The sequence below is a fragment of the Peromyscus californicus genome, unplaced genomic scaffold (genome assembly GCF_007827085.1).
Source record: "Peromyscus californicus insignis strain IS unplaced genomic scaffold, ASM782708v3 Scaffold_5__1_contigs__length_169319896, whole genome shotgun sequence".
NCBI lineage: Eukaryota > Metazoa > Chordata > Mammalia > Rodentia > Cricetidae > Peromyscus > Peromyscus californicus.
The window spans coordinates 28,264,416-28,387,498 of record NW_026294573.1 but is presented as its reverse complement, the minus strand read 5'-3'; the positions used below and the strand labels follow the sequence as shown (position 1 = coordinate 28,387,498).

Sequence of the window (123,083 nt, the reverse complement as noted above, 5' to 3'; positions counted from 1 at the left end):
TTTTATTTTTGGCTTTCTGAGACAGCATCTCATTATGTAGACCAGGTAGGCCTCAAGCTCACACCTCTACCTCCCGAGGGCAGGGTGTAAAGGCAAGTGCCACCATGTTCGGCCAAGAGCTGGTTTCTAAAATCTTTGTTTTTGGTTTTTTGAGACAAGGTTTCTCTGTGTAGCTTTGGAGCCTGTCCTGGAACTCGCTCTGTAGATCAGGCTGGCTTCAAACTCACAGAGATCTGCCTGCCTCTGTCTCCTGAGTGCTGGGATTAAAGGTGTGCACCCCCACCGCCCGGCCTGAAATCGTAGTCTGTCTGATGTTCTCTTGTATAGATTTGTGCTGGGAATCCACTCCTGGGCTGGTGAGGATTTTCACAAGTTCTTTCCTTCTCATTCTGTTATTTATTTATTTTGTGTTGTTGGAGATAGAACCCAGGGTTCTCAGCATGCTAAAACATGCTAAAAACACCTAGCCTTGTTTTTAATTTCTTCTCTCTCCTGATCATGTTTCTAAGCTCAGTAGTTAAGAGCACTGACTGCTCTTCCAGAGGACCCAGGTTCAATTCCCAGCACCCACATGGCAGCTTATAACTGTTTGTAACTCCAGTTCCAGGGTTTCTGATACCTTCACACAGACACACATACAGGCAAAACACCAATGAACATAAAATAAAAATAAATTATATATTTAAAAAAAAGTGGTGTACACTTTTAATCCCAGCACTTGGAGATAGAGGCAGGCAGATCTCTGTGAGTTTGGGTCTAGCCTGGTCTACAGAGTGAGTTTCAGGACAACCAGAGCTACATAAATAAACCTTGTCTCAAAAAAAAAAAAAAGAAAAGAGAGAGAGAGAGAGAGAGAGAGAGAGAGAGAGAGAGAGATATATGAGTGTGTGCGCAGGAGGGACCGCTTTAAAACTCAAGCTCTATCCACATGCTCAGCATTTTGAAATACTTTCCAGATATGAACTCACATAATGGCCCAAGTGCTCAATCATATTCTTTCATATTGGAGTAAATTATTTATTTATTGATTTTGTTTATAGACAAGTTCTTGCCTACGAAGTCCAGGCCTTGAACTTGGGGTGATCATCTTGCCTCTGCCTCTCAAGTACTGGGATTACAGGTATGAAATTCTATGACAGGCTGAATTAAACAGACATTCAAAATTACATTTATTTAGTAGTGTGGGTATGCGAACGTCATGGTGGGTGTATGAGATGAGATGACTACTTTTAGGAGTCTGTCCTCCTCCATCATGTGGATCCCAGGGGTCCAAACTCAGGTCATCAGGCTTGGCAGCAAGGATCTTATTTGCTGAGCTATCTTACTGGCCCATTTTTTTTTTTTTCTTTTTGGATTTATTTATTAATTATGTATACAGTGCTCTGCCTGCAAGTATGTCTGCATGCCAGAAGAGGGCACTAGATCTCATTATATAGATGGTTGTGAGCTACCATGTGGTTGCTGAGAATTGAACTCAGGACCGCTGGAAAAGCAGCCTTAACCACTGAGCCATCTCTCCAGCCCGGTCCTTATTTTTATTTTTTTTTTAATTAAAAAGGTTTTGAAGTACTCGGGAACTTGCTCAGAGTGAAGATTTGAACCCAGGACTTCATGACTGTAAAACCTAATTCCTTGTGCTCTAGCAGATGGCTTCCCCTCACCTAACTGTGAAGTTATAATAACAATGACACAACAAGATTAGAACAGTTTTTTAAGTTATTTTTTAATTGCAGGTATCAGTGGAAGTTACACTTTAAACTGAGGATAAGCAACAATAAAACCGTTAATTTTTGAAATCAAGGAGTAAAAACAGACAAAATAGAACCCTTCTTGTTTGCAGAACGGCAGAGAAACGAGGGGTTCGGTCCCAGGACATTTTGGTGACAGTTTGGGTCAGGAAGAATCATGAGCACTTCTTTACCATAAGTGTTACATATGACCAAACTGTTTACAACTAGCTTTTTCCAGCCCCACTTCACAGAGAAGGGGAAATACATTTTGGAAATAATTTTTTAGGGTAAGATGGTTTAGTTCAAAGTAGAAAATTTAATACCAAATTAGAAATAGCAAAGACAAGCACTTTTGATTAAAAACTTTATTTGCTTTCTGCTTATCACAGTTACCCATCATCTTTAAGGAGTTAACATGATAAATCAGAGCTGATCCCCCATACACAGTGATAGAGTTCAGCCTTTGGTGAATCTAACGACACAGTGATCACACACACACATCACCCAACAGAGTTCCAATTCCTTTGCACAAATATGACTGCCAAGTTAATCATTTTGTATCTTTTCTGGTCCCATAGTAACTTACAGATCAGACCCACTCCACTGTCTTAACTGATGTTAGTGTGTGGCCAAATGTGTAAAAAGGCGGCAGGTAGACAAACATTATGAAATGCTGTGGTCTTTAAATACTACACTAAACTCTCTTATGAACACCAAACGAAGAAGATGAGGTGAGCTCAGGCATATGACAGTTACTTTGGGGAGGGATGATGAGGAAGGAGGTCAGAGCCCCATCCTGGGCTTTGCTCTGGTGTCAGTAGAAATATTTGGCCAGAGCAGGGAGTATGAGAAGAGGGTGGGAGAGATTACTCTGAATTTATGTAATATTTCCATTTCAAAACGTTCTGTTATTAACCCTGAAACAGAAGTTCACGTCTGCAATACAAATAGGCACACATGGTCTAGGTGATTCAAAGGTCAAATTTAAAAGGCTATCCACATGGAGGACATTTTGCAGGTGGCTCCACCCTGCCCACATGTCCTATAATGTACATTTTACTCCTCAGAAAAGAGTAATGTCGAAGAAGGATGTTGGTTTAAAAGCAGCAGCAATTGTCTAAAGCAGGAGCAGTTAGTCACTAACTGCTAAGGGAATCCAGAGAGAGGGGAGGGTTGCAATGGAATGGCCATACTGCCATTTTAGTCTTCCCAACATGAAAGAGACAACAGTTATTTTGTCTATTTACACTTAATCCATAGAGGGTTGTGAGGTTTTTATAATACACACACACACACATACACCACTGTTTTCCACAGCCTACAAATGCACCCACATATTAGTTCACACAAATGGTATTTACTTAAGATACAGCAATACTTTTATGGGTCCATAACTAAGACAGCCATCAAAGTTACACAGTACAGTAAGAATCTTTGAACAGTGTTCGGATGTGTCAGTGTTAGCTATGGCACTGCATCCTATAGGCATTTTTATTCATTGGTTTTTGAGACAAGGTCTTGCTACATAGCCGTGGCTGGCCTGGAATCTGGGATGATCTTCCTGCCTCTGCCTTCCAAGTGCTGGGATTACAGGTGTGACTCACCACACCCAGCTTTTTTATTTTTAAGTATAAAGCTCCCCAAAGTCTCACCTTGTAATTCTAATTGTTCTATTAAAGTAACCAGATGCCAGCTTTCTAATCGAGAAGTTGGAAAGGCCCCCAAATGCTTGCAAGAACAGGGAGGTCAGTAAGAGTAGAGATAAGAATAAACATTGAGTTCATCCGTACCCTGTATATTTAACATACGTCCACTTTTCTTTAAAAACAAAAACAAAAGCAACCAATTTGTCTGTTGCAAAAAGAAACGTTTATACCTGTGGCGATAAGCCCTTTGTGATTTCCTAGAAACAGGAGCCCCCATCTCACAAGGAAATGGGTTTCCTGTTGAAATGTAAGGCCCTGTCAGCACTCATAGGTCCCCGGGTCATACATACAGTATCACTACAACCAGTCTCTCTCTGACTTCTGGGAAAGGGTCTCACTAAGTAACCCTGACATACCTCAAACTTGTGATCTGCCTGCCGATGCCTCCTGCACGCTGGGGCTAGGAGTGTACCACCGTGGCTGGCTTATGTTTTATAGATAAATGACAACTGGGATTTTTAAAGTAAAGCAAAGTTCAGTTTTGTAAAGCGACAAGTGAAATCAGCACACTTTCCTTCCGAGAACTCTACTCACTTCTCCGAGGGAAGGGTGCCGAGAGACACAGGGTAAGCCGCACGGAACAGCAGCGGAGGTGGATGCAAACGAAGCACAGGTGCCTGGAGACAGGTCAGGTTAAAACCCGAGGGCCGACGGGCTTCATCATGAACTAAAAATGCAACTGTAACCGCTTTAGCACCACCGAAAGGAATTCGGTTTTTAAAAACTTTCCTTTTTGCTAGGGGTTGTTACAAAGAAAAAATGTGCCCCCGCGCTGGACGTCTGGAAGGGAAGAAACGAGACACACTGGAACACCACATACTATGCCGATGCCAGCACGCTTCTCATACTGTTTCATAAAACGATCTGCCATAAATAAAGAAGACACTTTCACAGAGACCGACCGGAAAGAACCTTCAGAACCTTCTCTACATTCTGAACTTCTGAATAGCTTTTCCTTTGTGGAAGTCAAACATTACTCACAAACAGACTGATTCTCGAGAAAACTTAGGTGAGGTAGGTGAGGGCAGGTACCCTCACTACAGGGAGACAGCAGAGGGAGGAAAACGGCTGAGGCCGAAAACGGCTGAGGCCGAGCTAGTGTGAGCCACACCCAAGTCTCTGGCTCATGTCCTACAGCCCTTTCCACTCTCAAAGGCACACATAATCGCTCAACAGTCTTCTTTTAGTTGTGACCATTTAAAGGTCACATTTAAAAACACCTTATGTCTCCTTTATAACTTAGGCCTGACTACAGATGGGTTGAATTTTTTTATTTTTATTTTATTTTATTGTTAGTTTTTCGAGACAGGGTTTCTCTGTGTAGTTTTGCGCCTGTCCTGGAACTCACTCTGTAGCCCAGGCTGGCCTCGAACTCACAGAGATCCTCCTGCCTCTGCCTCCCAAGTGCTGGGATTAAAGGTGTGCGCCACCACCGCCTGGCTATTTTATTTTTTTTAGAGAAAGGGTCTTATATTGCCCAGGCTGACCAGAAACTCAAATGTATGACCCATGCCTGGCGTGTGTGTGTGTGTGTAATTTATGTTGTTTGATTTAGGTGTGTATGTGCCCACTGAGGCCAGGCAGGGGCATCAGATCCCTTGGAGCTGGAGTTTCAGGAACTGGCGAGCTGTCAGTGTGGGTTCAGTCTTGGTTCTGACAGAACAGGAAGTACTCTTAACAGTTGAGCCTCTCTCTCTAGTTCCTAAAAAAATTATTTTCTGTATAGAATTGTCTACATACCAAGAGGTCAGATGTGGTAAATATATCTATATAACAACTTTAGTGAAATAAATAAATATGTAAGTTGAGGAATGGGTTGTCGAAGTATTAATCCGTTCAACCTATTAAAAAATACATTTAAGAAGCCATGTATCAAAATAAGTCAGAACTTTTTTTCTTGGTCTGGAGCTTGTGATATCATCCAGGCTGATTTCAAACTCAGAGATCACCCTGACCCAGTGTGCAGGGATTAAAGGTGTGTGCCACCAGCCCGGCTAAAACAGTCTTTTGATCAAGCAGGAACTCCTGGCAAATGGTCCTGCTTCCCAGACATTCTAAAGACTATTATTTACTCACAGCAGAGTCCTAAGTAAACTGCCTGTGAACTTTTTGTTTCCTATTTAAAGAGGAGAAAAAGTTGTGCCTGAGGCTAAGAAGGCACCTGGGAAACTTTCAATCTCTATTCTAGAGGGTTCCACCAGTTTCTGCTTGCTGTTTTGGTGGTTGGGTTTTGGAGGGGGCAGGGCAGGGGCAGGCTTGTGCTTGTGATGCGTACGCTTTACCCCTGAAGTAGACTGCTAGCCCTCTGTGTTCCTAGTTTCTGAGTGAGGAAAGAACACAGGAGGGTTTGCAAGGTCCTCATCAACATGAGATCCTTCCCTGACTGATGGGAGGTATTCACAACTAGCCATCTTTAGAGAGCAAGTCTTTTTGCTACAAAAACCAAAGCTTCCTATTGCTCTCCGGGACCAACACGGATGCATTAAGCAGGTGAAACCATCCACGCCAAGATTCTTCCTTCCTTCCTTTCCATCCACCAGTGTTTTTCCCAAATCCTTACAGAAAAGTCTGGAAAGACCCAGCTTGGTGTTTTCTAAGGAGAGAGCCACCAAAGCAACACCAGGCTTCTATTTGAGGATAAACACTTCATGTGATCCCTCACTATAATGCAGAGGTGACTTCTAAGACTTGAACTTGCCAAGACCAGGTGCAGCTCTGGTGCAGCTCTGGGTTTGAGACAAGTAGCTAATACAGGTCTCCATTATGAACCCTTCCTTCACATCTGTGTCAAACAGTAACAACTGCTCCATTAGCTGTCGTTTGGAGAACTTGGAAAATACTAATTATACAGTTTCTAGCATCCCAGCAAAGAAAACACTCCCCCTCTCCGTTTCCATCCACTACTCCCTCTCACAGCCTCACTGCTCAGTGTCTTCATACATGTCTCCTGGCTTCACAGGGCCTTTTAACAAGGGTGGAGTCACATACAAACACATTTGAGCCAATCCTTCTCTGCGCTGAAGATTATCAATGGCCAACTCCAGGGAGTTTTGTTTCTCCAAACAAAAGTCATGAAGATGAGAGCTTTAGGCACGAAATACCAGAGTAACTGCCCTCTCTAGTCTCTGAGGCAGCTGGTGATGAGCGTCCTAGGATGGTCTCCAACCTAGGACGCGCTCAAAGATAACCTCATGGGTGCTTATGGATTCTCCTGAGTGCGGGGATTACAGGCGTGTACAGCCAAGCCCAGTTTGTGAGGCGCTGGGGATTGAACCCAGAGCTTCAGGCATGCTAGGCAAGCACTCTTCTGCATGAGCCACATCTCCAGCCACTGATGGAGGCGTGTAAACTGCAAACAAAATTACAGCCTTGCACAGAGATGGCTACTGACCCACTTGCCTGTCTTTTTACTTTTTTTTTTTTACTGTTCTGAAGGTTCCTTTGTGAGATGATCTACACCTCACTGAGTGGATACTTGGTTCTGAAGAGGTGGGCTGTGAAAACAAGCCATCCAGTATTTCACTGATAACGCAGCACAGAGGCCAGATATCTGGGTATGTGGAGCCCACCACGGAAGCTCAGGCACCCAAGAGCTTTCCGAAAGAACAAAGAAAGCTGGCTTCCTGACAGCCTTAAACACATTAGTCTAAAAGAATGGTATGCCCGTCTACCTAGAACAGCGCTGACATTCAGGAAAACTCAAGTTACCAACAGTGGGCAGTCTCACAAGGGGCCTGTCTATACTTGCAGAAGAGACAACAAGACAAAACCAACCCCCTCGAAACAGTCTCTACGGATAGTTAATAAGCTCCCATGACCAGGGCACTGAGTCAATGGTACTGAATCTGGGGTGAAGGAAGAAGTTCAGAAGGCACATTATACAGCAAAGTATGTAACTGGAAAAACTCAGAAAGAGATGATTCAGCTAACGTCTACATGAAATCACATTCTGATTCGTTTTACAGTGTAAGTGTTTACATATTAGAAAAAATATTTTCCCATTTCCAAGTACTTAAAACTTTTCCATTCTTCTCCCTCTCAGGGGGAAGAACAGAATACAGAGAGAGAAGTAAAAATGCATTCAGCCTCAATAATTTGATATTTAAGAATTCAAGAAGGGATAGAAGTTGTCTTTCCATTTCTCACAGGAAAAAAAAAATTCCTTACCAAGCAAATTCAGAGTGCAACAATATAATGGAAATATTTTACCTTCTTAAGTGAATACATCTTTCTCATATACTTATTTAAAGGAATTATATATATTACTCCTATACTTATTTAAAGGAATTAATGTGTCAATATGATATTGATCCACTAAAAACTGCAGTGATTATATTCACTTGAAATTAATATTCTATAATTATGCTTTTCACTGCTTTCCAATTAGCTCATGTTACTACTCAGTCAAAACTTTGTTGTTGATTTTTGTATTTTTGGAGAAAAGGTCTCACTATGTAGCTCTGGCTGGCCTGGAACTCACTTAGTAGCCAAGGCTGGCCTGGAATTTACAGAGATCTGCCTGTCTCTGCCTCTTGAGTATTGCAATTAAAGCCACACACCACCACTCCTGGCCTACTTAGGTACATTTTAATTAGCTGAGATACTCTGTTATTCTATCCCTGCACTTTCCAATACCTACACTCTTTTTCTTCACTGATACTCAGTGTTAAGTTAACTTTAAACTATTCTAGGCAAGTTCAGGGTAGCAAATCTTCCAAATAATTATGGGAAGGAGAAATCTCATTTCAAAGTCAATTATCACTGGTTTGTATATCTTTTTCTATTTGTCTTCCTGACTATAAAAATGAATCACAATTGAGAGCAATGTACCTCAAGCTAAAAAAAAAAATCAAACAATCATTTATTCGACAACTTCCTCCAAAGTGCAATCAGGCGAAATGAGTCCAGTTGGTTAGTGTTACTTTTCTCCAAATGAACCTAACTTACAGAGAAGTAAATGCAGAAAGCCACCTAAGAACTGTCCTTAATGCCCATTATATAAAATATTAAATATTCTAAATTAGAAAATAGCATTAATGGTTTATTGGTAAAAATCCAAACTCTATAGAATTAGTAGTTTGGTTTATATATTAACACACCATCTTAATTTCTGCTACTATTACAAAGGAAGAGAAAAGCTAGAAATATCTATAAAAATAAAATCCTTAAATCCAACATCTAGGGCAGAATACAAAAGTTGCACACAAATTGCCAATAAATATAAATATGACAATAGAAAAATTAATCTTAAAAAATAAACTAATAATTGCTATTAAGACATTATAAAAATGAGAAAGTTTAATGCACAAACAGACACAGTATAATTTTACTATCATTACATAATGCAGCAATACAAAGTTACTGAGGTGTGCTGTTTTCTGTGTTAGTCTAGTTATCTTCTGGAGGAACGCTCATTAAATTCACGAGCAGGAATTGGTTAAGCTGACCATCTATGCTGTTTACTGCTTCTTGGTATAAGGACAAGCTGCTCTCTAACAGAAATGGGTCTCACTTCACTTATTCCCCACCACAGCCCAGATTTGCATTTTTTCTTCCCCTAGTGCTAGGGATGAAACCAGGGCTGTCTATATGCTGAGCATGTACCCTACCAATCAGTCACATACCCTCAGACTGTAGTCTGTTGTTAAACCAGGGCTGTCTATGTGCTGAACACATACCCTACCAATCAGTCACATACCCTCAGACTGTAGTCTGTTGTTAAACCAGGGCTGTCTATGTGCTGAGCATGTACCCTACCAATCAGTCACATACCCTCAGACTGTAGTCTGTTGTTAAACACGTGACCTTGCCCTCTTCCTCTCATTTTTTCAGTCCTCCCACCCAGGAAAAACTGGAATCACTTAAAATAGTCACTGGTGTCTAAAAAAACAAAATTTCCCTAAAGGCTGAGCTATAATCATTTTGCTTTCTGTCTTAAACTGATGTCAGTGACGTAGCTCTTCCTTTATTAAGTGTTCTTTCTTAATGAGGAGTCATTAGAAAAGGTTAGTCAGGAGGTGACCACCCCGAAAAAGGAAAAGTAGCTCATAACACACAGTGCTGGCATGGTGCCTTTGCCTTGGGGCACTTACTATTATATCTATTACCTTATATACATTATAGATTACTTCAAACATAGCTGAGAATTAAAAACTATATGTTCAAATTTACAGAATCAATTTGCTGAGCATTAACTTATACACATTACTACATAAAAGCCCCTTGGTTCTCTAGACCAAGTTCAGGACAACAAATAACATTATTTATATGAAACTGTCATACTCTTGGTATTCTAAATTATCTTAAAATTTTTTAGTTTTATGCTGTTTAAAAAATAAAAATCTACAGCACCATCTTCAGAAAAGGCACTTTCTAAGAACCATCTTGATTTAAAAATCAAATTCAGTGTCTACCCTGAAAAGTCTCTTTACTGAGATCCTAATGTAGAACAATAGCAGATTCTGGTGACCTTGGACATTGATTCAAAGAGGAAGGGAGCTGGCTGGCTGGCTGGCTGGCCGGTCGATCTGAGAAGATCCTAATTTTGTCACACTGTTACCTGTAACTTCAACAGGGTCTTCTATTGGCAATCCAATCCTCCATACAGAAGCTAACCATCCTTTCACTCAAGTTAAAGTCATTAACTTCTAGGATTTAAGAACACAAGATTCTTAAAATTTAACTGATAATATAAAACTCTAGGGCACTCCTTTTGATGCGTGAGGTAAATTTCAACTGGCCATGGATAATCAGCTGAATCCTTGTCCATTTAAAAACTGCTGACTTACAGGGGAAAATTTAAACTTAAATGTAACATTTTTAGAAACTAGGAAAAAAAAGTAAAAACATTTTTTTCCTTTTGTGATATATTTTATTTGTATATAGATTACCTTCTTCCCCCTGGGACTCAGCTTGTGTTTAATTAATCACAGCATCATATCATTCATTGCCAAGATTTTTTAGAGACAATTCTCTTTCTGATTTCTTTGTCTTGTCCTTTTCTTTTGGGTTTGGCAGAGTTGGGGACAGAGTATCGGTATGTAGCCTAGGCTGGCCTCAAACTCTATGTAGCCCAGGTTGGTCTTGAACTCAAGATCCTCTGGCCTTAGTCTCTGGAATGTGAGGATCACAGGCATATGCTAAGGCCAGCTGTCATCTTCCTGATTTATATACTGACTTAAAAATAAAAAAAAATTAAATTACATTTTTTTTTTTGTGTGTGTGTGTGTGTGTGTGTGTGTGTGTGTGTGTGTGTGTGTATGTGAGTGTGCACATGCTTGAGCCCACATGAGTCGTGTCATGGCATGCGTATGGAGGTCAGAGGACAATTTATGGGAGTTGGTTATCTCTTTCCACTATTTGGGTCCCAAGAACTGAACTCAGGCTTTCCCTCTGGGTGGTGAGTGCCTTTCCCTTCTGAGTTATCTCCTGCCCTCTGTACTGACTTTCCTGCCCTCTGTACTGACTTTTACACACTTATTTATGACTTAGTTTTTGACTCTTTTTTTAAAAAATAATTTATTTATTCTTATTTCACTGGTGTTTTGCCTGCATGTATTCTGTGTGAGGGGCAGGTGTTAGATCTCCTGGAACTGGAGTCACATACAGTTGTGAACCGGAATTGAACCCTGGTCCTCTGGAAGAGCAGCCAGTGCTCTTAACTGCTGAGCCATCTCTCCAGCCCCCAGTTTTTGACCCTTTTTTTTTTTTTGGTTTTTCGAGACAGGGTTTCTCTGTGTAGCTTTGCGCCTTTCCTGGATCTCGCGCTGTAGACCAGGCTGGCCTCGAACTCACAGAGATCCACCTGCCTCTGCCTCCCGAGTGCTGGGATTAAAGGCGTGCGCCACCACCGCCCGGCTTAGTTTTTGACTCTTACAGAACCACAGAGATGCTTGTGTGGAGAAGAAACAGGAAAACAAAGACCCTCTAAGTCAGAGTATAGCGTCACTCAGGATGAGCTCACTTGATGTAAAGCTCTTCGACTATTTTTAATTAAAGCTTCAAAAATATCTACAAATTCCCAAGAAGGATGAGAAGGACTAACACTTCACATGGACAAAGTGACTGAGTCAAGAAAGCTGGACAAGTGAACTGTCTGTCTTTGACACAGTCACTTAACTCCTAAGAGGCTCGTAAACTACAGGGAACTGGTAAGAGTAGCCTTTCTCTGCAACAGGAGGGCACCTACAGGGGTAAGGGAAATGGACCTTTTGCTCTTGTTTGGAGACGTGGTCTCATGTAGCTAAGGCTGGCCTTGAACTCCTGATGCTCCTGGGGGCTAGGATTATAGGTGTACCTTATAACCGGCTCAATTGAACATATAACTGTTTAATGACACCCAGTAGAAATGATAGAGATATCAGTTAAACTTCTTGGCAAAACATTACTATCAAGGTTTGAAACAGAGAGGGAACAAACTATTCTACTAGTGTCCAGGTGGCTAGCTCCTTGAATTTCATAAAAATTAAGCATATGAAAAGCCCCACCACATGCTTGGGGAAGATGTCTCTCTGGGCTTCACGTCTATTGCTGGCCTCCAAGTGCTTCCACTGGCCCTGACTGAGATCTGGGAGCCATTTCAACTCAACAGCAGCTGGCTTCTTATTTCCCAAGACACACCTCAAGTCTGCTATCCTAAGATCCACAGAACAACATGCAAGTCAGTACTAAGCTGTGGGGATCCCTGAGAGCCTGGCTTGGAAAACTAGTATGGGTCTTTAGAAGGCAAGGAGTCTCTCTGCTAGAACAGAGATGAATCTTTATCAAGTGCCTTCCGAAACACACAGAACATTCCTACTAGATTCTCTTCAGGAAGAAAAGTAAATTAATAGTTCATAAGGAAAGAAGAGATATTTCCACTCTTTTTTTCCTGGAAAACTTGTTAAAAGATAATTATTAATAAAATGAAAGGTATCCACATTTCTGTGAAAATGTGCCAAAGCCCAGGACTGAGAAGACTCACGTACCCCCTAGGAACTGTCAATGTAAAAACAAACTCCATTTCTAAAGCAAAGGCATTCTGTAATTAAAATGGAGCTGTTTCAAGTACCTGCTGTTACCTTCATAATTTGTGTCCCTAAACTTATCTAAAAAAATCCAAAGGGTCTGACAATACCTGGCATCTTGCACATTTCCTTATGATTTAGTGCAGTAAATGTCGGCCTCTATCTAAATAAATATAGCAGCTACAGAATGATCAACATATGGTCTCAATGCCAGTACTTTGACACTAGTACAGAGACATGTAACATGCACATTCTAGAGACACATTTGTCATCAAGAACATACATTAAATTCCCAACTCTTCAGAGGGAAACCAATTACACAAGTTGTTTAGGCTGACATTTTAGTCAGTCTTATGAGACATATCATAAAAACCTGCAGGCCAGCATTCATCAACCAGTGAGAAGGGTCGGGATAGAAAAGAAGAGTTACTATGGTTTCATGATGTTTAAACTAAAAAAGGAACTTAAGAAAACCGATTAGGAATTCTATCCAGAGATGCAAAAATAATTACTCTAAATTTTAAGAAGTATTTTCCATAAGCCTTTTACCTTAAAATTCTAAACACAAAGTTTATTGGCATTAAGTTTGGTATACCAATTTATTAGTAGGTAAAATAGAAATATACTATACATATTCTTCTAAGTTAATTATCTTAAACTAGCAAGACTAAATAATGTAAGGGCATTCTAAAAAAGAAACCATTCAAAAGATAAACCTTATATTTTAGAAAAAATATTCTTCCCCTTAAAAAAATCCTTCCAAATAAGAGTTAAAGGGCTTCTCTCTGGCAAGTGTGAGATCACAGGTTAGGAAAAAGACAGGGTGTCCATGCTGCTCCCCAAAAGTTCCTCACGTGAGTAAGTGCAGGGGCCACAGACAAAGGAAGATGTTTTACTTATACTGAACAAACACAGGCTGTACTAGCCTCTTTTCTGGCCCATCTCATCAGACAGCCAGGCATGATGGCAGGAACACTGTGGTCCCAGCTACCAGGGAGGCTGAGGTGAGATGATGTTGGAGCTCAGGTGCTGGAAGCCAGCATGGGCAATACAGGGAAACTTTGTCTCCAAGACAAGCAAGCAAACAAACCAACCCCAAATATGTTTTAAGGAATTTTTCTTTTGTCAAGGAGGAGATGGAAGAATTTTGGAAGGAAAAAAAATGTACAAACTACACAAATATCTTTTGTAAAGTGCTTTGAAACAGTATTGAGAATTGCATTTTAGATACTTCAAAGCAATAAAAGTAAAAAATACAGTACTTTCTTAGTTTTCTGTCAGAAGGACAAAAGATTTCATGCCTATGGGGAGGACACGGGCTCAGATTTTAGGCTCAAAATACAGTAAATTGGCAATAATAGTGGATTGAAAGTAAGAGCGAAAATGAAGACCTAAACTTATCACTTCTCACATGCAGATGGAGTTCTGAAAGGCTGACAGTGCCAGCTGCAAACATCTGCAGTGTCTGTCCTCAGAACCAGCCGTGGTAAGAACAGAGAAAACTCAAAGGCAAGTTTCATGAGTTACAAAGTACAAAGTTCCCTGAACCCTGACGTTTTGGGAAACTCAGCTTTGACAGCCTTAAAGTTATCAGCTAAAGTTATTGACTAAAGAAGTGGAGAAAAATACGTTTTTAAAGATTTTCCCCATATTTCAGAAATTTAACTAATTTTAAATGATCAAAGTCCCAAACTCCTTTGTCACCGTCACCTTAATTTTAAAGAGAAAGTTACATTGGTTAAAAGATAGAAAAAAAATCATCCAGTATTTTCTGGATTCCTTTTGGTCAAAGAAGCACAATTCTTCAACAATCAAGATCTATTTTAAATAATTAAAAAATTTTAAATCTTAAGCTGTTCACTGTCTTTTTTTTTTTTTTTTTTCTTTCCCGAGATAGGGTTTCTCTGTGTAGCTTTGGCTGTCCTGGAACTTGCTCTGAAGCCCAGAACGCAGAACTCAGCCTGCCTCTGCCTCCCGAGTGCTGGGATTAAAGGTGTGCGCCACCACCACCTGGCTATCACTGTCATTTTTAAAAACTGAAGTGCAGCTGTGTTTCTGGTCTCTAGTGAGGCTCTTTTGGTCGGTTTTACTTTCTTGACTGTGATTTTTAAGGACATGCTTTAAAACTGAAAATTAGGAAGCTCTCCTTCTGACATTAAGGCTGTCTTACTTTGCCCCCTTTAAAATAACAGAGGTGTCTCTTCTTCCTGTGGTCCGTGGTGAAGACGACAGACACAATTTTCCTTTCAAACTGCTTATTGCACTAAATAGAGCAAAACTAGTCTGTCCTTAAACATGATTACATTTCTATAAAAGATGTAGCCAATGCAGTTTATAATTGTTAAAGCACTATTCTATTGAATATAAAAGCAAAAGGAGCTGTACTGCAACATACATATATGTTTATATATATATACATACACATATATAAAATATATATGAAAATCACATTAAGGTGTGAGGGCAGTAAGTAAACTAGCAAAAAACAAAAACCCCTAATTCCTTTTCTCTTTCCATCCTACAGAGTTTCAGATTTTTAAAATATTTACCCTTAAAAAAGCTTTAAGGGATTTCCAGGTATGACTCATACAAACAGAGGCTTTAGAACATTTGTCACTGATCAGAAAGTCTTCTGACAAGGTTTTGTATTTATAGCAGCTTTACCACACTCACTACAGCAAGGAATACTCAGGCTGCCACTGTTCCTATACACAGTGCACACATGGCAAAGGTAAGTCCAGAGCAAGATGGAGCAGACACTCGCAAACACGGCCCCTGGAGCCGAGGACTCAGAACTGTGTATGAGCTACGAGTGAGGAGTCGGGGACCTAAAGTAGGAACAGAAATCTAGTTTGCCATGCTTTACTTCAAAAGAATCATACATGAGAACATGTGAGTGTCATTTGTAGCAATAAGGACAAAAGTGTAGATGCTGAAGGTGAGTAGGGAGTGACAGAAATGTCAGTGGCCTAAGGAGGGCTACAAGGAAAAGAAAGTTCCCCAGTGGAATGAACTGGAACATAGACACACAGATACATATATATCATTAATCTGGATCTAGATATATACGCACATGAAGTACACACGTGTGTATGTAAAACACAGACTCCTTTACAAGAACAGATGAATGCACATCACTCTTTCTGCACATATAACTGAACAATCATTATTTGTGTAGGCTTGCGTTTTTTAACCATCATTCACGTTTTCTTTACTTTTTTGCAAAGACAGTTGTGCTGCCAAGCGACTTGAGGTAAAGGCATTAAAGGGTTAGACAGTAAGAAGTGGAAACAAACAACCGCGATGCTTCCTACAGGAGACTGCAAAAAAGCAGCTGGCTGGTTCCTAGTGCACAACGGTACTACGTTCCTCGACAAAGTGAACAGATCCCTGGGATCAACAAAAGGCCCAGACCCTACACAGTGTTGGCTTCTGTGTGGCTGGAGTGTCCCCAGGGATCCGACTCCACTGAAATATACACTGTATGTTGACTGGTCTTTCAGCTCTTCCTCTCAGAGAACACACTTGGACTTGTTAAGCGAAGTACATTGTGCGTAAGGTATCTTGGTGAATCTGTACAGCCTTGGCAAGAGCCTGTGGATCCCGCCCATTGCTCTGTCCTGAAACGTGGCTTCCCTCAGCACTGTAAGAGAAGGGTTAATGAACACAGCATAAACCTTCCGTCCTCATGTAATGATTCTGAAGAACAGTACATGTAGAAAATTCCAAAAATTCCAGCAAAGAGAAACTGGTATAATGAACTTTGTGTCCATCATTTAGCTTCAATATGGCCAATTTTACTTTGGTTCTTTCATTTTTCTCAGGATTAATTAGAAATAATGCCAGACATTATATCATTTTTGTCTAATATGCACACACACACACACACACACACACACACACACACACACACACACACATTTCTAACAATATCTTCCTTGGGTAATTTGGGGAAGCAACTAAGTTACTAGATTATTCTATGTTTTTTAAAGGTTTATTTAATTTTTAATGTGTTTGGATATTTTGCCTGCACATTCCCCTCCACACCCCCATGCGCCATGTGCTATGAATTTCCCTGGAACTGTAATAACAGACAGTTGTGAGTCACCATGTGGGTGCTGGGACTCGAACCCAGGTCCCAGGTCTAGGGGAACGGTCAGTGCTCCCAACTGCTAAGCCATTGATCTCTGCAGCCCCAGCTCACTCTATTATTAGTAAACGCACACAGTGTTTTTGCAGAAAACCTTATTTTGAGCCATCAGTTGTCATACTTTTCCCACAGCACACTGGCTGTCTGGCAGCCTGTGGAACTTCAGTCCTGACATACGTGGAGGTGCTTACAGAAACGGCCTAAGGAAATCAGACTGCACTGGATTTGGTCTGAGAATCCCCACTCTTTATGCTTTTCTATTACCTGTCATGCTCCTTGTCCACAAGATGGTATCTGGCTCTGAATGCCACCAGGTGAGCATAGTACGCTGGTGCGGGGATAGAAACGGATCTTGTACAGCGTACGTAGGTGTGACAGAGCTGGTAAGTCAGCAGCTGGAGTTCATCTGCAGTGAAGCAGTTGTCATCCCACAAGACATGATAGTGTGACGGACGGCTGGTTCCCTATGGAGAAGAAATGGTCTAGTCTGTTGATTTCTAAACTTCTTTTTACAACGTTTTCATTGGTGAACTGGCAAGACGGCTCACTGGCTAAGCGTTTGCCGCACAAGCCTGGTGACCTAGTTTGATTGTTAGATCCCATGTAATGGTGGATGGAGAGAACAGGATCCACATTTTGTGCAATGGCATGTACACCCTGCTGCCATATTAATACTCACATATATACACAGTAATAACTTGTAGTGATATTTTGTTTTGCTCTAACAAATAAAGCTTGCCTGGAGATCAGAGTGCGGAGCTAGCCACTAGAGGCCAGGCAGTGGTGGCACACACCTTTAATCCCAGCACTTGGGAGGAGGAAACAGGAAGTGATAAGGCGGGGTGGAGACAGGAGCTCCTTGCAGTCTGAGGATTCCTAGAGGTAAGAAGTCTTTCTAGTGGCTGGCTGCTCTGCTTCTCTATCTTTCAGCTTTCATCCTGATATCTGACTCCGGGTTTTTATTAATAAGCCCAATTAGGATTCGTGCCACAGTAATGCACATTTTTCATTGGTGTATCTTGGTTGCACATGTACTTCGTTACAGAAGACCATTGTCACAGCCATATATAACTTACTTTAAGCATGCTAACCCACCCTTTGTACCCCTTCCCTTTCTCCTGCTTTACCCCCTCCTTTCCCCCTCTGTCCCCAGACAGTTTCACATCTACTTTCATCTCATATACACATTCATAGTTTTACGTGTCTATATAAAATCTAAATGTGTTTATTATTATCACTTTATTTTATGTGTGTGGATGTTTAGCCTGCTTGCACGCCTGTGCAGCACATGCATGATGGGAGCTTGTGGAGGCCTGAAGAAAGTACTGGATCCTCCTAGAGCTGGAGTTATAGCTGGGTGTTAGTCACCAGGTGGGGGCTGGGAATCAAACCCAGGTCCTCTGGAAGAGCAGCCAGTGCTCATAACCTATGAGCCATCCTTCCAACCCCTCCATATAAAATCGAGGACCTACAGATGAGAAAAGGTATGCAATAGCTTTCTCTCTGAAACTTAATTTGCTTAACATGAGTATTTCCAGTTGCATCTATTTTCATGTAAATAATATAACTTTTTCTTTATGGCTGAGAAAAATTCCATTGTGTATATATACTCCAGATTTTATTTCCATTCCATTATTGATGGACACCTAGGTTAGTTCCATAACTCAGCTATTGTGACTAGAGTAAATGCAGTAAACACTGGTGTCTAAGTGTCTCTGGTACACTGACTTGGAGTCCTTTCGGTAAATACCCAGGAGTGGTAGTGCTGGGTGGTAGTTCTATTTTTAATTTTTTTGAGGATTCTTCATACACTGATTTCTATGATGGCTGCACTAGTGTATAGTGTTGTAGACCAGCATGTATGGTTTCTTTGTGTCTCTCTTTGCCAGTATCTGCTGCTGTGCTCTCTCTCTCCCTCTTCCTTCCTGCCTGCCCCAGACAAGGTCTTATGAATCCTAGATTGTTCTTGACCTCACTAGGTAGCCAAGGGTCACCCTGAACTTCTTACCCTTCTGCCTCCACTTTCAGAGTGTTGGTGTTACTGACATGCACAGGCTCATGGCTTATGGGGTGTTGGGGATTAAACCTAGTGTTTTCTACATGCCAGGCAAATATTCTATCATCTGAATGGTATCTCCAGCCTGTTCATTATTTTCTTAATGACAGCCATTCTGACTGGGGTGAGATGGAATCTCAATGTAGGTTTAATTTGCATTCTTCTGGTGGCTAGTGAGATTAAACATTTTTGTCATGATTATTGGCATTTTTATTCCATCTTTGAGATTTTGTCATTTGTCCTCTGCCCCCTTCCCCTCCCCTCTTTTCCCAATGCTAGGGATTAAACCCAAGGTCTTGAACATGTCAGGCACAGCACTAAGCTATATCCCTGCCTATATTTTACTTATTTTTGGTTTTTGAGATGAGGTCATGCTATGTAGCTTGGGTTTGCATTGAATTCAGATGGTCCTCCTGCTATGGAACAATCCTCTTGTATACTGTAAAGATTTGTCACTCAAATTTGTTTAATAAAAGGTTGATTGGCCAGTAGCCAGGCAGGAAATATAGGTGGCACAACCAAACTAAGAATACTAGGAAGAGGAATGGTGGAGTCAGGAGCTGCCAGCCAGATGCAGAGGAAGCAATATGAGAATGTTGCACTGAGAAAAGGTACCAAGCCATGTGGCTAAACATAAGAATTAGGGGTTAATTTAAGTGTAAGAGCTAGTTAGTAATAAACCAGAGCTACTGGCTGAGTAATTATAATTAACATAAGCCTCTGTGTGGTAATTTGGGAAGTGGCTGCTGGGTATTTGAAGTTGCTGGTGGGACAGAAACTTCTGCCTACAAGTAGTGTCCAAATGTTTGGAAAGAATTTCCATATAAAACCTGAGAAAGCTTAAAAAACGATTCTAAACACACAAAAACAAAGGCAAACTTGGCTTCCTGGTAACCGCTTTTTCTCAGGTGGACTGTTTGCTGGTGGTGAGCACAGACATGGCTCCTTTAAGAGACAGCTTCCTGACTCAGCATTAGTGGCAAAAATGGGTGGCTCTTTTAAGAGGCTCTACTACCAAGCACTTACATGGTGTTTATGAGCAGCCAGCAACACGCTACTTCAGTGGCAGCATGGATCTAGAAATTCCCTAGAGTTGGGGTGATAAACATGGCTCCTACCAGTACCTCTGCCATGAAGCTAGGCACTCAGAACCAAGGAATGGGGCAGAGCCAGTTGACTAAGCCACTCCTGTTTAGCAGTTTAAAGGCCCATGTGGTCAGAAAAAGAGATATGCAGTAAAGACAGATTCAGATTAAAAAAAACCCAAACCTCTAAATGGTTCAAAGTTTAAAAATATACATGGGCTTGGGAGCGAAAAGAGAAGGTATAAACAGTCATAAAAAAGAGATATAGTTTTAAAATAATAAAGTCCTTAAAAAGAGAGTAAAGTAATATAAAAAAAAAAAGGCCACCTAAAGATGGAAAATACACAGAGAGTCTGGACACTGTATGTCACTGTGTTGTCTTTGAATTGTGTGACTGCTGAGGAAGGAGCAACAGCTGCTAAGGGACATTTGATTATAAAATATCTTGACTTCAAAATTTAAGTCAAAAGATATGTTACTTTGGGGGAGGAGTTGTGTTTTTATTTCCACAGGAGATGAGAGACTGGGTTAAGAAAAATCAGGTTTGATCGAGGAAGACCCTCTGAAATCCTAACTACAGACATGGAAAGATAAACCTAAAAGTACCTACAAGACACATAACATATATTTTTACCTGCTCAGACATAAAATAAAAAATTATCTTTGACTGGCTTATGTACAATGCACAGTTTACATTTGTATTAATTCAGAAATGTATGTTATCTTTAAAAGTTTATATATTTTCAGAACAAGGGGACCAGACACCAGTAAAAATGGCCCAGATGATCCAGCATTCAAAACAGCTTCCAGGCTGCTAGCTGAGATGATACAGCCTCACAGAATACTCCAGTCAGAACTTGACCATAATCCTAAATTTTCTCAGGGTCCCCCAAAGATTACCAGCACCCCCAATCAGCAGGAAGCAGTCTTGAGAACTACATCCACATTGCCAAAAATAAATTATAAATGTTTGTCAACGTTTAGGGGGGTTGGTTACAAGTTGTTATGGATAATGGTCATGAAAAAAGCTAAAGAAAGGAGATTAGATTCAGGGATCTTGTTCTGAAGAGAAAAAGGGAGGATATAGAAATGATAGGATAAAAGGGTAGATTATTGAATCTACTTTAATAAAAAAAACCTCAACTATTAAACTTACATATTTTACATTGGTATGGATTTTGATTTATTGATACAAATTTAAAGTTAATTTTGTTATACTATATGTATATTTCTACTCTGTTTAGGGTATTATGTTTATGCAGCTCATTTAAAAATGTAATATATAATTAAGAAATACAGATTAATAGTCATCTATAATAGCAAACTTATAGTCATGTGCTGTGAGATGTTCTCTATGCTGTGAATGTGTTGCTCTGATTGGTTAATAAATAAAGTGTTGATTGGCCAGTAGCCAGGCAGGAAGTATAGGCGAGACAAAGAGAGAGAATTCTGGGAACAGGAAGGCTGGGGAGGAGATGCTGCTAGCCATCACCAGGACAAGCAACATGTAAAGTACTGGTAAGCCACGTGCCACGTGGCAAGTTATAGATTAATAGAAATGGGTTAATTAAGATATAAGAACAGATAGCAAGAAGCCTGCCATGGCCATACAGTTTATAAGTAATACAAGCTTCTGAGTAATTATTTTATAAGTGGGCTGCGGACTGTGGGGGCTTGGCGGGATCCCAAGAGAAACATTCCAGCTACAGTCACGTTAGTCAGGTTTTCAAAGTCATACAGAGATATATTTCAGATAGGTAGGTAATCTTCAAACACTTCAAAGACCTATAGAATATGGCATTTAAAATGTTTTAAGAAATTAGGCATTTCTTGATAGTGAGACATGTCTGCTCCTGGCAGCACCAATTACTTCAAAGAGGATGATGGGCATTCATGAAACTCCATATGTTTTTGTTTTTTTTTATGGCAAAAGCTATTCATGTGGACAAAGAAAGCACCCTTGACTCAACTGCTGACAGTATTCTGTACAAATTGGACAAACAGGACACAAAAGAAAGCGACTGCAGAACTTTGCCAAGATAAAGTGGGACAGTCCTTCAAAAATCCCGCTTCATGGGTAAGTCTATCAGATATGCTAGGCCTGTAGGCTAAAGATGGATGCCCCAGTGTTGCAGAAGAACTTTGGGTGATTGTCCAGGCAGCTTGAGGTTCCTGTCATTAGGTAACATTTTACCCTTCTGAGGTCTTTAATGGAGCTGAACACTAAATAGTTATAATGATAGTTTTCTTTAGATATAATAGAAAGTAAACTAGATACAAAACTTTAGACTCATCAAGACAGATAATTAAGTATTTTCTCTAATTTTGCCAAATGCAAATAGATTAGATAATGTTACTATAATTCTTACTTAATAACTATTTTTGTTGCATATAATCTTACTATGTTAAAGTTAAAACCTTCCTTTTTAATTAGACAAAAAGGTGGAAATGCTGTGGAATAATCCTCTTGTATACTGTAAAGATTTGTCACTCGAAGTTGGTTGAATAGAATGTTGATTGGCCAGTAGCCAGGCAGGAAGTACAGGCAGGGTGACCAAACTAAGAATGCTGGGAAGAGGAAGGGTAGAGTCAGGAGTTGCCAGCTGGATGCAGAGGAAGCAAGATGAGAATGTTGTACTGAGAAAAGTTATCAAGCCACATGCTAAACATAGATAAGAGTTATAGGTTAATTTAAGTGTGAGAGCTAGTTAGTATTAAGCCTGAGTTACTGGCTGAGCATTTATAATTGATATAAGCCTCTGTGTGGTAATTTGGGAAGTGGCTGCTGGGTATTGGGGAGTTGCTGGCAGGATAGAAACTTCCACTTACATCCTCCTGCCTCAGCCTCCATGTACTAGGATTGTGAGTATGCAGCATCATGTTTGGATTTTAGCTTTTTTTTTTTAAAGATATTTATTTATTTGATATATTGTTCACAAATCAAGTCTTACCAAGCACAAAAACTTGAAATAATTTCTTCTGTCTTTTCAGATCATAGAGCAACAAAACTAGAAATCCATAGCAAGAAAAACCACAGACACTATACAAATGCACAGGGAATGAACAGTCCACACTTGAATGATCAGTAGGTCATTAAAGAAATCAGGGCAGAAAAAAAAGAAAAAAAAATCAGGGCAGGAATCTTAGTTTACTTATTTTATGTTGTACTTATGAGTGTTTTGCCTATGTGTATGTATGTGTACTGTATACACTCATGTTTACTGATGCAGTGAGTATAGCTAGGAAACGGCACTAGCCTGGATGTCCATGGGCAGAGAATAGATAAGGAAGATGTGGTACATATATGGGTTTTTTGTTTGTTTGTTTGTTTGTTTCTGACAGGATTTCATGAAGTTCCAGCTGGCCTCACACCCACTATGTAGCCAAGATTGGCTTTGAACTCCTGATCCTCCTACCTAACCTCCTAAGTGCTGAGATTATAAGCCTGTGCCACCATATCCAGTATGCAGTGGAACTGTTTGGAGTCATAAAGTAAGATCATGATGTTGGAAGTCATTATGTTAAGCAAAATAAGCCAGATTCAAAAAGATAACACCAGATATTTTCTTTTATATGTGAAATCGAGATTTAAAATTATGTGTACATATATGTATATGTACATATAAATGTGTTTATTTACACATGTGTATGTGTAGATCATAAAACTAGAAAGCAGATAATGAGAAGGGAGGAAGAGATCTCAATTGATGGAGAGAAAGAGAAGGTAACAGAAAACACGTGACCTGAAATTGGAGATGGGGTGTTAGGGGAAGAGAATGAATGGTAACCAAGCAAAATGACACATATGTATGAAAATGCCATAATAAAACCTATTATTTTGTATAATAACCTTAAAATTGATATAAATAAGTAAAATTTTATTAAGTTTTGCATTAAATCTAGGGTCAAATGCAGGGAGACTTATTCTATTAAGCTAATCCTGCTATTTTCATAAAAATATTTCCTTTTCAAAGTGAGGAAAAGGAAGGAATTCCTTTAATAAAAGTTACATGTGGACATAACTAGTAATGCAGAGAAAATATTATTTCTCTTTTTGCTGAGGCTCTGAAAGAACCACATAAGAACTGAAGTTCTAAATGAAAACACTGGAGGTAGGAGTCGGCTTACCTGGATGCCTGCATGGCTGCAGAGATAGAAGTCAAACTCGTACGGGTGGGTGATGTCGGTGTCGACTGTAGTTCCAGCGGGAATGTTCCCACTTCTCCCCACCTACATGTTTGTGGACCAGATTTTAAACCAACAAGATACGTTTAAAAAATGTATCAGAAGTACATTAAAAATGTTCAAGTACATAAACTGACCCCCACATTTTACTACTTTCAGCCTGAAATATTACTTAAGTAAGCATTAAGTATAGACCTCACATAGTCTTAGTTCCTAGTCTTTTTAAAAAATTTTCTTTCTTTCTTCCTTTCTTCCTTTCTTTCTTTTCTTTCCTCCCTCCCTCCCTTCCTCCCCTTACTTCCCTTCCCTTCCCTCCCTCCCTTCCTTTTGTTTTGTTTTGTTTTGTTTTTTCCGAGACAGGGTTTCTCTGTGTAGCTTTGGAGCCTGTCCTGAAACTCGCTCTGTAGACTAGGCTGGCCTCGAACTCACAGAGATCCGCCTGGCTCTGCCTCCCGAGTGCTGGGATTAAAGGCATGTGCCACCACCACCTGGTGGTACAATATTTTTGTATTTTGACGACAATCCTGTAAGTAAGGTATTATTTGGGCAAGCCAAGGCTCAGAAATATAAAAACAATTGCCTACTAGCAGGCAATGAGGGCAGAGCTGGGACTAAAACATGAAATGATTATAAAGGCTCAATTCTTTTTATTCCATACTATCAGTCTTAATATTTTATAGGAGATTTTCTCTGATGGACTAAGATGTTTAATAATGAAAAGCTTTTTTTTTTTTTTTTTTTTTTTTTTGAGACAGAGTTTCATTACGTAGTTCATGTTGGCCTGGAACTTGCTATGCAAACCAGACTGGCCTCAAACTCACAGAGATCTATCTACCTGTCTCTGACTTCCAAGTGCTGGGATTAAAGCTGGGTGGTGGTGGCACATGCCTTTAATCCCAGGAGGCAGAGGCAGGCAGATCTCAGTGAGTTTGAGACCACCTTGGACTGTTGTACAGAGAAACCCTGTCTCAAAAAACAAAAAACACAAAACACCAATGTACAGAGAAAGCCTGTCTCAAAAAACAAAAAACACAAAACACCAATGTACATAAAATAAAAATAAATAAGTAAATAAATAAAAAGAAGGGGCTGGAGAGGTGGCTCAGTGGTTGCGGTATTGTATTCCCCCAAATATTGTGCATGCTAATAAACTTATCTGGGGTCAGAGACAGAACCCACAATATTAAACATAAAGGATAGGCAGTGGTAGCACATGCCTTTAATCCTAGCATTCCAGAGGCAGAAATCCATGTGTTCAAGGATACAGCCAAGCATGGTGACTCACGCCTTTATCCCAGAAAGCAAGTCTTCCAGGGAGTGGTGGTAGAAAGCAGAAAGGTATATAAGGCGTGAGGACCAGAAACTAGAAGCATTTGGCCTGGTTAAGCATTTGGCTGGTTAAGCTTTCTGGCTTTGGAGCAGCAGTTCAGCTGAGATTCATTTTGGGTGAGGACTCAGAGGCTTCCAGTCTGAGGAAACAAGACCAGCTGAGAAGTTGGCCAGGTGAGGTTAGCTGTGGGCTGTTCTGTCTCTCTGATCTTCCAGTGTTCACCCCAATAACTGGCCTCAGGTTTGTTTTTATTAATAAGACTCTTTAAGATTCCTGCTACAAGTGGTTAAGAGCACTGACTGCTCTTCCAGAGGAACGAGGTTCAATTCCCAGCCTCCACATGGCAGTTCATAAATGTCTGTAACTCCAGTTCCAGAGGACCCGACACCCATGGCAAAACACCAATGCACATAAAATAAAAATAAATATAAACAAAACAAAACAAAAAACCCTTGAACCTAATAAATTAGCAACACATACCATATAGAAGCTATAACCTATTTAAAGAGGAAGCAGAATACTGGGTCCATACCACAGTTCTAGTCTCTAGGTGTATACTGTAGGACAAGGTATTTCACCTCTCTGTTTTCTCAACTATAATAATCTCCCATCTATTTTCTTTTCATTTTTGGGAACTGAACCCATGGCCTGAAATGTGCATTATATCTAAGCACTCCATTAAGCTACATCCCAGCCATTATTAGAATTATTTAGAGCATGAGTAAAGGTAAGCAAATGGATGAGTGGTATTACTAAACACTGGACATTCATCATCATTGCATCTAAGTTAGGTTTTATAGGTATAAAAATATACTGACAATAATAATAGACATTATATATAATATGTACTATTATACATAACAATAACTGCATAGTGTTTGGGAAGATTAAATCAGTTAAACAGCAATGTTCTTAGGTTGGGTATACAGCCCAGTGTATATAGCCATGAGGCCCTGAGTATGATTTCCAGCACCACAAAAAGAAAGGGAGGAGAGGAAGAAAGAAGGAAGAAGGGATAGAGACAGAAAAGGAGAGAAGGAAGGAGGGAGAGGGCCAACAGTGAGAAAGGAAAGGAGAGATGGAAAGGGGAAGCCTGATGGTGGGGCGGAGCTTGGCTTATAACTACATATATTATGACAGATATAATCACCCTTTCTGCTCTGTCAGCACAGAACAGTCGTGTGTGATGTCTCTTCTGAACTACAATGTAGGTTATTCCAGGTTGATAGTCTTTCTCCAAACTGATACAGGCTTCTCGAATTGCCAGTAGCTCATAGTACAACACCTAGAGAAGATACAACAGAAAGACTGAATATAGCCAGCTGTTTCTTTTACATATCCCAAAGATAATGGTGTAGCTTCATGACTTATTCTTAAAGATCAATTTTAATTCATTCATTTATCTTTAGTTTTTTTTCGAGACAAGAGGTTTCTCTGTGTAGCCCTAGCTGTCCTGGAACTCACTCTGTAGGCCAGGCTGGCCTTAAACTCAGAGAGATCCTCCTGCCTCTGACTCCTGAGTGCTGGGATTAAAGACATGTGTAATCACCACCTGGCTAGATCAATTTTATTTTAAGTCATGTGTATGTGTGTGGTGTGAGTTTGTGCACATGACTACAGGTGCCCTGGATGCCAGAAGAGGGCATCAGATGCCCTGGAGTTACAGGTTGTAGTAAGCCATCTGATGTGGGTGCTAGGAACTGAACTCAGGTCCTCTGCAAGAGCAGCAAGCACTCTTAACCACTAAGCCACCTCTCCAGCCCCGCCTCTGGACTTCTTAACATTACTTACTTCACAGCTCAATATGCTTCTCCACTTCATTTTTAACTATGAGCACAGCAGTGAAGGCTTACACATCCATAGGAACATTTTAAAAAGGAAGATCTACCCAAGCGTCAGCTTTGATTTTGGGAACTTTTAATTTCAGGTGTTCACCTTCAGAACTCAATAGCACATCAGAAACATAGTATTTGGTTTATTTATGATCTAAATATATTCCAGGCAACCAACCTGTCTAAATTGTCCTTCTGAAACACCATCCCGATAAAAGATAATGCGAGTAGGTTTGAATCGGGTTGACTTATAAAATTGGATGAGCAGTTCCCGGACCATGGAGGCCAAGTCCTGGATGATTTCCTGCCGAGGTCTCTGAACTCGTACTGTGGCACAGTATCTGCTTGGATGGGCATCCATACTACCTACAACCTAAGTTGGGAAAAGTGAGAAAAAATTAAAATAATCAAAACTAAGCTGTCTTCATTTACATATATATTTTATTGTAGTCTTACTGTTTATCATGATTTACTTCAAAAGTAACAAAAACTAGACAATCCTCAGTAGAGAAGAGAATAAAAGACTAGAATAGGGTCAAAAACAATCAGGCAGCATTTTTTTCTTTTTTCATTTTCATGTGTGTGGTGTATATGTGTGCATATCCATATTTTGCATGTTTGGGCACATGTATATGCTTCTCCTACATGTGAGTGTGTGTACATGGAGAGGCAGAGGTTGCACAGTTATAGAAAGAACAAGCAGGCAAATTACAACTGTTACAGGAGATTGAAGGAAGTTAATGGATTTAACAGGTGTATTATATGGAACTTGTACCCCTAACACCAGAATGACTGATTTTGGCAAAAACTCTCAAACCCAAAGGGCAATAATGAAAGTTGGCTACAAGAAAATCATTAAAGAACTGTAAAGATTAAACACTACTCCCTCACCCCACAAAACAAAGTATACGTCAGGGTCTGGAGAGATGGCTGAGCAGTTAGGAGCATTGGCTGTTCATGCAGAAGACCCTGGTTCAGTTCCATGCACCCACATGGTGGCTCACAACTGTCTGTAACTCCCATTTCAGGGATCCAATGACCTCTGGCCTCCGTGGGGACTGCCCACATTTGGTGCACAGACACACATGCAGGCAAAACACTCATACACATAAAATAAAAATGAGATCTTAAAAGAGAAAAACCAAATCATCCAAGCAATAATGGGCCAATAAAGTGAGCAGACAGTTCTGAAGAGAAGAAACGCAGGGCCAGAGAGAGAGCTCAGCAGGCAAAGACGCCTGCAGCCAAGCCCAGCAGCCTGGATTTGATCTCTAGGACCTACATGGTAGGAGAATTAACTCCTCAAGTTGTCCTCCATCTCCACATGCGTGCCGTAGCACAAATAAATGTAATAACAAAGAGGAGAGACAAAGCCAATAAGCAAACTTGGAAAGGGGTTCAATGTCCTCAACCTTAAGGGAAATGAGAATAAAAAGTGCTGTGATCCCATCTCACCCAGTCAGAATGGCTGCCACCCACAACAGGTGTTAAAGGAGGACCTTACCCATCACTGGTGGGGAGGTACATGTGAGCAGCCACAACTGAAGGCAGTTGACAGGCTTTTCAAAACACTGAAACTAGGACTACCATACTGCGTAGTTATACCGCTCTTGGGTACACGCCTGAAGAACTTAAAGTCAACACAGACCACAAAGATCCTTGTGCCTCCATGTTTATGGCTGCACTATTCACAACAGCTAGGAAAGCATACCAGCTTAGATGTTCATTAGCAGATGAATGGATAAATAAAATGGGGTGCAGGGGCCAGTAATCTGGGTTAGGGTGGGTTCCCGGGATGGAACTCAGATTGTCAGGCTTGGTGGAAGGAGACAGCCAACTTCTGCAAGTTATCTCTGACCTCTGACCTTCACATACACCTCCCCCAAATAAATAAATAAATAAATAAATAAATAAATGTAATAAAAAAGAAAATGTAGTACATGTACACTCAATGGAATTTTATGCAGATATAAAAACATGAAATCAGTATGTTCAGAAAAATGGATACAATGGAAATCATTTCGTTAAGTAAAATAAGCCAGTCTTAGAAAGACAGACACCGCCGGGCGGTGGTGGCGCACGCCTTTAATCCCAGCACTCGGGAGGCAGAGCCAGGCGGATCTCTGTGAGTTCGAGGCCAGCCTGGGCTACCAAGTGAGTCCCAGGAAAGGCGCAAAGCTACACAGAGAAACCCTGTCTCGAAAAACCAAAAAAAAAAAAAAAAAAAAAAAGAAAGACAGACACCACATGTTCTCTCGCATACATGGTGCCTAAGTCTGAAATTTTATTTTATCTGTATCTCATATACCTAAGGAGACTAACTGGGAGAATACAGGGCCCAGCTAGAGAAGGGAGCACTACTGCAGAGGGCAACGGAGGAGGACATGATTGAGAACAAGAACACTGGCACCCAGAAGATTAATAAAAAAGAACATCACATATCAGATTTTGAAATGCAGAACCAAAGCACTGTTATTAGTGTGCACTTTAGATAAGGCAGACTCGTCTGGTGGGACTCACAGCAGCAATGGAGGGCTTCTTTCCATCACCAGCAGGTGGGTGAGTGACATCTGCGCCCAGGAAGATCACTGGTTGCTGGAACACAGAAGGTCTTAAACACAGTTTTTTAAAGGGTTAGACTTCATTTGTTTCATCTGTTTCACATGATTGCAATATAATTGCAAGCCACTGGCAGTCTAGAGGACGCCCTCGACAGACAACAGACCTTCACAGACCCCCAACTGCTCACTAACTCTTCTTTTTTTTTTTTTCAAAATAGGGTTTCTCTGTGTACCAGGCTGGCCTTGAACTCACAGAGATCCGCCTGTCTCTGCCTCCCGAGTCCTGGGATTAAAGGAGTGCACCACCACATGAATCCCGAGAAACTCTTAACTCATGAATCTCTAGTCTGTTACATTTCTCTGATGTCTTGTGAGAACTTTCATGTTTTAAACAGGGGTACTGTGGTTGTAAAAGACAACTGATGCTAATATTCTCTGTAATGTGGAAAAAAATGATGTGTTTCTTCATAATATATCATTAAATTTCATTCATTTAAAAGAAATTACTTACATTTTAAGTCTATGAGACTTAAGGACAAAAAGAATCAGCAAGCCTTTGATGTTCAGTTTTAGTATATTTTACATTTTTAGGCAGGGATTATAGGCATCTACTATTCCCTGGCCCAAAGAATAAAATTTGAGTATATATTTAACAATTATAAAACCCCAGCATTTCCTTTTATTTTAAAACTTCACCCTTTAAAATGAAAAAACGGGCCGAGAGATGGCTCAGCAGTTGTTTGCCCAGAGAACTGGGGTTTAACGCTTCGCATCGCACATGGTGGCTCACAACCCTCTGTAACTCCAGCCCTGGGGATCCAACACTTCTCTCCGGCCTCCATGGGCCCTGCACGTGCATGCGCACAGAGATACATATAAAATAAAGGTTATAAATTTAAAAAAATATTGACTATTTCTTAGTTCTTGAACATGTTGGCTAAATTCTCTACTTCATTTATGAAACTCATCTCCTGTTTAACAAGACAGACTCACTATAGCTCTCCTGGAACTCGCTCTGTAGACCAGGCTGGCCTCAAACTCACAGAGATCCACTTGCCTCTGCCTCCCGAGTGCTGGGGTGAAAGGTGTGTTTAACCATTCAGTTATGTCTCCAGCTCCAACGATCTCTTTACCTTGCTAAATTGTCTATATAGTTCACGGGAAGAATCAGTAAGGTTGCCTCTAGTATCTGATAGTAGTTAGTTAGGCCTATGTAGAAAAAAAAAAAAAGAATGAAATAGAATAGCTTACCTTTGATGAGGTACAAGAATATTATTGATTCCTCCAAGTTTAACATTGATCTTTAGGCACAAGTTTGAGAGAGTTTGAGGAGATGTTTTTATTACATTCTTGACTTGCACACACTGTGTGGCCATACCCAAAAGTGTATCTCCTACACGTTTCACCTCCGCTAAGGAACAAACACAAATGGCCCAGTTAGAAAAGAAGACGTGGGGCTGGAGAGATGGCTCAGAGGTTAAGAGCACTAGCTGTTCTTCCAGAGGTCCTGAGTTCAATTCCCAGCACCCATATGATGGCTTACAACCATCTGTAATGAGATCTGGCTCCCTCTTCTGGCTTGCAGAGACACATGCAGACAGAACACTGTATTTGTAATAAATAAATAAATCTTAAAAAAAAAAAAAGAAAGAAAGAAAAGACGCCTGAAAATAAATTCACTCACTGACAATAAGGCTATGAAGGATACCCTGAAATATATTATGGTATATTATAGGGTACCTGAAATTATACCAATACTAAAACAGTGCTAGTAAAATGCATGGACATTTTAAGCATTAACTTAGAATTTTTCTATTGGTTTATTTTTGCATCTGTAAAGTATATATCTAAAGATTTATACTTTTAGTCAGGCATGGTGGCATATACCTTTAATTCCAGCACTCAGAGGCAGAGGCAGGGGGTCTCCAGGTTTGAGGTCAGCCTGGTCTACAGAGCAAGTTCCAGGACAGCCAGGGATACACAGAGAAACCCTGTCTTGAAAAAAAAAAAAAGGGAAAGAAAGATGACCACATACAACGACATACAAACGACTCCACCTTGTGACAATATGGAGTGACAGTAGAAACAAGTGGTGGTTTCAAGAACTGCAGAGGGAGGAGGATGAACAGAGGAACTGAACAACAGGGCAACTCTTCTGTATGGTGCTAGAACGATGGACAGACAAATACTTGCCAGACTATGCTCTTCAACACCAACAGTGGGCTTTAATGTAAACTGCGGGCAATGCAGTAATCATATTCATAATTAATACTTTTAACAATATGAATGCTGTTGATTTGGTAAATGTACTGCATTAAGGAAAAAGGTTAATTGTCTGTGGTGATATTTTGTTGTACTCTAATATAATTTGCCTGAAGACCATGGGACAGAACAAGCCGCTAGATTAAACATAGAGGCCAGGCAGTGGGGGCACACACCTTTAATGCTAGCACCTGGGAATCACACAACTTTAATCTCAGCACTAGGAAGGTGGAGACAGGAAGTGATATGGCTGGGCAGAGCAGAGAAAGGAATATAAGGCGGGAGGGGACAGGAACTGGGGCTCTTTCAGGCTGAGGAGTTGGTGAGGTAAGAGGTGGTGGCTGTGGCTTGCTCTCTCTTGTGGGCCACAAGAATATATTATAGAGATTCAGCTGTGTATTAAAGCTGTATTTTGACCGGCCAATGGTCCTGTCAAGAAGCAAGCTATTTATTATGAATATTTGGTGCTACCCAGCCTTTAATATTTCAGCTGTCTTCTATGAAAGTCTTGCGTGGACAAATATTTTCAGACCTGCTGAACTTCTAGGTAACTTCCCTGCAGGAGCCAGTACCTGGGTAAGGTCAGGTAAGCAAAGACAAGCTGGCAGGAGACACATAGCTTTGTTTCTTGTGCTAATGAAGCTCAGACCATCCCCCTGACCTGAGGCCTAGCGGCTCTCCAGAGCAACCGACTAAGAACAAAAGAGGTTTTTATATATCAAGGTGAGAGGTAGAATAACATTCCTGAGGAGGCAGAGAACCTGAACTGCATACCCAGGGCAGGCATTTTCTGTAGAAATGGACAGAATGGCATGGCGATGGAGAAGGGAGGAAGACAGGTTCCGCAGAGGGTGAGCAGATCTCGGGTAGAGTTTTCTGAGTGCCAGGAGTAGAGATGGAGAAAGAGGATACAGAGGACGAAGACAAGGCTGGAAGCATAGGAGTTTAGTCGTTAGCAGGAACTGGACGGGACTGAAGCTATGGAAACAGGATTTCATCCCAGAGAAATAAAGAAGACGGATGAAGAGCTTGGTGTGTCTAGAGTTATTCCTGCCCTGAATGCCTGACGGAGCTGTAGCTGTATTGATGGAATTTTGTCTTAGAGGAATAAAGTTAACAGACATAAGAACATAGTGTACATAGATTTTTTTCCCTTAGATATCCCATCCCAGACACAGCTAAGTCCCCAGGACCCCTGTGTACTCCATAGCTCTGCTTCTCTGATCTTTCAGGTTTCACCCTGATATCTGGTTCTGGGTTTTCATTAAGACCAATTAGGATTTGTGCAACAATTGTCTGTATAGGAAAAACTATGCAAAGGGCAGATGGCACGGGAACTCCCTAGACTGTCTGCCCAATTCTTCTGTAAATCTGAAGCTATTCTAAGAAAGTGTATTTATTTATTTAATTTATGCATGTGTATGTGTTTACATGTTCATGTGTGTGCAGGTGTGTGTGCACATGTGTGAGAAGGTCAACCTTGAGTGCAATTCCTCAGCAGCTGTCAACCTTGTTTCTATTCTCTATTGGAAGTGGTGCAGAGACCAGGCTGCAGGGAGATGAACGTAATGTAGGTATAAACAAACAGACAAAAAACAGTCAACAGTTTGGAGGCTTTGAAAATACTTTGCTTCCCACCAACAGTATGTAAGTGCATATTTATTCAAATTTTCTTGGGAATAGGTATTTTCATTGTTAAGAGAACTGACTTACTCTAGTTAAAACTTTAGTGATTAGCAATACAGAGTAGCTTCTTTTGTTCTGTGCTGGGCACTGAACCCAGGTTCACATGCATGTTAGGCCAAGTTATATCCACAGATAAACTAATTCTTTTGAACAGGTATTCTGAGTTTGAAACACTGAATTACAGACTAAGAATACATGTGCAGGGTTGGTGATACAGCTCAGTTAGTAAGCTGCTTGCCAAACATGCACGAGGCCCTGGTTTCGGTCCTCAGCATCACATAAACCGAGCATGACAGTGTGCACCTCCTCTAATCTCAGCACTTGGGAGGTAAAAGCAGGAGGATCAGAAATCCAGGTTATCTTCAGCTACATAGGGAGTTCAAGGCCAGCCTGGGCTAGAAACCCTGTCTTTAAAGAAAAGCTCAAAAGTTAATTAATTAAAACAAAATAAAAGACTAGAAAAAATTGCCTTTGTTGAACCAATATGTTCAAATTTTTTCTAATGATAAGCTAGTATTTACTGTTTCCATTTGCTGTGTTCTGTTGATTTCAATTTTAATATATTAACAATACACAAAATCTCAATTTTTATGTGGCCAAATGTAACAATTTCCTCTGTTATTTCTTCTATCTCTTTTTGCTTTTTGTGATGGTTGGAACAAACTCATAACCAAGCACTTGCCTACTGAGCCTCAGGCCCCTTCTGTCATTTTTTTCCTTTCTTTTTTTAAAATTTATTTTTATTCTGTATCTGTGAGTGTTTTGGCTGCATGGATGTCTTTGCATCTCATGTAAACTTGATTTCTATAGAGACCAGACGAGGGCATTAGATCCCCTGGAACTGGAGTTACAGACAGTTGGTAGCTGCCATGTGGGTGCTGGGAATAGAAACTGGGTCTTCTGGAAGTGCTTTTAACCACCAAGTCATTCTTCCAGCCCCCATTTCCTCCCTCCCTCCCTTCCTTCCTCTTTCTTTTTTTTAGGGGGGGTATGTGTAAGTGTTTGTGCATATATGCATGTGTGTGTGTGTGTGTGCACATGTGTATGCATGTGTGCATTTGAAGGTGGAGGCCAGAAGTTGGTGTAAGGTGTCTTCTTCAATCACTCTTCCCTTTGTTTTAGGAGACAGGGTCTCTCACTGAATGTGGAGCTAACCATTGGCTAGCCTGGCTGGCCAGCTGGCCCAGAAACTCCTGTTTCTGTCTCTCAGTGCAGGGATTACAGGTGCATGCTGCTGCGCCTGACTTTTCTTATGTGGGTTCTTGGGGATCAAGTCAGGTCCTCACACTTGTACAGCTAGCACTTCACCCTGATGGAACTATGTCCCACCTCACGTCTGTCATTTCTAAGGTGACATTATTTTACTACATTCAATGGTTTATAAGCTATGTTTTCCTATGAATCATGGAATTACATTTATTTTATTACTCTCACGAAACTTTATTTTGTATACAGTCCTATAAGGTTGTTATAGTATCTCAGTTAAACAGGTAAGGAAGGGGGCTGGAGAGATGGCTCAGAGGTTAAGAGCACTGACTGTTCTTCCAGAGGTCCTGAGTTCAATTCCCAGCAACCACATGGTGGCTCACAACCATCTAGAATGAGATCTGGTGCCCTCTTCTGGCCTGCAGGCTGAACACTCACTGCATACATAATAAATAAATAAATCTTAAAAAAAAAAAAAAAAAAAAAAAAAAAAAAAAAAAAAAACAGGTAAGGAAAGTAAAGCTTACTCCAGTTAGGTAATTCCGTCACATCACAGAAACACTGAGCAAATAGTCTATCTCCAAAATTCTGTGCTTCTAACCTACCACCTTATCCTGCTACTCAAGGTATCAAGGCTATTTTATTACACAATTCTTCTCTTAAGCACTGCTTGTGATATCTATCTTAGGTACTAAAACTCACTTCTCAGAGTCTCCTTTTCTACAATAAGCTTACAGGTTTTGCCTTAAAGTAATGATATGAGGTTTAAAATACAATGGTATAAGTATATTTTAGTATTTGAAAATTTTAGGCTATCCAACTCTAAAAGCAATGTTAAGCAGGAGAAGGGAAAAAAAAAAAAAACGTAATATTTCTGTTGTTTCAGTGCCAGAGATCAAACCCAGGTCTGTGTGCATCTCAGGCCAGTGCTCTAGCAATGAGCTAAAAATCTCACTCCTGAAAAATTTTAAATGTCCTTACCATACACTGGCGTCTTCCCCGGCAGGATGACGATGATGAGCTGCAGTCCCGAGTAGGTGTTCTTGAGATGTCGGAACATGGGCTCCACACTGTCTGCACCTTGTGCGTACTTGCAGAAGCATGGCTGGCCTTGGATGGGCATTCCCGCATCCTTGGAAATCTTTCGAAGTTGGTCCGTGAAACCTCTAAAGAAGGTGAAACCACAAAATAGAAGACCTTTGTCTAGACATCAAAATGTACAAAATACTTTATCTTTTCTATATGTAGTATTAAGGATTGAAACCATGGTCTGTGTGTGTTTACTTTACACTGAGCTATATCTCCATCCAGCTGCAAACTTACCTCACAGTAATGAAAAGTTTAAGAAAGAAATGGAAGCTGGGCATGGTGGTGCACATCTTTAATTTCAGAACTTGGGAGGCAGAGGCAGTGAGTTCGAGGCCAGCCTGCTCTGCAAAGTGAATCCCAGACAGCCAGGACTACACAAAGAAACCCTGTCTTGAAAAACCAGGAAAGACAAAAAGAAAGGGAAGAAGGGAGGGAGGGAGGGAAGGAGGGAGGGACGGAGGGAGGGAGGGAGAGAAAAAAGAAAGAATGAAAAGGGAGGATGAAGTATAGATTGTTGTGTGCTTGCTCCATACATAAGGTTACCAGATCGCTAATGTTAAGGCAACAGAGGACCAGTCACCTAGAGTAATCTCCTTTAATCCTTTGGGGCTATGTACAGAGTCCCTAGTGGGGCTGGAGAGACAGTTCAGCTGGTGAAAGGTTTGCTGTGCATGACTGTGCTGTTGGCACTGGGGAGGTGGAGGTGGGAGGCTCCCTGTGGCTTGTTGGCCAGCCAGCCTAACTGAATTAATGAATTCTAGATTCAGAAGGTAAGGTGGAAGGTGATTAGGAAGACTCATGAAATCAATTTCTGTCCTCAACAAGTATGCACATACCTGCACATGAACACATACATACATGTATACACATATATACGCACATACAAGACCCCCATTGGATGTTTGAAACTGAGGATGCTACTAGACCCTATAAGTTAATGCCTTTTTATCTTAACCAATGGCTATAATTTTTGAAGTCTCAGGTATAATTTCTTCCTTCCTTCCTTCCTTCCTTCCTTCCTTCCTTCCTTCCTTCCTTCCTTTCTTTCTTGTTTGTTTTTTGAGACAAGGTTTCTCTGTGTAGCCCTGGCTGTCCTGGAACTTGCTATGTAGACCAGGCTGGCCTTGAATTCAGAGATCCACCTGCCTCTGCCTCCTGAGTGCTGGGATTAAAGGTGTGCGCCACAACACCAGGCTTTATAATTTCAAGAGTAAAATATTCATTCTTAATGTATATCTTTGAAACTTCAGCATGAAATCTTTTCTTTCCTTATCAACCTTTTCACTTAAATAATTCAGTGAGTTCTAGGCCAATGAGAGGCCCTGGTCAAAAAGGAAGTAGATAATTCCTGATGAATGACATCTTAGGCTAACCTCTGCAATGCACACCCACATGTACTTGCACATATGTGGGGTGCACATGTACACACACACAAATGATTTTTGAGACTGGGTCTTGCTAACTTGTGATTCTCCTGCCTCAGCCTCCCATGTAACTGGAATGATAGATCATCCCAGCTGGATGGAAGAAATAGTTTTAAAGGTTCATTGGTTATATATACTCCATATAGAGGCAACATTTGTTAGAACATTAGATGAATAACTGAAAATTGGAATTCAGGGCTAGGGGTGTAGTTCAGCAATACAGCCTATTAGATATACAAGGTCCTGGGTTCACTCTTAGTGCCACCAAAAAATAAAAATTAAAAAAATTGTTTTAAAGTTCCAAACACACAAGGTCCCCAAACCAAACCAATGCAGCAGCTTACTTCAGTATTTCTTCTCGGCACTGCCTCTGTGTGGCAAAACAAGCTATGGCCCACATTTTGATTTCAACTCCTGTGTGGAACTGTTTTCCTCGCATGTCCCACACGCCGTGGCTTGGTGTTGCCACTGTCCGGTTCTGTAAGAGAAAGAGCACAATGGAAAAACAAAAACTTTACCAGACAATGCATTTCAGTGAGCTCAAGTAAGCATTTCAGATTGCTGAACTGATACATCCTTAATACTCTATGTGGAGTTGACTGTTCTAAATCAATATTATTTATATGGTTAAAACCTAAGAGGCCAGCAAGATGGTTCAGCAGGTAAAGGCAGGTGCTTGTCCCCAAGCCTGATGACTGAGTTTGACACCCCCACCACACACAAGAACTCAGATGGTAGAAGGAGAGGACCCGACTTCCTCAAGTTACCCTCTGACTTTCACATGTGCAGAGGCACACATGTGCACCCCTCATAATAAGTAAGTACATGTAAAAAATTATGCTAAACTCAAGCAAAGAAATCCACCTTGAAACAAATAAAATACCTAACATATTCTTGGAACAATCAGATAGTAAGTTCAAGACTTAGAGTACCATTCTCTCCAGACTTAGCAAATTCTACATGAGATTAAAGCACTGCTGATGGGCTTTACCCGTCCTCCATACTGGAGCATCGGTGCCGGAAGTACACGTCCCGTTACGTGGGCCATTTCATCCCGCACTTTAAATTGGAACTCCTGGACGAACGGATCTGTTTCATAATTTGCACTTCTTACCTAGCAACAGAAAAGATCTGTCATTATTCTCAGACTTTCCTTAGCCTCTCGCTGTACTTGCTAGAACCTCCTCTTTCTCTCTCACTACGCCAACCATACAGTTTGTAGTGAGAATCAATGGTGCCCTGACTATAAAGCACAGAATATTATCCTGCAGATTGTGGGTCGTGACTGTGGGAAGTCTGTGAACACCTTGGTAATTTATTCAAAACTTAAACAGATATTAGGTTGAATAATACACTTTAACTATTTGTGACCCATGAAAATGATAATTTTAAATAATTAAGCAATTTCAGGAGAGAGAAACACCTCTGGGAAGCAGAGGCAGGCAGATCTCTGTAAGTTTGAGGCCAGCCTGGTCTATAGAGCTAGTTTCAGGACAGCCAGGGCTACACAGAGAAACCCTGTCTTGAAAACCAAACCAAACCAAACCCAAACAAACAAAAACAAAAATTAAAAATCTCTCTGATTGGATGGCATAGCTTAGTCAAAACCAAAACAAAAAAACCTCTGATTATAAAGAATCTAGGAACATAATGTAAGAATTTGTTTTATGTAAAGTTTGACAGTAAATATTAAAAACTTAACTTTTTTCTAACTACCTGCTTTATAATTTATATGAATATATTTCATTTTACTTCAGTATTTTCAGATATATTATGTTATATAAAAATTTATTTAATGAGAAATTATAAAAAAAGATTTAAAAAAAGCCAGCATCAGTTATAGCTTATAATTTTTTTTTTTTGGTGGTTTTTTTCAAGACAGAGTTTCTCTCTCTCTCTCTTTTTTTTTTCCGAGACAGGGTTTCTTTGTGTAGTTTTGGTGCCTGTCCTGGATCTCGCTCTGTAGACCAGGCTGGCCTCGAACTCACAGAGATCCACCTGGCTCTGCCTCCAAGTGCTGGGATTAAAGGTGTGTGCCACCATCGCCCGGCTATTTCTTTTGAGAGATTATAAATTTTACATAACATATCCCTACATATAGTCAAAGAAAGAATACACAGTTGGTCAGTGTTATATCTTACTCTAAGGCATGCTACTGGCTATTTTTACTTGTCCTCAAGGCAACAATTTACAAAAAGAAGGCAGTGTCAAGTCTGAGTAAAAAGTCTATTTACAAAACTGTATAATTTAAATGCTTAAACACAATCTTCTGACAATAAGTAGGAAAAGCCACTTTTTAAATTAGGCAGTGATGAATCTTTTTCTTCAAACCTGTCAATCACTTTTGGTGTCTGCTAATGTCTTTCTGTAATAAGGTTATAAAGAATAACAAATAGCATTAATGAAGATTTGCTATGTAACATGAATTGCTAAACAGTCTTATTAAATAAAAAGCCTGGAACCAGATATTGGGGTGAAAACTGAGAGATCAGAGGAATAGAACAAGCCAGCCACAAATTCTTACCTCTAGGAAATCCTCAGCTCAAGAGAGAGCTACTTCCTGTATACTCACGCCTATATACCTTTCTGGGCCCTGCCTTCCTACTTCCTCTTTCCGCCCAGTTCTATCATTTCTTGTCTGTCTGTATAGACCTTCAGACCTCTATGGTTATCTAGTGCTGGGAGTAAAGGCATGTGCCACCATGCCTGGTTCTGTTCCCAGTGTGGCCTTGAACTCACAGAGATCGGATGAATCTCTGCCTCCTGAATGCTAGGATTAAAGGCATGTGCTACCACTGCCTGACCTCTATATTTAATATATTGGCTGGCTTTTTCCTCTGATCTCCAGGCAGGCTTTATTTGTTAGAGGACAAATAAGATATCACCACATTGCTATATAACATGCTTGATGATAAGTACCTAACCATTTTTTTCACATATGCTTTATGATATATAGTTTTCCTTCTTTCTCCCTCCCCCCCCCCCCCCTCTTTCTTTCAGCTGCCCTGGAATTGACTCTGTAGACCAGGCTGTCCTCAGACTCAGAGATCTGCCTGCCTCTGCCTCCTGAGTGCTGGGATTGAAGCTGTGTGCACCACCACCACTCAGCTACATAGATTTTTATTATTATTATTATTATTATTATTATTACATTTACACTTTCATGTATGAGTGCTCTGCTTGCCAGAAGAGGGCATCAGATCCTATTACAGATGACTGTGAGCTTCCACGTGGTTGCTGGGAATTGAACTCAGGACCTCTGGAAGAGCAGCCAGCACTCTTAACCACTGAGCCATCTCTCTAGTCCACATAGATCTTTCATAATCTGCATTTTACAGAGACACGAATTGTGCTAGTAAAGTTAAATGACTAGGTGCTAAAACAGTGAGAGGAAAACAAGCCTTTAACCCGAAGCCTGTTCTCTTAACCACTTCATGATTCTGCGTTCCTGAACAGTTAAGCTGTAATAAAGGAGAACTGCTAGTTACAGAGGTTGTACAGACAGAGGTGTCACTGTCTCTTACAGGGTTTACAAGACTTAGAAACCATAATATAGAGCTGGGCAGTGGTGGCACACGCCTTTAATCCCAGCACTCGGGAGGCAGAGACAGACGGATCTCTGTGAGTTCGAGGCCAGCCTGATCTACAGAGTGAGATCCAGGAAAGGCTCCAAAGCTACACAGAGAAACCCTGTCTCGAAAAACAAGAAAACAAAAAAACAAAAGAAAAGAAACCATATTCTAATATAATTAGACAAAAATTTAGGGTGAGAATCAACCTTTATTTTCCTAATTAGATGAGATGTAATAACTACCATTCACTTTTTATAGAAGTATAAGGCAAAGGGGTTATTTTTATTAGCTTACAAAATGAAGAATTTTTTGTGTCTGTGTGAAAGTCTGTATACATATATGAGCATTCTGTGCATGCTTGGTGTTGGCAGAGGCCAGAAGAGTGTTGGATCCCTGGAACTGGAGTTACAGCCAATTATGAGCCACTACGTGGGTGCTACGAACCAAACCTGGGTCCTTTGCAACATCCTGCAACATCAACAAATGCTTAACTGCTGGGCCATCTCTCCAGCCCTGAGAGGCTTTCTGATCTGTTGTTTGTTTCTGTGTCTTGAGAATGAACGGATTTATTTGGGACATTTGCTATATGTGCATCATCCAATTCTCTCCCTCTTCTGTAATTATTACGGCCAAGACCACATGTAGTTGGGCAGATGGGAGTGTTGAATGGAATCTTGGAGGGCCTTTCATGCCCCTAGTACCACTACCACTGACCTAACTACTAGTCAGTTCCTTGGTAAACATAGCCTTACTACACTTTTTGGAAAAATACAGCTTTAAAAATATAGGCTTCTAGAACAAGAAGTGTGGAACAGCCCAGAACCTAGATTCCCCCAACAGAAGCCTGTGGAGGTGCTTCAGCAGGTTTTTGGTCAGGTGACAGTGGGCACACCTGTGAGGCCCATGACCTGGAGCTGTATCTGCACTTGTCCAGGCTAGCCTTGGGGCACTGAACTGGGCCATGTTTCTTCCTGGCATGGCTGGGCATTGTGCCCAAGGCTCACATGAAAAGCATCTTCAGTCACTCATCTTCCTGAAACCTCCTCTGTGCACAACAGTCTCTTCTACCCCATAGTGAGCATGTGCAAGGCCATCAGATGCCTCGGGCCAGCCAACAACTAGGACAGAGGTGGTCCCACAGCTGGGCTTCAGTGAGTTGATAGGCACCACAGAATGTCAGGCTGCTCGTACCTCAAATGTTCCTAGTTCAGAACACTGAGCACAGACATGGCCTCTCTCCTCTCTGCCATCTACTGAAGTACATGGGACAGGTATCTGTAAGGTCTCTAGGGACAGTGTATGCTGGATAGGTTTCTGCCAACTTGACACAAGCTGGAGTTATCTGAAAGGAGGGAACCACAATTACTTCTATAAGAATGGGCTGTAGAGCATTTTCTTAGTGATTGACGAAGGAGGGGTGGTGGTCCTGGGTTCTATAAGAAAGCGTGCAAGCCAGAAGTAGGCTAGTAAGCAGCATCTCTCCATGGCCTCTGCATCAGCTCCTGCCTCCAGGTTCCTGCCCTGCTTGAGTTCCTGTCCTGACTTCCTTTGATGATGAACAGTGATGTGGAAGTGTAAACCAAATAAACCCTTTTTTCCTCAAGTTGCTTTTGGTCATGGTGTTTTATCATGGCAATAAGATGCAGTGCTTATTTTTCATGCTTATGTAGCTAAGGCTGATCTGAAACTCAAACTTGTTATCCGGCTGAAGCTGGTCTTGAGCTAATCTTCCAGTGTCTGCTTCCCGAGTACGTGGAATGCAGGTATGTGCTACCACAGTGGTTTTATATGATGCTGGGGATTGAAACCAGGGCCTTTTGCAGGCTAGGCAATGTTTAGTCCCTCAACTGTGCATCTGACAAATGATTATCAAACTATTTTAAATTTTTGGTTAATAAAACAACAGACACTGTTTCAAAAACAAAATGTGTAAAGTAATATTAAAACCTGAACAAATGCTGGGTGTGGCGGCACATGTCTTTAATCCCAGCACTCAGGAGGATCTCTGTGAGTTCAAGGCCAGCCTGGTCTACAGAGTGAGTTCCAGGACAGCCAGGGCTGTTGCATAGAAAAACCCTGTATGGAAAAAAATTCTGAAAGTGCCAGTAAACTGTTGGGGAATATATTCATATTTACTGATCCCCACCTTGTTTGCTCAGACAGTTTAAATGATATTCAGGGGAGAGTGACATATGATCTAGGTATTCCTTAAAAACAAACCAAACCAAACCAAAAAATCTCACTCTATTTTGAGTATCCTATCAGTTTATTTAAAAATATTTTTATTTATGTGTATTCGTGTGTGTGTGTGCGCATGTGCGCGTGCGCGCGCCCGTCCATGGAGTCCAGAAGATAGTGTCAGATTCCCTATGCTAGAATCACAGGTGCGTGTGAGCCTCCTGATGCATGTCCTCTCCCAAAGCAGAAAGTACTCTTAACCACCAGGCCATCTCTTCAGCCTCAATCTATTTATTTACTTAAGTTTAGTTTTTAGAAATGAACAGATAATATTGTGTATTCTTTTTTTTTAATATTGTGTATTCTTAACTTTAAAATATTTTATCATAAAAGTAATGCATGATCTTCATAGAAAAACAGGAAAGAAGAAGGCTTCGTGGGTAAAGCTCCTGCCTCCAAGCTTGATGACTTGAATTCAACCCCTGATCCCTGGGACCCACATGGAGGAAGAAGAGAACTGATTCAGCAATCTTTTCCTCAGCGGATTCCTCAGACCTTTTCAGCCGTGCTGTGGCCCACACGCACACCCACACACATACATGTACATGTGCACGCCCACACACATACACATGCCGTGGGATGTTCTGTATGCTGTGAATGTGTGTTGCTCTGATAGCCAGGCAGGAAGTATAGGCGGGGTGAGCAGATGAGGAGAATTCTGGAAAGAGGAAGGCTGAGTCAGGAGTTGCCAGCCAGACACAGAGAAAGCAAGATGACAAGGCAGAACTGAGAAAAGGTACCAAGCCACATGGCTAAACATAGGTAAGAATTATGGGTTAATTTAAGTGTAAGAGCTAGTCAGTAATAAGCCTGAGCTAATGGCCAAGCAGTTATAATTAATATAAACCTCTGTGTTTACTTGGGGGATGTGAGTGGGAGAGATTTGTCCTCACCACCAGCCAGCCAGGACACAGGAAAACTTCCAGCTATATACATGTACACATGCACACAAAGATAATAAATCACAATTAGAAAAAGAAAACTAGCCGGGCAGTGGTGGCGCAAGCCTTTAATCCCAGCACTCGGGAGGCAGAGCCAGGCGGATCTCTGTGAGTTCGAGGCCAGCCTGGTCTACAGAGGGAGTTCCAGGAAAGGCACAAAGCTACACAGAGAAACCCTGTCTCGAAAAACAAAAACAAAAACAAAAACAAAAACAAAAACAAAAGAAAAAGAAAACTAAGAAAGAAAATAAGCCAAGTGGTGGTGGCATACACCTTTAATCCCAGAACTCAGTAGGTAGAGGCAGGTCAATCTCTGAGTTCAAGGCCAGCGTGGTCCACAGAGTGATATCCAGGACAGCCAAAGCTACACAGAGAAACCCTGTTTTGGAAAAAAAAAAAAAAAAAAAGAAAGAAAGAAAGCAAATAAAAGTTCCTTATAATTGTATTACCCTGAAACATCATTTTTAACATGTTGATACAAGTCTGCCTTATCATTTCTGAGGTCCCGTACACTAATATAATTGTTTTCACGTAATGTATAATATAAGCATTTCCTATGTTGCTGCATTCTCTTAATGACAGTCATTTTATCTGTTGTGTGAATACATAACAGAAGTGCCTGGAGTTGGGAAGTGGTAAGTCCCAGAATGAATCAGTAGAGTTAGTCAACTGGGACTGTGCTGTCTGTTGGCTTCAGGACTCATAGCTAACTCCGGAAGTCCTCCATAGGGGCTAGAGCATGACCACCTCAAGGGTAATATGAACAGGAGACACTAGATCTTTGCCCTTCTGAGTATCCCCAATTCCAATGGAAGACAAGTGAGACTAAATGTGGTCCTGATAGTGAACTCCGTCTCTTTCCCCAGAGCTTCTGGGTGCTTGAGAAATGAAGAGGTGACTGTACTCCCAGCCTTGGTTTTGGAAGTTTCCTCAGGATCACTGGGATTGGACAAGCTGCTGTTTGCTGGCTGCAGTCCACACAAAGGCCTGAAGTGTCACTGAGCTCCTAGAGGGTATGCTGTCCTCAGTTCCTCAGGGATTATCTTTCCTATTTCCCTGTGCTCAGGATTTCATGGAAGAACTCAGACAGCAATGGTCAGGTTGATGAGTAGGACATCTCTGTACTTCTTTTTCCTTCTTTCCTTATTTTGAGAGAAATGGCCCCCATAGGGAGTGGCACTATTAGGAAGTGTAGCCTTGCTGGAGTAGGTGTGGTCTTGTTAGAGGCAGGCTTTGAGATCTTATATATGCTCAAGTCATGCCAGTGAGACAGACCATTTCCTGTTGCCTGCCTATCAAGATGTAGGAGTTTCAGCTCCAGCACTATGTCTATCTGCACACCACCATGCCACACCATGATGATAATGGACTATACCTCTGAAAATGTAAGCCACCCAATTAAATGTTCTTCCTTTGTAAGAGTTGCTGTGATCATGGTGTTTCCTTATAGCAACAGAAACCCTAACTAAGACATGGAGACAGGGTCTCTCTAGGTAGTCCTGGCTATCCTGGGGCTTGCTATGTAGACCAGGCTGGCCTTAACTCACAGAGATTTCCTTGCCATTGCCTCCCAAGTGCGGGGATTAAAGAATGCTCTATTACTCCCAGCCTTCTCTGTATTTCTTTTGCAATGGTAATCACTGTGGTTTGCTTTTGAGATGGAGAAGTTGCCAATGTAATGGAAAAGCTTGCATTTTACATTCTGGTAGGATGTGACATTGTTCAGGAGTTTGTTCCTGATGGTTCCCCTTCCTGGAACACCAGTTGAGGGGTCTGGAGCAGCAGACAGGTTTTTTGTTATTGTTTGTTTGTTTGCCAAGAGCCTTGTAAAATCCACTGTGTATTTTTATTGGGCAAAACATGATGTTTTGAAATATATATACAATGTGAAGTAGTAATGTGAATTTTATCAAGTGATACTAGCATCCTGCCCCTCTCTTCTACAAGACTTGAGGAGTCCTGAATTATTGAAACCAGTTTGTTGTTGAGACAGGTTCTTACTCTGTAGTCTAGGCTGGGTTGGCCTCCAACTCATGGCAATCCTCCTGCCTTAGCCTCCCAAGTGCTGGGATTACAAGGCCCAGTTGTTTGTATGTTTGTAGATAAGGTTGTCTATGTAGCCCAGAAAGGCCCAAAATTTAGAATGAGCCCCCTGCCTCAGTCTCCTGAGAGCTGGGATTACAGGCATGAGGTATACAGTTGTCAGTCTGACACTAGTAGCTAAGAAATTCTAGACTGACTGTTAATATTATAGTTTTAGTATTTCTTGTTATAATACTTGGATGTTTCCCCTTTGCCCTTCTTTTAGGTGGGGGTTCAGTTAACTATATTAAAACAGTTCTGTTGAGTCTGTTCCCTAGATTTAAATGGTCTAGAGTTAAATTAGAAGAACCAAACCCTTCTCATATAACTTACTAATGTTTACCCCTCTCCCACACCATAGATTACACCATGATAACTCTCTTTCTCTTCTTCTTGAGACAGGGTCTCACTGTGTAGTTCTGGCTGTGCTGGAACTCACTCTGTAGACCAGGCTAGCCATGAACTCACGGAGAGCTGCCTGCCTCTGCCTCCCAAGTGCTGGGACTAAAGGCGTGTGCCACTATACCTGGCTCTATGATCTCTTTTAGTTCTGACAGTTCATGAAATGGTAATGTGGTATCAGCTGGTAAGGACATTGTTTTTGAGTAGCTCACCCTAATAGACTTTAAATTCCTATTTCTAGAGTTATGTACTAACCAATCTGCTAATTTCCTCTTGTCTGTCTGGTGCGGATCTTGCTGTTGCCTTAATCATAGTAGAAGTCTGATTGTCAGTTAGTTTCTTGATACACCGTTGCCCAGCCACAATATTACAGACCTGGAAACAAAACAATTCATACAATGGATATATTTTTGTTAGAATTCACTCAATGTCAATCACACGTTAAATAAAAATTTTAAAATCTACTTATTTACCTACTTCTTTTTACTATCATGTTAAGTAAAAAAGTAGAGAACAAAGTACACATGATCACATGATTATAATTAGGTAAAAGGCAAACAGGATAAAAAGACTGAAAGAAGCATAGCAAAAATGCTAACAATGGTAGAACTATGGGTGAACTTTTTTCATACTGGGTTGGCTGGTTTTATGTCAACTTTACACAAACTAGAATCATCTCAGGGGAGGGAACCTCAATTAAGAAAATGCCTTAGTGATTGATGAGGGAGGGCCCAGCCCATTGTGAGTGGTGCCATCCCTGGGCTGGAGGTCCTGGGTTCTATAAGAAAGCAGACTGAACAAGCCATGGGGAGCAAGCCAGTAAGCAGCACCCCTCCATGGCGTCTGCATCAGCTCCTGCCTCCGGGTTCCTGCCCTGCTGCTTGAGTTCCTGTCCTGACTTCCTTTGATGATGAGCAGTGAGGTGGAAGTATAAGGCAAATAAACCCTTTCCTTCCCAAGTTGCTGCGGCCATGAAGTCTTAACAAAAATTAGAATTTAAAAATCATTCAAATTCAAAAATAAATGTGAGACTCAGATAAATCACAGGCCATAAAAGATCCTAGAAGAATGATGAACAGGGCCAGGGAGATGACTCTGTGGATAAAGTGCTTGCTGCATTGGGACCTGAGTTCAGATCCCTAGCACCAAAGTAAAAAGCAAGGCCTAGTGGTGTATGCCTGTAACCTCAGTGCTGGGAGGAGAGGGAGGGGAACAGGAGAGTCAGATCCTAGAGGGTCCGCTGGTCAGCTAATCCAGCTCAAACAGTAAGTTCAGATTCAGTGAGAGACCTCATCTCAAAAAATGGATGAACAGCAATATAGGAAGACTCCTGATGTCCTCCTCTGACCTACATAAATCTCAAAAAATGGATGGATAGCAATATAGGAAGACTCCTGATGTCCTCCTCTGGCCTCCATAAACGCGCGCGCGCGCGCGCGCGCACACACACACACACACACACACACACACACACACACACACACACACGCACATGCGCACGCGCACAGAGAAAGATGAACAGAAGCTAGTCATAAGCAGTGTAAAGACATTACTTCTAGAGGCAGGTACGTATGCTTCTGCTCCTGCCCCACTTGCAGACAGGGAAGGTGAGGGTACTTCAGCTGAAGAGCGTACTTTTCTCTGAAATACTGAGCTACAGTTCTCTCCACAGTTTGGCCATTTTCTAACTGCAAAGGAAAGCTGGAAAAAAGAGGAGCTGGCATGAGCAACTCTTATCCTATCGTGAGCTAGCAAACTACCAACCCCTTCCTTAGAGTCAGCTGCCTCACATCACTGCTGGGGGAAACACCAGCTTCCTTACGTTTGATGGCTGGCAGGCCTTCTTGTTACATTACAAACACGGTATTTCCGTCTCATTGTTCCACAATGAGTCACTTCAACCTTCAGACCTGTTCCCAACAAGAAAAATGAAGGTTACAGAAATCCCATGAAAAATACTGACCCAGTCTGTTCACTACTATGAAACCTCAGTTCTGAGCAGGCAGAAAATCTGTGACACAAGCAAGGTGATATCAGGGAGTTTTAGATATGACATTGCTAAGAATTGTTATACCAATGACAGACCTTTGAGTGCCAAATATTTTTCTTACTCTATCAAGCTCTATATGTTAAAAAAGAAAATCCTATGATCTGCTAAGCCCAAAGATCAAGGGACAAAGTTTCCAGCTCCACTAGACAAAAAACATTACAATAAACTCAGGAATAAGAGCCCAAGTATTTAAACAGCCCCTCATCACACAGTGACTGAAGATCAGAGTTTCACAAAGTTCAAGAAGGAAGTCCTTCACAGATCTATGAAGCAGGCAGGAAAAAAACCCTGGTCCTTTTATCAGAACTAGACTGACATTTTTATTAAGTATTTCTCTTAATTTATTAATTTTTTTCTTAACAATAGTGGCAATTAGAATGGAAGCTAAATAATTCTTAACTCTTAAAGATCTTTATTTTGTGTGTGTGTGTGTGTGCATGTATGTGTGTATGTGTATGTTCATGCACAAATGAACGTGGAGGTCGCAGGACTGTTCACAGGAATTGGGTTTTTTCTTCCACTATGTGGGTTCTGGGGATGAAACCCAGGCTGCCAAGCTTGGTGGCAAGTGAATTTGCCAAGACAGGGCCTCTCTATGTATCCCTGGCTGTACTGAAACTTGCTATGTAGACCAGGCTGGCTTAGAACTCACAAAGACCCATCTGTCTTTGCCTCATGAGCACTGGAATTAAAGGTGTGTGCCACCACACTGGGGATCCTCCAAATAATTCTTTTTTTTTTTTAAAAGATTTATTTAATTATATGTGCATTAGTGTGATGGTGTCAGATCCCCTGGGACTGGAGTTACAGACAGTTGTGAGCTGCCATGTGGGTGCTGGGAATTGAACCCAAGTCCTCTGGAAGAGCAGCCAGTGCTCTTAACCACTGAGCCACTTCTCCAGTCTGTAATTTTAAATATTTCTAGGTCTGTAGTTTATTTATGGACTTCAGTGATTCAAGGATTCCAGGACAATGCTAGAAAGAAATGGGCTTTAAATCCTTGGCTGAAGAAGAAAACCTTTTTTTGAGGTGCTCAGGGCCTTGTGCATATCAGGCAAGTGCCCTGCCACTGAGCTGCACCCTCCGCTCTTCTCATTTTGTTTTTAAGACAAGGTCTTGCTGAGTTGCCCACATTGGCCTTGGATTTACCTTCCTTCCTCAGCCTTCTGAGTTCGTGGGGTTACAGGGGTGTACCCCCATGCCTGGCATCTCAGCTGACAATCTTCAGGAAGTTTCCTGTTTTTATTTTTATTTTTTTTGGGGGGGAGTGGGGGCAGAACAGCAGTCACTCTGTAGACCAGGCTGTCCTTGAACTCACAGAGATCCGCCTGCCTCTGCCTTCCTAGTGCTGGGATCAAAGGTGTGAGCCACCATTTCCAACAGGAGAAACAGAATGTCCTGAGATGATGTTTTATGTTTGTACTAATATGGGAATCATTAGGAATGTGTTACTGATTACAGGAAATGCAGCTAATGTGCCTGATAAAGTGAAACTTTAATTTTAATTAAGTTAGTTACACAAACTCCTGGCTGCCATATTGGCCAATGTAGTAAGCCAGGAGTCAACAAATAGTCATATAATAGCTACTCTTCACAGAAAAACTGGTCCATTTTTAAAGTCTGGTCTAGCTCTGAAGAGTGAGTCTAGAAGGGTACAAATGGAGAAGTTTCAGTTTCTCAACAGAAATTATGGTTATTACACTTAAGTAATTTTACTTTTCTATCTGTAATTCCTACAGTGCAGTGCTTCTCATCTGAATGTGGTTTTGCTTACCTCTGACCCTGGGACATTGGGTAATGCCTAGAGAAACTGTGTGTGTGTGTGTGTGTGTGTGTGTGTGTGTTGCAGTGAGCAATTCCAGGGCCTTGGCACACATTAGGCAAGTGCTTCACCACTAAGCTACACTCCCTGCCCCAGGAAGACTTCTGTGACTCTTACACTAACTAGGTGATATCACTGGCAGTTGGTGAGTAGAGGCTAGACACTTCCAAACAGTCTAGAAAGTGCAGAATTAAACCTCCCAACTCAGCAAAGAATTATCCAGTACAAAATGCCAAGAGAAACCCTACCACAGTGTAATTTTTTTCTTATCTAACTATTAACTATAGCACCAAACATAAAGCACACTCACAGTAAATGCTATTTTCTTTTGCTATATCAGCACAAATTAGGATAGTAAGTGGTTTTTCTTTTAAAGTATTCTTAATAAAAATTAAATCACTGAGAAGTAATGTTTCATTATAACTACACTTCTAAAATTAAAGTTTTAAATATTTATTATGTTATTATGAAGGAGGCCAGAAAATACAAAGGGAGGCCTTATGGAGACAGCCATAATATGAAGCAAGCAACGTAAAAATATGACGTTTAGGGGAAAAAAACCAATAAAATAAGTTTCTGTTATCTGAACCAGTTAACTATTTACTTTCAAGGTTTCCTCATGATTTAAAAAATATAGTTTTATGTAAAAATGTATTTTATATAAATAAGGTTCTACATCCTTATAAAACAAATATTTACTAAAAGTAAATTAGTGCTCTTATATGTATAAAATTATCATTCATTTCCCCAATATTCCTGCTGTGTACGTTCCAAGAATTACTGACAAAAAAAAAAATCACTCCATTACTAACTGGTTGGAAGTAAGTTTTAACTAGAATACAATCAATATAGTAAAATTAATAGTGACAGAATTTATGGCACTATTTAGCAGCTATCACCAAATTCCTTATGTAAGTTAAAACTTAAACCCAAACATCACTGAACACAAAACTCTATTTTTTTTTGAGTTCCTGTGATAGGAATACATGATGTACTTTAAAGACTCCTCTTTTTCAAAAAGGTCTTCTCGACTTTGAATGGAGGAAAAAAATACTGGTTTATTAATTAGATACAACCCAGATTTTCTACCCCAAATTTAAGATCATAGGTACCTAATAATTAGACCAAATCCAGGGGCTAGCAAAAAGTTAAAATTATAAAGAATGGAATAGATAATTCCCTGCCCAGGTCCCTCCCCAAACCCTCCATCCAACCAAAAAGTTTGGCTTCAATAAATATTTAACCTATAAACTTGGCTTTACCTTCACTATAACATCAACTTTATAATGCTTTCTAGTCAATTTTTCAGTCATTTCTTTGGGCCCCTGAGCAGTTGAAGTTAAGATCGAGTCCATGCTCTTCGGGCAGCAGTTGAATCCTTGTTCTGTACATCTTGTATTTTCTGTGATAGAGTGGTGATATGAGTTGATTGCATAGTTACCGCAAAAGAATGTAAGTGATGGCATGATATCAGAGGTGGTAACTAAGCAGCAACTCCACTAGAAACCATGGCACTTAGATGATCACATATATAATGGTAGGTAATGCACTAACCTCCTGACAATGCTAACTGTAGTTAAAACAGACTGTGGAAGGACAATGATATGGTTGAAAACAGTCAGTTTCTTAATTTGGCACTTATATAACTTGAGATAGATGGATGCTTATTAACAAAACAGGAAGGGCTTTCCTTTTAATGCTTTATTACAATGACTGTCTTCTTTTTGTTGTTACTGAATGGCAAATAATGAATGATAACTGGAACAAGCAGGATGTATTCACCTACTCTAATTGGTTTGGGGGACTGAAAGATGTTCAGTGAACAAACTTGAATGCTTCCTTCAAACCACAAGCTGAAAATTATCTGCAACAAATAGGTAAAATCTTAAAATAAAACAACATAATTATTTCTGTCTATTTAAGATGTAACATTTAATATAAACAAAGTTTGTTACTTCTTACTAGATATTATCTTGTTTTGCTTCTTAACTGTGTACTACACTAAATATAGTGGAGTTACATCTTACATGAGGATTAGATACTGAAGTCATAAATAAGAAAAGAATTGTACACAATTAAATTGCTTTTTAAAAATCCCCAAAATTGCTAATAAAGCACAGTGCATGTGAGTTTGAACACAAAGCTGTAAATGCATTTAAAAATATACAGAAGGAGCAAATATGCACAGAATATAATATCAGAACACTATTAAAGTAGTTTTAACTTGAGGGACCATAGACATAACTTTTTTAGTTAAATGCATATGATGTAACACCACCGTAAAAATTTTAGCTAAGTAAGATAGGTACCTCTATAATGTACATTACATAGCTAGGTACAAGTCTAGAATAACACATGAAACAAGTGAACTCTATATTCTACAATTCCAAAGAAATAAGATTTTAAAAAACTGTAATTTTAGAAAAATAATGAGATCATTAATCAGAATATGTTCAAAGAGTGAGTCAAATTCTAACATAACAATATTTTAAAGATAAGATTCTTACTTTAAAAAGATAGTATTAGAGAAACTTTTTCCCATGAGACACACTCATCTCTCCAGCTAGTATGGGACAGTATTCACAAAAACAGAAATGTAGCTGGTCTACTTAGCATATTCTTCATTCAGCCACTACCTAAGAGGCTACAGTAATGGATCTGATGTGACATTTTATAATTATTCTATATTTTATTAGGCATATCACACAGATTGATCCTAATGATAGACACTTGAATAGAAAGTTGTCTTACCATGCATTTTATAGTCAAGCTGTTTTAAATGCTAATTAGTAACAAACTATAGGAATGATGTCAGAAAGTATAGTATTCTAAATGCTAATGAACTCACCTTTTATCTCCTTAGTGAATTTTACCCGATGAGAATCAGTCAGAGGTCTGGGTTGCTCATCAATGTTATGAATGTCAAGAACTTCACACATGAATTGAATTACAGGCTGTGCTTTGTAGAAGGCAGTGGCAGAAACTAAGAAAAAACACAAATAGTATAAATTAATATTAAAAATCCAGAAACTTCATTGTAAGTTTCCATAATTAACCATGTACAGTTAAAATGATCCCTCATGTCAGTACATATAATATACATTATACCCCCCAACACACACATGTGTGTGTTTTCCAAAATGAAGCAATTTGATTTCTGAGGTATAAGAATAGAAAGGTCAAATACTATAGTTTTTATAATCTCTTTCACCATGCGTAACTATTTTCACAGTGAAGTGTTCTATGAGCCAAGAACTTATGAAGCCAAAGAATGCCTGGGTCCTTTAGCAGAGAAGAGTGTGGATTATTTCTTAAACAAGGCTTCCTATGCTCCCATGCTACAGTTTCTTCTAGAGAAAGTGTCCATTATCTTGTAAGGACTTAAGAAGACAGTATTACAGTATTTTTTTTAAAGATTTATTTATTTATTTATTTATTTAATATGTATACAGTGTTGTGCCTACATGCCAGAAGAGGGCACCAGATCTCATTATGGAAGGTTGTGAGCCACCATGTGGATGCTGGGAATTGAACTCAGGACCTCTAGAAGAACAGCCAGTGCTCTTAACCGCTGAGCCATTTTTCCAGCCCCCAGTATTACAGTATTAAACCCAAGCAACAGGTCATACCAGAGGTATCTGCCATGTGGTCCTGAGCAACAGCTGGGGGTTTAACCACCTGTGTATTAAGCAGCACAGTTATTTTAAATGGTTTCTTATCTCTGGATTTTGGGACTACAAGATAGTTAGTAGACCATACATTTCTTCTTCTTCTTCCTCTTCCTCTTCTTCTTCTTCTTCTTCTTCTTCTTCTTCTTCTTCTTCTTCTTCTTCTTCTTCCTCCTCCTCCTCCTCCTCCTCCTCCTCCTCCTCCTCCTCCTCCTCCTCCTCCTTTTTCTTCTTCTGACAGCGTTTCACTGTGTAGCACTGGCCGGTCTGGAACTCAATATGTAGCCCAGGTTGGCCTCAATCTTACAAAGACTCACCTCCTTTTGCCTCCTAAGTGCTGGGATTAAAGGTGTATACCACTACATTTAATCTTATTTTTTTAAGATTAAAAAATTATGCATGTATATGTGTCTGTGGGAGGGTACTTGCATGTGAGTGTACAGTGACCTCAGAGGACAGAACAGAGTTTGACCTCCCAGTAGCTGGAGTCACAGGTGGCTATGAGTTGCCCAATGTGGGTCCTGAAGATGGAACTCAGGCAGGAAGACTATGCTCTTAACCATTAAACCATCTCTCCAGCCCCACATTACATTCTTTTACTGAAAAACTGTGGGAATATTTTTGTGCATAAGCAAATGCCAGCAAAGATGAAGGTGGTGACTCTGAGTTCTACATGGCCAGCCAGGGCTACACAGTGAGACTCATCTCAAAAACAAAAAAAAAACCCAAAATAAAAAACAAAACCAAAACAACAACAACAACAAAACCAAAAACATGCCAGTAAGATATATTTTTTTCATAATATTTTGAAATGTATCATGAATAACATGTTCTTTTACCTTTCCTTTAATTCTAAAGGTAGATTTTCCTCACTAGATACTACCAGTCACGTGTACTGTTTCACAAGTCACAGCTGAAACTACCATACAAACATACTACAATTATATCTACTTTCCTGTTACACTTCTAACCATTTTATTGTTTACCATCTTCTAAACTGCATACAGTAACATGAACATTTGAGATGAAAATTAAACTGTGAAAAAGCTTTAAAAAGGATCGGTTGAAAGAACAGGTCTCCCATGGAGGAGAGGAGGAAGGGGAAACTGAGGCTGGGATGTAAAATTTAAAAAAAAAAGGATTGGTTGAAATCAGCAAACACAGTTTTAAGTAAGAGTACCTTTTAATGATAAAAGATCATTGGAACCCCTTTGTGGCCTTTAAAACTTTTTTGTTGATGTTTTGTTTTTAAGACAGGGTCTCATATAGCCCAGGCTAGGCTCACTTGCTATATATGTATGACCTTGAGCTTCTCTGATCATCTTATTTCCATTTCCCAAGAGCTTAGATCACAGGCCTGCACCCCCATGTGTTGTGGGAATTTGCTCAGCCAATGACCTTGGGGTATCTGGCCCAATAGAGGCATGGTTTTCTCTGGGTATGTGACTGCTTAAAACTGAGGAGGGGGCATGCACTCGGTCTCTCTTAGGGTGGTCGGAGCCTGGAAGGCTGGTTCCATGGACTTCCAGGCAGAAAAGAGGACAATGACGGCTGTTTTCTTTATTTTGTATCCGTGAATGTATTTCTCCCCATTTTATATCTTTTTTTTTTTTTTTTTGGTTTTTCGAGACAGGGTTTCTCTGTGTAGCTTTGTGCCTTTCCTGGGACTCACTTGGTAGCCCAGGCTGGCCTCGAACTCACAGAGATCCACCTGACTCTGCCTCCCAAGTGCTGGGATTAAAGGCGTGCGCCACCACCGCCCGGCCCCCATTTTATATCTTAATAAATTCACTAATAGCCTTTAACAGACTCTCATGGACTCACTTAATAAGTGGCCGTGTCTGGTTTATTTGGTATTGTGGACTAATCTTAAGGCTCTCTGCATTCCAGGCAAGCATTCTATCCACTGAGCTATATGGAGACCAACTGCCCCACCCCCCAGCTGATATTATAGGCATGTATCACAGTGCCAGCTAATATTTCATAAGCCTACATTTATATTTCATTCCTTCTTTCTCTTTCACAAATAAGCTAATTAATCTTGAAAAAAGTTAATATTTAGCATTTAAAAACTCAATTAAACAATATACTATAAATAAAATGATATCTATTAACCAAAGATTCTATGTTAACATAAACCTTCCTTAAAGAGGAAAAGCATGTAATAATTTTTATAGATAATGGCCCACAAAAAGCACTTGATAGCCGGGCAGTGGTGGCGCATGCCTTTAATCCCAGCACTCGGGAGGCTGAGTCAGGCGGATCTCTGTGAGTTCGAGGCCAGCCTGGGCTACCAAGTGAGTTCCAGGAAAGGCGCAAAGCTACACAGAGAAACCCTGTCTCGGGGGAAAAAAAAAAAAAAGCACCTGATAGAATCTAGCACTGTGACAATTAATATTCTTATTGTTTGATCAGTTATCTAACAAAACTCCACAGTAAATCCAACTTTGTTTAATACAAGCACAGTAAAGCAAATTAAGAGAAATAAAAAGTAAAAAAGAAAGAAAAGAGAAAACAAATGATTATACATCAGTGTAACTATCTAGAAAACTACTCTGTAGATAAATTTCTAGGAATGTTGTCAGACTTAAGATAAGCTTACAAAAATAAGTTACATTTTTATATACTAACAATCAACTCAAAATTTAATTAAAAATATTCCTTGCAATCAACAAATTAATTTTTAAAAAGTTATTTACTTATTGCATGTATGCATGTATGATGTGCATGGAGTGGGTATGCATGCCCTAGTGCACATGTGGCAGTCTGAGCACAACTTGCAAAAGCTGATTCTCTTCTTCTGCCATGTGGGTTCTGGGGACCAACTCGAGTCAGTAGATTTGGCAACAAGGGCCTTTACCCAATGAATCCTCTTGCTGGCCTACGACAAAAATTTGAAAGTACTTGGGATGAAGTCTAAACAAAAGATGTGTAAGAATTATAGAAGTAATAGAGACATTTAATACAGAAAGATTTTAGAGACACCCTAAATAGCAGAGTAAAATACATTATCCATGTACATTTTTCTCAGATTTATCTGCATATTCAAAACAACTTCTACCAAAACAACCAAATATGTGTCAAATAGTGTGCAACTGCTATCCGTGGAAATTAAGAAATTGTTGTGGGATAATGCTTTGTACACTGGTTTAATAAAACGCTGATTGGCCAGTAGCCAGGCAGGAAGTATAGGTGGAGCGAGCAGACAAGGAGAATTCTGGGAAGAGGAAGGTCTGATCAGGAGTAGCTAGCCAGATACAGAGGAAGCAAGATGACAAGACAGAACTGAGAAAAGGTACCAAGCCATGTGGCTAAGATAAGAATTATGGGTTAATTTAAGTGTAAGAGCGCCGGGCGGTGGTGGCGCGCGCCTTTAATTCCAGCACTCGGGAGGCAGAGGCAGGCGGATCGCTGTGAGTTCGAGGCCAGCCTGGGCTACCAAGTGAGTCCCAGGAAAGGCGCAAAGCTACACAGAGAAACCCTGTCTCGAAAAAACAAAAAAAAAAAAAAAAAAAAATTAAGTGTAAGAGCTAGTCGGTAATAAGCCTGAGCTAATAGCCATACAGTTAGTAATTAACATAAGCCTCTGTGTATTTATTTGGGTCTGAGCAGTCACGGGACCGGGCAGGACACAGGAAAACTTACAACTAGGAGAAACTAATACTACAATTAACATCAAAGAATAAAACAATGAAAGGCAATGAAAGAATGAAATGATATTGAATAGTCATGACCATTCTTAAGAATAAAGTATGGAGCTGGAGAGATAGCTTAATGGTTAAGAGCACTTGTTACTCTGGCAGGCACCCAGTTCAATTCCCAGCACCCATATGATGGCTCACAATCATCTGAAACTCCAGTTCAAGGGTATCAGATAGATGCTCTCTTGATTTCCATAGGTACCAGGCACACACATGGTGCACATACATACATGCAGGCAAAACAGTCATACACATAAAATGAAATAAGTGAATCTGTTTGTTTAGTTTTGGTTTTTCGAGACACGGTTTCTCTGTGTAGCCATGGCTGTCCTTGAACTTGCTCTGTAGACCATGCTGGCCTGGATTATAGGTATACCACTGCCACCCGACTAGATCCAATTATTTTTTCAAAGTGTTTATATTTGTTTAAATACAACTTATTATCTTACTTCTTCCCCATTAACTTGAAAAACCACCTCAGACATTTACAAAATTTCCATATATACACAGCTGCTCTGTTTCTAGGTTCTTCCTCAGAGTCATTCATTAGAATTCTTAGTGTAACATGATTTGTGAGAGCAGACAAGCGCCAGCAAGACAGCTCAGTAGGCGAAGGTGCCTGCCGCCATGCCTGAGGATCTGAATTCCACCCCAGGACCCCCAAGGTGGAAGAGGAGAGCCCAGCTGTCCTCTGACCATTGCACAGGTGCCCCCCAATAAACAAAAACATAATTAAAAAGACAATGGGATCCCCCTAAACATCAATCAACAGAATGAGATAAATTATATTATAAACACATGCTGGGCAGTGGTGGCGCACGCCTTTAATCCCAGTACATGGGAGGCAGAGGCAGGTGGATCTCTGTGAGTTCGAGGCCAGCCTGGTCTTCACAGTGAAGTGCTAGGACTACACAGTGAGACCCTCCCTGTCCTGAAAAAAACAAACAAACAAACAAACAAAAAACATTATAAATGCATTTATAGTACAAATTAAAATAAATGAGAAAGTACCAGAATTCAGTTAAACTGAGATATAAGTTAAGGAAGTTTGGGAAGACTATCTAGATAGACAACTGGAGGAAAAAAATGATCAAATTAGGTAATAAGATTATGAGTGAGTTCAATTTGTGAACATACTACGTTACTGAGTTTATGAAAGTTAATTTCATTAAACTTTTATAAACTATCCTAAAATCCATGTATCTTTTACTAGATTTACTCATTGATAACAGATAAAACAGTTTTTTTCCCTAGTGCTGTGAACTGGTTAGACCTATACATGCTAGGTAAATGCTCTCCCACAGAGCTACATTCCCAATCCAATTTTTTGCAATTGCTGGTTTGTTACTTTTCTCACTTATTCGTGTTTAATTAATTAATTAGCCAGTCAACTGATTGTACTAGGGGTTAACTCAGGGCCTTAGGTGTACTAAACAAGTGCTTTACCAGGAAACAATTCTTGTGTTTGTTTTGTTTTTCAAGACAGGGTTTCTCTGCGTAGTTTTGGTGCCTGTCCTGGAACTCACTCCATAGACCAGGCTGGCCTCGAACTCACAGAGATCCACCTGCCTCTGCCTCCCATGTACTGGGATTAAAGGCATGTGCCACCACTGCCCAGCATGTGTTTATAATATAATTTATCTCATGCTGTTGATTGATGTTTAGGTGAATCCCATTATCTTTTTAATTATGTTTTTGTTTACTGGGTGTGCACCACTGCCGCCTAGCCCAGGAAACAACTTTTTAAAAGCTCAGTTAAAAAGAAATCATTCTGACATTGAGAAAACAACACAAACAGAATGACAAAAGGTTGGTAATCAGATAGACTTACTGGAGTCTGATTCTAATCCAACAGTCACTAGTTTGCAGAGTATTATTTATAGATTTATTTATTGTGGTACTTTGAATTGAACCTTTGACTTCATGCATGCTAAGCAGGTGCTATACCACTGACCCTCATTTCCAGTCCTTTGAGCTTCTAGTTAGTCATCTGTTAAAAAAAAAAAAAAATTCTGGAGCTGGAGAGATGGCTCAGTAGTTAAGAGACATTACAATTATTCCAGAGGACTTGAGTTTGGCACTCAGAACTCACATCCAGGCATAGCTCAGGTCCAAGAGATCTGATGACCTTTTCTGGTATCTGCGCATACTCACAACATACCATGGTGTATGTATATATGTGTATATACACAGACATAAACACATAGTCAGAGATAAAGATAAAATACTTCTCAGAGCACTGGAAATTACCAACGCAAGGTACCTGCTTGTGCCTGAACTAGGTATCAACTCAGAGCATCTTTCTTCACTTCTGAATAATTTTCTGCTCATGGCATTTGCTCACTGATCTACTGCTTGTAGGCAGTTATACTACCAATGTACAATAATTATTTGTACAATAATTCTTTGAAGAGACTGTATGAAGCCTCACAAAAATGAGATTAGGATTTTAACTGTGTCCAAACTGAAACTGTATTAGGACACAGGTGGGCTAGGGGTATATAGCTCAGTGGTTAGAGGACTTGCCTAAAATATACAAGTCCCTGGATTTGATCCCTAGCACTACAAAATAAAATAAAATAAAATAAATCAGATACAACAGAAAATTCCAGATTCAAATAAAAAAAAAGAATTAAGTATTTGCAACATTTACTATCAACATAGTCTGGATCAAAATTAATAGTCGAAAATACGGCAATATATGATGGACTGGCAAAAAAGTTATCACAAGTATAATTTAGCTAGGTAGGTACTGCTGGGAGGTGTCCTGAAATATTACATGCTACCACTATCACTTAAAAATGAACCATCAGGGGTTGGAGACTGGCTCACCAGTTAGGAGCGCTGACTGCTTTTCTAGAGGACCAGTGTTGGATTTCCAGCACTCACTCTGGCTCACAACCATCTCTAACTCCAATTCCAGGGGATCCAACATCTTCTGGCCCCCAGAAGCACAAGGCACACACATGGTGCACATACATAAATACAGACAAAACACTCAAACACACACACAAAAAATCACATGAAAAATAAAATAAAAAACCCATCTTGCTAGTACTCCAGAAAGCTCTTTTCCAAAGCCTTCCCCAAACCTGACAGTGCTCTACAGGAACCGCAGTTCGTCATTCTGGGTCAGTGCCTTCTTTCTTTACGGATTTACAATATGAATACATATCACTAAATCTAGAGATTTCCCAGTTCTTGAATTTTATGTAACTGGAAATAAACTATGTGATATTTTCCCAAGATTTTAGTTAAAGCTTGTTTCTAACTCAACCATATCAATTAAATATAATTAATCTTTTTTTTTTCATCAATGTGTGTTTTTTTTTTTTTGGAGAAGTACACAACTACTCTAATTGTGGTTAACAATGATTCTTTTTCTTTTCTTTCTTTTTTTTTTGTTTGTTTTTTTGATAAGACAAGGTTTTTTTTTTCTGTGTAGCCCTGTCTATCCTGTAACTTGCTCTGTAGTTCAGGCTGGCCTTGAACTCACAGAGATCCACCTGCCTCAGCCTCCTGAGTGCTGGGATTAAAGATGTGCGCCACTACTGCCTTGGTCTTTTCTCTTTCTTTCCTTTTGTTTTTGTTTTGTTTTGTTTCTAAAGACACAGTCTTGCTATGTAACCCAGACTGTCCTGGAACTCACAGTAAGGCTGTACTTGTAATTCTGCTTTTTCCTTTGCATGGTAGGATTATAGGAATGGGCTACCATGTCTGGCTTGGGTTTTTGTTTTTGTTTTAAATCCCTTTTCACTCTTTTGAAATAGGGTGTCATAGCACAGACTGGTCTCAAAATCACAGTTCTCTCACCTTAGCCTTCCTTAGTTTTGAGACCATAGATATGGGCCATTGTACCTGCTGGGCATATTGTCTTTTTCCCACACACACACGTATATGCACACCTCTAGAACAGACTATCTGTGAGTGAAATTGCTGGGTCATGAGAGATGTACATTTCCTTCTTAGATAACTTTTTTTGAGAAACTTATATTACTTACAATAATTCTTTCATTGATTTCAATTTCTGACCTCTCACTGGCAGTATATGAGTTACTGTGGTGGGGTCAGTGAGATGGTTTTGCAGGTAAAATCACTCGCTGCCAAGCCTGACCATACACGTTCCATCCCAGGGACCTACATGGTGGAAGGAGAACTGACTTCCACAAGTTGTCTTCTGACTTCCACACAGGCATCGTGGCACATGTCCCCACCACACAATAAATAAATGCAATTCAAAATTTCAAAAACAAAGTCACATTGGGCACAACTCACAACTGTTAATACTGTTAGACTTAAGCTTAGTCACTCTGATGGGTACCTAGGCAGTGATTTTAAAAAAAGATCTAAACCCTGTCTCGAAAAACCAAAAAAAAAAAAAAAAAAAAAAAAGATCTAAAAGAAACTAAGGGGCTAGAGAAACAGTGCAAAACATAAGGAGGAAAGCTGTCTGAGCGGCAAGGAGACTCCGAGGGCCCCTGTTTGGGCCCTCACTGGGGAACAGCTGCCCTGTGTCCCTACAGAAATTTGGAGGCTCATTCTCTGAAAAAGGTAAATCAAAACAAAAGATCCCTGGAAGGAGGATGCCAGGCATAGCTTTCGGCACAGGACTGTACCACAAACAAGGGATTGGATGACTGGAAGGAAGAAATGCTGATACAGAAATTCCCCTGCCTCGAATCTAACGTGGCTGTCAGGATGTCGCGGACCAGAGCTAGTCTTCAGACAGGTGTACTTGGCTAACCTGACGGGCTCAGAAGAGGCCTAAGAACTACAACATCCCAACCTCAACCACTGAATTCACCCTGTGATGAAGGTCCAGGTTAACAAGCCTCATCTGTGCATGCAGGGCTTCCAGTCCGTTTTAGACTCCCACTGAGCCACAAGTAGATAAAAAGGGCATGTTTAGATAACAAAATTTAAAAAAAAAATGAAAACAAGAAAGGAAGAGAAACAGAAGTGTATATAGAGGAAGAAATCCAAAGTAAATCATTATGCTCAGAGAGCTAAAAGAGGCTTTTGCACTTGTAAAACAAGAGTAGAATGCTATTAAAAAATTAGTATCCAGGAAACAGAAAAGAACTGTTCAAAAAGAGAATTTAAAAAGTGAGCAAAGGGCTAGAAGATTGAGGAAAATTTCAGAAAGTAACTCAAAATTGAGATTAAAAAGACCAATGGGTGGACTTTATAGTATATAAACTGTAAAAATAGAATGGGGCTTATTATGGACTATACCCTAGGTTCAAGCCAGAGCAGACAGAAAGACTACAATTACAAATGGAGAAGTGCTTCCAAATTCCTGAAGGAGAAATTCTGGCCCAGAAGCTTGCTTTTCTAAGATGGGGTCTTGCCATGTTGCCCAGTCTCACTTCCCTGGGCTCAAGAGATCCTACTGCTTCATCCCCTGCATCACCATTCTGTTAACTTTGTTAAGAAGCCTAAAAAAGACACCTTTCAGTATGTAAGTAAGGTGTTTAAAGATTGGTCTCATATACCTACCTATTTCTCTTAAGTTCCTTTAAACAACAACAACTACAACAACAAAAACAGAGGAACCGAGCTGCAGTCATAATAAACTCCAGGGTTCGGAGTCCTGGAGACCATGAGTATAGCTGGGAACAGCAGGGGAAACTAAAGAAACACTGAGATATGGCCCCCTGCCCCGGCTGGGAGGCTCCCAAGGTGTCAGCCACTGGACTCGACCTGAAGGAGCAAGCTGAGATGTGGTTCCTACTGTGTAGAACAGGAGGGGACCAATGCTCACCCGCACCCTTGAGCACCCTACTCTATGAGGCTCGGGCTCCTGAACAAGCAGCACAAGGCATACTGTCACCATCCGAGGCAGACAGCGAGAGTCAGGCGTCCCTCCCCGACCCCTTCAGATAGTGATTTCAGCATCTATGGGGACGTGTCCTGCCTCCCTATTTTGTAGGTGCATGGTTGAAGTTTTTGCTTTTTCTAGAGAGGGTTCATGTACATCAAACTGGCCTTCAACTTGGTGTAGCAAATGATGACCTCCAACTTTTAATCCCTCTACCCCAAACATGCCCGTTTTGGCATTTTGTTTTATTTTATAATTTTTTGTTGTTGTTGTTTTTGGGCAAGGAATTGTTGTTGTTGTTTTCCTGTGTGAGGTTTTTTTCATTACCATTTGTTTTATTTTATAGTGTTTTTAGTTATTTGTGTTTTGAAGTAATATCCCCACCACCACTCCACCTATGAGACAATTTCATTCACGACTTTACCATGATATTAGATTGTTGTTGATGTTAATGCTTTTGAATTGCTTGACAAAGGAATGCCCAAGACAACAATTAAGTGTGATCTCAAAAGGACCACAGTAAGCCAAATAGGAAGGGCACACTCTTTAATGCCCGAACTCGGGAGGCGGAGGCAGGCAGACCTCTGTGAGTTCGAGGCCAGCCTGGTCTACAGAGCTAGATAGATCCAAGACAGCCAAGGCTACACAGAGAAACCCTGTCTAAAAACAAAACAAAACAAAACAAAACAAACAAACAAACAAACAAAAAAGCAACCAAAAAACCAAAGGGGGGGGGGGGAGAAAAGAAAAGGAAAGGAAAGGCACTCTCAATCAGAGTCAAACAGGAACCAGTCAAGAAACCAATCTCAAGACTGCACTGATATTCCTATCACCACCACACCCGTTCTAATGTGAGGACAGACTTCTGGGTAAGCCTGATTTTGATCACAGTAAACTGTGAGTCATGACTGAATGTGAAGACTGAAAATTTTGGCAACAATAAAAGGCTTCTGGCTTAGTGACTGAAAATTAGGAATCAAACATGTATGAATATGCATTGTTTCCTGAAGTTCTTGCCCATGCACAGCCTTGGTTCTGAACATACAATGTGAGAACTCTGAACTACATATATCATAACACCACGTAATTCTAACGAATGCTGCCTCAAATACCTTAGCTCAAATTAGGGACTGCTATATGCTATGAAGAATTGTAGTCATTTTACTGTACACTCCAAATTTTTTGCTTTTATTTAGAACACTTTAATATAGTTATAAAAAATTAATATTTTTGTCATTCCTTAGCATAAATCAAATTAGTATACCTTTAAGTTCCATTACACTAGAATATTTGATTTTTTAAAACTGATGGTTGAGTGGTATGTGGTGTCCTATGCCTTTAATTTACCCAGCACTTGGGAGACGGAGGCAGGCAGATCTTTATGAGTTCAAGGGTTAATAGAGAGACCTTGTCTCAACAAACAAACAAACAATTCTGTCTAAATTGCTGGCTTGAATTTAATTAAAAAAATCGTTAAAAGAATTTTGGCTTTGGATTGGGACAGAATTTCCAATAATTTCTCAAACACTCCTAAAAATACTTCAGGTATTTTGTACTATATATTTATACCAAACCACATTTTCAGCTTTGGTGATTATAAAATCAAAATATTGATCAGCTCTGAAAAACACTGACTATTTTTTCTATGTCCTGCAGCATCAAATACTCAGATAAGACTAGTCCACCCCCACCCAAGACAGGGTCTCACCCAGCCCAGGCTGATCTGGAACTTACTATATAGATGAAGATGACTTTGACCTTCCTGATCCTCTTTCCAAGTGCTAATATTATAGGCACGTATCACCATGCCCAGATAAGATTAAAATTTTTATGTAAAAGTCAACACATCTATTAGTGTGCAATTTCTTTTCATGTTTAACAAACGGGGAAATAATAGTATATCAAAGAATTCTTTTAAAATAAATTTAAGATTAATCATCAATAAATGTTTAATTTGTATTAATATATTACATATATTCTGAAATGATGAGGCAACAAGCATGTGCTAATATGCCTGGCTTGAAAAAGAATGTTTTATAGAAAGTTACTTTTTATTGAAAAATCTTAATAAAGTTTTTGTTATGATGGAACCCAGGAATTTACACGTTAAGCAAGTACCCTACCACTGAGTTACTCTGTCTGTAAAATAATCTGTTTAAAACTTGCCTTTCAAGAATCTGGCTTCTTAAGAGAGACAGTATAAAGCTGCATCACACTCATAAATTGTGGATCAGAATTTTTGACTTTATCATTTAAGTAACGATCGTATGAGCTTAGGCAAATGGCTTTTGTCTCTATACTACTCAGTGAGGGGTATCTGCTAACTCTTAACTGTGTGTGGGGGCGCTGCATTTTGAGATAGAGTCAGTCACTCTGTGTCACCCAGGCTCATTTTGAGCTAGTATGCTCAAGTGATCCTCCCACCTCAGCTTCCCACACAGACGTAAGTGTGCACCATTGCACTCAGTTCTGTGGAGGGAACTTATGTCAGAAAATAATAACAGAAAATGCTTAGAGGAAAGGCTTTGGGATGTCGCTCAGTGGTAGTGTGCGCTTACATGCATTAGGCCCCAGATTAGTCCCCAGTACCCCTGACTCCAAAACCCGACACACCCAACTCTACCTGAGGGACGGGATGCTTCTTACACAAAGGAATTGCAACAACAAAATCCAAGTAACCAATGGGGTGACCCCAAAGTGGGCTAATTACTCTGCATGTTCATTGAATCCTAAGGTTCCATTGATGGCAACATGTCAAATACCAATAAAAAGAAATCAAACTGTGACAAATCATTAATTCTAAGACAGCTCCCAACCCCAGAGAAGTTGAAATGTGAGGGAAAATTTTGAGTCTTAGATTAGTAAAATATAGTAAGTTTAATTGCTTAATTGAGAGTTAGGATACTAAATGCCATTAAACAATTTCTCTTGATCTTTGGTCACAGGTTTAAAAATGAGTTGTTTATGGCCGGGCGGTGGTGGCGCACGCCTTTAATCCCAGCACTCGGGAGGCAGAGCCAGGCGGATCTCTGTGAGTTCGAGGCCAGCCTGGACTACCAAGTGAGTTCCAGGAAAGGCGCAAAGCTACACAGAGAAACCCTGTCTCGAAAAACCAAAAAAAAAAAAAAAAAATGAGTTGTTTAGAGTACTAAAATTAGAGGGCTTTTTCCATGCTCCTGTCCAACGCCGAGCCTTTTCTCTCTACCGCCTGTCATTTCCTCAGGAAGTGTTTCTCAACAGTAAGACCTCAGTGGACTCCTCTGCACGTTCCACTGCATTCAACATTCTCCTCTGTAGTACTTTCTAAACTCTCATTTACTTATTTGGTGTGCCTGTGTGTCACCAAGCTTGGCTGTACACACCTTTATTCACTGAACCAGAGCTGTAGTATTGCCTTAAAACATATATATTTGTGTGTGTGTGTGTAGGTGTGTGTGTCAGAGGACAACCTGCAGGAGTCAGTTTTCTTTCTCCATCTTGTGGGTTCCAGAGATCAAACTCAGGTGGTCAAGCCTGGGAGCAAGTGACTATCCACTGAGTCATCTGACCCCCCCCCTTCCTGTGGTATTTACATTGCTCAATACCAGCCTACACTAGTTATTTCAAGTTCAGTAAATGTTGTTTTGTTTAGTGCAGCAAACAAGTACAAGGGCTGTAAAATCAAAACCACACAGCAACAAAGAAAGGACATTTAACAAGGTGACCAGAAAAACACTTCTCAGTTCTTGTTGTATTCCTCACAGTAACATTAATTTTACATTATTAATACACTTTACTGGTAATTAATAAATAAATCCTTGGTACAGGTATTGTGGAAAATGTATGAAGTTCCTTAAATATTAAAAATACTAGCCGGGCGGTGGTGGCGCACGCCTTTAATCCCAGCACTTGGGAGGCGGAGGCAGGCGGATCTCTGTGAGTTCCAGGCCAGCCTGGACTACAGAGTGAGTTCCAGGAAAGGCGCAAAGCTACACAGAGAAACCCTGTCTCGAAAAACCAAAAAAAAAAAAAAAAAAAAAAAAAAAGAAAAATACTGTTGGGCATGCAGTTCAGTGGTAGAACAGCTGCTTAATATGTACAAGGCCATGGTTCTATATGTGCCATTAAAATTATTTAATTTAACTACTTATGGCCCAGCAATCTTATTTCTGGCCTTATATTGAAAGCAAATAAAAATCACTATGTCAAAGAGACATCTGCATTCCCATGCTCACTGCAACATTATTCAGAATGGCTAGGATGCACCAACAACCTGTATCTACAGACACATCAATGGATTTTAAAAATGTGGTGTGTGAGTGTGTGTGAAAGAGTTTATTATTCCTTAAAAGAGAAGGAAGTTCTATCATTTTTGACAACATGGATGAATCTAGAGGCCATGTATGTTCAGTGAAATAAACCAGGCACAGAAAGACAACTACTGTATGGTCTTACCTATAACTAGAATTTTAGAACCCAAACTCAGAAACAGTAGAATGTTAGTTACCACTTTACTGGGAGGGTTGGAGGTAGAGAAATGAGGACATATTGGTCAAAGAGCACAGATGTCCAGGTACTGGTTAAGTTCTGAAGAACTAGTGTACAGCATGGTGAACTTAACCAACACACACACACACACACACACACACACACACACACACACACACACACACACATATATATATACATTACTATTAATGTATATATACGCATATTCACTGAGTGTAGGTCTCAGGTGTTAACTCTCAGAGGCAAACACAAATATGACTGATATGTAAGGTGTTGGGAACACTCATATGGTAATGATTCCACATGGAATATGTATTATCAAACATACTGTATGCCTTACACATACACAGTTTTTGTCAATCACATCTTTTTTTTTTTAAGATTTATTTATTTATTATGTATAGTGTTCTAGCTGTGTGTATCCCTGCAGGCCAGAAGGGGGCACCAGATCTCATTACAGACGGCTATGAGCCACGATGTGGATGCTGGGAATTGAACTCAGGACCTCAGGAAGAGCAGCCAGTACTCTTAACCTCTGAGCCATCTCTCCAGCCCATCAATCACATCTTAATAAAGCTTATAAGGGGAGGAATATTTAAAATTTCAGGCACTATGTTCAATTTATTAAGATGCCATAATCCTCTTTTGGTTGTTATTGTTGTTTTTGAGACAGTTTCTCTGTGTAGCTTTGGCTATTCTGGAACTCACTCTGTAGACCAGCTTGAGCTAAATTAGATCCCATCTCTAAATTTAAAACAACTAACCAAAATCCAAACCAAATAAACAAAAAGTCCCCCAACCAACCAACCCAACAAAAACCGTTCTTTAAAATAGTTATGCTAAAGCACATTTCTATACCATGTGAGTTCCTCACCAACATTTGCTCTTCTACTATGTATTTTTGTTGAGACTGGGTCTTACTTAATGCATGAGCTAGCCTTGAACTTGAGATCTCTCTGGTGGCCCAAGTGGTTGGATGATAGGCATGTGTTGTTTTTATAAGACTTAAAAATTGTATGAGTGTGATGGGTGTGAAATGGTACCTTTATTGATTTTATTTGTAATTTCTTGATTATTAGTGAATTTGAGAATCTCTCTTTGTGCCTATTAGTCATGGCTATTCTTCTTTGAGAACTACACATTTTTCTATTTATTTGTCCTTATAGTCTATAAAGCTCTGTTGTATGAACTGCAAACATTCTCCTATTATTTTAACTTTGTGAATTTATACAAACTCCAACTTTTGACATAGTCTATTTTCGGTTTTGTTTTTTTTGTTCTTTTTGTTTGTTTTCTTTTGCTTAGGGGTGTGTGTGTGTATGTGTGTGTGTGTGTGTGTGTGTGTGTGTGTGTGTGTGTGTGTGTGTGAGAGAGAGAGAGAGAGAGAGAGAGAGAGAGAGAGAGAGAGAGAGAGAGAGAGAGAGAGAGAGAGCACACATGTGGCAGGCAGAAGTCAATGTCAGGTGTCTTCCTCAATCGCTCTTCACTTTAGTTTCTATACAGGATCTCTCCAGGAATTTGGTGTCTGATGCAGTAGAATGTCTAGCCAGCAAGACACAGGGCTCCTCCCCTCTCCAGCACCCCAACAATGGGATTACAAATGCTGGGCAGTGGAACAAATGCCATCCTGGAACTTACTCTATAGACCAGGCTGGCCTCAAACTCAGAGATCCACCTGCCTCTGCCTCCCAAGTGCTGGGATTAAAGGCCTGTGCTACCACTGCCTGGCTGAATCAAATTATTTCTTCAAAGTGTTTCTAACTGTTTAAATACAACTTGTTATTTTCCTTTTCCCCATTAGCTTGAAATGCCATCTCAGACATTTACAAAATTCCCATAAATACATAGCTGCTTTGTTTCTAGGCTCTCTCGCAGTCATTAATCTGCCTGTCCCTACACTTCCAGCATTGTGTGTAACTGCTACTGTTTCTTAATAAGTAGGGCAATTCCTTTTTCTTTAAAATTGTATTGGTTTTTCGTTATCATTTATCCTTCCATACAAATACAGACTTATCAAGCTTGGTGTGATGGTGCAAACCTTTAATCCCAGGACTTGGAAGGCAGAGGTCACTCTGGTCTCTGTAGAGAGTCCAGGACAGCCTAGGCTACATAGTGAAACCCTGTTTCAAAAACAAAAGACAAAACCAAACAGACTTATGAAGGATCCTAACATATTCCATTTAGATTTTAATTAGTACTGTACTTACAGGTTGATTTTGGGATAACTGACATCTTAGGATTTCTAGATAACTATAACGTATTTTTTTCTTTTCTTTTCTTTGTTTTTTTGTTTTGTTTTTGAAGCTTTGTTTCAAGTCTTTCAGTTAAATTGTGTATTTTACACACTTCAGAAAATTTAATCCTGGGGCGTCTGCTTTTCAATCTAAACTACTAGTCCTTTTCCTGTATTAGTTATTCGGCTTGGAGATCGCTTAGTCCTGTAAATACTTCTGGTTTTCAAGCTCTTTTGGACGTTCCTTCTCCAAGCTCTTGGAAGTGTTCATTCTTTGCTTAATGTGAATTATGCTAGGCATGGAGAGTACACTGGTGAATTACAACACTCTCTATGATCAGAACATAGAGACACAAAACAACAGACAGTTAGATCTCAGGGTAGGACGTGCCATTATAGGGGAGTACCCTGTGCTGTGGGAATATATAAGACAAGTACCTAACTCAGACTTGGGGGATGGCTGGACGGGGGTGGGGGGGTGGGGGGGGTGGGGGGTGTCAAACTCTGCTTCTTAAGGAAGTAACATGTAGATTGAAACCTGTAAGAAGAACAGAAGTTAGAAAACACAACAGTGACTAAAAATCATAGTACTGATATTCTTTCTTGCTCTTGATTGTACTGCAAAAGGTCTTATTTTATTGAAATTATTTAATGTTTGAATATATTTCTGGTCGCTTCAACTTTGAACTGGTTTTTACTTATTTTTTTTCTTTTTGTTCCCATACTGCTTGTAACAATCAGTCTTGGCTCACTTGTTTTTTCTTACTTCCTTAAATGCTATAATTCCTCATGATTTTATCCTTCCCTTTCTGTTTTTATCACATTATTATTCCTAAAGACTTAGATCCCAGGTTGGCCTGGAATTCATTATGTAGCCCAGCTGGCCTTGAGTTCTCCCTTCCCAACTGAGTCTTCCAAGTGCTGGAATTACAGGCAAGCAACACCACACTAGGCTTTGTTTGCTTTAAAAGACAAGGTCTCATTATTTAGCCCAGGTTGACCTCAAACTCTCTATGTAGCTCAAGGTGACCTTAAACTTCAGATCCTGTTCACTCTTAAGTCCTGGGATTATGGGTGTGTCACCATGCTTGATTTAACATTCTAACTTTTAGCATCCACCACTACAGACTTTTAGACCAAAAAAAAAAAGCAACACAAAAAACTAGTTTAGAACGTACCTGGTACTGCAACAAAACTTGTTTCAATGATTAAAAAAAAAAAATCACAGAAAAAATTAGGTGCTTAAAAATAAACAAACAAACAGAGCCTTACTGTAGCCCAAGCTGCCCTCAGACTCACTACATAGCACACGTACAAGAATATATAAGTTCTGCCTTAGCCTCTTGAGTATTAGGCTTACAGGTTTAAGTCCACCACACTCACCTTATGTTTTTTCTTAGTGTGTCAACTTGGCTAGGCTATTTTTTTTTATTTACTTAATCAAACACTAATATAGGTGTTGCTGAGAGTTTATTTTATAGATGTAATAAAAGTTCATAATTAGGTGACTGAACATAAGGGACATTATCTAGGATAATGTGATGGGTCTGATTCAATTGGTTCAAAGCCTAAAAATCAAGGCTGAGGCTTCCCCAAGAGAGAAGGAGAGAAGAAATTCTTCTATAAACAACAGTTTAGATTATGTTCAAGATCTCTCTTCTTGTTACCTTCTCTAAGGATTTCAGATTAGCTTTACCACAATTGTACAAACCAACTCTCTATGTAGCGCCTGCCAATTCTGCTTCTTTGGTTGAACTCTTGATTTATCTGATATACCAGGCTTATAGTTTATTTGCAAGTATAATTTCTTTAAACATCTAGTAGTTTCTGGTCTATTTATTTCTAGTCAGTTCCAGGTGGCCAAAGTTCTGCTCTTATGGACATGGTTCATAAGCCTTTTTTTTCCTCTCAGCTGAATCCTTGGAATATGTCCCTTCCTCTCCATCCCACAGTAGAACAGCACCATCTCTTACCTGAACTAGTGATTGAGAAGCCCCCTACTGGCTCCTCAGATTAGCTTTTTCTCCTCTATCTATTTTCCAAACTGCTGCCAGAGGTCTCTTTCTGGAAAACAAATATGATCATGTCACTATCTTTCTTAAGAACCCATTAAGTCTCCCTACCAACAGGTTTAAATTTTCTTTTTATTTCATTAGCTCCTGTTTTTATTTATTTCCATCTAGTCTCTTTGTGTTTAATTTTCTAACATTTTAAGATAAACTATCCAGTTACTGATGCTCTTCTTCTGTTCTAACAGGTCAGTAAAGTTTTAAATTCTCTCTAAGCATTGCTTAAATCAATCATACCAGTTTTGACATATATTATTAATTATCATTCTGTTCAAAATTCAAATTTCCTTTGTGATTTCTTTGACTAATAAGTTACTTAGAAATCCTTAATAACTCTGGTAGAAATGTAACAATAACTCAGTCCCAATTTCCTCCTCTTTTTCCTAGATACTACACAGATCAACAAAGAGAATGTTAATAAAAGTAAAAGTACATTTTGATAAAACCAGGCGATTAAAAAAGCCCATAATAGCCACATTGTAGGTAAATATAGCCCCAAGTATTCAGGACTAGCAAAATCTACACAAGAAGGCATATCTAAACATTGCAGAATGACAAGAAGTGTAAGGAAATCTATGGGGAAACAGTATATTTTCATTCCCAGAGAGAAAGAGTCCTATCTTAAAGGTCATGTTTGGAACAGAGATGGAATGGGGGACTCTTCAATGGAAAAAGAGAAAGGAGGTATAAAAATGTGTTATCAGTGTGTGAGAAGAGTAGTTTAAAATTAATAATCTGAGCCTAGCGGTGGTGTCGCACGCCTTTAATCCCAGCACTTGGGAGGCAGAGGCGGGCGGGTGGATCTCTGCGAGTTCCAGGCCAGCCTGGTCTACAGAGCGAGTTCCAGGACAGCCAGGACTACACAGAAAAACCCAGTCTCAGAAAAATACTAAATAAATAAACAAACGAATGAATGAATGAATGAATAAAATTAATTAAAAAATTGATAGTCTCAGGGCTGGAGAGATGGTTCAGTGGTTAAGGGCACTCAATGTTCTTCCAGAGGACTTGGGTTTGATTCCCAGCACCCACATGGCAGTTCACAACTGTCTGTAACTCCAGTTACAAACACCAATGCACATTAAAAAAATGAAAAATTGATAGTCTCAGAAGCATTTATAATTTTTTTGTAATTTCTTATTTTGAAATAACTTCAATTGTGTAGGGAAGTCATAAATGAATAGGAACCTGGGAAAACTCACAGCTGGTAGTATGCAACACTTAAATCACTGAAATTACTGGAAAGCATGGGAGATAAAGATGTATTTTAAAGAAGGAATCCATCCCCCTGTGGGATGGAGTCTTGAAGCAAAGAAATCTGGACATTTATCTTGATCCTAAAGTACAGCTAACGTTCTTCCTACCATCTTCTACCAGTGGTCTTAGTGAATACATCTCATTCAAATGTGAGCTACAGAAAGAAAGTAATCATCCATACAAAGATGGTATATAAAAACCGTAAAGCTAGACACAGTGGCATATCTTATAAGCCCAGCACTTCAAAGGTTGAGGCAGGAAGATAGAGAGTTTGAGAGCAACTTGGGCTAGACTATACAGTGAGACTCTGCTCCCAAACAAAAAAATACCAAGAAGCAGTGCATCATATCTGACAAATAAACTAAGTAGACAATATGACAAAAGATGAAAATTACAATCTTATTTTAAAATATAATTTTAAAAATTCTTAAGGGTAAAATGATATTAAATTTCCTTTTCTTTCCTTGTTATTTTTTTTTTTGGTTTTTTTTTTTTTTTCAAGACAGGATTACTCTGTGTAGCTTTGGAGCCTGTCCTGGAACTTGCTCTGTAGATCAGGCTGGCTTTGAACTCACAGAGATCCACCTGCCTCAGCCTCCCAAGTGCTGGGATTAAAGGCGTGAGCCACCATCGCCCAGCTACTCTGAACATCAGAAATACTGACCACTTATTAGGCTACACAAACTACTTAACGAATTCTCAACAGAGAACTACAAGGCAGGTGCGGTGGCATGCACCTGTGTCCCAGCTGTGGTGGTACAGGGGAGGTGGATCACTTGAGCCCAGGAGTTCAATACAGGCCTGGTAACATAGCAATACTCTGTGTCAGTCCCCAAAGCCAGGGGTGGTTCCTTAAGCCAGTAATCCGAGCTGCTCTGAAGGCTAAGATTAGGAGTTCAAGTCACCCTGGACAAATTATCAAGACTCTGTCTCAAAAAGGGTTTTTTTTTTTTTTTTTTCCCCTAGAAAAAAAGAAAGAAAAAAATGTAGACAATATTGCTGAGTCCAATCTCCAGGACTTACATTTTGGAAAAAGAGGACAGGCTGGGCATACTGGTGCCCAACTTTAATCTCAGCACTGAGGAGGCAGATCTCTGTGAGTTCAACGGCAGCCTGGTCTACGTAGGGAGTTCTAGGGCAGCCAGAGCCAGAGCAACATAGTGAGACCCTATCTTGGGGAAAATAAAGAGGGCAGACTCTCACCTCCACACATATGCTCTCACACATGCACACATTCATGTACACACACATACAAAATATAAAAATAAATGTTTAAAATTTGTTTTTAGCCAGGTGGTGGTGGTGCATGCCTTTAATTCCAGCACTTGGGAGGCAGAGGCAGGCAGATCTCTGTGAGTTGGAGGTTAGCCTGGTCTACAGAGTGAGTTCCAGGACGGCCAGGGGGTATACAGACAAACCTTGTCTTGAAAAAGCAATAATAGTGGATTCACTTCCAGTCAGATCAGAGGATGACTTCAGCCAGAGTCTACTCCATTCTGTATTCGTGAGTGTATTTCCTCAATTTATGTCTTTTTTTTTGTTTTTGTTTTTGTTTTTGTTTTTTCAAGACAGAATTTCTCTTTGTAGTTTTGGTGCCTGTCCTGGATCTCACTTAAAGGCTTGCACCACCAACGTCAATTTATATCTTAATAAATTCTGTTACCCATTTAAAAAAAAAAAAAAAAGGAAAAGCAATAAATAAATAAATAAAAAGATGGTTGCAGTTTCTGGGATATTATATAGTGAAAACACTACAATTCAGAGGCTGTGCAGAAAAGATCAAACAGTGATCAGAAGAAAATTCATTGTTCCTTAATATTTTTACGGATGAGAAAAAAATAAAAGCTACTAATTACTTTAAAAAGGTAAGAAAACAACTTTAATTTGGCTAACCGAAGAAGAAAAACTTGTAAGACGAAAGAGAAACTATAGAAAACAAAGCTAGAAGTAAAATAATTAAACAAAAATTAGGTGTTCTGCTGAGGGAGGGGCAGGAGGTAGGGCTAGAGAGATGGCTCAGTGACTAAGGGCACTGGCTTCTCTTGCAGAGGTCTTAAGTTTGATTCCCAGCACCCATATGGAGCTCATAACCATCTGTAACTCTAGTCCCTGGGGATCCGACATGCTCTTCTGACCTCTAGGGGCATCAGACATGAAGTAGAGCCTAGACATACATGCAGGCAAAAAAACCCCACCTATACATTTAAAATAATAAAATAAATAAATCTAAATAATTAAAAAAATCAGTTGACTAAACTTCTAGTCACTAATTAAGGAAAAAAGGACAAAGCACAAAAATAAAAAATAGGGGGAACAACAGAAATAGAAAAAGTTTCGGGGGGGGGCTGGAGAGATGGCTCAGCGGTTAAGAGCACTCACTGCTCTTCCAGAGGACCAGGGTTCAATTCCTGGCACCCACATGGCAGCTCATACCTGTCTATAACTCCAGTTCCAGGGGATCCAACACCCTCATACAAACATACACGCAGGCAAAACACCAATGCTTGTAAAATAAAAATAAATAAAAAAAAAGAAAAAGCTTGAAATGTTAAAAACTGTTTTATAAAATTCTATACACTAAATAAAATATGGATAAAATAAAAAATTTGTAGTAAATAAATGTGACTTATGAAAGTAATCAGAGACAGCTTGGATACTGATATTTTTAATTAGTTAATTAAAAATAATTTATTTACTTTCATTTTTATGTTTATTGGTATTCTGTCTGCATATATGTCTGTGTTACAGTGTCAGATCTCATGGGACTCAAGTTACAAACAATTGTAAGCTGCCATGTGGGTGCTGGGAATTGAACCTGGGTCCTCTGGAAGAAGAGGCAGTGCTCTTAACCACTGAGCCATCTCTCCAGCCCTTAACACACATTCTTGATTAAAGTATGTATGAAAATAGGACAACAATGCTCCTTAACAACACTAGAACAAACTGTTCCTAACATAATAATAATCATAAAAACATGCATATGTGCATAATACTTAATAGAGAAGCACTGGACACATTTTTCCTAAAATGAGGAATAAAAAGAGGGTAACCATTGATGTTTGCTACTATCCTATCTAAATTAGTCAACATAATCTGACAAAAAAAGAGGCAAATCTGTTACTATGTGCAGATCATATAACTGTAACATAGAAACATCAAGAAAATCACTTGAAAAAAATACTATAAGTATGGAATTCAATAAGGCAGAAAGATTAAAAAGTTACATATAGAAGTTGAAAGCCTTCATGTTTATAAATAAGAACTAGTTTATTAAATATTTAAAAAAATACCATTAAATGTTAAACCCATTTAATAGCAACAAAACACAGAAAATACCCAGGAATACCAAGATTAAGTAGACTGTATGTGAGGAAAGCCTTACAACTTATCTGAAGCAACGAAGTAGAAGTATATAGTATGTTTTTGGATTCAAGGTTAGACTCAACACCTTACAGAAGCCAATTTGTTTTAATTTAATTGATGAAATAATGAGATTTTAGTAAAAATAACCTGTCTTCTTATACACTGGATGAGGACACAGTATTTCTAAAGTCTATATCATAAAACAAGTAAGAATGGTCTTGAAAAATCTGAGAGTAGCCTTATCACACATTACAAGTCATAAATAAGTGGGGTGTGTGTGTGTGTGTGTGTGTGTATGTGCGTGTGCGTGCACCAACAAGCAAACTTCTGTGTATTAAAACACAAATTAACAAAAACAAAATAACTGCCCACCATTCCAAAGATCAAAAGACAAATAACAATTTAATTATAAACCTTGGTCAAAAAAGCTTCTTTTGGCAGTGGACAGCAGTTAATGTGAAGAGTCTTAACTAGTAGACATGCTGAGAGTAAGTGACTGAGTGCTCAGCCCTAAAAGGGACATCTGTGTCAACTGTTCCCCAACCCAAAGCTCAAGGACTGTCACAGAAGAGGGATAGAGAGAAGTGTATGAGCTTCAGGTTGGGAAGGAGTCTTGTGAAATGCTGATTTCTGGAGAGGACACGGCCATTGCACTTCCAGCAACTCTGGTTACTTATATAAGATCAAGTCAGTCAAAATCTCAATGCGGATGGGAGAGAGGCTCACAAGACTTAGGAAGCCCCACCCTAGCTGAGGAGCTACTGGCAGTTGAAAGCTGCTGGAAGAGGAAGAGGAATTTTTCACGGGGGCATGCATGGCTCCAGAGAATGGCCCCACATCCTTGCACACAGTGAGTGGCAGCACTAACTGAAAATAGTAGGTTATTAAAAAAAAGTGGGGGGGGGCATGAAGATGGGATGGGGATGGAGTGTCAGGGGAACTGGAGGTAGGATATAAGGAGTAGATATAGTCAAAATACATTTTATTTTTTAAAATAATTCATTCTTTTTAACTTTTATTTATTTTCTATATATATTTAAGATTTATTTTATTTATTATAGTGTTCTGTCTGCATGTTTGCCTGCAGGCCAAAAGAGGACATCAGATCTCACTAGAGATGGCTGTGAGCCACCATATTGTTGCTGGGATTGAACTCAGAACCTCTGGAAGAGCAGTCAATGTTCTTAACCTCTGAGTCATCATCTTTCCAGACCCCAAAATACATTTTATATATGCATAAAATTCTCAAACATAAAATAGAGAGAAAGAAAAATGCATAAACCAATGGTTTGTTAAGGTGTATGGCTAGCAAAACCAAGGCCCTGTGCTCCATGCTCAGTACCTAAAAATAACAATAAATGTAAAAGTAAAAAAGAATGAATCACAAGTGGTCCTCATATTAGTGAAGGGCTGTTTGCTTTGTTTCAGCCAGGCACAGTAAGTAGTTCATGACTATAAACCTACAGCTAGGAGGCTGAGACTCCAGTACAAGGGCAGATTGGACCACACAGGCAGTTTTAGGCTAGGCTGAGCCACACATAAGAACCTGTCTCCAAAAATACAAAAAAAAAAAAAAAATCCAAAAACTTAAAACAGCAAAATTGATTGGCAAAAATCTAAGAGTTCGACAGCACACATACAAGGAAACAAGTATTTTATTAGTAGATGAAAAACACAACCTTTATGGAGGGGAATCTAGAAATATTGATGAAAATTATAAATAACATTTACCCTTGACTTATCAGTCTCATCTCCAGAAATTTATCTTACACATATTTTATATATATGTAAAATAATATTTGGAGATAGCAAGTAATTAAAAATATGCCTAATACACATATAAAGGGAACTGGTTAAATATTGTCTCTCATTATTTTTAAAACAGCAAAAACTGTAAGGAAAAAAATGAAGAAACTGTATTGATCTGTAAAGATCCAGGGATCCATGGAAGGATGGCTAATTCCAGATACTAAGCAAGAAATGTGATGAACCTGGAATATATTGCTGTATATGTACACATTTCACTTTCTACCCAAAGTGAATTAAACTTGTGGAGATAACTTATTTTCAGAAAATAAGAGAGATAGAGTAACAAGTCATAAGAAAACAAAAGACAAACACAGATATGGAGATATTCTACAATACAGTTTCAATAAGAAGTTTCACTAAGAAGTCAACGAAACTTTAACAAGAAAAGAAGAGGGTGGGGAAGGAATATGATGTGTAAATCTTGTTTAAATTCTGATTCAAATCAGTTAAGCAGAAAAAGACATATTAGGGACCATCAATGAAATATGATCTTGGGCTGGGAATTGGAGAATACAAATTTTCTTTTCTTTTGAATTTTCTTTCTTTCTTTTTTTTTTACATAAAAAAATGACATTGCTGATGAATTAGAAAACATTCCAGTTTTCAGTGGTGTATGTAGTAGGGACAAAATAACATGCTGTCTGTCTCGAAAAACCAAAAAAAAAAAAAAAAAATAACATGCTGTCGTAGCATGTGACTTAATATATTTTCGGAGAGGAAGAAATATAAACAGATTAACAAAAGTAAGAGAAAAAAACCTTGACAAAATGAATAATGGCTACATTCATATGGCAGTTCAACATGTTATTCTTTTTACTTATATATTAGCTTGAAAATATTTGTAGGAAAGCACGTAAAAATGAGATTACAATCAGTAACACAATCAGAACAACAGGAATACCTAGCTATGGTCACTATGACCAACACATTTCTCTTAACATATGAATTTTATAGTTAAATGCTGACTTAAGAGTGAAGAGAATACAAATAAATTATTGGTAAGATAAAATTCCCAAATGATCACACACCAGGGCTTTTACACATTTTCATGTGCCTGCTTCAAGTTTAGTAGCATTCTCAGGCAAGTTCTGTATAAAGAATTTACAAATCAAATATAATAAAAGAAAATTAAGGTTTTATTAGGCTGTCTTAATACATATCCAAATACTACTGTAAGACACCAGTACATATAACTGTATAAATAAAACCAAATATACATGCCATAAAGAAATCGACTACCCAATTCAGAATATGGTTTTAGTTCCCTTACCATCAATATTTAGCATCATTTTCCACATGGCAGGCCGAACAGATTGATGGAATCCAAACCATACTTCCCTGCCCCCTCCCAGAGGGTGGTCATATCCTTCTGGAGCTGAGAAAAAGGAACGCCCCACAGGCGTATATCTACAAAAATTAAAATGGCATGTTCAATCCTTTCCTTCTAATACTAATACTTAAATCTGCAGGACAGGGGGCATGAAAGCAAAGACAATTAGCTTATTATAATGATACTTATAATTATATATACGCATGAAAACAAAAAGCTATTCTAAATGAAGAAATTCATTAACATTTTCTGAAATTGCCTATTTTCAGAATCTGTTAGTTTACAAAGCAATATATTTTTATTTATTTATTTATTTTTTTTTAAGACAGAGTCTCACTGTGTAGCTCTGGGCAGCCTAGAGCTCACTCTGTAGACCAGGCTGGCCTTGAACTCACAGAGGTCTGCCTGCCTCTGCCTCCCAAGTGCTGGGATTAAAGGTGTATGCTACCTCACTTGTCCCTTAAAATACTTTCTTAAAAATAACAGCATTGCAACTTTAAAATGCTAAAGAGTAATTTATTTCCACAAATATGTTTCAAGCTAGCTATACTAATTATTTCAAAGATACCTGACATATGTAAGTACAGAAATATGAAATGGTAGTGTGATTTTAAAAAACAGTACCTCTCTCTCCCTTTTTCCCATGCAGAAGTCTGGATACAGAACCTCAAGTATGCTGGGCAAATACTCTAGCCTGAACTCTATCTCAGCTCAAGAGTAGCAATTTCAATAGAATCTGATACTATTGTATAAAAAATGAAACCATTTTTTAAAAGGCGATTTAAGTTCATGGTATATCTGAAAATGTATCAGTTGTTCAAGACTTAGAGGTCCTAAGAAAAAGGGTAAGAAATTTCTCTGTAAAATATTCACTAGATCAGCTAAACTATGATGTATATTTTACATGCTATTATTATACAAATGAAATGATGAAAAGCATAGAACATAGTAAAGGTTAACTGAGGAAGGCCTATACTACTATGAGTACATAGGAAAAAGCCCTTCATATTTAAAAATCTGAAGAAGAAGAAAAAAAGCCAGAACCACCTACTTCATGGAGGGCAGATGTCGTAGCACCACATCAACAGCATGGACCGGGTTAGTGCTGATTGGCTTGTCTAATTCCAGTGGCTCAGGCAAAGTCCGTCCAGTCAGTACTTCATGTAGTAGATGCCAACTCACCCGAGATACAAATTTGACTGACACCTTGAAAGGTCGATCTTTTCCACCTTCCCCAGGTAATGTAACATCTAAATCTACCTGTTAATGGGACAAGACCCAAGTGTAAAATCTCGAAAAAGATAAATGTAATTATTTAAAATTTAACTTATAAAAAGACAACAGGCCGTGCAGCGGTGGCGCACACTGTTAATCCCAGCACTCAGGAGGCAGAGCCAGGTGGATCTCTGTGAGTTCGAGGCCAGCCTGCCTGGTCTACAGAGCGAGATTCAGCACAGGTACCAAAACTATACAGAGAAACCCCGTCTCAAAAAAACAAAACAAAACAAAAAACCAGACAAACAAACAAAAAAGGACAGCCGGGCGGTGGTGGCGCATGCCTTTAATCCCAGCACTCAGGAGGCAGAGCCAGGCGGATCTCTGTGAGTCTGAGGTCAGCCTGGGCTACCAAGTGAGTTCCAGGAGAGGCGCAAAGCTACACAGAGAAACCCTGTCTCGAAAAACCAAAAAAAAAAAAAAAAAAAAAAAGGGACAACAAGCAAAAATAAAAAATCTCAATGTCAAATTAATAGAATAAAATTCAAATATATAGTTTATTCATAGCAATATTATTTATCATTCTAAAACACTGGAAACTACTTAAATATGCTAACATTTAGGCAGCTATTATATGATCATTTTCCATCCATATTATTACATGAACAACACAAATATAAAAGACTATAAAAGATAACAACTTTTGTATGACAGGAAAAAAAGAGAAACTACTCATGTATTTGCTTCCTTTTGAAAAAACAAAAAACAAAAAACCAAACACACAAGAAGGAAGCATGAACCAGAAACAAAGAAACTGATTAATTTCAAGGCATAGGAGGGAAGAGATTGAAAGAAAAAAAGGGAGAAGCAATGCTGAGTATATATTGGGGGTGGAGTCATAGTCTTGACGTTAGGAAGCATTCTAGAATTCTAAATAGTCAGAAGTGTCATTCAGCTACTTGAGAAACTGAGACTGGAGAATCACTTGACTCATAAGTTCAAGAATAACAAAGATGACACTTCTGAGCTCATAAGCTCAAGATCAACAAGGATAAGCCAGATGTGGTGATTCATGCTTGTGATTCCAGCACTCAGAAAGCAGAGGCAGGAATCAATGCAAGTTCAAGGCCAATATAGTCTACATAGCAAGTTCTAGGCCAACCAAAAATTAAAAAAAAAAAATCAAAAAACAAAACAAGAAACCTCAAACCAAAAGGTCTCCAATGAGATGTAGTAGTTTGAATGTAATCGGACCCCATAAACTCATAAGGAATGGCACTATTTGGAGGTGTGGCTTTGTTAGAGTAGGTGCAGCCTTGGTAGAGGAAGTGTGTCACTGTGGAGGCAGACTTTGAGGTTCTCATATATGCTCAAGCCATGCCCAGTGTCTCAGTTCACTTTCTGTTGCCTATGGATCAAAGATGCAGAATTCTCAGCTCCTTCTCCAGCACCATGTCTGCCTGCATGCTGCCATGTCCCCACCATGATGATAATGGACTGAACTTCTGAAACTGTAAGCTACCCGATAGAATGTTTTTCTTTATAAGAGTTGCTGTGGTCATGGTGTCTCTTTACAGCAATAGAAACCCTAACTAAGACAGGTACTTTAGGTTATGAAAGCAGTGGAATGTTTTAAGCACTGCTTAATGGGCCATACTATTTGGAGCATGGAAGACAATGGTGCTGAATTTTAGTATGTTACCTAGAGATCATTCTTGTGATATTTTGGTGAAGAAAGTGACTGCTTTTTGCCCTTGACCAAAGGATCTACCTGAGGCTAAAGTGAAAAGATTTGGATTAATTCCTTTGGCAGGGGAAATTTCAAAACAGCCAAGTATAGACTCTGTTGTGTGGTTACAAATATTCATGCTTATAAAGATTTATAAAGAAAAGGAGCAAGCTGAGCAAGGAAAAATACAAAATGTACAATTTGAGGAGAAAAGGAGCACCAAGAAGTGGAATGGAGCTAAATTCTGTGTTCAAGGAGATAAACAGATTAATAAATGAAATAAAGGGAGTGGTGACCTCAGGGCAAAATCCCACCCAGCTAAGTTTCCAGCTGTGAAAAGGAATTAAAGAAAAGCTTAGAGCCAGGTGTAGTGGTACACACCTTATTCCCAGCACTCAAATGGCAGAGGCTGGTGGATCTCTGAGTTCAAGGACAGTCTGGTCTACAGATGGAGTTTCAGGATAGCCAAGCTTAAGCAATGAAGGAAACACATTGAAAACGGAAAGCTGGTGAAGATATAATTGAACAATGGGGGCTGTATTCCAGCCTAGTAAGCAGCAGAACTTAGCAGCTTCGGCCACATGGTTCTGGCTTTAAGGATAGAAGAAAGGGGTTATGGAATCCTCCATGACTAAGGAAAGCAGCCAAGGCCAGGCATGTTTCAGGGGTGTCCCTGAATGGAGGCCTAGAGAGGCCATTGTGTGAAGTCTGAAGGTGAAGTCTGGATTGCCTTGGAGACCCTAAGATGTTGGAGATGCCAGAGTCGTGGGATACTTGCCATGGAAAGCTGCTAACAGGGAGTAGAACCAGCCCAAGAGAAAGAAGTGTGTTACAGTCAACAAAGCTGAAAGGAATTGAAATTCTGAAGAGTGTTTTGATATCAGACATGGAGATGCAGAGTTTGGAGTTTGTCCAGCGGGTTTTCGATCTTGCTTTGGTCCAGTATTTCCTCATGGAAAAGCTCCCTTCCCTACACTTTGGAATGGTAATGCATTTCCTGTGCCATTATATGTTGGAAGTATGTGATCTGATTTTTTATTTTGATTTTATAGAGGATTAGAGTTAAGAGATTTCATGAATCTCAGAAGAGACCTTTGAACTTTTTTTTTTTTTTTTTTTTTGGTTTTTCGAGACAGGGTTTCTCTGTGTAGCTTTGCGCCCCTGGAACTCGCTTTGGAGACCAGGCTGGCCTCGAACTCACAGAGATCCGCCTGGCTCTGCCTCCCGAGTGCTGGGATTAAAGGCGTGCGCCACCACCGCCCGGCTTGAACTTTTAAACATTATTGAGACTGTGATAGACTATGGGATCTTTTGAAGCTGGGCTAAATGCATTCTGCATTATGTAACATACAAGCTTATGGGGGCCAGGGGATGAAATGTAGTAGTTTGAATGTAATTGGCCCCCATAAGCTCATAAGTAATGGCACTATTAGGAAGTATGGCTTTGTTGGAGCAGGTGGGGCCTTGTTGGAGGAAGTGTGTCACTGTGGAGGCAGACTTTGAAGCCATGCCCAGTGTCTCAGTTTACTTCTGCCTGCATGCTGCCATGTCCTACCATGATGATAATGGACTGAACCTCTGAAACTGTAAGCCCCCAGTTAAATGTTTTCCTTTATAAGAGTTGCCATGGTCATGGTGTCTTCACAGCAATAGAAACCCCAACTAAAACAAGTAGAGAAAAAAAAAAAAAACTAAAACCAAACACAAACAGAATCAAATGTAATTCAAATGAATAGAAAAACCAAGAAGATCTTGATGTCAAGTAACTCTTAAACACAGTAAATAAATATACTGACTACACCCTCAATTTGAAGAGTGAAGGCAGAGGAAGAGTTGGTTTGGAAGGACAGCTGCATACAAGAAAAAAATCTTAAACTCTTATTAGTATGTTTGTTTTTCTATAGTGGTATAAGTGCAGTAATGTAGAAACTATTTTCTATGTACTGTAGAATTTTGGGAAAAAAAGGTGATAGTGGAGGGTAGGGAGCAGGGGTCTAACAGCAACTACAAACAGCTAGTGATATAGCTCAGCAAGTAAGGGGATTGCCAACAAGCCTGACTACCTGAGTCCGAGCCCCAGGACCCATATAGTGGAAGTAGAGAACTGACCTGACTCATTCACTCTCTCTCTCTTTCTCTGATACGCGCACACAAGCGCAGGTGCACGTGTGCGTGCGCACACACACACACACACACACTTTGAATAAACAAACAAACAAACAAACAAACAAATAAACAAGGATTGGAGAGACAGCTCAAGTTATGCTGTTTTTTCAGAGGACCAGTTTCCAGCACCCACAGTAGGCAGCTCAAAACTTCTTTTAACACCAGTTCCATGGAATCAATGCCCTTTTCTGGGCTCCACAAGCACCCAGGCATACACACAAATGAAAATTAAATGAATATTACAAAAATAAAGTGTTAACATTTTAATATTATTTTATTTACACAAAGTGCATATGTATATATATATATCTTGCTCCTGTCCATTAATAAAAGGTTTAGGAAGCACATATACCTCCATATCAGTGAGCATATATGGTACTCAGATTTGGTTTCAAAATTGTATTCCAAAACAGGAAACTAGGGCTCTCCTGAGAAATGGTTGCTTGCAGGGATGCACCAGCAAAAATCTAAGTTTAGAATATCCTGTACCAGAAGGTAATGAAATGTTAACAAAGAAAGTGTTTGCCAGATGTGGTGGCTCATGCATGAAATTCTAGCATTGGAAAGGCTAAGGCAGGGGAATGACCACAAGTTTGAGATCAGCCTGGTTATACAGTGAGTTCCAGGACAACACAGGTTAGAATGAGACCTGATCTCAAATTAAGAAAGTTTAAAAAGAAATGAAGTGTGTCATATCAAAAGAACACAAGAATCAGCTTAAGGGTGTACCTACTGACTATATCTGGCACAAATCATGTCAGATAAATAAACGAGATAAAAGAAAATACTTTTATTATGTAGGCAATAATCCTCTCAAGCAAGAATCACCAATTGCTAAAAAATGTAAAAATAGGATCCTTAAAAGTTATTTCTTGAGCCGGGCGGTGGTGGCGCACGCCTTTAATCTCAGCACTCGGGAGGCAGAGCCAGGCGGATCTCTGTGAGTTCGAGGCCAGCCTGGGCTACCAAGTGAGTTCCAGGAAAAGGCACAAAGCTACACAGAGAAACCCTGTCTCGAAAAACCAAAAAAAAAAAAAAAAAAGTTATTTCTTGATCACAACTGAAAACTGTACATCAAAGGGCACAGCTGACAGGAGAAAGAGTCCACGGAACGCCAGAAAACGTCTTTACAGAGCACATATGGAACTGATAGGAGAAAGAGTCCATGGAACGCCAGAAAACGTCTTTACAGAGCACATATGGAACTGACAGGAGAAAGAGTCCACGGAACGCCAGAAAACACCTTTACAGAGCACATATGGAACTGACAGGAGAAAGAGTCCATGGAACGCCAGAAAACGTCTTTACAGAGCACATATGGAAAAGAGGTTAGCATCTAAAACATTAAAAAAATCAAAAACTCTTGTTAACTCATTAACTGTAAAAACAAAAACTCAATTTAAAAACTAGATAAAATGCTTGATGAACATAAAAATGGCCAAGGAATACATGAAAATAAGTTCAATATCATTAATTTGGAGGAAATCCAAACCACAAGGAAACTGGGCCTGGTTGTTAAGACCTATAGTACCAGCTCCTGAGAGAGCAAAGGCAGGGGGGTTTTGAGTTAAGATGCCAGCCTTGTACTACACAAAGAGTCAAAGGTCAGCCCTGGGTTATACAATGAGATCTAAATGAGATCTATCAACAGAAAAATAGATAAACAAAATGTGTTGTGTACAGGTAATAGATTTATCACTCAACCTTGAAAAAGAAAGAAATTCTAAATAACATATGTTGCACTATTGATATAATTTGAGAACACACTGCTAAGTGAAATAGGCAAGCCACAAAAGGATAAATGCTTCATGATTCCACTCACTTGAAGTACCTAGCGGTGTCAAATTCAAATACACAGAAAGGAGAGTAGTGGTTACCAAGGGTTGATGGGAGAAGTTAATAAAGAGTGTTTAATGCAGAGGAGGAGTGGATTGGGCAGGGGAGGTCAGAGAATGTAAATAAATAAATTTAATTAAAAAAAAGAAGAGTGTTTAGTGGGTACAGAGTTTCAACTTAACAGGATAAACACAGTTCTGGATGGTGGTAATGGCTATATAACATTGTAAAAGTGCTTGACAGTACTGAACTGTACTTTTAAAATGATTAAGATGCTATTTGTACTTACAACTAAAAAAACAAAAACAAAAACAAAAAACAAAACTTCCCCTTAAGATACTACCTACAAGAAGACAAAGAATATCTTGGTAGGAAAACAGGCAGAAATCAATTTAACCAAGTGGTTGAAGCTACCACCACCATTAATGGAACAAATACATGTTATGGACCTCTGAGTACAACGGCACTGAGAAACAAGAACACTTCTGCAGTATTCTGTCCAGATTATACATAAACAAACTGTAACCAGGGAAGGAGATGACAGACACAACTCAGGAGCATCTAAAAACAACTTGCCTGTGGTCTTCGATCATGTTTACATCATAAAAGAAAAGAGAAAGAAAAAGGTCAAATAATTGTTCCATCACAAAGACTAAAGACGTGTGATGACTATTAGCATGATCCTGGACTGGATTCTTTATTAGAGGAAGGGAAGACCCTAACGAACAGAATTAAAACAATGGGCAAAACTAGAATATGGATTGCTGATTAGACAAAAGTATTATACCAATATTGAATTTAATTAAGTTGGTAAATATACCATAGTTTTTCTTCTTTATTCTTAGGAAATAACATATATTAAAATGTTATTAATGGGGCATAATGTATGCAACCCAACTGTGAATGGGTTAGGAAAAAGTAAGTATGTATGTATGTTTCATGAAAGAGCAAAAGAGAGTAAGGAAAAATTCTAAAATCAGTGCAGCAAATGTTAAGGATAGAGGTGAATCTGAGTAAAGTGTATCTGAGTTTTCTGCACTGTTCTTAAGGCTTTTCTGTAAACCTGAAATTATTTCAAGAGAAGGTGGAAAATGAACACATTAATATGGATTACAATTTAAAATGGTAGGAAGATCATTTAGAAGGAGATATAGGGGCTCAGAGGTTAAGAGCACATATTCTTACAGAGGACCCAAGTTTGGTTCCCAGCACCAACATGGCTGCACACAATTAGCTATAACTCCAATTTCAGGGGATCTGACACCCTTTTCTGACCTCCCCAGGCACTGCACAAATATGATGCACAGACATACATACAGGCAAAGCGTTCATCACATAAAATAAAAATAAATGAATCTAAAAAAAAGAATAAAATAAAAGGAGATATAGCACAAGTATAGCTTTACAATAAAGAAACACATCTTACCCCAGTAGTTGCCACAGGAAGTGGATTGGCTGTGTAAAGGCTTCTTTTCCCATCATACACTGGTCTACGGTCTCCAAATATAGTTACTTTAAAATGTTGAACCATTGAGTCAACTACTTCTCTAAGGAAGGAAAAAAATACATTCACATAATCCTCTGCAAGATGAAATGCAAAACTATTAACTGAAATATTACTGGCACTGTTTAATGACCTCAAAATATGGCTTTCAGAGCCATACCTTAAGATAGCAGAAAGACTGACTGCAGGCAAAGGATGACACACAGTTCCCAAAAACAAGAATGAACCCAGTAAATCAATCATTTTGGAATCCTGTTGACTAGAAAAATATTATTAGAATTTGATTCAAAATCCCTTTCATCTTCTCTAAGCACTTCCTGATTGTTTACCTTTATCTCTCAAACAGTAAGATGTTCTTTGTACTGTGCTAAAATACATCTTGTGTGTATCCCTATTTAGAGCAATCAGTCTATTGTATTATAATTCTATTCTTCATCCCCAGAGTGAGTTTCCTGAGGGCAACAAGCACATCTATATTCCTTAGACTACTACCAGTGAGGTGCTGTGAGACGCCCAGCTGGGCATGTAGCGCTGTGGCACACTTGCCTCACATGTACAAGGCCCAATGTTTACTCCCCCCTGGACCACAAAAAGAAAGCTCTATTTTCATTCAGCAAACATGGAAAGGCATTAACAACTTACATTTAAAAAATTATAGACTACAGAGAATAATACGAAATACCTGCAAATCAATACAATCTTTTTCATTTTTTTTTTTCCCCAAGAGTTTCTCTGTGTAGCCTTGGCTGTCCTAGAACTCCCTCTGTAGACCAAGCTGACCTTGAACTCACAGAGATCCACCTGCCTCTGCCACCTTAGTGCTGGGATTACGGGCGTGCAACACCACTGCCAGACTTTATTCACAACTTCTTAAAGACAGTGAAAAGGTATTTAAAAGGATACATGCCAATTTATGTCTAGAGAGGAACTGTTTACACAATCTCAATACATTACAATAAGAGCACACTTGAACAGTATTGGCATGATATAAATTAAAATCAAAAGATTAATATCTAGCCCAGGTGAGTGGGGAGAAAAGGAGGAGAAGGAAAACAAGCATTTTCCAGAACAGAAAAAGAAACCAAGCTGACTTGATTCCCAGAAAAACTTCTGACATAGCACAAAAATCTCTATTTTCCACCCTGCTTTCAAATTTTGTGTTTCACTGAAACTCTTTTAAATCAACATCATGTCTTTCATAAGTAATGTGACACTAAAGATTTGATTCAGCTATCCGCTTTGGAGTCCCGAAAATTTCAAAGACTGCTAAAGTTTCCTTTTGTGAGCTGGGCAGTGGTGCCGCACGCCTTTGATCCCAGCACTCAGGAGGCAGAGGCAGGTGGATCTCTGTGAGTTCAAGGCCAGCCTGATCTTCAGAGAGTTCCAGGACAGTCAGGGCTACATAGTAAAAGTTTCTTTTTTGTGGCCATTATTATAAAGTCCATTTTTTTATATGCCACTGCCAAATAAATCATAAAGATCTCATTTGTTAGATATTTTTATTAAAAAAAAACCTCAACAACTGTTTTTAAGCTTACCAACTCCTAGAAGCCCAAACCACTCTGAACATCAAAATGGCAGGGGAGACTGAAATGGTAGAGACAAAATACTTCAGAGATAAGAGCATCCTGCTTTGATATATAGCACACGGTAGTTCCTTAATAAATTTCTAGCAGTGGACAGTTGATCTACTTCAGTGACCTTCTAAATCTGAGTGGAAAACATCTAAAGCTGAATTCAACAAATTTACTCCAGAGTTGAATCTCATTTTATTTTGTTATCACTTTTATTTAACTAATAGTGCCTCTGCCTCCCTCAGTACCCAGACTTGAAACCTGGCTGACCTCCTCCCCTCATGACTTGCTGACTCCACCTCTGCAGCATTAGGAACTCCAGCCTTTCCATTCTGAATGACCACTACTTTCCATTCTGAATGACCACCACTTTCCATTCTGAATGACCACCACTTTCCATTCTGAATGACCACCACCTTAGATTAAGACCTTAGTCCTAGTACTTGGATTACTTAAGTTTTTTGTTTTTAATGTCTTTAGTTTTTTCTTCTCCAATCCGACTTACATATCATTGCTAAATAAACCCCTATGCTACATTATTCCTAGAGTACAAAAGCCTATGTTAGGGTTGGGCATGGTGGCTCAAGCCCTTAATCCCAGCACCTGAATGACAGGGGCAGGTGGATCTCTGCCAGCCTGATCTACAGGGAAAAAAAAAAGTGATGAGCTAATCATCCTTTTCAGTTCTTGACACATAAAAGCCCTCTAACAAACTGATTTCCTTCCTGCCATCTCCATATCCTATGCTCATCTCCTAAGTTAGTCCTTCTGATGTGCTTGACAAAGCATGTATTCTTATGTGTTCTTACCTTTACCTTCTACACTTGATTTTTAAAAACCTATTCATACTGCTATGGCAAGATCAGTTTCTTTTTTAGCAGTTATTTTTCAAAATTATTTTCAAAGGCTTCATCTGTGTGATGTTTTGGAAGAAAAGGGCCCCCAAAGGGAATGGCACTATTAGGAGGTGTGGCCTTGTTGGAGGAAGTGTGTCACTGTTGGGGTGGGCTTTAAGGTCTCTTTTGCTCAAGTTTTCCTCAGTGTGACAGTTCAGTTGACTTCCTGATGCCTGCAAAATGTAGCACTCTCAGCCTGCACACCGCCATGTTCCCTATCATGATGATAATGGACTGAACCTCTGAAATTGTAAGCGAGCCCCCTCATTTAAATGCTTTCTCTATGAGAGTTGTGTGGTCATGGTGTCTTCTCACAGCAATAAAAACCCTGACTAAGACAGTCTAGGAAAAGCAGTTGTAAATAATTTAAAAGCAGTTGTAAACGAATGTACTTAGTTCGTTTCTGACTGATACAACATACTCTATATTATTTAGCCATTCTCCCATCAATTAGACTTTACTTATCTAATGCCAGCTATAAAAGAAACACAGTTGCAATGCATCATTTCCATACATGTATCCTCATGAACCAGCGAGAATTAACCTCTTGTTATGCACCCAGAAAAAGGACTGTAGGCAAAGTGAATTTTATCAAAGAAACAATGAACTACTAAATTGCTCTCCCAAAAGGTTCACAACCTTTGATGTTCTGTTTCATTATGTCTCAGTCACATTTTGCTTTCTAATATATTTTTCTTCCCTTTTTCTTCTTTTTTCTTTTCTTTCTTTCTTTCCTTTTTTTTTTCCTTTTCTTTTCTAGACAGGGTTTCTCTGTAACAGCCCTAGCTATCCTGGAACTCGCTTTTGTAGACCAGGCTGGCCTCAAACTCACAGAGATCTCCCTGCCTCTGTCTCCCAAGTACTGGGATCAAAGGTGTGGGCCACCACCACCTGGAGTTTTCTAATATTTACTAGCCTGATGGGCATAATTTAAAACCTTTTAAATTTAGATCTCACTTATTACTAGGGAATTTGAACATTTGTCTGTGTGTGTCCACTCTTCTGCAAATTCCCTGTTTGTTTCCTTTGGAGTTCCACAGTCTTCTTGTTGTTTTGAAGATATCTCATTTATATTCTAGACAGTAACTCACAATCAGGCTTAGTTGCTATAAAAATTTTTGCCCACTGTTTTAACACTGTCTATGTACCTGTTTAACTGAAACCCATCATTTTATATTATCAAATTAATCAACTGTTTTCACTTATGGCTTCACACTTTTAAGATGCTTTTTTAAGAAACACTATCTCAATACAGGTTGCATATCCTTCATCTGAAATGCTTAGAATTAGAAGCATTTAAGTTTTTTTTTAATTTTTTTATTTTTATTTTGCAATACAATTCAGTTCTACATATCAGCCATGGATTCCCTTGTTCTCCCCCCTCCCGCCCCCCTCATCTTTCCCCCAGCCCACCCCCCATTCCCACCTCCTCCAGGGCAAAGCCTCCCCCGAGGACTGAGATCAACCTGGTAGACTCAGTCCAGGTAGGTCCAGTCCCCTCCTCCCAGGCCGAGCCAAGCGATCCTGCATAGGCCCCAGGTTTCAAACAGCCGACTCATGCAATGAGCACAGGACCTGGGAGGCTACCTGGAAAACAGGACCCCAAGAAAGACACGGGGATCACCCAATGACAGAGAAATGGATGAGATCTACATGAACAGCCTGGACATGAGTGGGGGTAGTGAAGGGCGAGGGTTGAGGGAAAGAGAGCTTGGGGGAGTGGGAGATCCCAGCTGGATTAACAACAGAGAGGGAGAACAAGGAATACGAGACCATGGTAAATGAAGACCGCATTTAAGATTTTTAAAATCATTGTATATACATATATGATATGTATACATCAATGTTATTTCTCAGCCACTAAGGAAAACAAAATCCTGTCAGCTTGAGGAAGTTTGATGGAACTAGTCATATGCTAAATAAATGAGCCAGACACAGATGTACAAATGTTACATGTTTTACCTTCATATTTGGAAGCTAGAATTAAATGTGTGTGTGTGTGTGTGTGTGTGTGTGTGTGTGTGTGTGTGTGTGTGTGTGTGTGTCTGTGTGTGTGTGTGTCTGTGTGTGTCTTGATAGCCATTATTAGGCCAGGTAATTGAACAAATAAAGGAAAGAAAGAAGTCAGTATAAGAAGCATAGTTGAGGAATGCTATAACTATGTGGAAGATACACACGGAGCTGAAGAAATAGCTCAGTGATTAAGAAGCATTTGCTGTTCTTACAGAGAACTAGGTTCAGTTTCCAGCACACACATGGAAGCTCACAACCTTACATAGGCACACACACAAACATTCATGTAACACACTCATACACATAAAGCCAAAAAAGTTATACATATATGCAAGTACATCAATGAAAATCATTAATTGTAGCCGGGTGGTGATGGGATAGGCCTTTAATCCCAGCACTCCGGAGGAAAGGCAGGCAGATCTCTAAGAGTGCCAGGACAGCCAAGACTATAGAGAAAAACCCTGTCTTGAAAAACTTAGAAGGAGAAGAAGGAGGAGGAGGAGGAGGAGGAGGAGGAGGAGGAGGAGGAGGAGGAGGAGGAGAAGGAGAAGAAGAAGAAAGGAAAAAGAAAATAATTAATTGTGCTGGCTAGTTTTATGTCAACTTGACATAAACTAAAGTCATCTGAGAGGAGGGAACCACAATTAAGAAAATATCTCCATAAGATTGGGCTGTAGGCAAGTCCGTAGGGCATTTTCTTAATTAGTGATTGATGGGGAGGCCCAACCAGCCCATTGTGGGTGGTACCATCCCTGGGCTGATGGTCCTGGGTTCTATAAGAAAGCAGGCTGAACAAGCCATGGGAAGCAAGCCAGCAAGCAGCACCCTTCTGTGGCCTCTACATCAGCTCCCGCCTCCAGGTTACTGCCCCGTTTGAGTTCCTGTCCTGATTTTTTTGATGATGAACAGTGATACAAAAGTGGAAGTCAAATAAACCCTTTCCTCCCCAAGTTGCTTTCTGGTCATGGTGTTTCATTGCAGTACCAGAAACCCTAACCAAGACATTAAGGAAATATTAAAATATTAACAATTATGCAGAAGCAAAAAATACAAAAGAAATCATGCTCATCAGCTAGAATATATTTCAATTATTTAAAGGAAGATTTTGTATGTATGTATGCAAGTGTGTGTGGGTGTGTCTACATGCACACAGTGTGTGCATGAATGACCTAAGAGTTGAATTCAGATCTTCACACTTGCAACACTTTATTGACTAAGTGCTCTCAAAGACCCTCACAAATATGTTTCCAGTATAACACTGAGATTTTTCCAAATAATAAATGGATATACCACAATGCATTACCATCAACTATAATAACCTGTTTTTTTTTCTTGATAAATAATAATAGGCTATCACTCTATAGCCCAAGCTGGTCTCAAATTCACACCAACTTCAGGCTTCCTCCTAACTGCTGGGATAATAGGTATGAGCCAACACACCTAGCTTCTAAGCATTTCTAATGCCAAGAACAAATTCTAGCAGTTATCAGGAACTATTAACTGATTTTCAGTATATTATAGTTATTAGTTATAAAATACCTATCTTCTATTAGAACAATAGAAGTGGAGAAGGTGGGAATTAGTCTCTTGATTTTTTTGTTCAAATGTAGAATTTTTAGCAGAACATTTGTGTATACTGTTAAAACAATTTCTTAGCTTTATAAGAAGTGAAACTACATAAATAAAATACATAGCATTTTAATTTAAAATTTTAAATTACATCATTTCTTTCGTGTGTGTATATGTGGGTAGGTGCACATGTCATGGCATGCATGTGGAGGCCAGAGGACAGCTTGAAGGAATCAGTTCTCCTGCTGCCACATGGGTCTCAGGGATCAAACCCAGGCTGTCAGGTCATCAGGTTTGCCAACAGATGCTTTTCCCCACTGAGCCATCTGGACAGCATTTTTTCTTTTAAGATGGGGTCCTACTGTGTAGCTCTGGCTATACTGGAACTCACTACGTAGACCAGGGTGTCTGGAACTCACAGAGCCAACTTCCTCTGCCTCTATGCAAGGATTAAAGGTGTGAGCCACTATATCAGGCCAATAAGCCCAACATTTTAACTTAGAAAGATTGTTTAAGGAAATAATTTTGGAAAATTTAAGTAAAAGGAGCTAAGTTTTATCAAAATTTAATGGCCTCCTTTCACTAATAAACTTAGTCTGGGAAAATTCTTGCAGGAAATTTTTCTTTTCGGAACTTCAAACTACAGTTTAAAACTAAGAATTTATCTGGCAATTACTCTGAAAATGGAACTCACCTGAGTATGTTGAGTCTTATAAAGGGCTAGAGCCTACCTTCCCAGTCTTACCTCAACTATCACTCCTACATCTTAGTACCAAGTCTTCTGATGCCATCATGCTGTGGTGCACAGACTGTAAATTACAATTTAATAAACAAGTATTTAATTTCAACATTTAAATACCTTGAAGAAATTTGCAACAGTCTACTCAATTTCCTTGTACACTTAGCTGGATAAACCTGAGGTCATGTTTCTAAAATACACGAATTTTAGTTATTGTGGCCACTCACTTCCTTAAAAAATATATATGCCATTTTAAATTTACTTATTAAACCCTCTTTCTTACCAAATACCTATTCTCTTTCTTTTTTTATATTTAAAATTTTTTATTTCTGTGCATAAGTGTTTGCTTGCATGTGTGTCTGTGTACTATGAGTATGCCTGGTGCCCAAAGAGGCCAGAAGAGAATGTCAGATTCCCTGGGACTGGAGTTACAGATGGTTCTGAACCACCCAAAGCAGCCAGTGCTCTTAACTGCTGAGCCATTACTCTAGCCACAAAGTAGTGTTTTTAACCAAAACAACAACAAAAAGAGACAGACCAACAACACATACCCCCAAAAGCAGAAAATAAGTCTAGAGAGTAAGTCTGCAGAGAAGCTGACTCACAGAATGACTCATGAGTATTTCCTGGGTATTTCTCCAAGAAAACTCCTCCGACTACAGTGGAAACTTGTTTGGCTAGGATACCTAGTCCAATATTATGATTAATGCCTTAGTGCTAAATATCTGTTTATGTAGCACAAGAAATGCCTCATACTCATAAATATTAGAAAATTCTAGTCAACTAAAACAGGATCACTTTGACATTATAGAAGGTAGCAACACAATCTTTATATTAATAAGAAACAATTTGATATTGCTTTATCCATTTTCAAAAAGTTAGTCAGAACTAACTGTTTCATTTTGACCCTCAACTATTTTGGTAATATTCAAAGGGAATTGAAAAAACAAGGTATGGCGCCCACGCCTGTAATCCCCACACTTAGAAGACTAAGGCAGGAGGATCACTACTGTCTCAAAAGGGGTAGGCGGTTGCAAAAGGTCTATTTAGTTCCTATTACCCCTACCCTCATCCCTTAAAGCAGGATCTCCTTATATAGTCCAGGCTGGCCTGGAACTTGTTATATGTAGACCAGGTTAATTTCAAACTCATCATTTAACTAAGGCTGGCCTCTTAACTCATGGTTATCTTCCTGCTTCAGTCTCCTAAGTGCTGGGATCACAGGAATACACCAGTCAACTGGTAACAGAGACTAACCAACACAGGTCCATCCTTTGTCAACATGATTCTCAAACTTATTATCATTATTATTATTATTATTATTTTGGTTTTTGAGGCAGGGTTTCTCTGTGTAACCTTAGCTATCCTGGAACTCACTCTGCCACCACCATCCAGTGGAACATATTATTTTTATCCATAATATTCCATCCTCAGCCCTCAATGCTCATGGCATCTTATGATGCAAAATGCAATTAGTTATCTAAAGGAGACATTCCCCTCAAATCTGAAGAGTTCTATCACTTTCAAAAGACCCCAATCTAGAGTGTCTTCTGAGACTCAAAGCAATCTCTTAATTGTGAGCTGTTGTAAAATAAGAACCCAAGTCCTGTATTCCCAACCAATAATATTACCAAGTAAACACTGGCAAAAGAGAGGAATAGGAGGATAGTAAGTAAAGACCAGGCCAAAGACTGCCATGCTATGGTTTCATGTCTAGCATCTGTACTTCACAGTAACTTACACTGAGCTCCAATGGCCACGGGTAGTCCCACCCCTCCCATTCCACAGCCTGGAGCTCATGCAGCCTCCCTTGGGCTGGCTCTATCCTATGACTACAGCTTTTCTTGGTGTACATCTCAAGGTTCTGGCATCTCTGACATCAAGAGTCTCCACTACAATTTAGACTTTATGTCACAGCTTCATTCAATGGCCTCTCAGGGCCTCTTTGTAGGGACTCCGACACTGCCACTGTCACTCTATTGTATAACCTAAGTGGCTTTCTGGAAACTTACTACAAACTTTCAGAACCATGCAACCCTTGAATTTTTCCACCAAGTTGTGCTACCAGATCAAGATGTAGTTAGTTGGGGCTGGAGAGATGGCTCAGAGGTTAAGAGCACCGACTGTTCTTCTAGAGGTTCTAAGTTCAATTCCCAGCACCCACATGGTGGCTCACAACCATCTGTAATGAGATCTGGCACCCTCTTCTGTATACATAATAAATAAATAAATCTCTAAAAAAAAAAAAAAAGATGTAGTTAGTCTAGTATTCTTCTACCACAGATGTAGTGGCTTCTGTGCACTCTGGCAGCTGAACCCAAGAAAACACTCCATGGGCAATTGTTCTTTTCTTTCTTTTTAATTTTATTTATTTATTTTTTTACTTTTTATTTATTCTGTGTGTCTTTCACACCATGCATCTTGATCCCATTAATTTCCCTGTCCCTTTGCATCTGCCCTCTGGCCCTGCAACCCGCCCACTTCTCCCTCAAATAAAACAAAATTTAAAAGGAAAAAATTAAAAATATTGTCATGGAAGCTGCAGTGTGACACAGTGAGTCACGAAGTAAACCCCTTTGTCCATTTATCTTTACTTGCAAGTGTCCATTGCAAAGAGTCATTGGTCTGGCTTGAGGCCTCTGGTTTCTACTACACTGTCAATGCTGAGCCCTCACTGGGATTCTTGGATATCCTGTTGTTGCTTTGCATTGTGCAGATCCTGCAGCTTTGGGTCTGGCCCCTTCATGTGCTCCAGCAGATCATAGATGGGGTGGATGCTGGGGCAGGCCAAGTCATAACCCTGGTTCTGGGCCTGGGAAGCTGCAGAGTTGGTCTACCAGCCAGTTTTCCCCTGTCCTTGCCACCAAGTGAGCTCTCCAGCACTGCTCCAGCTAATTCACCCCTTGTAGCAATGAGCGAGGGGAAGGGCCACTTCTCCTGCCTTCAAAGCCTCAGAGCCGGCTCTCCCACACCTACACCATCAGGACCAGCTCCACTGTGTTGCCCAGGCAAGGTACAGGGGCCACTCTTCTGTGTCTGCAGCTGGTGAGGGGCAGGGACAGCCCACTCCCATGATCCCAGGGTCAGCTCCTCCACCTGTCCCATGCATCAAGGGTCGGGGACACGGACACACGCATACACACAAAACAAACACACACACACACACACACACACACACACACACACACACACACACACACACACACATCTCTCCTCCACCCATGCCACATGTCAGATGAGTAATGGAAAACCCACTCCCCAACACTGGGGCTGGGTCACCCACACCTGACAACAGATCCAACTCTGCTACGTTGCCCAGGCAAGGAACAGGGCCCACTTTCCTGAGTGCTGCAGCTGGTAACGGGTGAGGGGTAAGGGAGGCATCTCTCCCCCACCCATACCACTAAATGACAGATGAGCCAACAGGGCGAGCTCTAATGTGTTGCCCAGGTGAGGTGCAGGGCCTGCTTTCCCGAGTGTTGCAGCTAAAGGGGCCGGCGGTGGCGGCGGCGGCGCAGGAACAGCTTTCCTGCTCTTGTGACCTCAGGGTCAGTTCCCCCACCTGTCCCAGGCGCTGATAGGGCAGGGGTGGGATTGGAGGGGGAGCGAGCGGTTTTCAAGCAGGGAATCCCTTCAGCAGCATTCTCAGTGCATCCTCAGTTAAGGCTCCCTCCTTTCAAACGAACTTGCATTTTCATAAGCTGGACTCTTTGATGAACGAGTTTCTGAACTCCTGGTACCTTCTTCTTGTCCCAGTGCAGGACAGGAGATTTATTTATTTAGAGATAAGGTCTCATTATATGGCCCTGGCTTCCTTTAGAGACTTGCTGTGATCCTCTTGGCTGTGTCTCTGAAGCCGGGTTAAAGACATACAGTGCAAAGCCTGTCTGAGACTCTCTCTCTCTCTCTCTCTCTCTCTCTCTCTCTCTCTCTCTCTCTCTCTCTCTCCTCTCCCTCTCCCACTCTCTCTGTTTTTTTGAGACAGGGTTTCAACAGCCCTGGCTGTCCTGGAATTCACTTTGTAGACCAGGCTGGTCTTGAACTCTGAGATCTGCCTGCCTCTACCTCCCAAGTGCTCTGAGATTTCTCTTTAATGATCTTACTTTATTTAACAATGTCAGCTGATCTCAACACATCCTCCTTGCATGTATCTTTAAACACCAAGCTACACATTTTAAACATCTTTCTGCTCTCTCACTGCAGATCTGACTAAGAGCAGTGAGTGGTAATTATGTCACAGTCTGGATGTTACCTGTCTTGAAATTCAAACAATATAGTCCATTACTTTTCAATTCATTCTCACTCAGATTTTCAGAAAACAGTTAGCCCATTTCTGAATTTGGTGGCTTATAGAAACCTCCTAACTAGGCCTCTGCTATCTGCATTTTGGTCCTCCAAAGTCCCTTCAGAATGGCCCATAAGTTCTGCTGACAGCATTCTAGAGCTTCTCTAGCTGGAACCTTCCAATATACAATATACATTATACAATAGCATGAAGTACACATTCCCAGTCCAAAGAGAAGATTGGGAGGACTAGACTACAGCAGTCTGAAACCAAGGAGGCCAACCAACAAATCCCACACTCCATGCCCAGCATCTGAGGCTCGGGGGCACCATTCTTCCTATAAAACAATCCCAAAGGCCTATAAACCACATGCTCGGGTTTGTTTGTTTTTAAATTTTTTAGATTACATTTTTATTTCATTAATTTTGTATGTGTGGAGAAGCAAGCCATGGTGCACGTGGTGCCTCTGAGTCTGTTCTGCCCTTCTGCCGTGTGGGTTCCAGGGCTCAAACTTGAGTTATCAGCAATCAAGCATGGTGGCAGGCACCTTTACCCACTGAGCCATCTCCCTCTCTCCCCACAATTATGTTTATCACAGCAACAAATCTACTATTAGTACTAGTTTTCCAAATTATTTTTCTTGCAGTTGTGACAGATATCTGACAAAAGTAATTTAAGAAGAGTTTGTTGCAGTTCACAGATTGAGAGTTGCAATCCACCACAGCACACGAGTCTTGGTGGCAGGAACATGAAGTAGCTGATCACACTATGTCCATAGTCAGGAAAACCAAGAAATGAAGGTTACTACTCAACTGGCTTCCTCCTTTTTCCTTTTTCATTCAGTTTGGAACCATAGTCCTTGGGATGCTATCACCCACATTCTGGGTGGGTCTTTCACCCTCTGTTAAGCCTCTGTAAATATACCCACATTGTGGATAAAGTGTCTCCTGGGTGATTCCAAGTCCAGTCAAGATGACAAGGAAGATTAACCAACATATACCACAACATCTGTTCTTTTCTACCTACTGCTGCATTCATCTTTACTTTTTTTTTTTTTTTTTTTTGGTTGGTTGGTTTTTTTCGAGACAGGGTTTCTCTGTGTAGCTTTGCACCTTTCCTGGGACTTGCTTTGTAGACCAGGCTGGCCTCGAACTCACAGAGATCCACCTGCCTCTGCCTCCCGAGTGCTGGGAGTAAAGGCATGTGCCACCACCGCCCGGCCTTATTTACTTTTATAATGGGTTTTGTTTTGTTTTGCTCAAGACAGGGTCTCTGTACATAACTCTGACTGTCCTGGAACTCACTCTGTAGAGCAGCTGGCCTCAAACTCACAGAGATCCAACTGCCTCTGCCTCCCGAGTGCTGGAATAAAAGATGTGTGCCACCAAGCCCAGCTATGGCATAAACACACACACACACACACACACACACACACACACACACACACACACAAACACAAATTTGGATAGATAGACAGATAGGGTCTTGTGGTGATATATTGTGTCCTCCAATATATTGTACATCCTAATAAACTTATCTGGGGTCAGAGGACAGAACAGTCACTAGATAGACAGAGGCCAGAAAATGGTGGCACACACGCTTTTAATCCTATCACTTGGGGGGCAGAGATCTATCCGGATCTCTGTGAGTTCAAAGCCACACTGGAAACAGCCAGGCGTGGTGACTCACGCCTTTAATCCCAGGAAGTGATAGCAGAAAGCAGAAAGGTATATAAGGCATGAAAACCAGGAACTAGAGCTGGTTAAGCTTTTAGGCTTTTAGCAGCAGTTCAGCTGAGATCAATTTGGATGAGGACTCAGAGACTTCCAGTCTGAGGAAACAGGATCAGCTAAGGAATTGGTGAGGTGAGGAAGCTGTGGCTTGTTCTGCTTCTCTGATCTTTCAGCATTCATCCCAATACCAGGCTTCAGGTTCGATTTTATTAATAAGACCTTTTAAGATTTGTGCTACAGGGTCTAATTATTTTAGACCAATTAAATTCTTTTTCTTCCAAGTGAGGCTTCTGCAGTTCTAATTTCACCTTTTCTGTTAAAGTGTGATTTTAAGTCATTTTACCTTCCTGGATTTCATCTATATTGGATTAACTGACCTCTTAAATAACCGTAAGAGGTTATTTCCAACACTATATTCCAAAACTTTTCCTGCTCTCAAAAGAACTCGGTATTACACCTTAATCACAACATTCACATTTTATTGTTTTAACATATTTAACTCAGTACTCATTCATTTTCAGTTATAACAGAAATAGTAACTAGAATGGTAAGGCCAAGAAAAAGTGATCTGACATTCATATTTCTTACATGTCTTGTTACCACTATTCAATTACAAATTTATTTTACTTTTCATTTACTTATTATCTTTTAATTTAAAAATGGGGGGATATACTACTACCACCATCATTTTAAAGGGAGCATTATGAAAATGGTAAGATGAGGTGGGAAAGAAAAAGAACACACACATAAATTACCTAACAGCTGCTGTGGAACATTCTCTGCACACTGTAAATATATATTACTCCCATTGGTTAGTAAAGAGCTGATTGGCTGATGGCTAGGCAGGCTAAGGCTGGGCGGGAGAACCAGACTAAGAGACTGCTGGGAAGAAGGAGGAGGAGGTGTCCAGAGAGACACCATGAGACACAGAGTGAGCAGGATGGGAAGTATTACATGAGGTAAACGAGCCCCAGGGCAGTACATAGATTAATAGAAATGGGTTAATTTAAGTTATAAAAGCTAGCTAAAAACAGGTTTAAGCTATTGGCTGAGGACTTATAATTAAAATTAGGTCTCTGTGTGGTTATTTGGGGAGCAGCTGGCAGGACCGAAAAGCCCACCTACAAACAGTAATACAAAAGACATGCTCAGAATACTTGGCCAGATTTCAAACGACATGCGAACATGACTTGAACCTTTTCTATTACCACATGAATAACATGTAAACTCATACATAATGGGATAATCTGAAGGAAGTTTGAAGATTTCTCTTATCATCCACTGCTGAAGTACAAATTTCAAAACAAATTACCATGTATTTCTGATCAAAGTTTTAATCTTATCATTGTTATTCAAATATGTAAAAAAGACACATCACTTCCATACAAACAGCCAATGGCAGTTAGACTTCATGATTCTTACCTGTTTACTCTCCTAGGACACTTGTCTGGTTTAATGTCTACCTCATAGAGGTAGACATCAATCTTTGGGATTTCAACTTGAAAACAGTTAGCCAGCAGCTTAATGGGTTTGCCCATAGTGCCATATCCAGGTCTTCTGGGCACTATGAGTAGGGGCTGGGCCCCAGTGGGTCCTGTAGGGAGGAGAAAAAAAGTGTCACACAGTGAAAAGCCATATTTATATAATCTTGTCAACTAGGGTAGGTTAGAACTCTAGGTACAGCTGATAACTGTCAAAACTTAGTTCTGAAAGGTGACATTATTCTTAGCATTTCTATTTCTTTCATTTCATTCTCTCATTAAAAACAAATAACTATGCTCTGGAAGGGATAGGCAGGAGAACAATCATGCCAACTCAAGTAAGCAAGCACATATCAGACCCAGGGAGCAGGAGACCAACAGTGAATAAATGAACAAGAAAATGAAGAACAAAACCTAATATAAAAAGTAAAATGACAGCTAGGGAGATGGCTCAGTGGATAAAGTATTTGCTGGGTAGATGTGAGCACCTGAGTTTGGGTCTGGGGGGAAAGCCCATGTAAGAGCTGGTGTGCTTATAGTCACTGCATTGAAGGCAGAGACGGGAGGCTCCCGGGGACATGTGAGCCAGACAGTCCAGTTGAAACCTTGCAAAGCTTCAGGTTCAATGAAAAACTGTCTCAGAAAATAAGGTGGAGAGCCTGGAGAGATGACTCAGTGGCTAAGAGCACTAGTTGGTCTTGTAGCAGACCCAGGTTCGGTTCCCAGCACCCACATGGTGGTTCACAATCGTCTATAAATCTAGTTCTAGGGGATCTGACACCTTCTTCTGACCCCCTTGGGCATTAGCCATGCACATGGTGCACATACACACACACACACACACACACACACACACACACACACACACACACACACTCATACACACACACAAAATAATCATTAAAAAAAATAACCAGAGCTGGGTGGTAGTGGCACACATCTCTAATCCCAGCACTTGGGAGGCAGAGACAGGTGGATCTCCATGAGTTCAAGTACAGCCTGGTCTACAGAGCAAATTCCAGGCTACGCTCCAAAACTATACAGAGAAACCTTGTCATGGAAAACAAAACAAAAAAAAGAAAGAAAGAGGGGCTAGAGAGATGGCTCAGAGGTTAAGAGCACTGGCTGTTCTTCCAGAGGTCCTGAGTTCAATTCCCAGCAACCACATGGTGGCTCACAACCATCTACAATGAGATATGGTGCCCTCTTCTGGCCTGCAGGCTGAACACTCACTGTATACATGATAAATAAAATCTGGGGCTGGAGAGATGGCTCAGAGGTTAAGAGCACCGATTGCCCTTCCAGAGGTCCTGAGTTCAATTCCTAGCACCTACATGGTGGCTCACAACCATCTGTAATGAGATCTGGCACCCTCTTCTGTATACATAATAAATAAATAAATAAATAAAAATAAAAAATTAAAATCTTTTTTTTTTTTTTTTTTTTTTTGGTTTTTCGAGACAGGGTTTCTCTGTGTAGCTTTGCGCCTCTCCTGGAACTCACTTGGTAGCCCAGGCTGGCCTCGAACTCACAGAGATCCGCCTGGCTCTGCCTCCCGAGTGCTGGGATTAAAGGCGTGCGCCACCACCGCCCGGCAAAAAATTAAAATCTTAAAAAAAAAAAAAAAGAAAGAAAAGAAAAAGAAAAAGTCAGGCAATAGTGGTACACGCCTTTAATCTCAGCACTTAAGGGAGAGGCAGGTGGATCTTTGTGAGTTCAAGGCCAGCCTAGTCTACAGAGTGGATTCTAGGACAACCAGGGCTCACAGTGAACAATTGCCTCTAAATAAATAAATAAATAACAAATAAATAATAAGGCAGAGAAGACACTGAGGAAAAACTTTCCAACATCAACTATTGGCCTCCACACACATAGGTGTGTTAATCTGCACAAACACATATACACATAAGCATAACATATACACACTAAAATGTAGACTAGTTGGGGTGGCATATGGCTGAAATCCCAACACTTAGGAAATAGAAACAGAAGGATCAGGAGTTCAAGGATCATCTTTGAATACACAGTGAGTTAAGAAGCTAGCTTGGTTTACATAAGAACTTATCTCAAAAAACAAAACAAAACAAAACATAATGACAGAAAAAAGGAAGGAAATCAATCTATAATAATCAGATAACAAAGTGATAAAAAATGAATCATTTGAAAAATCAACTGACAGTTTCTTTTTAAGTTTACTATATGCATGGATTTAGTGTATACTGATTTATACAGTGTGTGTGAGACAGTGTGAGGGCAAGCATGTGAAGGCCAGGGACAACTTTGTAGGAGTCGGTTGTCTTCTTCCACCACGTGGGTCTCAGGGATCGACTGAGGAGTTCTGGCTTGTCACCAAGCACTTCACTCAATCATTTCACTGACTTACTGCAAGTTCCAAGCATACTGACTTTATTCTAAATGAAGAAAAAGACTTAAGTAACCAATGCCAGATTTTTTTAAGGAATCACTAAAAGACATTACAAATATGACAATAAATTTGACAGAGTGATGAAAGAGGCAAACTGCTAGGGAAACACAACTTGCTGACACACGATAGTATCTCAAATGCCAACGGTTCTCCGCTGGTAGGAATACAAAATGGCACAGTACAGTCATTCTGGAAAACAACACAGTGGTTCCTAAAATACCAGTAGAAAAGAGCTGGAGAGGTGGCTGGTTGGTTAAGAGCACTGGCTGCTCTTCCAGGGGACCCAGGTTTGATTCCCAGCAGCCACAAGGCAGCTCACTATTCTCTGTAACTCCTGTTCCAGGGGATCTGACACCCTCTTCTGGCCTCAACAAGCACTGGGCACACACATGGTGGGCTGACATGGAGGCAAAACATCCATCCACATAAGAACAAACAAACAAGTAAACAGGAGACAAGAACTAGCAAAAGTGTGGGCTGGAGAGATGGCTAAGCTGTTAAGAAAGACAGACTGCTCTTGAGGAGGATTCCAGTTCAGTTCCCAGTATGCATGGTATGTTGCTCACAACTCCTATAATCCCAGCTCCAGGGATCTGACGCCTTCTTCTGGCCTCTGTGGACACCTGTATTTACACTGTACATGCTGCCACACAGACATACACATACTTGAAAATAACTCTTAAAAATAACAGAAGTAGCATATGCTACAGTAAGTTTTCAATTTCTGTTTCGTTGAGAATCTTCTTCTATTTTTAGTTTGTATAGGGAAGGACGTACACATACTAGTCATAGGGCATGGGTGAAGGTCAGAGGACAGTTTAAGAGTCAGTTCTCTCCTTCCACCATTTGGGTCCCAGGGATTAAACCCAGATCCCCAGGCTTGCTGCCAAGTGCACATAATCTCACAGGCCCTGAGTCAGGCACTTGCTACAATATATAGCCCAAGTTGGCCTTGACAAGATCTCTTCCATAAACCTTCCAAATGTCGGGATTATAAGACCCAGTAATTCTACTTTGGGGTAGGGAGGTGCATGAGTAAGCGTGTGTGTGTGTGTGTGTGTGTGTGTGTGTGTGTGTGTGTGTGTGTGTGTGTGTGTGTGTGTTATTTAAAGGAGCCAGGTGGTGGTGACAGCGTACGCTTTAATCCCAGCACTCGGGAGGCAGAGGCAGGCGAATCTTTGTGAGTTCGAGGCCAGCCTGGTCTACAGAGCAAGATCCAGGAAAGGCACAAAGCTATATGAAGAAATCATGTCTCGAGGAAAAAAAAAAAAAAGAATTTAAAGGAAAAAAAAAAACTTCAACAAGAGAACAAGAGATAATTTAACACCCATGTTTACAGGAGCATTATTTGCAACAGCAAAAAGATGAAAGCAACTTAAGTGTCTCTGGATGAATAGGTGTGGTAGATACACCTAATGGCAAAGTATTCGACCTTAGAAGAAATTCTTGAAACATGCTACAACCTAGATCAACTTTAAGGATATAATGTTAAATGAAATGGCCAGTTACAAAAAGATAAGCACCATGTTACCACCTTATAGGAGGTATGTAGTGTAAATAACGTCTATAAAGAAAAGGAAAGAGGGCCAGAAAGATGGATCAGTGGGTAAAGGTTCTTACCACTGAGGCTGACATCTGAGTTTGATCTTCAAGACCCACTGGTGGAAGGCCATAATTAACTCTATAAGTTGCCTCTTATGAGTGGCATGCTCACATTCTGCCCTGACACAAAGTAAAGAAATAAGTGGTCTTTTGTTTTGTTTTGAAGACAGAAAGAAATACAGTTGTTAGGGGCTATGGCAGGAGCCACTGGGGAGTTAGATTCCGTTTTCAAAGATGAAAGGAGTTCTAGCAGCTGCTTGCACAACACTGTGAATGTATTTTAACACTAGTAAACTGTACATTTAAGTGTTCAGACGATAAATGTAATGGTATGTATATTTTACCACAGTTGAAAAAAAAGTGGTGGCTCACACCTTTGATCCCAACACTTGAGAGACAGAAGCAGGTGGATCTCAGTGAGTTCAAGGACAGCCTGGTCTACAAAGCTAAGTCTAGAACAGCCAAAGCTGTTACACAGTGAAACCCTGTCTCCAAAAACCAACAACCAAAAAAGAAAAGGAAAAAAAGGTCTAGCTGAGGGTGGTGATACACATCTTGAATATTGGCATTAAGGTGTCTACCATCATGTGCAGTAATAATTTAATTTAAATTTTTTTCTTTTTGCATTTTAGTTGAATATATTTTGTGTTGTAATAGCATAAAATTTTACTTTTTTGTATTTATTTACTCTTTTCTGTGCATACCATGGCACATTTGTGGAGGTCAGAGACATGTGGGAGTCAGTTCTCTCCTTCCACCATGCAGAGTGCTGGAGACTGAACTCAGGTCACCGGCTTGGTGGCAAGTCCTTTACCTGCTGAGCCGTCTCACCAGCTTACCTGTGTATGTGTTTATGATTTCACTGATAAATTTTAAGTGCATATTGACAAAAAATACGAAAAAGGCAGGTCAATTATTCCCATTTAATAGATCAGGAAAGATTCAGAAATGTAAATATTAGGTGAAGGTCAAAGGTTAGATAAAAGGCAGAGCTAGAAATATGATGTCCTCAGGAGAGTATTTTTGTTGTTGTTGTCGTTTTTACTATATGAGGGGGGTAGACAGGACAGTGGAAATTATGCAAATACAAAATACAGTTCTCCAAAAAAAATAAAAAAAAAATACAGTTCTCTTACATGAAATTCTCAAAAACATTTTTAAGTTAAAAAATGATAGCAAATTTAAGACAAATGAATCAGGCAGTCCTTTACTGAAGTTTCATACACATTGAATAAAAATGTTTCTCTTGTGACATATGCAAATAAACAAATAAATAAATAAATGTAATTTGTAAAATACAAAAGCAGAAAAATTAGAAGGGATACGATTATACATAGATTGAAGTTTGTATAGCTTTGGGTGGTAGGTACATGGGAGTTTATACTACAATTCTGCCTATTTATATTTATCCTAAATTCTCTATGATAAAATGTATTTAAGAGCAGGAAGAGAGAAAGGTCATTTCCTTTTTATTCTTAATCTTTTCATTATCCTACTTGCACAAATAAGGAAATCAAGTTTGAAGGAGATTAAACATAGAGTCCAAAGTCAAAGTTAGCTCTTTTAGTAGACTTCATTTTTTAAAGCAGTTTTAGGCTCATAAACAAAACTGATAGAAGTTTGGGGTTTTTCCATATGACATTTGTCAACATATTCTAAGTCTATATTCTAAGTCTGTGTTGGAATGTTAATACCCTGCACCTTTGTTACAATTGAACCCATAGTAGTAAGTCATTAAGAAGTCACAGTTAGGGCTGGTGTGGTGGCACACGCCTTTAACTCCAGCACTTAAAGGCAGAGGCAAGAAGATCTCCGAGTTTGAGGCCAGTCTTGTCTACAAAGCGAGTTCTGGGACAACCAGGGCTACACAGAAAAAAGAAAGAAAGGAAGGAAGGAAGGAACGAACGAACGAACGAACGAACGAACGAAGGAACGAACGAAGGAAGGAAGGAAGGAAGGGAGGGAGAAGAACCAGAATCTTATCTCTATAATTCATTCTTTTCATAATTTGTCATATTCCCCCAACATCTCCTTTATTTTTATCTTGCCTCATGCTTTTCATTCAATCTGAGAAAAACCAAAATGTTGTTTCCTGAGTAAGTAATTAACAGAATTCTACAGTGATTAGTGGACAAAACAGTTCTGTCAGTAGAACAAATTGTACTTCCAATGAAGTATTTATTCACTTTTCTTTTTCTTTTTTTTTTTTGTTGGTTTTTCAGGACTCTTATATGTGTTAGGATTATAGGATTCACCACCATGTCAGACTAATAGTTTTATGTGGAGGTTAGGATAACACTATTATAAAATATTATTTTCATATTAATTTATACTTTGGCTTTTAAAAAGCAGTCAGTATGTACTTATTATTCTATAGTAAAAAAAAAACATGTCTTTGTTTCAGAGAAGTAAATGTATTAAGTTCATCTTCAAATTTAACATAATGAAACGCCCGTGACTTCATACCTTTGAGCTCATGTGACTAACCAGTACACATTAGTAAGGAACTTCTAGTAAGATCCTACTTGCTAACTCCGAATTCCATTTATTTATTCAGAAACTCGTCCAGTCAGCAGCTATAGTCATATTACCTACACCTAAATAATCTCCTATGCAATATTAAACCTGTTAAGGATTAACTGCCTCAGATGTTAATATAGGGAAGAATCGCAGGGCGGTGGTGGCGCACGCCTTTAATCCCAGCACTCGGGAGACAGAGGCAGGCGGATCTTTGTGAGTTCGAGGCCAGCCTGGTCTACAGAGTGAGATCCAGGAAAGGCGCAAAGCTACACAGAGAAACCCTGTCTCGGAAAAAAAATATATATATATAGGGAAGAATCTTTTAAGGAATTGTCTCTCTTGAAAATAAAACCAAACATTCAGTAGTCCATTTTGCAATCTATTCATTAACTATTTTTAAAATTCAAACAAATATGCATAACTTATGCTGCTAGAACATTTAGAAATCAGCTAGAATAGAGTATCAAAAATAGTATTAAATAAAAATAAAATTGAAAATAGTATACACTTATTGTGAGATTTTTCTTATAAATTTTCTCCTAAAAATGTCTTTTATTCATGTTTATATTCTATAAATATCTTCTGATTTCCAAAAAATTTGACAATTATGAAATGAATAAAAAGTGTTTGATATAAAATACTTCCAGATTATTTTATTAAACTGATATTCCAGACAAAAGTGTAAACCAAACCACAAAATCAATATAAATATAAACTAATTATATGTAAAAATAAACTAATATACATCAATACCAACTTATTAAGCAAACTTTGCCCCCAAAAAAAGGACACAGCAACTATTTATCTTTTCATTCATTTTAACTATTTGTTAATCAAACTACAAAACTCCACATTTATAATATAACAGAAAGCATTAATTGTGTGACTCCCAATAGTCTTTTTTTTTAGGCATTAGCTAGCCAAAGAAAGTCATTAATATTAACATAGATAATGCAGAAAACCACAGAAACTCCAAATACAGAAAGGCTGTTCATGTATCCTAACAGCATAATCATTATGGTTAGAAAACACACAATATTCTTTCTTACATCTGTTTTGTTAATGAGCCAAGAATGAGGGTCTATGAGTATCCCAGACAACTGAATAGAAAGTAGGAAGGTCTGGTAAGTGCTGTTTATCCCAACACTCTTTGACTAAACAGGTCTAGAAAAGGAATCAGTTACAAATAAATTATCTTTTTAGTTTTACTTTCCTGAAAACAGAACTATCACTTTGGTCTTTTTTCTCTTATATATTAACTACTTAAAATAAATTGCCCTTTAAGATTTAAGTGTTGTAAAATAATGTTTTGTTAGATTAGCAAAGACACCGACTTCAGTCTGTCTTTCAGGTAGAGTAAGTATTTTAAGAATTTAGAAACCGGACGCCGGGCGGTGGTGGCGCACGCCTTTAATCCCAGCACTCGGGAGGCAGAGCCAGGTGGATCTCTGTGAGTTCGAGGCCAGCCTGGGCTACCAAGTGAGTTCCAGGAGAGGCGCAAAGCTACACAGAGAAACCCTGTCTCGAAAAACCAAAAAAAAAAAAAATTGGACTGTTGGGCATTTTGATGTCTAATTTCTTGAGTTCCTTATATATTCTGGATATCAGTCCTCTGTCAGATGTGGGGTTGGTGAAGATCTTTTCCCATTCTGTAGGCTGTCGCTTTGCCTTGTTGACCGTATCCTTTGCTCTACAAAAGCTTCTCAGTTTCAAAAGGTCCCATTGATTGATTGTTTCTCTCAGAGTCTGTGCTACTGGTGTTCTATTTAGGAAGTAGTCTCCAATGCCAATGCGTTCAAGACTACTTCCTACTTTCTCTTCTAGCAGGTTCAGAGTAGCTGGATTTATGTTGAGGTCCTTGATCCACTTGGACTTAAGTTTTGTGCACGGTGATAGATATGGATCTATTTGCAGCCTTCTACATGTTGATATCCAGTTTTGCCAGCACCATTTGTTGAAGATGCTTTCTTTTTTCCATTGTGCACTTTTGGCTTCTTTGTCAAAAATTATATGTTCATAGGTGTGCGGATTAATGTCAGGGTCTTCAATTCGATTCCATTGGTCCACATGTCGGACAACAGAGAGGGAGAACAAGGAATAGGAGACCATGGTAAATGAAGACCACATGAGAACAGGAAGAAGCAAAGTGCTAGAGAGGCCCACAGAAATCCACAAAGATACCCACACAACAGACTGTCGGCAATGGTCGAGAGACAGCCCGAACTGACCTACTCTGGTGATGGGATGGCCAAACACCCTAATTGTTGTGCTAGAAACCTCATCCAACTACTGAGGGATCTGGATGCAGAGATCCATGACTAGGCCCCGGGTGGATCTCTGGGAGTCCAATCAACGAGAATGAGGAGGGTTTATATGAGCGAGAATTGTTGAGACCAAGGTTGGATAAAGCACAGGGACAAATAGCCAAATGAATGGAAACACATGAACTATGAACCAATGGCTGAGGGGTCCACACTGGATCAGGCCCTCCGAATGGGTGAGACAGTTGATTGGCTTGATCTGTTTGGGAGGCATCCAGGCAGTGGGACCAGATCTTGTGCTCATTGCATGAGTTGGCTGTTTGAAACCTGGGGCCTATGCAGGATTGTTTGGCTTGGCCTGGGAGGAGGGGACTAGACCTACCTGGACTGAGTCTACCAGGTTGACCTCAGTCTGTGGGGAAGGCTTTGCCCTGGAGGAGATGGGAATGGGGGGGGGGGGCGTTGGGGGGAAGGTGAGGGGGACGGGAGGGGGGAGAACAAGGGAATCTGTGACCGATATGTAGAACTGAATTGTATAGCAAAATAAATTAAAATAAATTAAAGAAAAAAAAAAAAAGGCAAAAAAAAAAATCTTAAAAAAAAAAAAAAAAAAAAAGAATTTAGAAACCGGGCTGGAGAGATGGCTCAGAGGTTAAGAGCACTGACTGCTCTTCCAGAGGTCCTGAGTTCAATTCCCAGCAACCACATGGTGGCTCACAACCATCTGTAATGAGATCTGGTACCTCTTCTGGCCTGCAGTCATACACGCTGTATACATAATAAATAAATAAATCTTTAAAAAAAAAGAATTTAGGAACCAAATGAAAGTAGATATCTATATTATAAAGTAAAATAATGTTCAAGTAGAAGCCAAGAGCTAAAGACAATTTGGAAAGAATTTCCTCTGAGCTAGGGTTTTTCCATATACAAGAGAGAACTCTTCCAGGAACTATTCCCTTTACAGGGCCCCAGGCCTCTTTGCATACTGTCAGGCCAGGCCTACAGAAGCAAACAAAGGCAGTGTTCCCACTGAAAAACATAGCTAATATATATTAATACCAACTTATTAGGCAAAATTTGCCCAAAGAATAAAAAGAAAAAGCATCTATCTATCTTTTTATTTATTTTAGCTGTTTTTTATTACTGCAGCTTTGTTATAGTTGACTAGTTTCTAACTTTTAAAAGTAAAAATTGGCCAGGCAGTGGTGGCGCACGCCTTTAATCCCAGCACTTGGGAGGCAGAGGCAGGCGGATCTTTGTGAGTTCGAGGCCAGCCTGGTCTACAGAGCGAGATCCAGGAACAGCGCAAAGCTACACAGAGAAACCCTGTCTCGAAAAACAAAAAAACAAAACAAACAAACAAACAAAAAAGTAAAAATTGGTTGTATCGTAATGACAGGCTCATGGTTGCTTTTAAATATCTTCATTTGTTTATAAAACTACATTTTAAGGTTAAATTTGTTTTGTTTCGTTTTCACCTGTTCTTTAAAGTCTTATAGTCCTGGCTGACCTGAAACTCATTATGCAGACTAGGCTGTCGCAAACTCAGACGGCCTTCCTCCACCCTCCCACTGCTGGGGTTAAAGTGGCTTGTCACCACACTGGGCCCTAAATTCTTTCTTTAAGAGGAAAAAGGGGGCCGGGCAGTGGTGGCGCACGCCTTTAATCCCAGCACTTGGGAGGCAGAGGCAGGCGGATCTTTGTGAGTTTGAGGCCAGCCTGGTCTACAGAGTGAGTTCCAGGAAAGGAGCAAAGCTACAGAGAAACCCTGTCTCGGAAAACCAAAAAAAAAGAGGAAAAAGGGGTGACCACAATCAAAGCACAGTATATGCATATATAAAAAGTTACAGTATAACCAACTATTTTCCATATTATAAACTTATAACTTCTTTAAAGGAAGAAAAACGATGCTTCTTATCTCTTTGAATATTCTCTCAGGGTCACCCTATCATTGATAGAAAAATTGAATTCTAAAACAATAATCAAAATAACCTTGCATGTGTTTTGTAATTCAAGCCGCCAGTCTTAAATAGCAAATACTAAAATGTTAGAATGGCCATTTCAGGACAGCACGAACAAAATTTTAAGTGATGACACAGTAGGAAAAAAACTCTTAGTATTTCCAGATTCACAACTGCCACACAGCGGGGCAATATGACATTTTTTCCCTCAAAACAAATCGTAAGTATAACCTTTTATATAACAATAAACACTTCCCAGAGTGATAACTTGGTTTAAATACAAAACTAAGAATCTGATGGCACTGTGTGTATTAGTTATTTTGAATCCATAACTCTCAACCTTCTCTTCCAATCCTCCCTTTTCCTTTGAGACAGGGTCTTACTATGTTGCCCAGGCTAGCTTCATAGTCACAGTTCTCCTTTCTCCGCCGTCCACAGTGCTGAGATGACAGGAGCACCCCATCATGACAGCCCGAGTCTCAGTCTTGATTCAGTTCTAGCTTCCTTGACGTCCAGCTTTTGTTCTTTTGAAATTTAGTCTCAGATGAGTTTTGTTTTTCCTGCACTTTATTTATTTAGTGTGTGTGTGTGTGTGTGTGTGTGTGTGTGTGTGTGTGTGTGTGTACACCGCCATGCCATGCCTGTATCTGTGTATGTCTGTATTGATGGGACAACTTTTAGGAATCAGTTCTCTCCTTCCACCATGTGAGACCTGGATCAACCTTGGCGGCAAGTTCTTTTACCTTTACCCAATAAGCCAGCCACCTTGCTGGCTTCCAACTGACTCAAGAAAAATTTTTATTAATAAAGAAATACAGGGTTCTAGGACAACTATGTTCAGAGAGGAATTAAAAGTTTAACTTAAGGAGGCTAGTGAGATGGCTCAGCAGTTAGGAGAACTTCCTGCTTTTGCAGAGGACCCAGGTTCAGCTCCCAGCATTCACAAATGGCTGCTCACTACACCTGTAACCCGATTCCTGGCTTCTGTGAGCACCAGGCACACACATGCTGTACATAATACACACATGCAGTCAAACACTCATAAGGTAAAAGCAAATAACTCTTTAAAAAGAAAGTTTAACTAAGATTCCCCCCCCCTTTTTGCAAGATTATATAAAACTACCAGCCATGACAAATCAACTTACATACTAGTAACTTACGATAAAAATAGATGCCTTCCCTCCATAGGCGTTTTCCCCACCAGTGCTGGGAATGGAATTCAGAGTATGCTAGGAAAGCAATCCACAATGGAAACTTCCAGGCTTCCCAAAGGTTACTAGAGGATATTTACATTTAAGTATAATTTCTTTCTGAACAACAGCTGGGCTTTACCTAAAAATATAAACTAGAGTACTAGATTTCAAAAAATAAGTAGCATTTAAATAATCATTTCCTGATTTTCTTGTTCTTTTTTTTTTTTTTTTTTTTTTTGGAAACAAAGCACAATTGTTTTAGACTAGAAATTTAGCTCAATTGTAATTAGACCAGAAAAATAGTCTCATCAGAAGTATCCTTAAGGAATTATAAACATGAATGCTAAACTATTACTAAAAAATGAATTATGCCATTTTTTGATTAAATCAACATTTAGATGTTATGGTAGTTTGAATGAAAATGGCCCCATATGCTCATAGGGACTGGCACTATTGGGAGGTGTGGCCCTGTTGGAGGAAGTATGTCACTAGGGGCAGGCTTTGAAGTTTCAGATGCTCGAGCCACGCCTAGTGTCTCAGTTCTTTTCCTGTTGCCTGCTGATCAAGATGTAGACCTCTTAGCTCCTTCTCCAGCACCATGTCTGGCTGTATGCCACCATGCTTCCTGCCACGATGATAGTGGACTTAACCTTTGAAACTGTAAGTCAGCCCAATTAAGTGTTTTCCTTTATAAGAGGTGCCATGGTCATGGTGTCTCGTCACAGCAATAGAAACCCTAACTAAGGCAGATGGTACTAAATTAGTGGGCTATATAAGAAAAACTGAAAAAATCCCCTACAAAGGTAGGCACGGTGGCACACATTTTTTTTTAAGATTTACTTATTTATTATGTATACAGTGTTCTATCTGCATGTATGCCTATAGGCCAGAAGAGGACGCCAGATCTCATTACAAATGATTGTGAACTACCACGTGGTTGCTGGGAATTGAACTCAGGACCTCTAAAAGAGGAGCCAGTGCTCTTAACTGCTGAGGCATCTCTCCTGCCCCCAGGGGCACACATCTTTAATCTACACAATGAAACCTAGTTTCAAAAATAAAATAAAATAAACCCTTGTAATATTTCATGTGAATAGGAAAGGAAGGATAAACATTTTTAGTGAGGAATGCTCCATCATGAAACCCTGACATGACATTTGTATTTAACATGCTCTATTGCACTAAATAAATTTAAGATTTCTGTGTATCCACATAACAAACAATCCATCAGTGATTCCTGCAAATCTCCATACAAAACAAAAACAGAACCTGAGAGTCAAAAGTTTCAGTACTAACCTAATAGACTATTACAGAACGTCTATATCTAAATTTTTTAATATAAGATTTATTTTATTGTTTTATGTATATGAGTGTTTTGCCTGTATGTGTGTATGTGCACCATATGCATGCCTGATGCCCTCAGATGTTAGGCGAGGGCATCAGATCCCTTAGAACTTGAGTTACAATTTTAAGCTACCACATAGTGCTAGAAACCAAACCTGGTTCCTCTGCAAGAGCAACAAGTGCTCTTAATTGCAGACCCAACTCTCCAGCCCATATAGCTAAAAAATTTTAAACCAAAATATGCACCTGTCAAATTCGGAATTTAAAACCTAGTTGTCCATTTTCCTAAGTATGCTTTCAAGGTCACATACCCAGCATTCGGGAGGCAGAGCCAGGCGGATCTCTGTGAGTTCAAGGCCAGCCTGGTCTACAGAGCAAGATCCAGGACAGGCACCAAAACTACACAGAGAAACCCTGTCTCGAAGAAAGAAAAAAACTCAATGTCACATTCACTGTAATAATCACATAAAAGATGCAACAACAACAAAAATCTCCTTTTTTTTTTTTTTTTTTTTTTTTTGGTTAACTGGGTCTCACTATGTAGTCCTGGCTGGCCTGGAATGCACTGTGTAGCCCAGGATAGACTTAAAGGCGTGCACCACAACACCTAGTCCAAAGAACCATTTTTGATGGTAACAATCTTGATCCTGATACTAGACAACAGTCAATCACACATAAACTTTATTGAAGAATAAATTTTATGGCCAAGCATGGTTGATAAAACTGTCTTGTTTTAATTTTAGTTAGTTTATTTGTTTTTTGAGACCAAGTCTCACTATGTAGACCAGGCTGGCCTCCAACTCACAGAGATTTAACTATCTCTGCCTCCTGAGTGCTGGGACTAAAGATGTGAGCTACCATACCAAGCTAGTTTATAAATCTTAATTATACCTACCCTGATGGGAAGACACATCAATTGCTCTATATTTTATCAAAAGAACATCCAAAAAGAAAAGGTAAAACTTATTTTCTAAGTCATGCTTCGCTAATTATATCAGCTGATTAAGTGGTCTGATATCACAAGTACTTTATAGGATGTTGTCAATATTTTCATGCTAAAAACACAAAAGGGGAAATACTTAATTTGGTGGAAATATCTTCAAAAGTCTTAGGTAGATGACTAACAAAATGTTTAATTTGATATTTAGTTTTTCACACTTGACAATAGGGTAGCTATGTAAAAATCAGATCGCTGGAAATAATCAGATATCTTATAAAGTAAGAACAGTACAAATAAAATGTAAAATTTAAGACCAAGGAAAAGACAGTCTGGAAATACACAAATTGATAATAGGAGTCTAAAAACTTCACAGTCTAGACAAATTTTGTGCCGGATGGTGGTGGAGCACGGGAGGCAGAGGCAGGCAGATCTCTGTGAGTTCCAGGCCAGCCTGGTCTACAGAGTGAGTTCCAGGACAGGCATCAAAACAACACGGAGAAACCCTGTCTCAAAAAAAAAATTGCTTTTTAAAAAATATGGAGAGGGGAAAAAAATGGAACATAGAAGGAAAAAAATGGTAGAAACTGAGTATTAAGAAATTCCGTGTAATAAAGGAAATGCCTTTTTATATCCATTTGACAATCATGTCACTAGTTTCTTTTACATTCGTTTTTCTTATATTTGGGGACCTTTCAAATTGGCAAGGGGAGATATGAAATTCAGGACCTGTTATACCATAGTAATAAGACAATCCCCAAAATATTATGGAAACTCTGTTACTGATCGTGGGGATAAGGAGAACTTTGAAATTGAGGGAACAAGGGTGATTACTTGGTAGGCAAGCCGTTATGTAACACCTATTTCATGTTGCTCTATCAGTTACTTCAGAACCACTGGCTCCTTTTCCCTTTTTAAAGACAAGTCCTGTCCAGGCTGGCTTCCTTTCTCAAGGCTGCCATTTTTCTCTCAAGAGACAAAACTGTTTTCCTAAATTCCGGCTTCCCGGGTCTAGGACAACTGCTGCTGCAGGGGAATCAGAAAATCGGGGGGAAAGAGTGTCAGCATTCTGAAGATCTACCTTCTCACAGCAGCAGTGATCCAGACCGAGAGGGCATCTCCCCGCTCCTCAGAAACTACACAGCACACTGCCTCAAACACTGAGAATCTGGGGATGGAAGATATGCCATCGGACGTTGCCCGGACACCAATTTCAAACTTCATCCCTTCCGTTACCTCAGCATCCTCAAAGTACTTTCAGAGGCAGAAGAGGATGGCGACTGACCGTCCAGCCTACATGGGACACACGACCCGGTTAAAGGATAAACGCAGCCTTCCTATTTCCAACTGGAATTACAGAAGCAAGGGCAAACTCCTCCATCTCCTCCGAGGAGAAGCACTCTGGGGGGATGACATCGCCTAGATCGACCCAAACTTAAACCCTCCTGGTAGTTTTTTGCCAACTCGGTGACCCCCAGGAGAGTAGCTGCGGGGCTGTGGAGAAGCCACGGGCGTTGGGCCCGAAAACCAGCTACTCCCTCAACGACGCACACTGACAGCACCTCAGGTGGAAGGAGCAAGGATGCTCAGGGGACAACGGTCGGGTAACGACCCCAACTGTCCGGTCCAGCAGCCTCGACTCACCTGCGGAGCCGATTTCCATTCATGGAGCTGGGGGGAGTGCTTCCCGAGAGAACGGTGCCGCCACCGAGGCGAGGAAGGGACGCCCTCCGACGACAGCTCGGGGCAGGAGAGCCACTGTCGGGAGAGAGCCCCGCGGCTAGGCGAGAACAGAGAGAGAGGCGTGAGGCGAGGACGCTGAAGCCCGGTCCGGAACTTGCGTCGCCCGCAGCTGCTGACGCGTGCACCGCTCCCCGACCCGCCGCCAGCGCCCCCGCCGCCGCCGCCGCTCGCGATCCCTGCTCGCCCCCGGAAGCCCGCCCGCGTCAGTTCCGCTCCCCCGGCTCGTGCCCGGCTCGCAGGGTCCGCAACTCGCCTCCAGCCGGATCCGTGCGGGGACAACATCCAGGCAGGCTCGGCCAGCGCGTGGAGGACTCTGGGGAGCTGTGGGCGGGCGAGCCGGGGAGCGGGCGGGCGGGCGGGGGCCCGGCCGGGGCGGAGCCGTGAGCCTGCGGCCGCCCTGCACCCGCTGTGCCTGACGGTGACAATCCCGAGCGAGAGGCCAGCCTCCTCCCCGTGACAGCCTCCCGGGCGGGCGGGCGGGGGTGGGGTGGGGTGGGATCAGCCGGGACAGCTGCCTGAGGCGACATCGCTGCCAGCCCTGAGGAGCTTACCTGAGGGACAGCCTACCTGCGAGTGGCCGGTGACCATCCAAGGACATCATCCCTCCTAGCTTGGAGCCCGTGCACTAAGGCGGTAACCACGAGAGATTTCGCCAAGTACACAAGGTTGCTTTAACAACCTTTTTTTGAGATGGTTAAAAAAAAAAAAAAAAAAAAAGTTCAATATAGTTTTAAAACAGATGATTGAGAAACGGGACATTCCATGAGTACTATAAAAGGAATTATTTCTATGTTTAAACACTCTCCTAATCCCCTTGACGAACCTAAAACTCCTTTCTGGCGTTAAAACAACCTGGTTAAGGAGCCCGGGTCTTTTTCCTCGGGACTCCTCAAGACTGTTTTACAACTAAACTGGTCCGCTTCCAGTTTCCCCAAAACCGGTCAGGTGCTTTTCTGCTGAATTGGGTTCCCTTGGCCAGGAATTCTCCCCTTCCCATTCCATGACAAACCTTCACTTGAGTCATCTCTGGTGGCCTTCCTGGACACCGATCTATGGTGGGCGACCCGGCTAATCTTCCCTAGGTAACCTTTCTCCCCATCTGTAGGTTGTGGACTACTTCATGACCTGCCTCCAACCCATCAGAATGTAATATAAACCGGAGACTAGATCCAGAACATTATCATGCAAGCAGTACATCCTTAAAAAAAAAAAAATACTTGCCATAGTGAAACCAGATACTATTTTATGCAGGCTTAGCAATGATTCATTATATTCCTTGTGTCCCAATGAATCAGTAATGTTTTGACTTTAAATACATACTAAATATATATATATATATAATATTTTTGAAAAGAAATTTAATTTTCACTATCCTTTCCCTCCCCATTATATGGGCTTTTGGACTAGTCACTTTATCTCTTTGGGCCTCAGTTTCCTCATCAGAATTGAAAGACCAACATGTACAATGCACGGTAAGCACAGAAAAACCCTCCTAAATGTTAATAACGAAAATATTTACTAGGGTTACAATTTAGAAGCGCTTAATGGATGTGCTTACTATATAATAAATGGAGGGGACTCCAAGCCCCATCTGATACACCAATTCTGCCTCACTTTCTTCTTCCTGTTGACTGAAAACACCCTTCCAAATTTTAAAATATCAAGTCACCAGATGAATCAGCATATCTTAAAAGTCAATCCATACCTCAATAGCATGATCTAAGCCCGAGGAGTAAATCCCAAACTTGTGAAAGGACCTATCATATCCTCACCTCTTGATTCTGGAACTAGTTCCCTAAATGAATGTAAGCTTTTCTAGCTTCTTCCAGAAAACATGATGTGGTCACAAACTGAGTGGTTTTTGTTTGTTTGTTTTATTTTGAATGTGTATGGGTGTTTGGTCTACATATAACTCAATGCATGTGGGTGTCTGGTGTTCATGGAGGCCAGAAGAGGGTGTCAGATCTTTGGGACTGGACAGCTGTGAGCAGCCATGTGGGTGCTGGTAATCGAACCTGGGCCTTCTGGAACAGCAGCCAGTGCTCTTAACCACTGATCCATCTCTCTAGCACCAAGGTACTGTCTTTTTGAACACTGTAACAAGATTTGGGCCCTTAGGTTCAATAAAATCCAATAAATGTCTATGATGTGTTCCTGTCTATTTTCGCTATTCAGATCCACACTTTTTTAGAGTAAGCCCGTGTGAAAGGTTCGTAAATTAAAATTTAAAGCAGGGAGGCAAAAAGGTCTTGGAGGTTCTTGCCAAGGCAAAGGTATATTAGGCTCTGCCCTGACCAAATACCATTTTGAGGTAAAATACTTCCAAAGGACACAAAGTTTTGTGTCTCTTGTTAACTGCCACAGCTTCAGTGTCTAGAACAATTCTTATTGTTGTCCTATAAGAGCACATTAAGTTTTTTTTGTTGTTGTTGTTGTTTTTTGGGTTTTTCGAGACAGGGTTTCTCTGTGTAGCTTTGCACCTTTCCTGGAACTCACTTAGTAGCCCAGGCTGGCCTCGACCTCACAGAGATCCGCCTGCCTCTGCCTCCCGAGTGCTGGGATTAAAGGCGTGCGCCACCACCGCCCGGCAAGAGCACATTAAGTTTAAAGGAAAAGAATACTATTTGGATAGAAGAGTGGATGGATGGATAGATGGATGGATGGACTGACAGACAGATGGGCTTCAAGGACAGGGTTCAAGAAGCAGGCTTTATTCCTGATGGCACTGATTGTTCTCAGAAGAACTATAAAATACGAAGTCTCGGATGCAGAGAAGTCAGTGCCCCTGAGCATCTCAGCAGCCACCAGACAATGAAAGTTTTAACTACTATGAAAAAAGCATGAACTAGAAAAGTAAAAAAGCCAATAAATTTAACTTTAAATTAATAAATTGGACATGAAAATGGAAAATTTTTCCTATTCAAAATGAAAAGGCAAGCCATGGATTAGGAAAAATTAATTGGTATATATATATATTAATATATATATATATATATACTTACACACATATATATGTATGTATGATATATAGACACACATATGTGTATATATGACATGCAACAAAGAACTTGAATTTTATAAGCTTTTATAGCTCACTGAGATAATCCAACTTTAAAATGAGTAACATGTAAGAACAAGTTACCAAAGCTATCAGGGTAGCAAATAGGTACATGGATACATGCTAGACACCAGAGCAAAGCCCAGTGAAATACCACATTCTCAGTACACTTGAAGGATAGAGTGCCCAACTACCTATTTAATAAGTAGTAAGACCTTGTGGCTTACGAGTGAGACTCAGCGACTGAGAGTGCTCACTTTCTTCCCAATTGCCACTATTATTCGACAGCCTCTTCCAGGAGTTTCTGCAGTCATGACTTGGCGCTTGCAGCAATCACAACATAAAGCTTGGGCTTTCGGAGGACAGAGCCATGACTGAAGGCTGTCTGCTCCTCACCATAAACCAAGGTATCCACCCAATAGTCCTTACCTGCTTCTTCTTGTTAGACATAACTAACCTTCCTAATCCTTATGATTCAAAGGGTAGCTCCCACGTAAGTCACATAAGGGATCATTTTTGCTTTGCCAGAGGCATGAGAAAATGAGCCACTGAGTCATGAAGCCTGAATTGCTAGGGCATCCAGGGGAAGAGTTCCTTGTTTTAGAATGAAACACTTGAGAGGGGCAGGGAAATAAGTCCTTCTAACTTCTGTTAGAAATTGTTTTGTTGTTATTTCCTTCCTGGAATTACAGTAGCCATCCTGAGACCATTCAATGAGCCAACACTACAAAGGAGAGCAGAGCAAAAAATAAATAAAAAGCAGCCATGTTCTTTGGTGTTATGTAGCCACTTAACCAACCTAAATCAGAACTTCCTGCCATGTGAAGATATTTTCCTTATCTACGTAATTCAGTTTTGTAAGATGCACCTGACAGGGACTGATGAAAATGATTACTATGAAGATGCAGTATAGAATACTGTATAAAACGTGTCAAGAGCCGCAAAGTAGCCAAGCCCTCCATTTGCAGGTCAATCCTATTAACAGTCCACAGAAAGACCTTTCCCCAGACCTCACTAGTTCTATTTTTCTCTCTTAAGAGAGAAGCTGCCTGCTTTGGGAAGATAAGAGTTCCTGAGGGCTCTGAAGAACAACCCCTAAAGACACGCCAGGTCAGCCGGGCGGTGGTGGCGCACGCCTTTAATCCC

At 40.0% G+C, this 123,083-nt stretch overlaps 1 protein-coding gene and 1 non-coding gene across 5 annotated transcripts; both read right to left on the bottom strand.

The window, feature by feature from the left end:
* Positions 1 to 1,702: 1,702 nt before the first annotated feature.
* LOC128097934 (protein argonaute-3) lies at positions 1,703 to 119,042 on the bottom strand. 4 transcript variants are annotated; one of them, XM_052718812.1, is made up of 19 exons: positions 118,781 to 119,042; positions 102,835 to 103,006; positions 88,526 to 88,646; positions 81,205 to 81,413; positions 80,094 to 80,230; positions 53,263 to 53,397; positions 48,365 to 48,452; positions 48,096 to 48,243; positions 46,798 to 46,917; positions 38,299 to 38,421; positions 37,652 to 37,785; positions 35,776 to 35,960; positions 30,892 to 31,051; positions 29,600 to 29,690; positions 27,258 to 27,452; positions 26,398 to 26,532; positions 23,861 to 23,962; positions 16,856 to 17,055; positions 1,703 to 16,084 (listed from the first exon to the last, which is right to left on the bottom strand). In XM_052718812.1, exons 1-19 carry the CDS (start codon positions 118,797 to 118,799, stop codon positions 15,976 to 15,978), a joined length of 2,583 nt encoding a protein of 860 aa, XP_052574772.1. In that variant the 5' UTR covers positions 118,800 to 119,042; the 3' UTR covers positions 1,703 to 15,975. The 4 variants fall into 4 exon arrangements, with proteins under 4 accessions (XP_052574772.1, XP_052574773.1, XP_052574775.1 ...); XM_052718813.1 differs by lacking the exons at positions 80,094 to 80,230; positions 81,205 to 81,413; positions 88,526 to 88,646; positions 102,835 to 103,006; positions 118,781 to 119,042 and adding an exon at positions 72,299 to 72,389; XM_052718815.1 differs by lacking the exons at positions 80,094 to 80,230; positions 81,205 to 81,413; positions 88,526 to 88,646; positions 102,835 to 103,006; positions 118,781 to 119,042 and adding an exon at positions 59,615 to 59,636.
* On the bottom strand, positions 42,052 to 42,176 carry LOC128098087 (small nucleolar RNA SNORA17). The gene has a single exon (XR_008214119.1). It is a non-coding gene; the product is annotated as a small nucleolar RNA SNORA17 (small nucleolar RNA).
* Positions 119,043 to 123,083: the final 4,041 nt, after the last annotated feature.

Bases quoted from the DNA above. Each gene is read 5' to 3' on its own strand.
- LOC128097934 (XM_052718812.1), bottom strand. The intron at 46,918-48,095 runs GTAATGTCTTTA...TTTTGTTTCCAG, and splicing joins ATACGTACCTGCCTCTAGAA to GTCTGTAATATTGTGGCTGG. The intron at 17,056-23,860 runs GTAAGCCGACTC...TCTTCTCCATAG, and splicing joins GCAGCCATGCAGGCATCCAG to GGAACCAGCCGTCCGTCACA.